The sequence below is a fragment of the Seriola dumerili genome, unplaced genomic scaffold (assembly GCF_002260705.1).
Source record: "Seriola dumerili isolate Sdu_G_001 unplaced genomic scaffold, Sdu_1.0 BDQW01000393.1, whole genome shotgun sequence".
Taxonomy (NCBI): Eukaryota; Metazoa; Chordata; class Actinopteri; order Carangiformes; family Carangidae; genus Seriola; species Seriola dumerili.
In genome coordinates, this window is record NW_019174648.1 from 557,211 (window position 1) to 701,389 (window position 144,179).

Below are 144,179 nucleotides of genomic sequence, written 5' to 3' on the forward strand. Positions count from 1 at the left end.
CTATTCACCACAGAAGAAAAATACCCACACAATTAACCTGTGCAGCATGAAAGAAGGAAGGATGACAGGAACAATTGCTTTGAATGGAAAAAAAGTTCTTAATAGACAAGATATTTCTGCCTTAGTAGTTGTGTTTCCAAAAAGAAAACAAGTGTGCGTGAGTGGCAGTGAATGGCATCAGTGCAGAGGTATGCACGTTACATAAAAATGTGGTCACACCAGAAAAATTAGGTGGATCAGTCCACATAAAGGTCAAACCCCCAGCAAATAATGGAAAAAGTCAGGACAAAAAAAAAAATCTGTGAATATTGGAATAAAACACAATTGACTGAGGGTTAAAACGCCAGAAAATACAGATAAATATCAGACAAAACCAGGACCAAAACACCAAATGTTAGACTAATAGTCATCCACTTATCCATGCAAAAACAGGACTGACAGATACCAAAGACATAATCACTTTAAGAAAACAGGCCCTTATAAAGAGCAGTGCACTGCAGAGGTTGCTGCAGCTCTGTCTCAGTGCTGACTCACTGCTGATGCGTAATGACTCACGGTGAAGTTTAGATCAGACGCTGCTCGTTAGTGAGCTTCTGCTGAACTTCATCACTGTTACACAAGCCTAATATGAGAAGTGAAAAATCAATCCTCAAGCATATATTGGTACCAAATGGTAGCAGCGCCGGTTGTAGTACATCGAATTTCATTTTGTTTGTCTTGTACAAACACAGTTTATATTTCAAACACAAAAACACGGTTAGCCTCTCACTTGGAGAAATTCGGGGGAAATTGGTGCTTTTTCTCTTTTTAGCTGCACTGACTATTTGAAATGTTGCACACACATATAAATTACAAGGATGTAGTTTCATGTTGCAGGTTCCTACTTGTCTTCTGTTAAGAGTTAAGGATTTTCGGTTTAAATAACTTAGTATTTCTTTAGTCAGCCTGGTGCTGGTTCCATCTGTTGCCTTATTTGTTGAAAGTGCCATTTTAATTATCTTACTGAGGTAGAAACTAACTTCTCTCTTCCCTTATTCACCATGGTCTCAGAGCCGGGGGCCACAACATGACACAAGAATAAAAACTAAACTAGCCAACTACTATTAGCAGCATAGTGACAGTAGTAGAGACATACTGTGGCCTGTTTGTAGAACTGCAGCAGTAACACTACGATCGAGTGTCAGAACAGCAACAGGTCAATGTAACTGATAGCAGCAGCGGAGGCAGAGGCATCAGCTGGAGTAACAGTAGTAGGGTGTGCAGCAGTAACAGCCACAGTAGCAGCTGTCATTCAGTCTATATAACACTGGATATAGACAACTGCTTTGTGCATGAGGTTCCTCTGAGTTTCCCACTTTCCTTCTGGGCAGGAAAAAAAAGCCTCCTTAATGCATGACTAAGCACTGAGTCACTGTTACAGCCTGATGTGTGTGTGTGTGTGTGTGTTTGTGGTGTGTGTGTGTGTGTGTGTGTGTGTGTGTGTGTGTGTGTGTGTGTGTGTGTGTGTGAATGTGCTAGCGAGTGGTAGTTTCTTTTCTTTTCTTTCATCCAATCTTTCCTTTGCCTCCATCTTTGCTTCTCTTCCTTTATTTTCGTTGCCTGAGTTCTCCTTTCTGCCTCCTTAGTCTCTTGCTTCAGGCCCACAACAAAACAAACAGAAAAAAAAAATATCACTGAAGTCAGCATCTGTTGACTTTGAAGCATTTGTGTGTGTGTGAGAGAGAGAGAGAGGGGGGGGGGGGGGGGGGGGAGAGAGAGAGAGACAAGTGTGTTTGAGAGGCACAAGAGTAAATTGCTTTAATCTTCCTCTTTGCAGCCTCAGCTATATAGTTCTGAACTGACTATTGTCTGGTTCAGCGACAATAAGTGACACACACACACACACACACACACACACACTCACACACAAACACACACACACACACACACCTAAATGCATTTAATTCACCAAGGTTGCCTTGTTGATGGTTATAAATCATATGGATGCATATTGTCTTCACAGTGAGGTGAGCAAGGTAAAAGTTTTATGGTATCTGAAAACTTTAAGCAAACAACACTCATATATATTCAGAATGGGGCTACACACACACACACACACACACACACACACACACACTTCATCCCTTAACTCTGTGTCATGCCCTCCCTCTCTCTCTCCCTTCACTGAACTCTTTATCTACAGGAAAGCCTCTGCAGTGTAGTAAAGGGACGACAGCAATGTTTGGCTCCACAGTGCCGCACTGACTCAACGCAGCTTTTGTCTGTTTGAACTTTTATTTTCTGTTTCTACTTGAAGCTGCATGAAACTCAGCAGCATGCACGACCTTCTCGCAGGAGGAGGCTGATTGCCCCGGTGGCCTTGCCAATCAGCCGTTTAATCGTCTTTGTTTCAGTGCAGTCGCTCATTGAGTTTCTGTCATTGATTGATCTGATCCAGGTTTCTGCCATGTGCACATGTGCTGTGTGAACTCAAGTTACATTAACAACTTAAAAACTACCAATGTAATGATAAGAATGATAATGTGAAATACATAATGATTGGTCTGATGGCAAAGGCACATCAAGTACTATGGGACATGGTAGAAGCGTAGCGTTCTCAGAAAGACGGACACAGTATCTACTACAGCTCTTGCTATTAGACTTCTGAGCCCTTTGTGTGATTTTTAAATCAGTGTTAAACAATAATTATTTTGATAGGATTGGAAAAAACTACAGCTCCCTTCATGCATGAATACTTATTGTAAGTGTTTCACCTTTACCTGAGCTTTTCAAACACACTCTCTTCATGTTTTTTTTGTTTTTTTTTAGCTGTGATCTATAACTAGACGTTTTTTAAAATGCTACACGCTCTTTCCTCATTGTTGCCTCTCATGTGTGATTGATGTGTTTGGGGTAGATTGAATAAAAGGATTAAAAAAAGGTTTTCTAAAAAGTCTATAAAATGACGTCTTCTTTAACATTTTTCCTACTTTATTGGAACGAGGAGGCACAAAAGAAAAGGTTGTTTGTCCTGTTGATAAAAGCATAATTGTAGGAATGAGTCATTCTCCTCCACTGGGCGAGATACTGATAAGGTAGTTCATAAAGTAATGATGAGAGAGGGGGAGGAGGGGGTGGCTTAGGTAGGTGGAGGAGAGTAAAGTGCAAGAACAACAACAATAAAGCTGTTAAAGCTGGTACAGAGAGCTGGAGGAACCGGTGCAAAGACAGTTCAGGAAACAGATTGAAAGAGTTTACTCGGGATACACAAAAAGGCAGTCAGTGAGGAAAACAGTCCGAAAAGGGATTCGGTGAGGACAAAGTCAAAAACATGAGCAGAGATCTAAAAAATAAACAGGAACACTAAACAACCGGAAAATTCTCCAATGCTTGACTTTAGGGACGAAGACGAACTGGCAAAGGGAACTACATACACACACAGACTAGATACACGAGGGAGGCCCGGGAAATAAAACAGGAAGTAAAGCGAGAAAAATGTAAAATCAAGAACACAGAACCTGACGCTGGACGAGACGTGACCGCTACTCCTTCTAATCTATCAATCCTGTGCCTATACATTTGGTTTCTCTCTAATAATAATTTTTCTTCTTCTATCTCTTATTATCTATCCTATTACGTTTCCACCCACCTTTCTCCCTCCTACTTTTCTGTTTCTCCCTCATTTTAAATTACAAATTCTACTACCTCATTTTACTTGCCACTTTTCCACTTGATCTACCCATCAATTTTCTTATTTCTACTCTGCCCTTTTTCCTCCACATTTCCCCATTTCTTGGCTTTACTTCATCTCTCCTCCTCTTCCATCAAATGAATACCCATCTCACTCGCCACTGTGCAGTTCAGTTCATGTGGGTCATTTGGCTAGAAATTTGATCATCTTCATAATCAAACAGACCTGCATCAGCAGGAAGTGGGTTGGTTTCAATTTGGCTGAAAAAAGACGAGCTGGACCTTGTTGAGCACCAGATATTTCTGCAATTCGTCTCATATTCCTGGAAGTTTACCCATGTTTTAAAGTCTAGATAATATTTCTCATTTTTCCTCTTTTTTTTTTATGTTTTTTTTTTTTTTATGTTTTTGAGATGTTTTGTAAACTCACGACAGGTACCTTCCAAGCGGCGCAAAATCCTGTTGTTCAAAGTTTAATCAAAGTTTGGTTTGAAGACACTTGTAAACAGCCTCTCCAGTAAACTCGTAACAACATTAAGGGTAATTAAGAGTCATTTTTCTGGCCACCCGACAAATGTTTTACATCAGGGTTGGTCACTGTCAAGTTTAGCTGCTAAATGCTCCACCATTTTCTCCAGCTAGTCGCTAACTGTGTGTCTATGTTGTTTGCTGTTTCACCATGGTCATATTAACTGGTGCGGCTTTAAATTCATCATGTTAAAACTGGTGGATAACTTAAATTAAAGCAGAAGTTCCTCTTCACGTACAATGTTCCCTGGAGGACATGCTCAAACAGTTTGAAGCTAAAACACAAACTGCCTTTGACACTTTAAATCAAACTTTTCCCTTTGAACCTGTGAATTTCACTTACATCACGAGTCTTCACCCGTAACGCTGGTAAATTCCTTCTTAACGCTCATTACGAGCTGCTCCCATCATCCCACATTAGGTTTGACTTTCTACCTCATTTCACGCTAAGCAGCTGATGTCTGCCTGAATGTATCTATATGAATATCATCTTAAGTGGGAAATTAAATTCTGGATTAGGGATTTAGCGCTTTCTTCTCCTTCATTCATCCCTCGTCTTCATCTTGTAATCTTCTCCTCCATCTATCGTCTTGTTCCTCTCCAGCGAAGGTTGTTCTTCTCACCGGATTTAGCTCGTCCTTAAAACTGTCGGTCTCGTCTCTCCCTTCTCTGCAGTGTCTGGCTTCCTGTCATTTCCTTTTTTTATTTTTTTTATTTCTTTCTAAAGGATTTAAACGACAGACTTGATAATCCCTCATTTATTCCCTAAAATATCCTCTTGAACGTTATTAACTTTGCCTCAATTCCACTCTTAACTATAGGGACGCACACCAGATAACAGAAACGTCCAGATGGTTGCACATGAATAGCTGCAGCGTGGGATATTTACAGTGGAGTTCTGATAACACACTGATCGGGACAAACGCATATGTACACATACATCCTACAACACCTTTGTTTTATTGCCTCCATTATCACGTCAAAACTGGGTCCCAAAACAGGCATCTGACAATAACAGATTGTGTTATCAGTCGTGTTAATTATATTGAGACACCAAGGCTTAATTTTCATTATTTGTTCGTGCTGATTAGTTGCCCTACTAATCTCTTCAGGGTAAAGGACTCTTGAATAATTCAACCTAGCCTGAAGGGGAATAGAGAAATCCATTGATATGTTAAATGGAAAACTGAGACAAGCTGTTAATGAGATATATCTCCTTATTAAATCTGAAAATGACAGATGAGAGGGTCTAGCAGAGTTCAAGTTGCACTACTACAATTAGCATGCTAATTCTGATGGTACGTAGCAAGCTATTATGAAAAGAGTGTAAACTAAAGAGTCTGCATACAATACAAATATTTTATAAATGTATACCTATATAGAAAAGTTTACTGATACGAGACAAGAAGACACTGAGCTTGTCACTCCCCACAACAAACGTTTAGATTGGGGATGTTATGTGTGAGTTTAGCTGGACGATTCAAGTAATCTGTAACTATCCCATCGCCGTCTTTGTTCAGGAGACATTTTCTAAATAAACTTAAAATCCAAATGTATTATTTTACTTTACCATCAAATGTAGAATTTAATTTAATTGCACTCACCCTTGCACGCACCTCCTGTCTTTGCTTCATACGTTGCAGCTATTTTACCTCTGATTTACGTCAGGCCAATAGTCCTGTTTCCAGACTTTGTTTTACTTAGTGTAGTTTCACGCTGTTTTTGGGGGGAAGACATCGGGCAATGACCATCCTGAGCCTTATTATTTTGAGTTTTCTGGGAACGTCCAGCTCCTTGTTGTTACATACTATTGGATGCTTTGCAATAAAGCGTTGTTTGTTCAGAGAAACTCTGTGGTGTCACTTCAACAGTGCAAAAGCTAACATCATTTTTCAGGTCCTATATTTATATAATTCAATAGAAATGAACTAATGGAGAAGTTATTGGTTCCTGGAAAGGAGAATGTAATTTGGTACAATTGTAACTACAGGGAAAATGTATCAGTTATAAATATTGATGGTGCAAAGAATTGAAAAATTTAAAGTTATTATGAAACTTATTATCATATATTACTTCAGTATGGACAAGCCTTTATCTTTTTTTTCCTCTTTGTGAGTTTCTATCTCTTATGTCTTTATTCTACAGACTCATCATCATTTCTACTTACTTAAAAGCCCCTCTCATGATTGTCACATTGCTGTGTTCATCAGCCACCTGCTGGCTCCTCACCAGCAGCACTGCACTCTCAGGGTGGATCATCTTTATGGAGCTGTAGTTTATGAGTCTAATTTCCAGAAAATATACTGTTGTTATTCTTTGTTTTGAAGGTTCACCTAAACTTGATGTAAAGTCGAACTGTACTAAAGTAGAACCTGTGCACACTGTATCCTCTGACAAAGCCAGTCGTTGGTTTTTTTACGTCTGTGGTTACACTCTCTCAGAAGTCAGCACGGCAGCGTCAGCAGAACACCAGGCTCTTGTCAGTTGTGCGGTTGGTTTCCCTCGCAGCTCTGTACACATCTAATCACAGCGAGTCTAATCACACTCAGTATGTGTTTGTCTGTAGCTCATTAGACAAAGACGAGCACTGCGGGCTTGTTTCCGCATCCGAGTGTGTGTGTTTCTGCTAATCCACGCAGATTGTTTTCCATACGCACTGTTCTTCCTGCATCATTTGTCTGGCTGATTGTTGCTCTCTCTGCCACATGAACGAACACAAACACACACAGCGGCAACGGCTGCTTCAGAGTGACAACAGTTTCTAATGATAGCGCTGCAGTGAGTGTGTGTTTTTCAATATATGTATTAGCTGCAACCAAACAAAAAAATCTTCAGTTGATTTTAGTTTTAGATCCACGGTTTTGCAACATTTTTGTTCCCATGCAGGAACGTATTATAAGTAAATAACGGATATCAGAGTTCGATCTTTGAGTATGTTCACTCTGAGTTACGTGCATGTGGGACGAAAACTGGGATATTTTAGTGTTTTACAGATGTTTGTTTAGAACTGGGACAACACCAAACAAACCAGGACGTCCAGTCACCGTAATGTTGGCTAGTTTAATAGCACTGGTACGTGCTTGCGCTAGCCTTTGCTAGCAAAATCGAATAAATTTGACATTGTTCAACATCCTCATTGTTACTAACTACTGCTGTTTTTTGCTTGCGTAGTATAGGAAATCACGATCACAATCAATCAGGCATCAGCCTCAGTCAGAGAGGATGGAGGGTAACATTACACAGGTGGGCTGTCAAATTAAATTAGCTTTAAGGTTTGCCCTCACCTTATCAGAATCAGATATTCTTTATTGATCACTGAGGGGAAATTGTTTTTGTTTCTCTGGCATAGAGAAATTATAAGAAAAAAAAGGGAATAAGAAGAATAAAAGTATGTAAAAATATGTATAGTATACTACAACAATATATATGGTAATAGAAAAAAGAAAAAATGTGTAAAAAAATATTTGCATCATCCTACCCTATATAAGTTGGTGTGAATAATATTTGAATAATATACAACAGTTGCGTGATCACCCGGGGTATTGCACAGAAAAGTTTGAAGATTGAAATGTCGGGTGAGTTATTGTACAGTTGTTGTTGTACAGTCAGTTGTGTATTTTTACTTCATAGGATGTTTGATGTTTATGAGGAAGTGGGGGTCCAGGAGTCAGGAGGACAAAGAAGAGCAGAGAGAAGTATAACTATAAAAAAAACAAAAAAACAGAGCAATGCAAAGAACCGGCTTTGATTTGAGAGCATGTCCGCAGCGTGTAATATCACAAATGTAAGGCTGAAGAATGTTGTTTACATAAATAATACGAGTGTGACAAAAAACTGTAACGTTCGATTAGGTAGTCATCAGGGAATAACGGCACATCTAATCGGGGGTCTCAAAATCCTCTCTCGATGTAAGGCTATGTGAATTAAATTGGCTTCAGCTTCAACCAGGCAAACGAGGAAAGATCACCCCATGTCTGACAGCTGCTTTAGGCTCAGCAGGAGGGAGGACACCAGGAGAAACTCAGGGTTTGTTAAAGAAAAGCTGCCAGCGAGCCCAGAGTTTGCGTTACTTCTTGAAACCCTGAGTCTGTTAACCCTGGGATGAGGGGAAACTCAGTTTTCACTAAACCTCGCTTTCTGGCATACACCTCAGCTGTTTGAGAAACTATGATTTATTTATAACGTGTTTGGTGTTGATACAGCTCAGTAGTTTTGGGACCTGGTTTCCAGAAGAAGTGAGAAGAGGATTAAATAAGACAGGCCAGAACTGCAGGGAAACGAAAGGTTCAGGGGAAAGAAGGGAGTGTATAGAGGTGAACCCGCAGTGAAGTCAGAAAACACCATCCTCCTGTTGTTTTATCAGATTACGTGTAATTCTTGCCTCAGCCACATGCGCAAATTTGCAATTTGCATCCCTCGTCCATGGCGTTGCATCATTGCTTTCTTCATCCAGCCCATCACTGAACGTGCAAATGAAATCTTTTCATGCATCAAGCAAATGTTTTGCAGTCACCTTCTGATGTTTCTTTCATTTTCCTAGGTGCTGCCTAAAATCCACAGACCTCAGTGTCTAAACCGAGACAATTCAGAGACAAAATTTTTGTTTGTTGGTTGAAAGATGTCAAAAAATTATCAACAAAAAGCAGGTCAGATTTCAGTCAAGCTGTTTCCCACAGAGCCCTGATGGTTCGGTGGCGTACGACCTCATCAGTCAGGAAGATTGATATCTAAAACTGTTTGATGCTTTGAGCTTTCATGTCCCAAATCCAGGCAGATCTGACAGCTGGCTGTTGATGGAAACTTCTGAGAAAGTCAGACTGAACAAACGAGGCGAAGGAAAGCGGAGACAGGAAGGGGAACATTTAGGAACAAAGCTGAGGATGGAAGGGAACGAGAAGAGCAAGGAAGAAACAGATAGGAGAGGCAGGAAATAAAACATGTCATGCACACGCCGCTGTAATACCCGCAACTCGTCTGGTCTTTATTACATCCACCAGACTTTAGAGCCCGACTGCAGGGATTTGCGTGATTCAGCGTCCAAAGGTGTTGAACGTGGTTAAGGTCATGGCTACATTCAAGCCCGTTAAGTTCTTCCACACCAGACTGGGAAAACCATTTCTTTATGATCCTGACAATGTCATAATGAAACAGGAAAAGGGACGTTTGTAAAAGCACGCTATTGTCTAAATGATCCACCTTGTGTCCTAAAGTGGTTCTGCCAAGTATGTGTACTTGGAGGAAATGTATCTACATTCACTGATTACAATCATAATCTTATTCCTGGACCAGGTTACCACAAGTGTTCTTGTGTCTGCAATCTCTTTCTTTCAGTCGCTGACAATCAGCAAAAGTCAGACTGGAGGCTGAGATCTGCTCTGTGGCTCAGCACACTCTTAAAGGATATGAAAGGTATTCTGCACATGGCCCCGCTCTTTAATAATACAAGGATATAAAGACTTGGATCTTTCTTTTTTTTTTTTCCTTTCTTCTATGAGCCTCAATACATCCACACATTAAAAACACATTTGCACAAACGTAGTGCAGCCACAAGATGAGTCCCTGCGATGTTGATCCAGAATTTTGGGCTACGTCCACACTGCTACGTTTTAGTTTTAAAAACGCATCTCGTTTAAGTTTTCGAGCCCCTTAAACTGAGAGTTTTGGAAATGCTGCGGAAGCCGTTTTAGTCTGAAAACTCCAGGGGTTGCATTTTAGTGCGCCGGGTAAAAATAGAGACCTTTGGAAACGATGACGTAGACAACCATGGTCGCTCCCCGATTGGGTCTCATCTGCCTCAGCAAATTTTGTGCAACTAATTAACTGCAGTGCTGACAATCTGCTTTTCTGTTTACACCTGCATGCTCGTGCCCAGTGTACGTGATCGCTCAGGTATGTATATGCTTTCAGGTGTGTTCGTACGGACAGATATCGTTTCTGATACCGAGCTAAAACAATCGTCTGGACGGAGATTGTTTTCGTTTTTTGAACGCCGTTTTAAAAAGAAAACGTAGTGGTGTGGACGCAGTCTTGGATTCTTGCTTTGTTCAGCAGCATGTTTGACGGCATCTCTGTAACTCATCTCTTTTTCACTCTCAGATGCATCAACACACAGGGATCTCATGTGAATTAAGTCTGCGAGTTTTTATCGCCTCAAGTGTTTATTCGTGTTCTTGCATATTGTCATGAGCTCATTACTCACTCCATGTACAAAAGTAAAGATGATGCTTTCTAATATTCTATAAGAGCCCACTCTTGCACAATTCAAGAGTCTCTATTGGTGTGATATTTTTTAACACATCAGTGTTAAAAGTCAGCGTCAGTTTCATCCCCTCAGCGGCAGTCATCACTCACACGGGGTTGAAATCCATCACAGAAGAAGCAGAGACACCCATTTCTTTCTTTGGCAGAAAATAGACTGCAGAATGCAATTCGGCCACGAGACAGGGACACAGCTGCAATCAGACAAACGGCCGAATGATCATGGTGGCAGGTTTTATTACTCGGACATACGCCCACCCTTGATCATTTTCCCATCGTCCTGGGAAATGTGTTAGATCACACACAGGATTCTGTTCTTTCAGATTCTGGGAAATTATAGTTATATAGTTATATCTATAAGAATATGGTGAAAAAATTAATAATACTAATAATTATGAGGCGCTCCCAAAGAAAAATTTTAATTAAATTAATTTAATAGATTAAAAGAATCTGGGCTTTCACCTACTCTCTCACTTGGCACCTACATTACATAACAGTGGTGAAATGTGTTTTGGGTGAGATTTGAGCTCTGAATGCCGAGTGTTGAATGCGGTTCCTTTGGGGAAATGTTGCCTCTTTGTTATTCTCTGGAGGTTTCAGACTTCAGTGACACTGACCTCCGGGCGTTTGTATTGTTCCACAAAGATATGCCTACTCACCGTGTGTGTGTGTGTGTGTGTGTGTGTGTGGTTGTTTTCTCCACTTTACTACCCAGGGGCTTTTCTCTCCTTTGTCTTTAGCTTTCATTCTGACACACACACCCACTTATGGTGTTTAGATGATTTTTTGTATTAAAACAGAAATGCTCTCTCTCTCTCTCTCTCTCTCTCTCTCTCTCTCTCACACACACACAAACTTTTTTTTTTTGCATCTCTTTTGTTTTCATTTCCATAGACTACTGACTTCCTCCAAAAGCATCTTCCTGGGACTATCTATAAGGTTTGGGACGTCACGCATTCAACCACAGTCATTCTGGTTCAGTGAATGAGCATCCAAAACACAAACACACCATTCACATGAACACCAAGAAATCCTGAGCACGGTTTAGTAAACAGAAACAGAATCTGAATTCCACTCAACTGACCTGGAACCTGTTTGGAAGAACAACCGACAGATGCTTTCACTTTTTAGGAGATAGGCTACATCAGTTGAAAAAGTCGTAGCTGCTGTGGTTACTGACAATGAATCCAAAAGACTGAAAACTATTTGTGCAATGTAAGTCTTCCAAAGTTTCTGTTGGTGTCACGGTGATACCTTCCCTTTCTCGCTGTCCTCCCCTGCTCCCTCATATGTAACGTATCAATCACTTTTTTTCCCAGACTGTCACCAAAGCCAAAAGAAACTTCTTACATCTGTCTTTCAAGCCTTTCTTTAAAGTGGATGAAAGCAGAGGATTTAATATTTCTCTTTAATTCTAAAAATGCAAGCCGAGGGTTATCCATGACGATTGAATTTACTTTTTGCTCCAGGATATTAAGCCCATGGATGGATTACTGAATGTGCCAACAGGGCACAAAGCCCATGGGCCCCCGAAGGGGTCAAGTTGACCCTGGACTCCACTTAAAAATGTCCCTGCGAGAAATGCAAAATGACTACAAAGAGTTGTGTTTTTAATTTAACAGTGAAGTGTGATGTGATGTTTCCTGTCACATAAATACTGCTGGGTGAGATGATGTGTTCAATGTCCTTTTTCTGACCTCGCTATCTTGTTCTTTTTCTGCAGGACACTGGAATCCAGGTTGTAATTTTGTACAGAAAGAGAGGGGGATATGTTCACTGGATGGCAGGCATCGATCCAAAATGAAATAAGAATAAGAGGGTGGGGGGGTTCACACCTGTATGTCCTCATGTACCGACATACACACCTGCTCTGTTCAGCCAGGGAAAGATCAGCCACCTGATGTATTGTTGGCCCTGACAGATGATAAAGGTTGCAGTGTCTGGGTGTAATAGGGGAGATGACCTCTCTGAAAAACTGCCCTTGCGCTGAATCTGAAAGTTGTAATTTAACCCAGTCGACACCGCAGTCGTCTATCTTGCTAGTGAGGAAGTCTGTCACAAAAACAACCTCAAAGAGACGCAAAACGACCTTCAGGAGATGCACAATGGCCACAGAGATGCAAAATGTCCACAACAATGACCATGAAAAGATGCAAAATGACAAAGAGATTCAAACCAAGCACAAAGAGATGCAAAATGTCAACCAAAGATGCAATGTGACCACAAACACAAAACCACCTTTAGGAGATACAAAACAAGCACAGAGAGGCAAAACGTTGCCATAACATTGCAATACACATGTCCAAAAGCCCATTGCGCCCTGCACACAAGAACATATCCAAATATGCACATTTTTTCAGTGTGATGTTAAAAATAATTGACAGCTGAATATTAAACTGCTCGGCGGCAGCTTACAACACGACACCATCAAATGTTTGCCTCTATTGTAACCAACAGGTCAAAGAGCTCATTGAACACAGCACAAAGAACATATTCAAATACGCACTTTTTTTTTTCCAGAGTTGTGATGTTAAAAGTTATTGACAACTGAATATTAAACTGCTCGGCGGCAGCTTATAATAAACCAAATAACTTACCTTGAGCTGCAGGCCAGGTGCTCCTGTAGTTATAATAATCCAAACGAGGCCTTGTGCTCAGGTGTTGTGGAAATGAAGTCTCTCATCATGCTGTTTGTGTAGCCATGTTTTCACCCGATGCACGGTGGAGAGTCGCCTGGCAGTGTGAGCTGGAGATCCGGACGGCCTGTGTGCGGGTCCTCGGGAAGGTGAAGGGTCCACCAAATCAACCTGGTTCCCTCTGCTGCCTCTTCGCGCAAGCTGGTGTAAATGCACGGCTGAAAGTTTTGTTTACCACAACGTCTGGACGGACAGTTGATGTTGGGTGGCCGGAGAGGCTCCTCAAATGACGCCACAGTCCTAGCATGACACCTGTTAGCAGCAGGCTCCTCGATGGTGGCGGTGTAAAGCTGATCCTCCAGCGGTTCTCCGTCTCCGAGAAAAAGTTTCAACCGAATGGAAAACGACGACGGTGGAGCCCCCCTCTCTTTATCCGGTGGTTTGCCAAAAAAAAATAATAATAATAATCTGCAATACGTTTTTCCTCTGTTGTGATTTTATCCCTATGTTTAGCTAGCAATGCTACAGCAGCCGGATGTAAACTTACGAACCCTACCGTTACAGTTTATATGACCCCGCCCTACGCTGCCTCTGATTGGCTGATGATCGTTGCCGTCGCTGGTTTGATTGGTTAGGTTCAGGCACGAGGAGTGGGAACGGTCAGGGTCAAGGTAAGAAGTCACAACGAGGCAGAATAGAACTGATCATGATGCAAAAGGACCTTAAAGAGACACAAAACAGCCACAAAGACATGGAAAATGACCACAGAGAGATGCAAAAGGACCTTAAAGAGACACAAAACAACCATAAAGAGATGGAAAATGACCACAGAGAGATGCAAAAGGACCTTAAAGAGACACAAAACAACCATAAAGAGATGGAAAATGACCACAAAGAGTTGGAAAATGACCACAAAGAGATGCAAAACTTGATCAAGAATTTAACAAAAACGACCACAATGAGACCCATCGGTGCCCACGGGCCCATTCTCTTATAATGCCTCTGTCTCATAATCTGCAGAACTAACGTTTGAATCATTACAGATGCAGGAACAGCAGCAGAGCGGGAAGCAGGTAAAAGGGTATTTAAAAGACAGCCTGTGGGAACCATTTTCTGAGCTACTTGAGTAAAATGAGGCATTGGCTGATATTGATGGGGAGGTCAACTGTGTGAATAACTCAGTCAGTGAGCTCAGAACCTGGAGCCAAGAGAGGAGGAAATTTTATGATAGCAGTTTCTGAATGGATGGAAGAACACAGTGGGCCTGGGAGAAATGGGTTAATGATTTAAGGACTAAATCTCTTCCTTTTCTGCATAAAAAAACACAGATTAAGGGTAAATTCTTTGCCAGAGTTTGGTGCACAAACTTTATAAAAAATGTGTGATCAGAGAGAATGAAACTCGACTGAAGATGAGGCTACAATCTAACAAAGAAAATGGAGAAATATAGTAAAGGAATTTGTGGAGCTGCACAGCTGAAATAACCTTTCAGAAGTAGTTACAATAGAGGCGAGAAATGAAAGGAAGGCTGGGTAAAGAGGAGTGACAATAACAGATGACTTGATTAATGTCCAATTTACTTCAGAGGGATGAGAAGAGTTCAGGTGAAGTCTAGAATAACCTCTCTCCGGGGAAGGACCTGATGTGCTATGTCTTGTAGTATCATGTAAGAGATGAAGGAAAATGTTATATAATAAAGTACTAGAGCAACCAGAGATATCTAAACTCGTAGCAGTCGACTCAATAAATCTAAAAGGGAAAAAGCACCGCTAATGACCTGACATTATTTTTCAGTATCAACCAACCTGATCAGGTCCTTTTAGTGACTGTTTATATTCGCAGTGTTGTTCCAGCTGGAAGGGAAATCATTTCAAAAGTGTTGTCTCCTCTGTGTACATGGCCTGGTAATTTCAGAGGAACCAATTGTCCACTTGAGATCAACGGAAACCAATGAAGAGCCAAAACCTCCCCTTACTGGGTTCACGCTTGCCAAAAACCCTTTGCTGCCATGGCAACGAGCCCTCGGCCCCTTATTTGGATTCTGAAATACATTTAATCAGTTCTGTTCTCATTTGTATGTTTTAACTGGTCAAACAGTGTAATGTGGTACGTCTCAGAGTCATTGACGGTAATAGAGATGCTATTTTAGTTTAGCTGGCCAGGGAGCTGACATGTACACTAAAAACACTTATGCTGACATGTTGTAAATTAAAATGGATACAGACAATTTACACCTAACAAAAAAAGGTAGAACGTCTGCTGTTGTGTGATGGTGGAAGAAGTGCTCACATATTTCACTTTACTGAAGGTATAATAGCACTCTGTAAAAATACACAAATAAAAGTTGTGTGTTGAAAATGTTATTTGAGTAAAAATATTTCAGTATCATCAGGAAACACAGAAAAATGACCTCTGTGGGGGATATACATTATATTATATCATATTATATTATTATTATTACTCATGCATTAATGTGAAAGCATGTTACTCTTGTAGTTGAGGTGCAGCTCATAGAGCAGCAACAACAATTATTCATTAAGTCTTAATCTCCTAATTTCTTGATTAATCAATTAGTTGTTTGGTTTAAAAAAATTCAGAAAATAGTGAGTAAGTCTACCACAATTATCCAGTTGTGTGTGGACTCCAGGAAGACTAGCGACCACTGTGTGGAAGCTAATAGGGATCCAAATAAAAAAATAATAATAAAGCCCAAGGTGAAACCTTAACAAAGCTTATTTTGTCCAACCAATAAACCAAACCTCTGAGCTCTAAAAGTCATTAAAAGCAAAAGCAGCAAATGTGAGAAGTTGGAAGCACAAAATGTTTGACATTTATACATGAAAAATGACTTAAAGGATTATCACAAAAGTTACCAATCAAGTTTCTATCAATCAAATAATCCTTTCGACTCTACCTGTATATATTGATGGGTAGTTTAATTTATCTATTTGTATTCAAAAATCTTAATTTGTACAGTAACTAGTAGCTGTAGCAAAACTCATTACACATGTACTAAAGTGCTTGTACTTACTTCACACTCCAGCTCTATCAAAGTGTGATCACTGAAGGGAACTGAAGAGTCAGTTCATGTACAAACACTTAAGGGTGTAAATAAGTCAGTTGAAGTGTAAGCAATGAAAACAGTGACGGTGGAAGTTGCAGTGTAATATAAAGTTATAAAAGGAATCAGATAAAGGGCGAGAACTCAAAGATGTTGTAATGGTCTGTTTCAAAGCGTTTGCTTTTCGCTTCTGTCCTGTCATATTCAGTGTTAATTTGTTTTTTTTTTTGTGTGTATGACAGACCATTAAATGTACTGTTAGCCTACATCCACAGATGCGACTGTGAGAAACAATCAAACTTTTCTGCTGCAGATCAATAAGTCGTTTCAGACTAGTAAACATGTTTAAGGGACTTCAGCAGCATTTTATTGACTTATTGATGAACCTTACTGTATTAAATATGCCCAGACATTAAAATAATAATCATGCGCCTGCTTTCAGATAACAACAATACAGTGTTTTGTCTGTGGAGTGTAGTAAAGGAAACATAAACTGTCAGCTGTAAGCTGCCATCTGTCTTCAACAACAATTCAAAGCGCTTATTAAACAAGACACTTTCAGAATGAATAAACCAAGTGTAAAATACAAATGAGAATGCACAAGAAATATTAAAGTATTAAAAGTTTACACTCTCCATAAAAACATGTCAGAAAAGCAGGTTTTAAACTATGTGTACCTCAGTTTTGCTTTGGCTTATTCATTAGAAGCTCAACATCGGGTTCACACAGGTCAGACAGTGAAACATACTGTTATTATTCCAGTCGTAACACCATCTTTGTTTAAACCCACTAAGTAGTATTTATGTGACCTTTTAAGATATTGTTAAATTTTTAAACACAGTCTCATAGCAGCCTCTGTGATGATGTATTCATTGGCTTTGGAGCCCTGGACACCGCATTCATATTCATGCAGCTTGTTTTGATTCTCAAACAATTTGGCTCATGCACATACACACATGCACGCACCTAGCACACACACACACACACAGACACACACACACACACACACACACACACAATCACAACCAGTGGGAGCAACAACTGCCAAATCCAAGAAGCTCCATTGTTGTGGCTCATCTATTTTCTCGGCTCCCGTTCTGTCTTTCCTCTCTCTCAATCCCTCTTTTCTCGGATGAGGTGAGGTTGTCCTTCTCTTTCTGGAAACGTGGCGAGGCCAAAAGACAATTAGCATACGCGCGCATTCACACCGATATGCGTGCACACAAAGAGAGACAATTGGTAAGTGTCACGCTTTTGTTTTGCAAAACCTGCAGTTCAGTCCAAGAAACAGGCTGAATGCAAAATAGAAAGAGAGGTGGAGACAGAATGAGAGAGATAGAAATGAGACGGAGAAAGGGGGACGGGGTTTGCTGGCGCTGAGCTGGACTGAGGTGTTCAGAAATCATTATTTGAAAAGTGTGTTAACTGATGTTGGAGCTGGTATCGCACCACGTTGCACATATTAACCCAACAACCCTAAAAGCATCCCTTTAGTGCAACTTCGCCCCATTTCATTTTTAACTGTTTCATTTTCATGGCAGCAGTTGAAGCGCAATCTGGTACAAAGCCCCAACCTAGCACCACCATCAGCCAAGCCCACACCACTGTGACCAATCTGTAGCCAAACCCCAACCGAGCAGCGCCATGAGCCAAGCCAACTCTATGGTCATCCACTTGTGGCCAAAATCCCTCAAAGTATTCCTGTAATTAGCTGAGCTTTATAACAAATGTGCCTGAAAGGTCTTTACATGTGAAGAAACGTCTTAGATCAAAATAACTAATCACTAAAAAAGAAAGAACCATGCATTTGGCATCCACATGAGAGGGGTGTTTTTCTGTGTCTTTAAAAAGGGCCTGCTTCAGCCACTGCTAGTTACAAGCCAACAGACAACATAAACAAATAAAAGGCGCTAACTGCGCTAACCGCTCTGATACATCTGCTAATCACTTATTATGATGCATAACAGACTTTTCATCTGAGTCTGGGTCTGACTGAGGCTCAACCATGTGGCTGAGTTTCACCAATGTTGTTGTTTGTCCAACTTTTTATGTAAGAAAACCATGTGTTCAGCCAGAAGAGGTCTATAATGTACTGGCTTATGGGCCAATAAAGCTGTAATGAATGGGGCATCATTGTGGGACACAGCATCCAGCTCTTCCCATCTTGTAATTGACATTTTATGTCAATTGAATTAAGTCTTTCTATCTCTGTAAATCAGTATTCTCGTCCATATTTGTCCCTACTTTTGTGGGAGTTGATCGTTTCATCAAGCAGCTGAAATGGCATCAACTATTTGAACCTCTGAACAAATTGAAGATTTGGCTTATGATTCAGGGACCTTGCTGTGATGCTGGGAGCTGCTTTTGCAATTCATTCAGTACCAGACAAACCCATGACTCTGCATGCAGTTTCATATGGTAATGGTTGCTTATCTAAGCTACTTGAACCCATAGATATCCATGAACTGAGCTGTCTTCAGCTTCAAACTGCATTGCAGAGATTTAAGGAATGTATTCATGATGTTAAGTGACTGTGGAGAAGAATGAAAAATAGAAAATCCCTCAAAAACCAAACTCTCCCTTTATTCTCTTCTGCTCATACAGAACTGTCTTGAACAGCAGCTGCAACTCACAAATGAGAACTGAAGAGTGCAAAACTGCTGTGTCTCAGCCAGCCTCTCCTGATTGTGCAAAGCTAACAAGAGTGAAAGCCCGTTTCCCAGCCCTCCACTGATCAATAGCTCATACGCTGTTTGGCAGTGCCAGTTTAGATGCGTATCTGCCCGAGCGAATGGGCACTATCTCCACCAGCACACTTTAATCAGGCTGAGTTATTGGGATCTGTCGCTCGGAGTGAACTGAGGGGAATGAATGCACACACAAACACACACACACACACACACACACACACATATACTCAATGTGGCCAATCAATCACTTTAATTGATCGAGTGAATAACAGGAAGATTTGGCGCTCAGAAGTCTCTAGGTGCAGATGCAGCAGTGTTGCGTCTGTGTGTTGGTGCGCGATAGTGGCCACCAAATTGAACTGGCAGCGGTCCACACACTGTACGCGTGTGTGTGTATTTAATGCTCTAACAACATAAAGTTTATGACTGATGGAAGCCTGTTTTCTCAGTCAGGGTCACTGCTTTTCCTCTGGCCACCTGTAATCATCCTGCAAACTTCTAAAAATGACGATACATGTTAGAGACGTGGTCGGTGATCCAGATGGTCACTGGGCTGATTAAAGTCTTTCATCGGCCTCTGACATCAAGGTGTCCTTGGAATGAGATACTTCAGGGGGAAAAAAAACACCTATAAACCCTTCAGATCTGACAGAAAACACCCACCTGGCCACACAACTGGCATCTCTAGCAGAACTACAGTTGGATTTTTTGCAAAAGTTGTTTATTCAAATCATCACAATTTAAGAGCAATAGGAACTTCCAAGAGCCTGTGTTTTGAACGTGCAGTTCAACAGTTGTGAAGAGGGAAATTCATCATTCAGAGGCAGATCTGTGTCTGAGAACCAGCAGCAGCCTCAAGGGAACGTCAAGCAGGGAATCACTACTGGCGTACAAGAAGAGAGGACAGGGTGCGGGGAAACCCAGGCGGCTAAACGCAGAAAACTATAGTTTGGGTGTCAACATGTGGATGCCTGAAAATAAATTAAAGGGGCTATTTGTACTTTTTTTTTTCTATTTGTAAGTTTTTTTTAAGCAAAACTTATAAATAGCTGCAATAAAGGCCAACTTGGTGTTTAGCATGTCTCTGGATAAAGTTTTCAAAATTATGGCCTGCCATTGGTCAAAAGAGAAACTTTGAGTCCGAACCCACTCAGTCCCAGTTCCATCTGAGGACACAAAATCAATTTCCACTCCCCTACTCAGCTCTTGCAGGCCGTCATTCAGCCACAGCAGCTCCCTGAAGAATGAAGATCTGAATCAGAGCTGTCATCTAGTCAACTTATTGATCTGGACAAATCTCTGTAAACCAGGAGCAGGCCAACTGCAGCTGCACCCGTGATCATCATCTGAGGATTTCGGGGGAATAGCCTCAGACGAATACTAATACTTTCTGTGATGAAGTTTGGCTACAGACTGGGCACTGAAACTTAGTAGCAATGCTAAGATTCTTTCAAATAAAATGAAAATACATACTATATACTATGCAGGTAAACCTGACATGTAATTGTTGAATACATATATTTTCCTTTTAGCAAATCTGGTTATCTTCATACCTTATCTTCCCACTTTTATTCATGCATCTCTGACATCAACTGTCAAACCAAAATGAAAAAGGAAACTAGAGAGGAATGTCGCTTTAACTCCTTTGAAGAACCACAGGTGGCCTGTAAATTCACTTATGGCCTAGTCGGACCAAAAGGATCGCCTTTAGCGATCACATTCAACCTTGTGATACGTGAAATTGACTGTTTTATTGCAACTGAAGCTGATAGGAGCCTGAACAGAGGTATTAAATATTTAGCTGCTAACCAAAAGCTCACAGAACATGGAGAGTTCATTTGTAGCGTTAGTAATGTATTTCAACAAGGCAACTCAATATTGTACTTGACATGAGATTAAAAAAAAAAAAAAAAAAAAAAGGGATATTATGATGAATTGGCAAAAAACAAGAAACTTAAAAAAATTCACTATGGGAATAATGCATTTGCACTATGTGCACTGTCCAATTCAGGCCTGAAAAACACAGGTGACCTACACTCAGTAATGTACCTGAACACATCCTAAACATTGACAGAAGCATGAAGCTACTGCTGCTTTCTCTTTTCTAAATTTTGACTTGGTGCACTTAGATTATATTACATAAGAAATCTAGTAAGTCGTCCTTGTGTTAAGGGTTTTATGTACAATTAGGATGACAGTAGGTCATAGAATCAAACTGGAGTGATTGGTGGTCCTACAGGGATTCAGTAAGCCTGGACTTAAGAGTCCTTCAGTAATTCTCCAGTCTAATGAGACCATCAAGACAAAAACTGACTGATCAAAACGCCAAACTTTACAAATGTGGCTTCTGGAGGCACCAGGCAGCCCCTGCAGAAAAGTATCTGAACATGTGAAACCTCAGCGTGATACAGTGAGGAACACGGCGCACTACCGACCTCTAGTGGCCGTACAGCATAATCACATGTTCTATACAAACCAGGTTTCAATGAAGTTAAATTTTTCTCATAACCAGCTAAGCACAGTCATCTGACAATTACACATTTAACCATAAAATGATGAACAACCATTTTATCAAATGACATTAAAAAACAAACAAACACGTCTTTATTTTAAGAGTATGAATGGCAGCCATTTAAAAAAATAGCACAGCATCATCCGGTTATATTTTATACAAATAATTAGCATAGTGATATAAACATGATAAACTGTACAACTTATGAAAATACACACATGCATACCAGCTAACTTCAACAATATATGAAAACCTGTGTGGGCCAGTGCGTAATTCATCAGTAAAAGTAAGCGTTTACCAACTTCTGCATCTACCATTAGCTTAAAACATACACTCTTAAAATTCTGCACTACAGGCTATATACGCAGAGGGGGGCTTACACATTACTAATGAATTCTGATTTTTCTTCTTCCTATAAAAAGTTATAAAATGAATGCCAAAAAACTGTGTACTCAAATGTAACAAAAAAAATGTCATTATTAACAACCTGGTACAAACATAATACACTGGCAAACTTCTTAAGAACAAATGCCCACATTAAAACTCTTCCATCCAAAAACAGGATTTAAACATTTATTCAAAATAATATATAAAAGACAGACTAGACTACGTGTATAAATATTAAACATATTAACAAACTATATACAGTTTTTGTCAGAGGGAATTTTTTTTTAAATATTTTCACTGAATTTAGACTGGCAAGATTTAATTTTTTTTGGGGGGGGGGTTCATTGAAGTAAGGCTTTCTCCAAAATATCCATGTTGACCAATGGCAGTGATGCAACTTCAAAAAACACCCTGAAAAAAGGTATTTAAAGAATCTATTAATAATCAGAACAATTGATTACTTCATTATAAATGAGCTGCTCTTTTAATACTAGACTTACTTGTGGGAATATTTGTTCCTGATGGCTCTCAGTTTATCGTCAGGAGGAGCTACGAGCATCAAGTAGAGCCTCCTGATGACCGGCTCCAAATCTGACGTCTGGTATCCGGAGTGGAACTGCAGGATGGGAGTCTGACGGAGCAAAGAAACAAGAGGGACGTTTAAACTGGTGCTTATTCAGAAATTTAGCCATGTTTAAAAAAAAAATAAAAAATACAATAAAAAATACAATAAAATACAAAACAAATTGTATTCTCTGTTCACAAATCAGTCTCTGCGGTGTTGCATACACATATCTATTTTAAATTGCAAAAACATAGTAGAGCCTATTCTGGAGCCAGGCTAGAACAAAATAAAATTACCCACCATCCCAAAACTGCTGCTGCAATGATTACTGAAATTTACATGGAAAGACAATTTACATTTAAATTGAAAGGAGGAGGGTTCATCATGACAGAGCTGCTGTCTGGCTCTCTATCCTGATGAGTCAATGTCACACAGTCCGCCGCAACATAAACTGGAACAAAGTCCACATCAGGTAGTGGGCAGCATTGGTGCCAGAACTTAGCTAAACTAGTTTTTGGTTGCAGAGCAAAGAAGTGGCTTTTTCATGACGATGGAGTCACAGGAACAGGCCATGGAGTAAAAGTTCCTTTAGTGCCTGAGGGTTCGTGTTTCTACCCCGATGAAAGTGCAAACATTATACAAACAGTTTAAGGAACCATCTGGTTTGAAATCAGCCATTATTTTACACACACACACAAAAAAAACCATGAGTGTTGTGCAGCTGTGCTGAATCATTGTTGGAGGGAAATGCCAAGAGAGAGACACCTGGCTAATATCAAGACCGCTCCTCTGTTTTGAACTCAACTACAATAAGGCGAGTCAATACTGATGTTTCTTACTCTCTGTAACAGCCTCGCACAGAAATACTAATTTTGATATGAAAAACCAATAGTACAAAGTCAAAACCCTTTACAGTAACTGAAGTGATGCTACCTCTGGTTAAATGGAGCTAAAGAGGCTACAATCAGTATTGGTAAGAGTAAAACTGAACTGATAAACTGACAAAAAAAATGTTAAGTTGTCGTGTTCAGGTAACCTACCCATCCTCCCAGGTCTTTGGTGACCAGCGCCATCAGCAGGCAGGCTGAGGCCAGCAGAGAGCCTCTCTCTGGAACCAGGTCCATCTCCATGAGACTCATCTCGCAGTAGTACCGAGCCAGGGTCAGTGTGTCCATGCCGGCGTTCACACACTGCGGCAGACGGCAAAGAAAACAGAGATTGTGAAGAACACCATACAAATAAAGAGGCTCTAACGCAGCTATAGAAGAGGTACAGTTTGGATTTTGAAAGGAGGATCGGAGCTGAAGAGACACAGATTTGTAAAGTGTCACAGAGACAACTGTCCACTTTACACTCGGGCAATGAAAATCAACACACACACACCTTGGCATAGCGTCTGAGGAAGCGATAGGGGATGGGAATGTTGACGTCAAAGGACAGCGTCTGCAGGATGCTGGCTTCCATGGAGATAAGCTCCTCCCTCTTGTACGCATCGTCGCAAATGTACAAGAAGTCGTCGACACATGGCGGGCTGCGCTCCTTCGGGATGATAAAAATCAAACGTGTATCAGTGTCAACTGAGCAATTTTAAGGATGTACAAGGTTAGAAATGTAACCATCACTTATTTACTATAAAGTCCTGAGTCTAATTCTCACATGGTCAATGTCTGATCTAACGCTCACCTTCATTTGTCTACCTGTGCCCTTCAAAATAAAACCCTCTGGCCATGCACACATTAATGCACAAAGCCAGAGTCAGAAACGCCTTAATCTAAGAAGAAACTCCCCCTCATCATGGTCAACTGAACAACAGCACGCTCGAAATCCCACTTTTATTATTAAAGATTAAATTTAGCTGTAACTTTACTTTTCATTACGTGTGTCCTCACCTCAAACTTGGAGGCTATGAGCATCGCGGTGGAGCCGACGAGCTGCAGCATCTCCCTGTGGACGGGGGTCTGGGACAGGTAGTGGTCTGTCATCTTCACGGCCAGGTAGAGCGTCTCGTGGTACAGCTCGAAGTTTTCCTAAACAAAACACACAAACAGGTCGTCAGTCAGACGTGCTGGCACAAACACAAAGAGACACAAAGTTCAGGTCTGAAAAAAAAAATCGACATAAACAACTTTAATTTGCTGTTATTTAGTTTCTGGCATCCAACTGAGCAGCAACATGAGTGTCGTCTTGATTTTTGTAATTACCTGCATCAAAGCTTAACTTTATTTAATCCTCCTGGAGCTCTAACTACACCGCCTCCCTCACTCAGCACCACTGAAATATCTTATCAAGACAAAGTCACAACCACACAGGCTGCTGGGAAAACTCACCTGCACTTCCACCAGCCAGTCGATCAGGATCGCCCTCATCTCTGGGTTGAGGCTGGGCTGCTTGGGCATGTAGTTACAGAGGACGAACTTCTCCTGCAGACAATAACAACAGAATGCGTTCAGAACTGAAATGAGCCTTTTCTAGAAAACCACTGTGGAGGAGCTACTTCGCTTTAAAGCGCTTCAGGAGTTTGGTTTGGCTCACCTCTCTCCGTTTCAGGTAGTCAAAGATGTCCTTTGCATACTCCGGACACATGTAACTGTCCTCAGAGTTCTCAGAGTCGATGTCAAATTCCTCTGGGATCTAAAAACAAAACAAAACAAAACAAAACAAAAAAAGAGGAAAAGCAAGGGGTTACAGATTTCTTTTAAAACAATTTGTCCAAGAAGGAGGTTATTATTCTTTTTTGGAAATGTATTCCTCTCCTTTACCTGCTGTCTCTGGAGGTGTGCTGGCACTTCACGGGCAGCAGGGGGCGCAACAGCCACCAGCTCTTCTACTGGAGCGGCTGCATCCTTCTGTGCCTCCTCCTCACAGGGTTTCTCCTCCACTGCATCAGCCCTTTCTGTCTCAGGAGTGGTTCCCTCTGAGCTCACCGAGGACGACCTGCAGGGGAAGAAAAGACATCCATTACTGGGATGTGCTCTGGAGGAAGCTGGGAATAAAGACAAATCAAGAAAAAAAAACAATATACAAGAAGCTGGAGAAAAAGCGGAGTGGTTACTTTTTCAAGTTGGCTTGATTCTTGGCAGACACGGAGCTGGAGCTCGTTTTCTTCGCCGTGGTCTTCGCTGATTCTTTCTTCCTTCCTGGAAGACTGATCTGAACCTTATGAGCCTGAGAACAGAGTCAAGTCCGGTCAAAATTATACAAACACAATACAGACCAACAGCAAATGTAATGAGGCTCTAATCATGGTTGTATATTTATCATGCAATAATCACACAGTTTAAAGTGCAGATTTAATCCTGTTTTTAACAAGCAGTCATTCTGAATGTCATTACTTATTGTAACTGTACTTAATTATTACAATTACTGATAGTGATGGACTCTCTTTAGGGCATTATTGGAAATATAAATATAATAAAAGGTTGGTGTACTATTCCACATGACTGCAGCTCTGCCAAAAAGCTAATAGGGGAAAGAAAGATGTGGAAATTCCAGTAGAAAATAATGGAAAATGTTTGTTTGTGGTCCATTAATTTCTAATTTCTAATAGTTTAATTGAGCTTCCCAATCTTATAAAGCTTTTTAAGCTCATTAGATAAGGGACTGTGAATTTCTCCCAGCGGCCAGAAAAAACAACCCTCATGTCTCTTTAGTCTGATAAAATTTCAAATTTCCACATCACTGAGAAAACACAATGAAATCTTAGAATTTGCCTCTCGAGCGTGATCTAATCAGACTTGTAAATATTTGAAAATCAAAGCCAGGATGTGTTTGGGGAAAGAAACCGACTCAAATTACACAGCAGTGAATCACATCTCTGGCTCTTTGTTGGTTTCACTGCAGGAGTTATTGCAGATTGTGACGAGAGCAACCAAACATGATGTTAGTTTCACACCCAGGTGACATCGCACTCGACACACGTTCACACCACAGTACAGAACTACTGACGAGCCCAGTTACACCTTCACACCAAAACACAGGGATGCAGTGCTTCCATCGCTCAGCCGTAAATGTGCATAGATACACACACACACACATTACAGTTCATGTGTTATTTGTTCAATGTCTGAATCTGTTAATTTCGCAGGTTCAACAAAAGCCAATTCATTTTGAATCTCGTAGCACGTAGCAGCCGGATAGATACAGTGAAATGTTTGGCTTTGACTCGCTTAAACTTAAGAGTGTATGGTGGCCAGTAGTGACACACTTTCAGGAATTACAGTTAACAAACACCATGTCCACTGATGCCGTGGGTGGTGTTCACCAACGCATTCATGCACAAAAGTAATTCCCATATGTAAACAACACTTTACTTCACTTGCCTTAGGGTGAAGTTAGTCCAAGGCTTTCAACTGATATCTTAAATCATCATCCAGATCAGCAAAAGATGTTTTTCCGAGAGAATATGAATATGGGATTACTTAGGTACTCCATGTGTATTACATTCAGACCCTGGTTCACTGCCACAAAAAGTGCTGGATCGGTACCGTATCCCACTTACTGTCCGCAAGCTGCTTTCAGTGTTGGGCCGATAATCTGACAGACCCAGACCGACAGCCTATCATCAAGAGGGACGAGCAGTTAAGACAAAATAACACATGCTGAAGTCAATCAGACTCATTCTGCTTAAAGACAGCAGCTAGTTAGCCGCAATCTTAGTAGCTTCATGAAGACACTGCAGCGTGCTGATGTATCTGAAAGCTGCTCCCCTTTCTATGGGTCTATACAGGTCCACAATAAATCATAATTTCTATTCTATTATAATTTGTATTTCAAAATTTGCTACAAATCAATATTTTTCCTTTTTTTATACCGTGTGTTCATTACCAAGGCAAATTTGCAGTACTGTAGTATGTAAATAGAGACAATCGGATGAAGCTAGATTATCAACTTGTCACAAATGACCATAGGCTCCGTCACACGTGCACTATAATTTTCATAAAAAAACAAAAAGAAATACCAAGACTAAAATCTTGTGCAAGCATTTCCCAATATAGGGTGGATGTGCATTCCTACTGCAGAGGCAAACTGAAACTGACTTTATTAAACTTGCCTCAGTGATCATTTGAGACCAAACATTCCCACTTGGTCAGGAAGTCCAAATATGAAACAATAAAAACTACATACCTACACCTCAAGACAACTACTGCTTAGAGGAACAACTCCTAAATCTTGTTGGTTTCGTTTTGAGTGAATGAAGGAGACTTAGTTCAAGGACTGTCTCCATCCTTGAACCCAACTGCTTCATCTAGTGTGTTTACTTTGCTTTGACCCTGAATTTGAACACTGTTCACTCTCAAAAAAAAAATCACAACAGGGCTTACATTGGTGATGTCGATGAAGGCAGTCCTCTTCTTGGGAGCTCCATGAGGAGGGGAGGAGGACCTTTTCACCTGTGAGCCTTCCTCCTGCAAGACACACAAACAGGAAACACAAACCACACATTACACCCAAACCATGTGCTAAAGCTGTGCACGCATTGCAAAAAAATAAAAATAAAGTTACTTTTACCGTATTGCAAATCTCATGAACTTTAACGTCACCGTGCATTTAACAACTGCTGCAGTGTCTGCTTTGTTTCCAGCCTATTCCCTGCTACGAACTACACAGAGAAAACACATGAATGCGCGTTTCTTTTACCTGGTTTTCCTTTTTCGTTGCATGTAGCTTGGGTATCCTGCTCCCAGCCGTGACTGTGGCTTTCTTTCCCCTCGGTAAAGGCATCCTTTCTTTCCCAAAAACAAAGTCTGCAGCGGCTGCACCGTGATCTGTTCATATCAAAGAAAAACATATAAACGGCGTGGTTTTTAAAAAATATATAAAACAATGCGGCGTTTGTGCTGTTGTGTTCGACGTTTAACGGTTTCAGCTTGTAGATAATAAGAAATAAAATCAGTTAAAGCGAGTAAACACAGTTTCATGCGTCGTTACGTTTGCTGGGTGGAATATCAGCACGTGAACCTGTTGTACGTTGAAAATATCAAGATAAAACTCACTCAAATTAATATTTTATCTTACGTTAGTCTATAATTCTCCTTCGCTGGGTCCAGACGTTTGGTTTAGGGACAACAAACTCCGCATGTAGCTTTTTGACTGTTGTAAATAGTCCAGGTTTGCTGCGTTGTTTCACAGACAGAAGGTCAGACAAAAGTGGTTCAGCTGCGAATCCAAATCTGCAGAGCTTCGCTCTCATTGGCCGGAATTTGATCCGGGCCGACCAATCAGAGAGTCGCTAAGGATGCCGTTGCTAGGGAGCGTTAGTTTCACACAAACGGCTCCGCCTGGTTTGTCGAGGAGGAAAACAATCATTACCAGAGCAAAGGCGTTAAAAATAACTTATATGTAATGTACATGTAAACGATATAATGTTATTATTCAATTTTTTTAATGTCATGTAATTGTCTGTGTGTGTTATTTAGTAAAGCAAAATCCATTCAACGTTTTAAAGTGAGTTTAGAAAATCATCTCCGCCCACCTCGCTCCCTTGAAAATAAATCCAACGATCCCTAGAGGAGGAGTGTGTGAAATTTTGAAACGTCCTCGACACTAATAGCAATTTAAACGTCTGATGTTTTCCTCGCTAGGGAAGTGTCCAAGTCTTAACTGATGACTCAGGATCGAGATACGGAAAATATACATGTGACATAGATTATGTAGACTAGTGCACGTGATCAAACACAAGCACTCTGTCAAGTACCTCATGCATTCATTCAATTTTCTCTCTTCCATCCATGCATTCTGTGTTTTACTATTTATGTTATTTAATTTTATCATGCATGCACATACATAGAATACCATACCATATATTTTTTACTGTGTATAACTGAACATCTTGGTTATGTATCACTAAAACAACTTAAAAGTGTTCAAATTTTGATGTGTTGGAAGGCACACATATAATTTTTCTATTTAATAACATCTAAAATAAGCCATAAAAGAAGTGCAGCAGATGTAAATAATAAGCCAAAGTCCTATAATGTTTAGAAAAATATGAATATGAAGCCTTGAATAGTCTCGAAATACAAAAATAGTTTACATTTTTATCAGTTATTGTAAATACTTTTATTTATATATTTATTTAGCCTATTTTTTGTTATTATTATTTGGGACTGGCGATATTTGTGGGTTTGTCGTCATGTTCTACAACCGCATTCATGACTCTCACAAGAAAAAGTTTCCTCATTCATTTAGTCACAAACAAATGTGAGTCCTGTAAAAAATGTCCTCTGATTAATTAGCACTGGTTGTATAATAATCATTTAGGTTCCCTTAACTGGAGGTTATATTTCTGCACCTAAATGTTTATGTGGTTCTGGTTCACACTGAAATCACTGTTTAAATCTATTCGGATTCATGTTGAGCAATCAGCTCTCTGTCATACTGATAAGTATTTCCTGAAGTTCGGGAAGAGCACAACAAGCCAACTGGGGCTCACAACACTGCGTACAGTTTGGATTGTAGAAAGTCATAAAATTGTGGATCACATTCAAGCACCCAGAGGGCAGGTTCAGAGTGGACATCAGGGGAAGCTGGCAGCTAACATCCATCCAGCCTCCAGGAGTATTGGAGGGTCATCTTTGATTCTTGCCTAAATGACGGGAATTGAAGCTATAAAGTGTATCTGAGTCTTGTTAAGAGAATAAAATAAATCTGGGATGAACTCATTGTAATCGTCTATTGACCTGGGGATGATGCCATATAGATCTACGTCATCTCTGAATACACCTGCCAATCACACCATAAAATCTCTGCACACAATATCATTTAACTAAAAATGAAAAGGTTTAACAAAAACAAAACAAACAAGTCCCTGAGCAATTTCAACCCCTGCAGTTCACGCAGTGCAGTCCGGCGTCTAATGAGGTCTGCAGGGAGATATCATCTCACAACTCTGCTTTTATTTCATCGCCCCTCCCTGTTGTCCTCATCCAACACCAAGACAAAAAGCTTTCAGATGAGAGCATTTTCTTCCAGATTGCTTGTGTCTACATTAGAGCTGGGGGAGGGGATATTGTTTTATAATTCTCAGGATTTACTTGAAGCTGAGAAGAAATATTCATGGGTTGGGTTTGGCCGTGAAATTCAGGGTCGTGGAAGTCATGTTTCACAAAAACAATTATGTGAAACCGATCCTTTTGTTGGACTGTCTTACTATCTACATTTACGCAAGTGATGCAGGCTACTTACATACAAATTTAAGATATTTATACCCTCGTTAAGTACTTTTTGTTCATTCAATTTATACTTCTACACCACTACTTAGTGGGAAATATAGTACTTTTTAATGCACAATTATTTTAACTTTAGAGACTATACTTTACAAATCAAGCAGAGAAATATTTGTCACTATTGTTTTTACTTTTACAAAAACAAAAATGCTGCTTAATGCATGAGCCATCTAATAATCACATGGACCATTTTTATGCATTATACTTTTAATACTTTATTATACTTACTTTTACTTAAATGAATACTTCTTCCACTGCTGAAATTGTGTGGCTGTTGCTGTACACAAAAGTGAAATGAATCATAAAAGTTCCTTCTCCTCCTTTTTCTTCTTCTTATCATCATCTCATCATCAGTTTGGCCTCAGACAGAATCATTTTAAATAAACTCAATTTGGGTTTGAACATACACATTTGTCTTGTTGTCAAGGAGTTAGACTGATGCAGATAACACTGCACACACAGCTACTTTCTCTATCTGTACACACACACACACACACACACACACACACACACACACACACACACACACACACACACACACACAGAAAGAGAGAGGAACTTGTGAACTCATTTGTCAAACCATTTCCGTATAAACTCATTTGCAGTGGAAACACCAAGGAGCAAACCGCCACCCTGTCGCTAACTGGTAAGTTGGTCTACCTGCAGGTAGTAAGGCCGCCTGATGTTTTCTGTATCTTGTTTTCATATTTTTCGTATCACATTTATGTAACTTTTGGCTTTAATCCTGTCCAACTGGCCCTCAAGATTCCTCCCCAGTCTTGCCAGTTATCGCAGTAAATCAGAAGATGCCCTTTTCTTCTCTTGCCTTAACTACTTTTGTAGTTTTAAATCTCTTATCTGGCCAGGCTGACAAAGATTTCTTGCAATACAGAGGACAAGAAATAATCGATTGTGAAAATATTTTGGTAATTCATCAGACAAAGTGGACTCGAAGGCCTTAATATTTCTTTACAGAATTTTCCTCTTTGGATTTGTCACATTTCATTAAAAAGAGTGAGTATGGGTGTGGAAGAAATCCACTTTTTGTATAAGGTCAACTGAGGCACTGCATTTCCAACAATATTTTGCAATGCACTGAATTGCCTTTGTGCCGGTTCCTTTGCGCACCAATGTAGAAACTTTGCTCAGATGTTAAAACAGACTGTAGGTGAAGGATTGGTGTTACCAAATGAACATTTGTTTAGACAGGGTTGTATAACACAAGAACATCCAGGAATAAAGTAGCATCATCATCTCATGCACATTCCTCTGCCCATCAGGATGTCCAAGCCAGTCTGCCCAGAGAAAACATTCTTTGTTTTAGCTGTAATTTGTTCCACATCTGCGCTTCAGTCTCTATCTTGTCTTCCCCTCTGGGCTGTCTCCATTTTGAGCCCAAGCTGTAGTCCACTCAATGAGTAGTGACAGGTTAAAGGTGTGACACATCATACAAAGTTTGTAACATGCACACCAAGGGAGACAGCAGTCATTTGGTGAAGTGAATTCCCCCGCTGTCGCTCAGAGCATCTTTCCCTTTGGCTTCGCTTGAAGCTCAGAGAGGAAAGAGAAACTCTGTGTTTATGTGTGTGTTTGGGAAAGACACAACAATAACCTGATTTTGAGTAACATTTTTATTAGATTTAAATCGCATATCACATTATTCTTGGGGAGGCAAAAAATCAAACTATCATTTCGATTACAACATGGCTGAAAATAATCCTGAAATCCATGGCTGGATTCGACTAAGTCTTTTCACAGTAATAGTAGATACAGTAGTAGTAGTAGTAGTAGCTACAGTAGGGGCAAAACCCAAGAATATCAGGAAATTGTTAAAGAGTTAGTTTCAATTTCAAATTACTTTCTTAAAGTCTGCCTCATCTACTTCTCTTTCTCAGTAAGACAGCTTCCTAACATAGCTATAATTTACATAGCTGATGCATGCAAGCATAAAAATGGAAAATATAGTAGTTTAAACAATATTTGATGCATTTTTTTCTTGCCAGGCTAGCTAGACAAAGATTCACAGCTTGTGTAAACTGTAGATAAAATTGGTCAGGAGAAATGTCGTTAGCAAGTGCTAACTTTTATTACATAAACCAAGAGTTAGATTATGAGATTGATACCATTCTCATCAGCTAGCTAATAGCTGAATTTAGCATGAAGCCTGGAAGCAGGGGTAAACAGCTAGCCTAGCTCTGTCTACAGGTAAAAAATATATAAATTTGATTACTTTAATAAATTTTTTTATGTTAGGCTAGACAAAGATTCACAATTTGTGCAAACTGTAGGCCAAAACGGTCAACAATTAGCAGGAATGTTGTTAGCAAGCGCTAACTTCTATTACGCTGACCAAGAGTCGGATTAAAAGATCTGTCTACAGCTAAAGAAACAAACAAAAACAAAAACACCCACCTTCCACTAATGAAGAAATTATTAAAATTATTAAATTATTGTTATCTTTTAACCTGTACAAAAACCCTACAAAAACAACATACTCTGGTTTTACTATGGGTTATCTCATGGACTGTCCATGTTATCAATCTTCTTATGTAACTCAGCATGAATACGAAGAAGTCTATTTCCAGAAATGTTGAACTTTCTTTTAACATTAGATACAAAGGACACATTTGAAAAACACAGTTTTCAAGAATCCTGCAGCAAAAATAATCAGACGGTCTAAACTTCATTCATATAACTTACTAAAACAGTACCAAAACTTATCAATACAGCTTTGTGAATCCATGCCCTGGAGAATAATGGTAGCCGCATGAGTTTCCATGTTATGTCATATTGATGAATGTTTGTACTAACACACCTGCAGGGTTAGTATTTCCTTTTTGCTGAATCAATCCTTGTGAAACAAACATTAATTCATCTGTCCAATGTTTTATTTTTTCATTATATTGAAATGGATACAGATGTATTATTTCATTTATTCATCAGCAAGCAACAGTATGAAATCTTCAGTTAACATTTGGTTTATCCAACTTGACGTTTTGATTATTAAGCAAAACTCTACCTACATCAACTACAGATGTGTACAAACTAAGTATGTCAGGTTGCTGCTACAGGGGCCAGCGCTGTATTTTTGTGCTAATCTGATACCGAGCTGAACTTCCTGCTTGTCACATCCTGGCTGCCTGACAGCTCATATGGTGACAGGCTGTGGTCAGAGGCCTCAGTCTTACTTTCCATCAGAGACTGCACTGGGGACTTTCTGTTCTTTCTTTGCCTCTGTTTTCTTCCTCTATTTATACATGAGCCCTGATTACCCTTTTCTCTCTTTTACTGTTTCTTGAACATACAACATTCTTTCAATTTGTAGCTTATCTATTTCTACTCTAATCTGAAACAGGCAAGGAATGTAGAAATAGCGCAGAGCAGAGACCTAGAGCTGAACTGCTGCACCATTTAAGGGAAATATTTATGTCTTGCTTGGCTTTACAATAACTCAACATGTTGGCAAGAAATATTCTAATAAAAATACAAAAAAATAAACTAATTATAGGACGCAAGGCAGTGGTTCAAACCATCTTTGGACCTTGTACTGGCCTTCACCACATTCTTTGTTGCAAAAAAAGAGGCTCAAGGAAAAAATAGGGCCTATATTTCTTTTCCTTTTACCTAGATCATTGCTTTTATTCTCACAGGATCAGATGCAGGCAATGAGTGCAGATTCAAGGATGCCAGAGCCCAGTCTGGAAAACCTTGGCGTTCCTGAAGGCCGCAGGAGAAACCACCAAAACTTTGGGGCTCTTGAGAAGTTTGCTCAAAATATGGCAGAGAACATAATCCAGTCTTTTATAAACCAAATGGAAATGGTGAAACCAGAGGTGTCCGGTTCTAATCGAGACCAGGAGACGTTAGCTGAAGAGTTAGCGTCAGCAGTGATTGAGATCGCTCTGAGGGAAGTCTGCGGTGGTTGCGATGTGGAGGGTTTCCAGAGTTCAAGATCAGCTGGGGTAAAGATGGATGATGAACAGGCTGAGAACGTGGCTTTCTTGGATGAATCTGGAAGAGAAAGAGACTTTTTGACCATGGACACAGAGATGGATCCAGTTAGAGAACTGCACACCTCTAAAGACATCCAGCCCTACCACCCGCCTCTGTCCCACTCAGGACTCCCCGTCGTGGGATCTCTCGACTACCCCGACGCCCCTCCGACCACCCCCCTCCTCCCCGAGCTCGAGAGGAGCAGACACAGTTTCGCCCGGAAGCTGAAAGGAGGCTTGGCGAAGGTTTTCCTGCCCTCGCCTCCTCCGCCAACGCCAAAGGACAAAGAGGACGATGTTGGCTCTGTGAACAGCCACCGGGTGGAGTTAATGGAACACTTGATGCACTCACTGACCACAGATGATCTGGCAAGAGATTCCTTTGAAGTCGGAGCTCAGCATGGAGCCAAGATGGAGGCTTTTGCAGAGGCTCTTTCATGTAACATCATAGACTGGGTCTTGAGCAGCAAAAACAGAGAGCAGATAGCAAGCGATAGCGATCTTCATCTACTAGCCCACCAACTGGCTGAAACCATCATCACCTCCTCCCTCGATGAAGCCAAAATGACTGTCTAGAGTTTAAATGTGATAAACAGGATCATATTTGTGATGATTGGCGTGTACACTCACACACAAGAGAACAACAATATTGATATTCACCCACGTTACCTTCAGGCTCACGACCACTGCCTGACCTTTTCATTGCAGTGTGGTTTACTGTAATAATAATAATAATCTGAAGTTAATTTATTTCTCAATAAAAGATCATCCAGATTAAGAGGTTAATCCTATTTTTGTTGGAAAAGTAATGCACACCAAGGGTTGGGATGAAGTGCTGATCACTGGATACAGAGTTAAGAAAGTGTCACACACTCTGGCTCCGTACGTGTTTTTCTTTTATCGAGACAGATGAGGTTTTGGCCCTCCTCAAGATCTTGAAGGAGGAAAACACAAACGGAGCCAGATTGTGCGACACTTTCTTATCTTCTGCTCTTTAATCCTAAAATATCATCCATTTACGGTTTTAATTCCCAGATGGATAAAAAAGTGCTCATGGATGTGAATGCAAATTTTGACTGGGCTCCAACAGTAAGTACCATACATGTCCTTTAGATGGCAGCACAAGAGCAATGTTCCTGAGTCTTTTCAGCAGGAGGTCAGCAAGGTTAACCTAAATTAAATTACCTGACAACAGCTGGAGTTAATTCAGCTTTATCATCTATGAAAAAAAGTTTGTTTTTCTATAAATATGCATATCATATTGTGGAAGTTTTAATTGTCTCTGTGCATTGTTAATAACTTGTTTTTTTATTTGCTTCATTGGTAAGGTTTTAATCCCAGTGCAGCTACGTTCAATACCTAGAATAAAGACTTTATTTTTGGACAGTAATTCATTATGGACTGAAAACGAAGTATCACCGTCAAGATGTAACTTTTTTCTAAATCCAACTATAACAAAGGACGAAATTACATTGTAGATGTCTCATGAATTTGTACCCTACCACAAGTAAATGGTGCGATACTCAGCTTCACAATCGAGTGCAGTGTCGGGAAAGTTAGAGGCCGAGTGATCCATTCATCCCCTGAGCTCAACTCAATATTGGCATTTGGGATGAGTTTGTGTTCTGGCTCGAAGGAAATTCATTTCCATACTCACTTACTTGCTGAGGTCAGATCTGGAGGAAGAGGGAGCCATGGTGCTTAACCAAACAGTGACGTGAGCCTGCAAAGAAATAAAAATAAAAAAAATCATGTTTTTTTTTTCTTTTTCATCGCCAACTTGTCAGAGAATGCCGTAATCGCTGAAAGAAAAACTTTGCTGAAGCTTTAAAGAGACGCTTCGAAAGACAGAGTTTTATTGTTCTCCTTAGCCGTCACTTTATTGGTCACTTATTCTGAAAAGCCTGTTCAAGTACCCGCACGTCTTAGGTTGAAGAAAGTGCGTTAGCGATCAGGGTGGCTTACTTTCTTATGTTTGCATCTGTGCAGGGAAACACAAACACACCGATCTGCAAATCATACAAAGGACTTTTCTCTCTCTCTCTCTCTCTGACACAGATGGAGTGAGTGGGAGAGAGAAGACAAAGTCAGTGAGTGCACAAATAGGAGTGTGTGTGTAATCACTGACGACCTAATCTGAGTGGGACAAATGGGTCAACGAGGAGTTTGAGCACAAACTCGTATCTTTCCGTTTATAATCAGAATCAGGAGTCAACATTTAGATTACATATTTAACTTTGAGTCGTCCTGATGGCCGAGTGGTTCGGGCCGCAGGTCCCCAGTTCACACTCGTTGTGTGACCTTTTACTATTTGTCTCTCCCCCCACTCTCTCTCTCTCTCTCCCCCATATTTCCTGTCTCCACTTTACCTATCAAATAAAGACATATAAACCAGCCAAACAATAATTTCAACTTGGCTGTAGGACAATGTTGATCTGTAGGCCCACCACTTGGGGCAAGACTGAACTATCTCAAAACCCCTGGTATGGATTGCAGTGGAGTTTTATATAAACATTCATGGTACGCAGAAGATGAATCCTACTGGCTTTGCTGCTCCCCTGACTTTTCCTCTAGCACCACCATGAAGTTCACATTTCTGGTTTGAAGGAAAATGTCTCAACAACTCTTGGACTGATTACAGTAAAATTTGGTACAGACAGTCAAGTCTCTCTCAGGATGAACTGTAATAAGTTTGGTGATCCTCTGACTTTTCTTCATCAGACCTGGGTTAAAACAACACGGGGGGGTGGGGGGTGGGTGTATTTCTTTTATTGGTGGGTACGTGCAGCTTCAGGTAATGTTGGTACAATGAAATACGATCAAGGAGGTCCAGTCTGAATAACAGGTTCGTAAATTTGAAGACTCTCAGACATGAAAACACCACAAAGCAGTTTATAATACTCAGACATGGATGCCATACACAGGGAATGTGCCCAGTATATATTTGATTAGTGAATGCACCACCTTGCTGAATGATGTTGCTCAATCCCTGGCTTCTGTCTGACCTGATTGTCAGTTTTGGAAACACACCTCAATCCACTGTCGGAGAGGTGTCGGGTCGCTGGTTTCCGACGCTATCCGACCATCTATACATCACATTTAAACGTCTTTTACAGCTACGGCTACCTACAGAAGGAAATGTACACATTTCACTCTAAATTTTTAGAACTACTCTTCTGGGTGTTAAAGAATTTTGGAGCTAAACATCGCAAAAGTTTGCCGTTAATTAGAGCTACATACACACACAAACAGTGCGCAATGCACACATGTTGCCTTGGCTGCAGTGTGTGTGATAGTCCCTCGGTTCTGATACATAATATGTCATGGAATGCTTAGTCTGAACTTTTAACTCCCACCGCTGATCACCATTATGTTTTCTCACCACAGGAGCCTAACTGAGTGATACACACACACACACACACACACTGAGACACGTGCACATAGATAAGCTGCAGGGCTGGGTGGACAGCTGTAGTGTCAGAGGGGACATACACACACACACACACATAGACACACACACACACACACACACACACACACACACACACACACAAACACACACATCTGGAGAAATGCTTGTTGTGTTGTCAGGTGGTGGTTGACTGCCAGAAAGAGAGATGGACTGAGGGAGATGGAAAAGGGAGCACTGAGGGTGTATAGCAGAAGTTGATATATATATATATAAATACAGTATAGTATAATAGGAAATATATGGCAGAGGTACTTAATCTCTGTCTGCCCCAGTGGAGGGTAAATCCACAGAAATTCTATTTATTCACCATTTAAAAGTGAAACAGTTCTCATCCTACAGATATGTGTCCTGGAAATACATGCATCAGGCTTTCACCCCTCTTCTGTATATAAATACAAATTTGGAGCACATCTGCTTGAAGGGTTTTCCAGTTTTCATTTCATTACCTGATATTTGAAGCTCCTTGTTCATTGGTTGATAAAGGTTTAGCACTGAAACACAGAAAGTTCAGGCCGCCTAACAGAATTCACAGCAATTTTAACATATATAACTTTACTTGAGTCTCTGAAACACATACTGTCCATATACAAGAGAGTATAGTTATTAATCTGATATTTGAAGCAATATTGATTTTTGTTTTTGACACTTAGTGGCAGCAGAACAAGCTGTAAACACATGTGTTAGCAAACTGTGGTCTCTGGAGACTGTCGGTGAGTAAAGGAGTGAAGTTTGATGCTGAACACACAACGTTCCTTCTAGACTGGTAAGTAAACAGCTGTTAATGCTAACGTTAGCTACGTAGCAATAGCAAAACGTACAAATGGATCATTTAAAAGGCTAAAAACTTAAACTAAAGTTCCATTTTGAAAGCAGGAAATTCATTTTCACAATATTTCATTCATTTTTTTTTATCTATCTATTTATTTTGCAGCACTGGAGTTTCCTCTCTTCACTCTTGATGACACTGCTGCTTGTGGCTGTGTTTCACCAACTGACTGTATTTCAGGATCTCACAGCTCAGACATGCATTTTTTATTTGATTTTTTTACATGGACACAAATTCTCATCATTCCTAGGTTGAAACATTGGACATAAACTTTAGCATTTGTTTCCATTTTCTTTTCCAGATGAGTTTGATTTATCAAGCAGTTCAGACAATGTCAGGTCAGATTAAAATGATTTTTAAAACACTAGACTTCTGAAAGTTTAGACATGTTTGTAGAGTTTTATGTTGACCTGATCTCAGGCAGCAGTAGCTTTAAGATTAAAGGAGTTGGCCTGATACTACAGGACTGCTGGTTCCACTGCTTCAACTGTCTGGGAAAGAGGTGTCCTGCCAAACCAGCAAATGCTCCATGCAGCCTCCAGTTTTGAATGTGAAGGGAGCCGCCACCAGAAAAGAAAGCACGTGTGCTCAACTGAATTTTTCTTACATAATAAAACAGCAGAAGAGACTGAAAAACAAAACTGTGGAAATACAATTTGTCTCAGGTATGATACATAGAGAACAGTATTTCAAGCCTGCTGAGTTCACCAGTCAGACTATTTTATGAGACGACCATTGGCTACTGGATGTGAGTTCATAAATCTGAGTGAGACGGGATCAGCACACCCGCAGAGTGGAGAAAGCCGGCTGAGCCGAACCTCTGTGTTACACTGTTTAAGCGGTGGGTCACAAGAGGCTCTGTTTTATTTTCTTACCTTGGTTACTGATCATAAAGAACAATGATTAACTGTCGTTACACCTCCACAGAATGTGTTGGCCTGGATGACTGTCGCAAAAGTCTTACTCAACAAAAAGTTATTTACTTCACTACAAAGTCTGGACTTAGAACAATAGTGGCTTTCAGTAGCCACAGTTTGTACCTCTCATACAATAACATTACATTCAAAATTACAGAGCTGAGAGTCAGGTTTTCTGAAAAATAAACATCTTATGATTGTTGAAGAACCCAGAAGATCATTTACAAACACTTAATGCTGTTTTACAGAATCCTCTAAGACTCTTCTAACCATCTGGAGGGAAAAATATTCTGTCTGCTGCAGCGCTTTATTCTGAAATGACATATTTTCTTGTCTAATTTGTACAACGTGAACTAAAATTTAAAACTGTATAATCATGTATATTGGTATATATTGATGTTTCTTTCCAATATTTGATCATTTCTTACAAAATAACTTGTCAATACTTTGCTTGTGTTTTACAACAAGGCTAACAGCCCAGCTAAGATCTGTCATGTGCACTATAGCAGTGCACTGAGCTAAACACACACATCAGCTTGGTAACACGCTAATAATGACAATTAGCTTGTTCACCATCTTATTTTAGCATGTTAGCGTGACAAAATGTGTCAGCTGAAGGTAAAGGGAACGTCATAAACCAAAGTAGTGGACGACTTCAAATTTTGACCCATTGATGACGCTGTAGGTGAAAGGTCAGGGGATCATCAACAGGAACATGAACTGGTGTATTGAAGTTCATGGCAATTCATCTGATTGTTGTTGAGCAATTTCACTAAAACGTCGACCTCATGGGAGCACGAGAGCAAAAGTGAATGGGGAAATTTTTTTTTATTTGTCTTTTATCACAGTCCATCAAATCCAACAAATTCATCTTGTTGAGCTGCTTCATATATTTTTTCCAGCGCAGCTAAAAAGAGAAAGGGCTTATTTCTGGCAGTCGCAATGTGAGAACAGATGGATTATTTTTTCATCCAAATGTTTAAGAGTCTTCGAGGATTCTGGGAAAACCTTCAGATCAGTGGCGAGCATTGTTAAACAACCCTGCAAAGATCACCAGGTGTTTCTGTTTTGGCAAATCAGATGCTTCTCTCTGTTACTGTGGATGTAATGGTAAAACATGAGCGCTACAAACTGGTGCCGACTGGTTCTTGACAAAATACATGAGGTCTTCTCTGCATCATAATCCACCTCTCTGCGGTTCGTCCATTTGCCCAGTATGATTCAAACAGACCTATTTTCATCAGGTGAGGTTTGAGAAGTTCGTACGGACATTTCTTTGGACCTTTTCTGCTGTGAAAACTTGTCGTCCATCGAAACCACTGTGAATCCAAACTGAGCCCAGGCTTTGTTTCACTTTAAAACAACAGGCTTTGGCATCTCTATTCTGGAGGCCTTCCCAGAGGATGTTGCCTGTGGTGAACTTCTGGTAAGAAAGATATTGGAGTTGGACTGAAAAAAAACAAAAGAGATTGGATGAAAACTTTTTCAAAGCAAATTTAATAGCCACACTATTACCAAACAGAAATATTTCATCTCTTCCACATCTCTCTGAGATACTTGCACATGCAGGCTTTTGACTACAGGCATCAGAGCAGGTGTGGAGTGATGTAGAGATTTGGCCGTTTCATAGGTCAAATTCAAGACGATGCAGTGCTGAAATATCATGGAGACTTAAACGCTGCGGCCTCAAGGAGTCAACTTCAAACCCACTTTCTGTCAGAACCGTTTTTGTTGACATGGAAAGTAATGCTGTGGATTTAACCATTCTTGTGATATCTCATTCGGACTTGGGCGACTTGGACTGAGAGTATACAGGCATGTCAAGTCCCAGTCAGTGGAATGGATGGCTTTCACATCTGGTGCAAAAACTCCAGGGACTGTGCCAGAATCTGCTTGGATCCCACTCGCATTCAACAACAACTTTGACAAATCAAAAGGCCGTGAGTGCAGACAAAAAAGCCCTCAGATCGGGATCCTGGTTTCCTGATTTGGTTCCAACCCCAGTCTGGGCCTCATCCTGAGAATGACTTGCTTCTTCAAACCAGGAGGAGAAAAGTACGGTGGTCCTCTGATGGTGCAGAGCTGTTGGACTGGCGGCGACCCAAGCTCATCTGCCGCCCATCCTCGATAAACAGCTCTGACGCTGGGCATACACACACTGCATCACACGCTGCTTTCCAGCTGTTTGCGGTGATGGAGAGGAAACAAAGGAAGGGTCGTTGTTTAGAGCTGAGCTGTAAACACAGTTTCTGCCTGTCTCCTTCCCATAAAGCCTTTGTTCTTATTCACAGAAAAATGTGAGCTGCATCACGAGAATCTGTGTCCAAAAACAAACTCGGAAGATGAAGCTGACAATCTCTGCTTTTCTTCTTTGTCAAGCAGCAATCAAACCTAGACGCTGCGTTCGTCACCTGGGGATTGAACGTCTCCTCGGTCTGTGGCCTGAGTGCAGCTCTGTGATGTGTTTGGAAACTGAAGTTTAAATATTTAATCATGACTGCACTTGTTTCACAGTGATAAACTGGAGGGCGCTGAGCAAATATTTGCTCTCAAACAGTGTAAAGCTCTACGACAGACCACAGTCATACACACACACACACACACACACACACACACACACACACACACACACACTGACAACAGCAGCTCAGAACACAAAGATTTAGAGGGAGGGCAAAGAAAAAGAAATTGCTTGCATCAATGTTTTTTACTATCAAAAATAAACCATCAATTTTTACAAAAAGCTTCAAACTACAGCTGCAACAAATGATTATTTTCATTATTGATTAATCTGCTTTTGATTAACATATTGATCGTTTGGTATAAATGTTCAACCAACAGTCCCAAACTAGTAAATGTTCACATTACAGAAGCTGTAACCTGTGATTAAAAACTTTTTTTGAAAAGAAAAACCCCTAAATCAATTATTAACTGATTCATATTTCATCTCTGCTTCAGCTGCTCTTAAAATCTGAGCAGAGTCAGAGAGACAGCGCCCTCTGTCAGCTCAACCTGAGCCTCAATGTGGCCTCGGCACACTGAACACATCCTCACATCTGTGGCTGAGAACTGATAAAAACCTTTAACACAGACTATTTAAAGGCATAAAATCTTGAGTGGACACAGTGTGACTGTAGAAGGAGGTCTGAACTCTCACTGTCTGCTCCACAGTGACATGAGTTGCATTTTCTTAAATGAGGTAAAATACAATACATTGTAAATATGTGAAGGCCCCAGATCTGAAAAGAAAAATAAACATTTTGAGATATGAGCTGCAGAAAAGTTGCATTTTTTAGTTGCCCACTAAGGGAAAATTGGCAAATAATGAAAGATAAACAACTGTTTGAATGCTTTTGTAGCCTAGACAGCAAAGAGAGAGAGAGAGAGAGATAGAGAGAGAGAGAGCATTCCTCCACCGCTCCAGGGTGATGAGGAGGGTAGCCCAGCCCCTCTGCTGCTCCCTCTCTCTCTCTCTCTCTGTTGCAGCTCATCGGTCCAGCGCTGCCTCCTGCAACAGCTCCCACTTTACGCAGCAGCTGAGTAGCTGAACAGACATGGACACGTCCAAGCTTTAACTTTGAGCTCGTCTCTCTCTCTCTCTCTCTCTCCCTCCTTCTCTCCTCCTCTCTCCAGCTTGCTCTCCTCTCTCTCTCTCTCTCTCTCTCCCCTCTCCTCTCCTCCTCTCCCGCCGAGCTCCGGGGGAAAAGCTCCGCTGGCAGCCGCGGACGCATGGAGATCTAACTTTGCTCCAGTTTTCGGTCAGTCGGTCAAGTTGCGTGGAGGCTGTTGTGTGGCTGCCGTTGTTTTGCTGTTGGTTTGTTCACGAGTCTCCTCATGCGTCGGGAATGCCATGGCCACTCCGAACGCACAGCAGCAGCACCAGGATTATTTCAGATCGGTGAGCAGCGAGTCCACCACCTACATGATGGTCCCGGCCGGCGGGCCGAGCGGGACGAGGCGCAAGGAAGCGCCGTCCAAGATGTGGGTGGCGATGGTGGTGATAGTGGTGGTGGTGCTGCAAATTGCCTCCACCACGGGGCTCTTTGTCTACCTGAACATGTCCATATCAGAGGTAAGAGCCGCTTTCCACTCGCTTTACGAGTTTCTGTGCTGCACTGTGGGTTTCATGCGGCTCTTTGTGGGAAGTTTGTCGCCTTTTCACAGCATAAAAACCTGGAGAAATTCTCTATTGGGCATTGAACTGACAAGTAAAATCAGCGTGAGGTTAAACTTACAGCTGAATGACACACATACACTCTCACTATGACTGAGAAACACGAAGAAATAGCCACATTTGTGCACAATAGGAGGTTATACGCTGGAGTAGTTGATATAAAAAGTAAGACTGAGAGCAAATTTCCATAGAAATGATCATTTTGCACTGCATTTTGCGGAGTCCCATTTTTGTTTTAAGGAGTAAGTCAGCTCTGGAGAAGCTCGCCCCCGCTTTCTAACTCGTTCAAAGAATGTGATCCGGAATCTCCAAGCGAGTGGAGGCAGAGGGGCAATAAGCACGTCTGTCTGTCCGGCAGCGTTTATTGAACTAAACGGGTTAAACTGCGTGCGTGAGGGAAACATGTTGGAGCCATTTGGTGACAGGCAAAGAGCAGTCAGAAGCTGTCGAGCAGGATCGCCTTGAAGTAGGTTACAGATGTGGTGTGCAGAGATGAAATATGCAGTGATGGAGGTGGGATATCCCCAAGCCATTATCTCTTTAGATAAACATGATACTGCTCTCACGCGCCTGTAGCTGTCAGCTGTGAACGTACAGTGATGCTAAAAGGTGTTTTAATGAACACATTTTGAAGTCAGAGCATTTGAGGTTTTTGCCTCTGCCACTGCTGCAGCTCCTCAAAGTCAAAACTGACAGGGTTTCTTTGTCCTGAAGTTAAATCTGCTACTTGGAGAAACACAAGTGCTGTCCCTGTGAGAGATGTTGTTGAAAGTACAGTGATTACAAATGAACTCATAAGCGCTCAGTGCAGGGAGGCAGAGATGCGTTTATCAGTCTTTTTAAAACTGATAAAGGTGCAATAATAAAGATAAAGAGCCATGACTCCATCTGTGGCTTCCTCCTTTCTCTGTTTCCGAGGAAGAGCTCACACAGAGTTTGGCATGAGTTGAGGTGAGTTCTACAGTGAGCTGATGCTCTACATTGGGGAAGGGGTTACATATTGGTCATTTGGTAAATCTGCAGGGATGAAGTTTGAAGCTGATGTATGCTCCCACTGATGTGTGAACCCCAGCAAGAGGCCCATTTAAACTGTAACTATACCCCGTCAGAGAGAGCACGCCTGCCGGCTTCAGCAGGCGTGCTGCTGAGCCTCTGCCACACGAGAGCCAACGTCTGTCAGGAGATGTGAAACCTGTCACGGCTTCTGGTGGACGTTTGTATAATTTACACAGGTGTGCGTTGTTGAAGACCTCCACCGGGAACACGTGTCGCCTGCAGCTTGCAGCAGGACGGAGGAGAACTTCATCCTGAAATCCAAAAGCTTGAGTTTTCAGAATCTCTCTACCACGTTTTCATTGAGCGGGAAGAGGCTGAAAATGGAGGCTTATTTTTCTTAACAAGTCCTCTTGGGAATGAGGAAGAACGAGAAATGACATCTGACGTTTTCTTGTCCACTGTGATGGATAAGCATTTGCAAACCGAAAAGATCAAATCTGTAGCTTTTTAGCAAGTTCGCATCGACGACATTAAATGAGCAACAAGTGCAAACATGAGTCCAGAAGACTTTTTTGCTGCTTGGTGTATTTTTAAATCCCCATCATGTCTGACAATTCAGCCTTTGTAACCTCCTTTGGGAAAACTCCCATTGCAGATGTAATGGTCATCATGTAGCTGATCAAAGCTTCTTTTTTTTTTTTTTGAAGGAAGACAGATGCTGAGGTTTTGGTTTAAAGTCCTTGACAACGTTTCATGGAGCAGGGGAAATCCAGGCCAGAAATAGTGTATAATCTTATGATACGCTGCTATAAATATCTCAGGATAGCTGAGATACAGGTTCTTGTCTTGATTAAAATTACTTTGGTCTGGTTAAACTCACAGAGAACAGGCACATTCATGGCACAAGTGACTATGTGAAGACAGAGGGTCAAAGTTTATATTAGATGATAAAGGTCCCATATTTTAAATTTTTCCTTTTTTATTTAAAGTGTTGATCTATTTGTGGTTATAAGAACCAAAACCATCTCACTGTAATTTTACATCCCCTCGTTTAGGCTTCTCTCTGGAGCTCTAGTAACAACAAGTCAGTGAGCCAATCAGACGAGAGGAGGCTCTCTCTTCTGATTGGCTGACTGGTTTTTGAGTGATCCAATAAAAATATAGGAGATTTCAGGTAAAACACTCAGAGAAACCAAATCCTGCAAGATTTGGAAGGATGGGTCAAGGTGGGAGGGGCCTGGGGCATGGCTGAGAGCTGTGACTGTTTTGTTGTGACATCACAAAGTTCCAGGAAGTCCCGACGGCTGGTTTTAAGGCTCAGTTTCTGAATACAGGCTGTGTGCATTTCTCTCTGTGGACTGAGCGCTCTGATACTTTCACAGTATTAATATAGAACCTAAACCTGCTTTATGATCAAACAACACATGGAAATCTACCTTTATACAATATGGGACCTTTAACATATCAGCCCTCTGGCGCAGTTGTTGGAAAACGCCCGTTTGAGTGACATTTCAAGGCAAATTTAACAGCAACGTTAGAAATTTAGTGAAGGATAAATGGTTTCTGGTTACAGTGTATGTTAGGCCCAGTTTTCTGTTTCATATTTGACCCCTTGTTGCCTCTCATGACAGGAAAAAAATATAAAGGCAACTATATTAGACTTTGGTCATGTCTGTTTCCAATTGACTTATTGGCACCGATGTTGTATAGGCAAAAGGCGTCTGTAGAAATGTGTTAAAACTGACTTTATTACTTTATTGATGAGATCATAAAATGAATCATGACTTATTCATGAATTAAACAGCTATTTTACAACTTGAATAATGCGTTGATTTGAGTTTTTCTCCTCTTATACATCAGAGGTGGCAGGAAGTCACATAAGGAATAGTTTAGTGTTGATACTGGACGCAGACGAAATGGAAAACATGGAGCTTTGTGTCTGCATGTGGGGGATCCCCTGGTTCTCATGCGAAGGCCAGCTATTTTTAATCTGGAAACAGGCCCTTCTTTGAATTGCATTGGAGTTAACACCCCCATGCCAGCCTGGGTAAGACAAAGGAATACTGGGAACAATGAACATCATATAATGAGGAACGCTCCAGTGTTGCCTCAGCGCTGCTGCATTCACACACAAACAAACACACACATGTAAATACAGAAGATCCTGGTCCCGTGGGTGCATGACCTCTGTGGGGTTTTTTTTTTACTCCATTGCTGCTGCTGGATGAGACACACTGTGCAAAGCTACTAGACACAAATATACAGTACTTAGGGTATATCAAGTTTGAGCTACACAAACATTCAGTCACCTGTGAATAAGCTACCGACTTCAGACTTTTGGTTAGACAAAACTGTTGCTCTTTAGGTAGGAAGCTGTGATGGGTAATCTTCCTCTTTTTGCTAACATTTTATCCAAAAAAAAAGATTAATAAAAAAAAGAAATACTCATTGATTACAAATAGAAATTAGATGCAGCCCTATGTAACACTCTTTGAGCGCTTGGGGCATCGCTGAGGGTGGTGACTGTTTTGTTGTGACATCACAAAGTTACAGGAAGTCCTGACGGCTCGTTTTAAGACACAGTGGACTGAGCGCTTTGATACTTTCACAGTATTAATACCGAACCTAGATCTGCTTTATAATCAAACTACACATGGAAATCTACCTTTATACTATATAGGACCTTTAAATTTATAACGTATGAGCATGTTGTTTGATAGAAGTCAAAGGTGGATTTTATAAGCTTAACACTATATCAGATGCAGATTGTTCATACATTAAGTATCTGGACATCCTTTAGCTGTTTTCTTTTTTATCGCTGTGGATGAAAAACTGGACTCATGATTCAACTACACGGGCCATGTTTCAGCTGCAGTTATGAGGAAAGTCTTTATGTTGCGTCATGTATCTGGATTAAAACCTGATTCATGTCCTCATAGTTTATGACTTCCCTGATCTGCGTCAGATGAGGCTCCAGATCTGTAACAATTCCACTATTTCATTTTGTATAAAACTGAGTCTTTGATGTTTGTTGCACTCGTTGACTCCACCGACAAACAAACAACACACTCATTTCTGTGTGTGCGTATGTGTGTGTGTGTGTATGGGTTTGTAGGCGTAAGTTGGCAGTTACCCTGATAGTGTGTCCTTTCCTTACACTTCACTGGTCCACTTGATTATTGTTTGGGGTCACTGACAGGCTCTGACTCACCCTTACATGCAACAATACTCCTGCTCTGTTTGCATTTGTGTGTGAGTGTGTGTCTGTGTGTGTGTGTGGTCTGATTCAAACAGAATGTGGCTGTTTGTTAGGTGTGTGTGTCTGTGTGTGTGTGTGTGGTCCACTTTGCCAGAGAAATCACCAATTTTTGTCTTTCCCGTCTGTTTTTGTGATTTAACTGTGTCTTTGTGTGATTTTTTTTTTTTTTTTAATCTGTGTGATGACCAGATGACCTCCGAACACAGAAAGAGGAAAATCCCTCCAAACATTCAACATTTTCCAGCCCACAAGGGACCTGCTGTAGTTTCAGTATCAGATCTCGATCTGTAGAATCAGTCTCGGTGTTGGATTAGGTGTTACTGCTGCAGTAAAGCTAGAAAACTTTAAAAGTAGATATGGTATTCAGATAAAATATCCTCCTCCTACCAGCCATAACAGAGGATCTCAGTGTCAGAGAACCATATAATTACATTTTGAGAGCTTACAGTCAACAGGGCTGAACTCACAACTCACATGGATCAGAGTTGGAACTGCTCTCCTCAGATTTATGTTATATCATTTTCAGCTTGTTTGGCCTTGGCAACAACTGTTGCCGTGGAGAATAGACGACAAATCGCTATAGATACAGGCACGTCTGCAACGATTAGTCAATTAACTGATGAGTCGATCAACAGAAAATGAATCAGCTGCTTCCATTATTGTTGGGGAACTGTAACGGGCTTTTTTTCATGAAACAATTCATCAACTAATCGAGAAATCAATCAGCAGATTCGCTGATAAAGAAACTAATGGTCTACGAGTGTACGAGGCGACTTTGATGCTACACAGCCCTGTTATAGGGCTTATTTGAGCTTGAATCATCAAACAGACATTTGTTTGCTGACTCTCCAGACTCCCATTGGTGGTTTCTTTAAAAAAACAAATACCAGGTGGCATCAACATGTCCCAGTGGTCTAAGACATATTGTAATCACACCGTCCCCAAGATCAGTTCCACCTGACACCCGTCTTTCTCTCCGCAAATATTCTTCCTGCATGTTTCTACTGTTAACTGTCAAAACAAGAGAAGAATGCCTTAATCTGACCACGGCAAGTAGGAAAACAATCTGTGGACATGTCAACAATGTTCCCAAACAAATATTACCACACGGCCACATTTCAGTGGAATTTTAGAGCTGGTGTTACATAATCTCAGCTGCGTCGGTTACTGCCAGCTCACACTTACAGATTTAGGGTCGACTCGTTTGCTGGAAATCAAACATGTGAACTCTGAACGACTGAGTCGCCCACTTGGCATGGTATCACAGGAACGTGTGGCACTTTAAGTGAGTGGAACCCAGCTAGACAAGTTACCAGAAGTCTCTCTGGTTTGTGGGCATGTCCGAAGATAACGAGTAGAAAATAGTGTTATCAGCATTTTAATATCAGTCGATCTCACCCCCTTCTCACACTCACACACACACACACACACACACACATAACCATTTCTCCAGTCCGGCCTCCTTGTGTGGCCTCAGCTGCTGTTGCCAAGACGTTTCTGACATAACCTCCTATAGCGGCGGTATAGAACAGTATGGGATGGCTGTTCCATTAGAACATAAATCTGCTCTGTGTTTATCCCAGACTTTCACACCGGATCAGGTTTTATTAGAAAGGGGCAAGGTTAAGGTTACCATTACAGAATCAATGAATGCCCTAACAAGAACGCCAATGTTCGTGTTTCTGATGTGTGTTTTGTGTGGGGGGGCATGCGACACGTGTGCATCACAGGGGGTTTGGTGTCATTGTGTGTGTGTGTGTGTGTGTGTGTGTGTGTGTGCATGTTTTTGTTACCTCCTCTCTGGTGCATACACCAACCTTGTGAGGACCAGTAGTCCTAATGGGGACTTGATCCTAATGAGGCAAAACGTCATTTCTGAGGTCCCGGTCCGCAATCAGTGGAAGTCAACGCCATGTCCTTACAAGGATAACTGCGCAACAGTGTGTGTGTATATGTGTGTGTGTGTGTGTGTGTGTGTGTGTGTGTGTGTGTGTGTGTGTGTGTGTGAATACCATAGCATACAGGTGCATGCTTGTTTATCATTAGCAACCAGTTTTGTGTAAAATCAAATCCATCACTTCAAATATTTGGATTTAATTCGAGGCTACTAATATAAACATCCCACACCAGACTCCATTGCCAAAATACACTATTCTCCCTCACTCTATCTATCACTCCTTCTCTCTCTCTGTCTTTTCACCTCCCGCCCCCCTGCAGTCTCTGTGTGTTATGGTTCAAGTCCACGTTAGAGAATCGAGTTACAGTCAGTTTGAGGGCTCGAGGGAGGGGGGACGAATTTTTCAGGAGTGACACAAGCAGTTTTTTTTTCTTTCTTTTTTTTCTTTTAGGAGGCAGGAATTTAGAAGTTAAATGGTTCTCCGCCAATGGATGTGTGTGTGTGTGTGTGTGTGTGTGTGTGTGTGTGTGTGTGTGTGTGTGTGTGCATCTAAACAGGCCTTGGGCATGTCTCCAAAGTTACATAAGGTGTTTATATGGGTGTAACATGCAAAAATGGTTGGCTTAAATGAGCATCGTGCAAACCACGTAGGAAGAGCGTTGCGTTTTGTTGTGTGTCTTCACGAGTAAATGACGATGACAAGGCCGAAATGAAGTCAGTTAAATATCTTGTAGTTTCTGTTGGCTGGCGCACACAGAGAGACCAAATCCTGCCTTTTTCTGACACTAATGGGTTTGTTTCTTTGTGCTTACCAAAAACACCGCAGTCAAATATGACACATAGAAAAGAAAGAAGTTTCCTGACCCACTTTCCTGACGTTCCCCATTGGATTTTTCTTTTACCAGCCAGGTAATATAGTCACTGAAACACTGTCAGGGACACACACATGTTTTGAGATTTACGGAGACACATTCATGTTGTGTCTTCGCACAGACCTGCACGCACGCTCCAGTGTTTTCATGACCAGGTCATTTGGACGAAGATGAAAAGGAAGACAGGGATCAGAGGAAAGAGGAGAAAGTGGGACTGAGAGTTGAAAGAGACAAAAGTGAAGGGAGAGGACAGGCGGAGATGAGGAGGAGGAGGATGAGCCTTGTGCATGAAAGAGATGAGGTCTGGAAAATACTCCGTATGTGGGTTTTAATCTGTTGCACAGCAGGATGTAGACAGAGATAAACAACAGTCCAAATTAAAGCAGCAGAGACAGAGACATCCCGACTTCAGCTACTGTGGGTCAAACTCCAAAAACAATAAACTGTGGTAAAAATGGTGGACTGTCCCTTTAAATGATGAATTGGCGATGAGGCAGGATTGTTCTGTGGGTACTGTCGTGCAGCTGAGCACCGTTCAAACCCACAGAACTTCATTGAAAATTCTAGTCAAGTTCCCGAAATTTGCAAAAACACCAAATATGTCAGTTTCAATTTTGAGCAACTGTGTGAAATCTGGAACATTTTCTGGGGAAGAAATGTTACAGCTACTATCATCCTGGGTTTGAACAATACTGACTGTGTAGTTTATACCGTGATACAGTGTGGATGTTGTTTTCTAAAACAATTTTTTTATATACTTAAAGACAGATTTAAGGAGATTTTAAGATGTTGGAGTTTAGCAAAGCATACCCTTTATTTTGCAATTAAAAAAGAGTCCTGTGTAATCCTGCCCAATTTCAGAAGGTGAAAAATACAACATGCTGCTTTTACTTTGCATGCATTAAACAAACAAGATATAACATCTTAACTTGTGAGCTTTAGTTGTGTTTATGGGTCTATACAGAGCCCGGCTAGCTGTTTCCCTCTGTTTCCAGTCTTTATGCTAAGCTAAGCTAACTAGTTACTTCACATTTATCAACAAGAAGACAAATAAGCTTATTTTGCAAAATGCTGAAGTAAGAAGACCAACAGTAATGTTGTAAAATGACAAAATAACCAGGTTATAAATATCTTCATGTGCAATTTTAAGTGATTTTTAAATGCACCTGCAGGTAAAATACCAAAAAGAATCAACACAAATGTTCAGGAGAAAAGAAAAATCCCACAATTCTTCGGGAAATTGTGCAAGTGTGTTGGACAAAGGTTTGCGAGATTTCACAATGGAGTCTTTCTTGTTTATCTCTGAGGATAAAGGAGATACACCACAAAGCAATTGTTAAATACACTACTCCACTTCACTGCAACTGCCCACGTGACTTAAATTTAAAGGCCTCCTGAGAGCTCGATCTCAAAGACAGTAGTTGTTATAAACCATGTCGAGTGTCTTCACCGCAACACGTGAAAAAAAAAAACAAAAAAAAAAAACGTCTCTGAAGTCACATAAATTGTTGGAAACGAGGAAGAAGTGAAGCTGAAAGAGAAGAAAGATGGAGAGGAGAAAGATTAATCATATCACAGAACAGGAGAAGAGTCTGCTGATCTGATAGAGTACAGATCCACCACACACCCCACACACACACACACACACACACACACACACACACACACACACGACCTTGGTTTAACAGCTTGACACGTGAAAACAGGATATTTACGTTCCCATGTTGGAATGCTCATTAGGATGTGGCTACAGCTGTGTATGTGTGTGTGTGTGTGTGTGTGTGTGTGTGTGTGCGCGCATGTGTGTGTGCCAACAGCTGGTGCCGCGCTGTGTGTTATCACTTTGTTTGCTCAGTCAACATGGCTATAAAGTGCTGATAAATGATCGGAGGGCATTGAAGCTCCTAATGAAGCCCCCGTCACATCTGGTAGCTGATTCCAGCGCAGCTAACCTTCCCGTAAACCTGGTAGCAGCGTCGCGTTCTCACCGCTCCCCCGTCTCCACAGCATGTCGGGCTGCAGAGTCAGCAGGATTCCCGTCGACTTAAAGGCTTAAATCCACATTTTCACATTGACTTTGATTACCATTATTGCTGGCTGATCCCATACAGCGGTGATTCAACATCCACTTCATGAAAGTGTTTGTGCCTCTGAAGGTGTTGGACCTTGTTGAATCATCTTCTTTTTTTTTTATTGAGGCAAGGAGATAAATGGTGCAACTAAGAATTATTTTCATTTTAGATTAATGCAACAATTATTTTCTCTAAAGATCCATTGATTATTTGGAAAAGAGGAAAATTCCCATCACAGTTTCCCAGAACTCAAGGTGATTTGAGAGAATACAAAACATTTTAAACCATTTTTTGCTTTTGAATCTAATAAGAAATCAAAATTATTGAGGATTCATTTGTTTTTGATCAACTAAATAATCAATCGATTAATGATTTCAGCTCTAGAAAGGCACACAAGCAACAAAAAGTAGCATGAAGTCGTTCAATATCTGCATTTAACAGCTACCAGCTACTTTAGTACAAACATGCATGTGTTGTTTCAGCGTTACCATTCTCATATCAGTTCAACAACTTCATCAGAATAATGAAGAAATCAATTCAAAGCTAAGATAATACCGAAGCCACGACCGAGCAGCAGGCCGGTCTTTTATTTACCTGAGAAAGAGTTTGTTGGCGTCAGATCAGAGTCCAGCTTTTTTTTAGTGTGTGCTTGTTAAATGATACAGACTTTGCAGAGTAATGGAGTCCATGCTTGAGCTTTTACTCCCATATAGGATCCGATAATGAAAGAATGATGCCGGTTCCTGTGCGAAATTGCCCAGCTGACGTAAATAAAAGGCTTTACAAACTATTTTGTAATTTATAGCGTTACTAGGAAACAGATGGATAAAGACGTAATGCATGGAAGGTCACCTCAGCGTTGACCTCCCTACAACAAAATGTCCTTCTTCTCATCCATCCATCTTCCTTTATTTCCACTGTAAGGGCACCATGTGGCTCCCATCACATGGTAACCAAAGCCGTACTTCCCCATCCTCTCTACACATGTTTCATACCAAAGACAGGGGCAGAAGAGAAGCTGCTTCGCTCTGTTGGAACTTGTCCAGTCGAACCACAGCGAAACCTTGAGTTTGGTGGGAGGTGACAAAAGTGGGAAAAGGGGAGAAATGAAGGAGAGAAAAGGAAATAAAGGAGAAAGAAAATGGGTTTTCAAGGTTTTTTTTTCTTCAATGATGTTTATTTTATGTATTATTTTATATTTAAGAGGGACAATGTAAAATACATTTATTGTACCAGATGTAGCTAAACAATCAGTACAAGTGATGGACAGGCTGCAAAAATAAATCGCTTATAGCAGATGCGGTTTTCGAATGTGACCTTTGTCTTACCATCTTTTTCTTTTCCACTAAAAAAATCCCATAAAAACTGCATTTCAAACCATCATGGCATTAACAGAACTACCAAAATCTACTGACATCCCTTCAGGTTTAGCAGCTCTGAGGCAACGCACACACTCATGGGCTTCACCCATCTTTCTTTCTTTCTTTCTTTCTTTTATTCCATTTATAGTTTGGCCAGTTATTAAAACTGTCATGGAAAGTGATTTCTTGAATGGCTGCAATCCAGTAGTTAATAAAAGGGGCAATAACAGGCCGTTATATTGGAAGCCAGTGTGTCTGTCCAACGTTTGTGTATACTGTATGTGTGTGCACTATATCCTGTATTTGTGCACAAAACCTTTGTGACTGTGTGTAACTGTAGACATAATATGTGTATGGCCATTGTCAGGCAGAGGAATGTAATAGACACAAAGAAAATGAAAGTGAAGTTACCTCATTTACCGCTGTGTGCAAATAGAAGCTTTTGTGTGTGTGTGTGTGTGTGTGTGTGTGTGTGTGTGTGTGTCACCTGGTTAGCCAATGGTTGATTGGATGGAAAGTTCTCCACTGGTCTGACATGATCTAACCCTGGGAATGGGCCGACATCTCTGTCCTGGCACAAGAAGAGGAGGGCTTGTTAGTGTCAGCTGAAGTCTGTCTAGTCCAATGTTTTCCTCCCTCACACACACACACACACACACACTCTTGTTCTCCCTCTGATATCAGCGTTTTGACTCCGAACAGGGTAACGAGACCCTCCCGTCCCTCTGTCAGCTCTCATTTCTGTACCAATTAAACAACCAGTGAACTCTTTTCTCCTCTCTCCTCTAATCTCTCCCCAATTATCTTTTCTATCTTTCCGCTCACTTCCACAACAGTTGCCTCCTCCATAAACCTTAGTGTTGGCCGTCCCTTTGTCTCTTTCATGTCTCATTGACTGCGAGGAACACTTGGTGGTTTTGGCATTTCGTGAAGGGGCGTCGCAACCCGTCATCGTTCCTTTCGTAAGATCAAAAAACCACAAAAGCATTATCGCCGATGTTCCAATATCTCAGCGCTGCACTGAGCTCAAAACTGAAGCAAATGTTTGGCTCTGTGTTCCATAACACAGCACTAGCTCATTAAAATCTTGTACATGTGTGATCACAGGTCATCCATGAACTGATGAATCAAACTCTGAGCGCGGATTTTGGCTTTGTCTGCAACTGCTGAACGGAAAACCTTAATAAGAAAAACTCTGGGAACAGAGGTGAAATCATGAACCTGTCAAACAGCCGGTTAAAGCTTCCCTTCAAGGCCGTGACTTTTAAATAATGTTGTCGTTTTTTTTGGTAGACTTTTTGTCTGTTAAGAGCTGGAGCCGAGCAAAGGTTACGAAAGCAGACGTTGGCTTGGAGGCGAGAGTAACGGCACCGTGACGCCGACATTTTAGCTCTCGAGGAAATTAGACTTTGGACGAAGGACTCACCAAACTGATTATGTTGAGATCAGCATCACGGTGAGTCATCTTAAAAGAAGTAAATCCTTGGCTCTTGTATGTCTTAAAATCTTTATGGAATTCGATATCGTAACTGAAGGCTCAGTTGTCTTTTGCAAGGATCTAAATCAAATCAAGTGATTCCAGGACTTTCCAGAGCCAGTAAAGAAATGCTAACATACTGTAGTTGTTTGGGCAGAAAGACAGAAGCCTTGTTTTGGATGTCTTGGTCTCTTGTAGAGGAGATAAAAATCTTGCAAGAATATTATGAAAACATGTGTCCAATCTGGGGTTGTGTTTCCCTGCCAGTATAAAAATAGGGATCCCAGGCCGTGGTGCTTCCAAAATATTATGGGACAGCTGAGAAAGATCTAGATTTTGACTTGGAGAGATTTTAAAAGGTTGAAAAGACCAAAATCACTTTATTTAATCAGGAAGTCACATTGAGGTTGAAGTTGGGTACAGAAATAACTAAAAGAAATATTAACAGCAGAGACACAGAATCCCAGTAGAAATTGAATAAAAGGTTTTTTGTATTTTGTACATTTCATTATTTTGTCCCTTAAATTTCAGCATTTCAGTATTTACAGGACGGAAAAATCCTTAAATTTTTAAAAAGACATGTTGTTCTGATGGGCTGGAGCTAAATGCTAATGCTAATGACAAAGCTAACGGGCTGATGTTTAGCAGGTATAATGTTTACCGCCAACTTTAGTTTACGGAGTTAGCGTGCTAACATTTGACAAAGTATTGGACAATATTGACCTGATGATGGCGCTAGATAAAAATGTCAGAAGACGACTAAGGTGATAATTAATCTTCTGGGGACTTGAATCCATCCAATAGTTGTTGAGACACTTAATAAAAAAACTAAAATGTGAACCTTGTGGTGGCGCTACAGGAAAAGTGAAGCTATTACTAAAGTCATTAGGTCCGTCCTCTGGGGACCATTAATACAGAATGCACAAAATATCCAATAGCTGTTGAGATATATTTCTGTCTGGACCAAAGTGTTGAACCAAACACAAACCAACATTGCTGCCCCAAAGAGCCTTACCGCTAGCTTGGCTAAAAATCTGCAAAACGTTGGTGTGAAACAACGAAAATCTGAGATCTTATTTCCAATAACTTCACCATCCTGCTTCAGATTCTCAGAAGCAACGTAACAGCGGCAAAGAATCCCATCAGTTCAGATCGCAAACAGGTTCGGAGTTGGCAAACGTGCGAGTCGGCGGTGTTGACAGCACTGAACACTCGTCAGCACGCTGCACAAATAAAAACGAATGTCAACAAACAGAAAAGGCTCTAAAGTGTGGTCAGGTCGGCGTGGCTTTGAATTCCAAGTCCGGTACGAAACAAGGCTGGATCCATCCAAGTCACAGCTGGAATGAGAACCACATTGTGAATAATGTAACAATGAAAATTTTAAATTCTGAGCAAAACATGTGGGATCCATTCTCTGGAGGATTTTTCTGTCATCAGGAAATGCTAATGAATTCTGAACCAACTGCACACACTCGAGCGCCCACTTACTGACTTTGTCAAGCTCGTGTACGTACGTGCGTTTGTTTTGATTCTTCATCCGAGTAAAATTATATTTCAACATTCCTGCGCCGTCACATTCTTGAATCCTGCTCGCCACGCCGCCATCACGACTTTTAACGTCTCAGTAAATAATCCCAACCTTTCATCTGCTTCCATTTCACGGATTTGCAGCCTCTGGATCAGTCACAGCGGTAACAGCAGCCGGTGATAACCTTTGACCTCATCTCATTGGGTTCACATGTGAGCGTCTCCAGTGCCGTCTGTAACATTGGCACCTCTGTCTTTTCTCCCTACAACAGTAAAACTATAACCAACCAAATTCCTCATTAGTGATCGTGTGAAATATCTGATGGCGAACCATTCCATGTTTTCATTCCCCTGGACATTACGGCACGCCGCCTCGCATTCGTTTTTTAGAGCGGAAGTAAAGAACAACCTCTTGATGCCTCGTATTAAAGGATACGCAGGATGTGTGGTCCTTCACTGTTAGTATTCAATAAGCTATGAATACAGAGTGATGACGAAGGGATGACATGTTTGTAGTCCGAACCACCACATGTAGAAATGTGTTTTACACACTGAAAATGACATTGCATGTATAAGGAATGAGGGAATATGGATATGAAAGCTTAAAGTGTCGTTTTTAGCTGTGTTACAGTATGATTTGCACGACGTAGCAGCGATGGAGACAATTATAATAATGTTTTGTATCTTCGGCATAAATTGCAGGAGGAGAGTCACCGTCCAGGGAGTGCAGTGTGTTTGTTGTGGTCGCTGGTGACACCACAAACTACTCATCCGCCAGAACAGTAGCTTCTGAAAGTCAGGCAGTCAGTCAAGCACGAACACACACACACACACACACAGGAGGGATGTCAGTGCATCTCCACCTTTGTTTTATCAGATCGTGAATTAGATGATTAGAAGTTATTTTTGTGCCTTTATTTGACAGGAAATGGATGGATGGAGAGAAACGGAATGAGATGCAGCGAAGAGAATCAGGAGTCGAACCAGGGGCTCGCTGCTCACGTGGTATCCGCCCTAACCACTCAGCTATCGGGTCGTCCAATGAGATGCATTTTCTCCACCAGTTTTTGTCTTCTGTTGGTCGAGGACCACGTTGAACTTTATATTAAAAAAGAAACTTGTTAGCGTTTGGTCTTATTCAGCCTTTTTTTTTCAAATCTCTTACTCCGTCCCTAAATTAATTCTAACCTCCGTCCTAAAAATACTTTTCCAAAGTGCTCACGTTCCTTGTTTTTCTTTCTTGTGGGGAGGTGTGGACCCCACCAGAGAAAACACACGTCAGCTACAGTTTCACCGACACTTGCTAAGGCCCCACTCGCTTGAGTCACTCTCGCTCACTACTTCCACACACAAAAACATTTACAGACGCAGTTGCCCACCCATGCTGGTCCTGCCCACCCACAGCAGCAGCAGCAGCAGCAGCAGCACAAAGACCCAGACTGCATAGCTTAACACTCATTTCATCACTGCGTGTCCTTCGGTCCAGCGTTGGCCTTTATTGAACCTGAGTTTTGTTTGCAGCTACATCATTTTCTTCACTGTAATCTTATCCACGATGAAATCATCCAGACTCGGAAAACGTAATCTTGAATTTAGCCTTAATTGCATGAAACAGGCTTTTGCTAAAGTAACTGTTTATGAGAACTACAGCTAAATAATCCAAGGTGACGTCAGGTTTACACAATGATCTCCAGCTGTTTGCCTCATTTAGATTTGTTGCCACGTAGCCGCCATTAAGCTCGCTTTAAATCACCAGTTGCATCGTGGGTCCACATTTCCAGACAGCTGATGCCAATGATAGTGCGCCAACGGGTCCGACCAATGTTTCTTTGCTTTTGAATCCCATCATCCACTGTGTTGCCAGTACATTGTTGGGAAGACTCACAAGACAAAGACTCACGTGTTTGGAGAGTGAGGAAATATCATGTGACCACAACAGTGTGATACCATCCTGGATGCTGCTGTTCACACGGCGTCTCAGAGATGTATTTACCTTTCACCTGGCACAGTTTGCCAGTTCAGTTCACTGCTGTTATTTGAGAGCAACTTCCTGGTGATAACCTTGGAAATGATTGACTCGCCTGAATGCACCGTCTTATTTTGGAAAGATCCGCTCTCTGAACGCAGCTTCCTCCTCTTTCTCGTCTTCCGTTACCGTCGGTATGTGTGCACAGGTGACAGAGACAAACTGGAATGTCCTGACTTCTTCCTGCTCTTTTCTTTACCTCTTTCATCCTCCCTCTTCTTTTTTATTTTTCTTTCTCTCTCCCCTGTTCTTGGCCAGATGACGAGAACCAGAAACTTAACGAGAGAAAAACTTTATTGGGGCTTAACTCAGATAAAGTCACACTCCTATAAAGTTACAATAAAGTCTGTGTCTTTATCGCGACTAATCTTAACAGCTTTTTTTTTCTTTTTTTTTTATCTCAACAGTAACATTCTCAATTGTTTTAAGGGACGAGGAAGTTAAAAAGAAAGAAAGAAACAACCAGAATATCTGCAGGCAGGTCCACCCAGCTTTTGTATGTCTTTAAACCTTATTTAAACTGGACGCAATCCAAAACAGCAAAATTGACAAAGAGAGGTCAAAGTTGCACACGCAAGGACTGGGAGTGGTAAGTGGTGTCTCGCTGTGGGGTTGTGTACACCATTACGAACACTGGCACTCGCAGACAAGTGCACGAGTAAAACAATTACCTACGGAGGTATCTATAGCACACACACACTCCTTAGATCACTCGCAGCATTCTTGATTGAAGCATAGTTCACACACACTGAACTGGACACAAAGGAATTGACTGCCTGCCAGTAATGTCATTAATGTCTCTAAGCAGAAGCAGGCTATGGTCTGGATTGATTTTCTTTAAATATGTGGACCATATGGAGGGTTTTCTTGTCTTTTTCTAGAGGGAAGAATCTCTACTTTAAGCTCATTAACAAATACTTTGTATCTGGTTTGTTGGCTGCGATTTAAAGTTCCAAAAGAGAAATTTAAATACCCAGAAATCATAGCATGTCAAACTGTGGAGTTGTTTTTCCAGTTTGTGAGTTTTCTTTGTATTTGACTCCAGTGTCTCACACCAGAAATTAATTTGATCCAATGGATCAATTATGACTTCTCACTGAGTGGAAATAAAGGGAGACAGACTGAGTAGTTAAAGGTCCCATGTTGTAAAGGTAGATGTCCATGTGTAGTTTGATTATAGATCAGGTCTAGGTTCTATATTAATACTGTGAAAGTATCGAAGCGCTCAGTCCACAGGGAAATACACACAGCCTGTATTCAGGAACTGAGCCTTAAAACGAGCCAGCAGGACTTCCTGTAACTTTGTGATGTCATAACGAAGCAGTCAGCAGGATTTGGTTTCTCTGAGTGTTTTACCTGAAATCTGCTGTATTTTTATTGGATCACTCAGAAAACAGTCAGCCAATCAGAAGAGAGCCTCCTCTCTTCTGATTGGCTCACCGACCTGTTGTTACTTGAGCTCCAGAGAGAAGCCTGAGAGAGGAGATGTAAAACTACACTGAGATGGTTTTTGGTTTTTAAAACAACAAATATATCTTCTTATGAATATCAAAACTTCAAATAAAACACCAGAAAAGAGTAAAACATGGGACCTTTAATGGTATCTTTACTGTGTTTCATGCTATAGATTACAGTTTCGATTTTGTGATATAAAACCAAGTGGTTGCATTTACGGCTGAAACACATCTGGCACTTCCCTCCACACCAACTCAGCCGACAAGGCCTGTACCTCCTGATCCAGCTGCAAACAGCTCAACAACCCAGTGATAAATCACCGATTGTTTGAATGTAGTGAGTGTTTAATATGGTGCATTGTCCGTCTGCTCTGCTCAGCTCTGCACATGATACATGACACTGTCATACTCACATGATCCGCACGTACTTTCGAGTTGCCCTTAAGTGTCCACGTCAATGTCACCGAGACGAATTCTTGTTCTGTGGTTGTGTTCGGGTGATTAAAATCAAGATTTCATCAATTTAAAATTACCCTGAAAGCTGCAATTACAGCAGCTTTTTTTTTTTTTTTTTTTTCCCGAAGGTTGCGTCAAAGCTATCAGCTAAATACACGCTCATTAAAGTCAGAGTTCAAAGAGAGAGTGTTTGAGCAATACCAATTCTGTGATTGAAATTTAATGGCTGTTATGGTAACTTATTGATCCCTGATTTGATTCTGATTTGCAGTGACTTCAGAGCTTAGTCACAGGAATTTAAGCAGGACAGATGAAAGAAATCAGATACAAAGACCCGTAATAGTAATAATAACCCATTGAGGCTCTTTCTGTTTTGCACTTTGAGCGAGAAGGTTGAGAAAATACCTAAAATGTGGTGGGAAATAACAATAGCTCCCTGTCATGGCGCATGAGTGAGTCAGTTCATTTCAATTCATCAGACTTATCTCTACAGTATAAAGAAACCTGCTGCTGTTTTTATCTGTGGAAATTTACAAAGACCAAACACACATTCCTAGATGAACGGTGTTTCAAGGAAAGGAAAAGTGAGCCACTGAGAAATGAAAGAAGAGGTAGAGTCACCTTTAGGCCAGAGCCAGCACTTCCTCATGCTTCGTGATGAACAGAGATTTGAGGATATTTTGTGTTTTTATTCTTCACAGTGTCAGCTTGTAAAATGTCTCCGTCTTTGCCTTTGACTCTGCAGTTTGATTCCTTCAGTGATGCTGGCATGTGAGGCGAGGCCTGGTGGTTGCAGGAACCCATGTTAAAAGCAGCGGTTTCTGTTCCCCAGTCCACTAATGATTGTGCCTTTGGCTCCGCTTTTCTAAATCCTTTGCTGAGAGTTGTTCTGTATGTGCGCTGGGGTCTGGCAGACCTCCTGCGGGGGGAGTGTCCGTCTTTTCACTGCAGACAAAAACTTGGCCCGTGAGCTAGAAACTCACAGTTTATTCACTGTTCATAATGAAAATGGCCTTTATTTTTTCCTCGTAAATACCTTTGTGCACGGCTGGCAATCAGAAACTCCTGATCTCTGAGAAGGCTGCTGGTCATTAAACATATAGCGGGGATGAATCGGATCGCTCTAAACAAATGAGTCAATGTCGGCACCACCCTGGCCTTCTGCCAGATGCACTGAAGCCCTGAAGGGCTGATAAAGTCCAAAAGAAACACACACACACACAGGGGCTGCACATAAACCTGCACCCATACACATGCATTCACATTAAATACCTTCACAAATCATGAATATAAACCCATGCATGCACACGCACTTAAAAGTACATAAACACACGCGTGCATGTATAAAAACTTGCACACACACATGCACACACACACTGCACACTATACTGTACGACTCCTAGTTTAAGCGATGCAGCTTTTAACGATCGCTTTGGGCCAGTTTTTACAGCAGAGAGTCAGAGTGCAAATATCTGAGTGCAGATGAAGAGCCAAACGGATTTTGCCAAAGACTCGTCTTAACAGTCAAATAGCTGTTACTTAAGGTAATAAATCACCAGCACACCCTACCTCATAATAAATACAATGCACTGGGTGTTTATGACTGTTATAAGACCTCCTCTAAATTAGTTCTGCATATATTTTTCAACAGGTCTCATTATTTCCAACGGCATGACTGCTAATCTCAGCTCTGCAACACAAAAAAAACAAAAAACAACATTATGAGGCTGTTTGTAAATTAATGACACCATTTATAGACGTCGGTTTGTTACCACTGCTTTTGTTTTCCATGTGTCCGGGCTCCAGCGTTTGTCTGTGGGGAATCAACGATAAGCTCGATAATCAGTCTGAATGTTTGTGTTTCTTTTTAGTTCATACATTCAGCGTGACATCGTGTTCATGTTTACCCACTTCTTGTTTGTTTGTTTCCTTTTGCTTTAACTACTCGGCCAAGAATAATATATAAACTCCTTTGACATCCAGAACAGGAGCTGTTTTGTTTTTTTACAGATGGTAGCTAGCTATATATGTTGGAAGATGATGTTCTTAACCCCAACCTAACTGAGTGGGTGCTGATCAAGTCATTAATTAATCTCCTCATAATCTATTTAATTCATTTGCAGCTTTGAGGTAATTTTGATGCATAAAGATTTTGCTGACACTGCACCACTTCCTGCATACATATGCTTCACAATCAAGTGTATTTTAATTTGAAGGCAGAGGAAAGTCTTTTATTGTGACATTGCCAAAAACTGATGATGCAACTTAGCAATAGCAAACTTTTAGCAGCTGGAGGTAAAAAAAAAAACCCTGTTGAGGAGCTACGTATGTTGTCAGTTTGGTTCTGGAGAGGAGAGATTGTGTAGCATGAAATCGCTATCAGGGGAGAAGAAGTTCAATCAGCGCTTCAACAATTCCACCCATGCAGGTGCTCTACAGTAACAATACACGCCATCATTTCCTCAGTGAAGAACTGCAGCTGTTTGGATAACTGTTTGATTGTCTCAGTTATAAGTTAAAACACTACACACCTTTGCAAAAGCCATTTTTTCTGTTACTCTTTCACTCTGACGACACGTCACACACAAGCTTGATGATAATTTGCAATGATGCATGTCTCTGCCGTTTCCACCTGAAACCTGCTAGAATGCTTCACTCCTTCAGACGCCTAATGCATGGGCGGCAGTTTACTAAGCAAGGGTATAACTCAACATGATGAAGCTGGTTCCACCGTGCTGTACACTCAGTGTTTTTGTATTTGACCTCTGCACTTGTGTAGCTCCCTGCCTCTGTGTTTGGGTAATGTGATTTATGCTGCAGTGCCAGAGCAAGCGAGGTCTCAGCTGTTATTTCACCCTACTATCTGTCTTATCTGTTTCGCTGCAAAGCAGAGAAAGTGTACTGATATACAGCCAACTCTCTGCCTGTCTTTTGCCTCTGTGTTCACTGTTCATCCCCCAACACACACACACACACACACACACACACACCCACCCACAAACTCTTGGTCCAGATCTCTGGCCTGCTGGATTTGAGTTACGTGGTCGCCTTCTCCTCTTCCTAATCCCTTCAAATGAGAGTTTTGGTCTGCCAAGGAACTCCCAGACCCACACACACACACACACACACACACACACACACACAATTCTAGCCAGGTTTCCAAGTGGCCCTCTGAGATATTCTTTTCAGGGTTTGGTGTCCATCGAGGGCCAGCCAAACACACACACACACACACACACACACAGTCACTCTCATACACACTGAGGGCAGGCCACACACACAGATACACACACGCAATACATATGTCCATGCACTCACTCTAACACACACACACACACACACACAGGGAGGGAACAGTGAAGCATTGTTCGCTGCTTCCTGAGAGAATCGGAATCAGGATCACAGGAGCTATGTCAGCCTGGACCCTTCCTCTCCCTGTCTCTCTCTCTCTCTCTCTGGAGCCCAGTCATCCAATTCAAGTGGACAGCCATGAGAGACCACATGTCCTCTGGCTGAGGAGGGATAAAAAGCGCATTGATCACTCAAAAATGTGTGTGTGTGTGTGTGTGTGTGTGTGTGTGTGTGTGTGTGTGTGTGTGTGTGTGTGTGTGTGTTTCCTCTTGCTGCAGCGATGATGATTTCCAAAAGCAGAAGACCAACAGGGACTATCCCAGTTTAGCTCTTGTATCTGGAGAACAGTAGTTAGCTATAAATTACTCAAGTTCAGGTTGAAAACCCTGAAATAACTTTATGACAGTCTGAGAAAGATTTTCTAATCATTTTTTTTTTGCTCTTTTGGCTTTAGCTGCTCTGTCAGTTGCGTCACTAAAGAATATAATCTGGAAAGAAAAACAGGTTTCTAGGATGTAAACATGCAGCAGAATCTCTCGGTAAATCTATCATTTATTATATTTTAAAGGAACAATTCTGCTAAGTATGGCTGGGTTTTGAGGTTTTTTTCAATATTGAATGAACTGAGTATTAAATGATGTCAACACAGGAAGCAGTGCAAGAACATTAAGTCTAAAATTAGCAAGGTAATTATTTAAATCATGAAAAGCCACTAAAAAGGCTTTTGAAGCTCAATGCCACAAATTTGTAGCAAATTTCAGCCTGAACTAAAATGTGTTTGAGGTCAAAGGACTTGAATTCAGCCGGTTTGAAGTTAGATTTGATTCACATTTACATAACCAACGCACAGCTAATTGTCTTTAGTTCTGGTCTTGTGGGATTTACTTTTTCACACACCTAAACACAGCATGTCCTCTGGTATCACTGATGTCATCCACAGATACAGGCCCTTTTTTTCCCTTGAAAGTCCTCTTCATGTTGTTTGTTTAATTAAAAAAAAAAAAGAAGAAAAGTCACTTTAGCTGACGTTAGCTACCAGGTGTAGCTATTTCATTGGTTTTTTGCTAGCTAGCAGAATGGTTTTGCTAGCTAGCAGACTAGCCTGTTAGCTAACAAAACAACCAAAGTTTGTGATTAGCTTACTAACAATAATGAAAAATCCCAACTGTCTTTGTAAGAAAAACATCAGCATATGTTGCTCGTTCAAACAGTATTTACTTAAAAAGTGACGTGTTGTGGTCATTCGGATACTGATGATTGATTATTAGCAAGCCTGAATGTAGCATGTTGTTTTAGCCGCCACAACTTCACACCGGAAATCACACCAGGCAGACCAGTCCCAGCCTGGTCAGATGCGTACACGAACTGATGAAGCTTCTTGGATGAGAGGTGAAACGTCTTCCCAGACAAATAATCAAGTCCAGTTGCGTTTTGATTTAAAACTCCTTTAGGATACCATGACCTGGACAAATGAGAATATGCACAGGCTGACCGGAAATCACAGTTTGCATGATGTCATAACAATAATCTTTAACTGACATTAACCACACACCTTCAGCTACATAAACTTAACTACAACAGAGACGTGTTGTGTTGCGGATGGCTTCTGTTCTGTCACCGGATAAACAGAAATAATTCTGAGCCAAATACGTTGAAATTCAGCTCATCCTATGTGTGTAGTGCTTTGCTGAGAAGATGTGGAGGTGTCGTGACCAAACATCTGTCACTGATAACGCCCGGTGAAAATCATATTTACAGACGCACTCACCCACTCCCCTTTTTCCTTTGACACCTGAGCCAAGATCATGCATAGTTATTCAACTTAGTTTAACAATACAGCAGAGAGTTACATCAGATCTCGTGTGTCACGAATGTTTTTAGCATGTGTTAGCCTGCGTTTGGCCGCTCTACCGGGCCGGGCGGCCTCATTGTTTAAGAGCCATGGGAAGGACGAGTCATCGATGTCAACGCACTGACAAAATATGTCGCTCGGGGGACGTGTGCACAGGGACCAGCATTTAAGAGTCACTTGCCAAAAAAGGAAATAGTCCCTGTGAGAGGAGTTTTGTATATTTTTTTATTCAAGAAGAGCGGCTCAACTGTAAAGCAGATTGAGGGCTACAGTTCTACTAAGACAATGATCCTCTTCAGACCTTCGTTTGGGAATTAAAAGTAATTAATCAAATCTCTGTCAGATTTCATTTCTATTGCAACACAAAGTCGACATGAGGTTTTACACCTTGAAGACCCAAAACTGACTTCATGTCATGTCTTACTGATTTGTTAATGTTGAATAATCAGTGTAACTTGTTCCTGAAATGATAGCTAATGGTTTTGCAATTTTGGGATTTGGCAAAAAGCACTGTGGATTTGGCAGAGAGTAACTACTATCAGAGGAGCAGTCAGGAGAAGGCGTCTTCTTCTAATTGTTCATCTTTAAAACCTGTGGGGCAGTTCCAGTTGCATGGTAAGGATGTAGAGGCTGAGTCCCCCCCCCCATATCTCTGGAGGCATGCATGTCTATACTGGCCTAGAAAATCCCCTCACATTTTCCTCTCTGCAGTCCAACAGTTTTTGCTCAACCAGAAACACAATGAGCGCAGGAAAAAAGCTGATAAAATCACTCAAACGAAGATCTGATTTCAGTTCCTTGACCTCAAAAGGAGAAAAGAATATTGTTATGATGCAAATCAATGACAGGGCGATGTAACAGAATAGTCATGTGAGAGGAATGAGAGGCAAATTACACTGATACAACAAGCCAACAGAGCTGCACAGTTTAGCTCGCAGCAAATGGCAGAATGAGGAAAGTGCATAAGAAATGGAGGAAAAGACCATTTTAGGAGGCCAAACTTGGAAGGAGGAAGAAGCAGCTTGGTTCCGTCAACGGTTGTGCTAACAGAGCCGGCCAGACTGTTCAGTGTAGAGGAGTGCAATTACATTTGAATGCAGAAATAACTGCTGAGAGAAGAGCGAAAACTAATTCTGACATAAAAAACAAGTTTATCTGACCTCTAATTCTCTCAGTAGCAAGTTCAGAGTGATAAAACCCAAACAGGCCTGGAGCGTGTTGGTCTGTTGATCGGTTGGACCATCGCTTCGGTCTAGACTGGAATATCACAACATCTATTGGATTGCCATGAAATGCTGTGCGGACATTCATGGTCCATAGAGGATGAACCTGAATGACTATGGTGATCCCCTTACTTTTGATCTAGTGCCAACATCAGGTCAAAATTTGACCTCGTCCAATCCCAGACAGCAGAAAGAAACTTCTGGCCTGGGCCCTCGGTCTGAGTTTGGCCCATGTACTTCCACATCTGGGCAGATTCCGGCTGTTATCTTCTGGTGGTGGCTAACAGCCCAGAGGATTTTCTGTGTGTGTGCCAAAAATTGGACCAGATGTGGAAGTAGCATATGATAATCATGCTGTGCATGGGCCAGACTGGGGCCGTGGAACCGGGAATATGCTGGACCAGAAGAAACACAAGCATGTGATTTATTTTTAGCCTCCACTTTACTTTGTGTCCAGTGCTAATTAGCAAATGCTAGCATGCTAACATGTTTAACTATGATTCAAACACACATTCTGGGATTAAAAACACCCACAATGGCATTTTTTTAAAATTATATAACTACTAAAATCCTGTTGAGTGATATAATGTAGATTTGACTTATTTGGACGACCAGTTCCAAAACTGGCAGGAAAACCTTCCGAGCAGAGGAAATACAAAATCAAATTTTAGGGGTGAAATAGAAAACAGCAGCAAGTGTTTAATCCAAAGAAACCTGGACTGAGCTGAAACAGGAAGTGGATATATAGTTTTATGACTGTATGTTGCATGATATCTGGATCTATCTCTGAAATTGAATTATCTCCTGCTCGGGGAGAAGTTTCCCCATGCACTTTAAACCTTGAGAAAGGAGAGTACATTAACGTGGTGATAATGCCTGTGTGCATAGCTTGATTTAGCCTCTGGCCTCGTCTCCGTGCACTAATGGAGCAGAGGAGTTTTTTTTCTTTTTCTTGTTTTCAGCTTTATCTGCTCGCTAGCATGGACAGGACTGTTTCCCATAATGGATCAAACACTCCCTATTAGCCCTGTCAAACCTTAATGGACACACACACACACACACACACACACACACACACACACACACACACATGTATGCATGCATGCATGCCCCGTAAACCCAACCTTTCATTCTCATATACAAAAGACACTCCTCAATAACAATCAATCCTTCAACCAGAACCACCGAAAGCAGGGAGTGTGTTTTGGCAGAGGCGCCAGGAAGAAACGAGGCCGACTTTCGCTGCGCCGCGCGAGCTCAGATCCAGTCATGCATGTGTGAACCTCCCCAACACTTCTGACAGTGGTAGCTGTCATCACACGCTCCCTCACAACAGTCCAACTGTCTCTGCCCAGACTTCACTGTCAGCAGTTTTTTGCTGTGGATGTGTCCTGATTGTATGCAGATGATCTATGGCAACCTGCTGTGCTTCCTCTTCTCTCATCGCAGTGCCGAAAGACAATGAACAATACGTGAATATGCGTGGCCAAAGCAACAGGTTTTTAAGCCAAGTCCCTGGCACTCAGTGCATTTATTCAAGTATGCTACTTAGGGACAAGCTAGTTGCTGCCCACAGGAAAAAGTACTTGCCAAAATAATGGCTAAAAAGCATTGAATACAGTTTTAGATTCATGCCTGAGCATTTTGTGTGTAGTTTACTGACACGGTTTTTAGGTTTTTGGAGGATATAAAGTTCTTTATGCACTCTGCAAAAAAAATTTGACCTCATTTTATATTAAAGGCCTCCCAAAGGTGACCTACAGAACTTGTAACCGGAATGTGCACCGACTGGAATAATGACATGTGTGTCGAATTAGACTCATTATGTTTCGTCCGCGAATGTCAAGCCATTTAAGACGTGAGTCATGCTTTTCAGGACTGGGCAACATGTTGAGACTGTTGAGATGTGGCCCCGTTTCTTTTCCCGTAAGTGCCCTGTCCTTCCCGCTTGGTTTGAACTAATTTACACACACACACACATCCAGTTACACACACACACACACTGCTATCTTGACTAGGAACAGGGAGATCTGCTCATGCATCAACATGAACTGCATCACAGAGGAAAGAGAAAAAGAGGCTGAGAAAGAAAGGGGAATGAAAGTGGGATGGCAAAGAAAGCAGTAAAAAGAGAGAAAGAATAGAAACCACAGAGCGAGAGAGAGAGAGAAAACAAAAGGAATGGGCTTCATTAGAAAACGGGGGTGAAGCAGAAAGAAATGAACACAAATAAAGAACAGGAGTGAAGGAGTGCAGCGCTGTAATCTCTCTCTGCTCATCAGTGCTTGTTATAGAGTCATTAGCGGGTCTTTCAGACCGTGACGCTGACAACCTCCCTGAAGGATACACAGACACACACACACACACACACACACACACACACACACACACACACACACAGCTCCACAGCCTGAAAGCCTTCAGTTCCCAAACACGTCTTATTCGACCCGTGCTGACCAAAATTACAGAAAAAGCATTTCTTATTTAGATGGAAGTTGCTGCCAAACAGGAGGCGTGGCAAAAGGGAAAAGAAACAGTTTCCCCTTTTGGCCCCACAGGAACTGTTCATTTAATTGTCTCTTATTAGATGTCTCGATATGAAATGCGCCGCATACGTACACGTGTGCCAGCTCGGTTCACTCCAGGAGAAAGCTTTCAGTGCAACCACGCATGCATCCAGTTACATAAGAGGTTGTGTTTCAGATGAGAGACCCAGCCCTGTGTGTGGGGCCAACATGTTTCAGCTACATTTGGTCTCAGCTTGTTTCAGTTTTTATTTTTTTATTTTTTGACACGTCATGTAACATCCACAGCGTGTTTTCTTTCTTTCCATTTTCTCTTTCTTTCAGACAAATATATACGTTGCCCCGTAGAAAGGACAAACAGACGCGTTTCGTACAAAACTTCTCTCGCAAGATAATGTTAAAGAAACAAAACAGATAACGAGGAACACGTGCAGGAGGACACAGAATGAGTTGATGAACTGAAAGCGCAGCAGCGTATTAGGGAGGTGCAGAGAGAGTGATTGCACACTAGAGGACGACTTCTTTGGCTAAACATCAGGAACACAGGACGTGGTTCGATGCCCCATGACGGCAATAAAAAAATGAAATGAAATGAAAGTAATGACATTATATGAACGTACAGGATGGAAAAATTATAATTATATTAATCATAGGAGTTGAGGAATTAGCATCCCCTTGTTTTGTGCTTAGTCTGGGTTTGTTGTGTGGTTGTTGTTGTTGTTGTTGTCGTTGTTTATGTTCACTGACATTGTGAGATTGTTGTGCCCAATGTCGGTTTTCTCACGGTGTTTCAGTCAGTTGACCAAATTTTTGTCATTCTCCGATTGGATCATCTACCCAGAATCTGTCTCTATGAATCTGTTTATCGTATACACCATAGGAACTGTTATGACACTTGTTTATATAGGTACATTAAGCCTCCCTGGCTATATGTCAGCATCTCAGTCCCTGCTCCATGTGTGTTTGTCCTGTAGGTGCGTAGCCAGGGCGTCACAGAGGAGCTGAAGTGCCTGAGTTTACTCAATGCTCTGGATAAGGACCAGGACATCCCGGACCAGCTGGCCCAGCTCTTTGGAGAGCCCTGCATCAAACTGGCCGAAGGCATCAAAGCATACATCTCTAAGGTAAGAAAACAAACCGCTGACGTTGAGGATAAGCACAGTAAACACATTACAAATCCTCATATATTAGTTTTAAAGAAAGAAATCCAAAACAGTAATTACCGATTTATGATTGAATCTCTTAAAATATGATTATTTTGTAAATGGCTTTTAACAGTTAATAACTTCGACATGATTTGAATATTGGTTTTGGTTTAAGTCCAGTCTCCAAGAAAGTGGTTGTAATAGTTTTCCTGTGATGGACATTATTTTTGGGCGGAAACTCTCACGCACACTCGCATGAATGAAATATTAAAGGAGCATTTGAGTATTTCTTTACACCGTTGTCTGGATTAAATCCATGTAGTTGATGGAAAGATGGAGTTTATTGGAGATGTTTTGTGGATCAGAACCAAAAAATGCAAAATGGAGAATTGATCAGTTCATAGTTTAGAAAATAGGGGGGTAAGAAAATATTTTAAATGTACGTTTTACAGAGCCAAAGGTCAATTAAAGGCACGGCTCCTACATTCTCAATTATCCACTTTATATCTCCACTATGTGAACCGATAAAATCCAGACTGTAATTATTACCCACACCCACCCACACACACACACACACACACACCCACCAAATTATAGTAACCTTTCATGAAAGCCTGTTTGGCCGCTCTGCTGACCCTGGGTTAGGGAACAGATGGAGGCTGGTTTCAGTGGAGGAATCTGCTCAGTCACAGTGAGCTGAGAAACATCTGTGGGGAGTGAAACCTCTGGGTGGGACTAATTAGCCGTGATTTGTCATCGTAATGGAGAAGCCGTCAGCTGTGAGGGAGTCACGCTTATTATACCCTATATTTTATACGGGTGGGTGTTTTACTCTGAACTGTTTCGACGGCTTATAGAAAGTTGTTGGCAGCTGGTACCATTTCTTTTATCATTAAAAACATCACATTGCTGTTAATAATAATTATACTATATATTCAGTAATAGTAATGTTTTTCACTACAATCATCTACTGGTAATTTCCAGCCATGAACTCAAGTGTTTCCTTAAAACAACAGTAAAATACATAATAAGACAGTAAGTATTAATCATATGAATGTGTCTTGGAAACGTACTGTAACCCGTGACGGCTTGAGTGGAGGACAAGTGTTATTAGTATCGGAAATGAGAGAGCTACAAGTGAGGCAGCTCATTTGTCTCACTTTGTACCTGACACACTGAACGTTGACCGACGACTCAACTTGTTCTCTACGGACAGACTTTTATATTTGGCTTCGTTTCCTTTATTTTTAGCATCTGTGGAGACGTAGGCGGCGGCGGCGGCGGCGGCAGTGGCGGCGGTGTTGTGTTTAGTGTTTACGGCAATGCGGTCAAGCTCGACCTTTGACCCTGCTGCCTGCGAGAGCGTGTGCAAATATAAACATGACTTTCTGATGCAGGAAAGGCAACATAAAACTAATTAACTGTGTGTACCTGTGCATCTTTATTCCTCACACGTTGTCAGAATACAGAGCGTAAACACCGGTGTGCTACAAGTTCACTTTTACAAGCACCAGCATGAGTCTGTACTTGAAAGTTTTGCACCCCTGGGCGTTATTAGGCACGTTAGCACACACACACATTTACAAAAACACCTCTGGCTTTGTGTGTGTGTGTGTGTGTGTGTGTGTGTGTGTGTGTTTGCATGCTGCTGTATGCATGGCAAACCTACTTGACTTTTATCAGCTTCATCGTTGAATCTGACGCCCTGATGATCCTGTGCCAGACTTCAGTCAAAAAACGTTCAAGTAAATAAACACGAGCGCCCACTTACAGCTGGCGCTGCGTCACCTCAGGGATGATACAAACGAGTCTTGAGCAATCCCCAACCCTGTCAAACCAGCAACTTCGGTCTACATGTGTGGGAGAGATGCGTTTTTTATCATCTGCTGCTATTTTTAAGAGACATGCCCACTGACATAAAGACCAGGTGAAGCTGATTCCGGCTTTCTGTTTAGCTGTGTTTACTCTCATTCACCTACTCCTTTTCTACAGCAAACAAAGTTCCCATCATCAGCCTCAACTAGTAAGAAAATACATAAACCCTTGAGTCCTGTAAAAAGGCGAAATGTACGGATTAAACAAGCAAGACAAAGTGTTAAAGAATTTGCTCGTTTTGCAGTCTTTCTGCTAAGCTAAGCTAAACTAAGCTAAGCTAAGCTAACACTCAGCTGGCTCGGGCTGTCCATCTGTTAGCAAGAGAGCAAAGAGTCACTGTTGAACTATGACTTAAATATGTCTGCTCACTTTGTAGAGATACTGAGACAAACTGAGACTACCAACAACTCAAATTCAACATACTGTATCTCCACTGTACAACTCCAGTTTCAGTTGTCTACAAGTGAAATGTGACGGTATAATCTATAATCTATAATCTAACTCATCTTTTATGTGCTGAATTAAAGATGACTCATCAGACTGAGCTGTAGAACTGTAGACATCTGTTTCAGCCGAGTTCAGGCTCATGAACACCTGGTATCACTCGGCCCCCCGACTGGAGGGACCTGATCAGGCAGTACAACAGTACCTGTGCTATCAGTAGCGTCTGTGGTTTCCTGTGTCCTGTGACACATAAGATAAGAACACTAGACAAACACAAGTCAGTCACATTACCGTTACCCACGCACCCTTGCAGCAAGTAAGCAGATTGTGACTGACACACAGTAGGGTCAGTACATATGTTGAATCAGCATGAAATTACCAACGACTCCGGGAAGCTGTGGTTAAATAAATCCCCCGTCTCACACACACACACACACAGACATACACCCACTCGCAGTCATTCATAAACCCACAGAAACGCTCCGGTGATATAAGTCATCTGCTCGGCGACATATTCCAAAAAGGACTTCTCCCTCTTACAGCATCTCCTGCCCACTCAGCTCCTCCCGCCCCCACACAAACAACCTTTTGTTAAGCCTCTCGTCCTTTTTCTTCAAGGCTACCTCTCTCTCTCTCTCTCTCTCTCTCTCTCTCTCTCTCTCTCTCTCTCTCTCTCTCTCTCTGCTCGACTTGTATGATACAATCGGAGAGTGCTGCTCCATGCCCCCGTGGTCTTCAGTGGACGGGAACAGGAATGTCTAGTTTTTCTCCTCTCCAGCGCAAATGGGTTTATACAGCCAGAACGTGCATGAAACTGTTGACGGCGCACGTCCAAACAAAATTTACATCCAGCTTCGCTCATTTTTCAAACATTGGCACATGCGGACGCTCTCGTCACCACGGCCAATCCAACGTCCGTTAATTTCCCTGTCAGCACTTTGGGTTTTGGGGAAAAAGACGAAGAAGAAGAAGAAGAAGAAGAAGAAGAAGAAGAAGAAGAAGAAGAAGAAAAAGGCATTGTAACCTCTATCTGCTCCGGTAAACAGTTCAACATGGCGGTTTGCACTGTGTGCTGTTTGTTACTGTGTTGTGTTCTTTGTCAAATTGCGTCAATGGATTAAGGTTTAAAAAAAAAAAAAAAAAAGAAAAGAAAAGAAGAGAAAAAAGCCAAAATGGTGGTTGAACTTGAGCTGGCAGAACAAACAGGCGCCATCCATCTCTTTCCTAAAATGCTTCAGTGACAGTACTGGAGGTCCAGATTTTTCAACAAGCCTGCAATGTACTGTAAAGAAATGCTGTGCAGATGAATGCTGAGGTTGGTTGGCAGTGTGAATCACACTGGTTTTATGTAGCAATGAACCACCTTTCAGGGCACAGACGTCATGTCCTTTATGTTCCTCATCAGAGAAATATGACGCTTAAATATGAACTTAAACCTAATCTACACACAACATTCACACCCTGAAGTGCTTATTAATTAAAAAGACAAGTGACAGAAAAGGACAGCAGTAGCCAAAAGGTCTGTGAGGGAGCTCATGTTCGCTGTGGCACAGGGGTGGGGGTGGGGTAAAAGACAGCAGACAAGAGGCGAGCGAGGCCTACACAGCACTGCATGTCTTCACTGAAGCCGGCAACTGATGTTCTCTGTGATAAACTGCCTGCCGGCGGGAGGGAGCTCTCAGAGGCAGTTTTCCTCCGCTAATTGATTCACCTGCAGATGCTGTAAGTCACACGATTCACCGGACTGGCCGTTGAAATAACTGCAGAGCGCCAAACTCTCTGCGAGGTCGTTTTCCCTCTGCTGAGCCTCATTGGTCGGCAGAGACAGAGACTTCTGGAAACGCCGCTGACCCCGTTTTAGTTTGAAAAACTCTGGGGGGTTTCCATTTGGAAACGATGATGTAGACACCCACGGTCGCTCTCCAATTGGAGCATATCAGTTGACCAATCACGAGCCAGACAAAGACGTGAATTAACTGTGAACGGGCCAACCATTGACCAATCACTGATCCCCATTGTGTTTATGCTAAATGGAGCATCTTTTCCAGAGGAGAGAGAGAAGCTGCGACGCTCAAGCTGATCTGGATCTCGGCACCACACCCGTTTTCGAAGCGCTTTGTTGACTGTATCTTGCACAGGTGTAATGCTATCTCTCTCTCTCTCTCTCTCACACACACACACACACACACACACACAAACACACACTTAAGGTGAAAACAATCCCAGCCGTGCTGTCACAGCTGGTAACGAACGGCATTCCTGCGGTCAGATATAAGTCAGGTCTGACCACAACTTGTTACGGCCTGCTCGTTGGCTCGTTGGCTCGTTGGCTCGTTGGCTCGTTGGCTCGTTGGCTCGAAGGCGTCACAGCTGTTGCAGCCAACAGGTGTCTGGAGGAAAACGCTGATCGTGGCTCCTTATTGCAAATCACTGCTCTTCTGCAATAAGTCTAAATACGATGGACAGAATCATGACACAGCGATCCGTGTCCGTTCAAGTGGAGATGAAAATGAAGGCAGATGGTACGAAGACTGCCGTGTAACTGATTTTAGATTTAGACGTCAGGTGTGTAAAAGTTTTAGCTATCCACATGAATGTAGAAAGCCTAACCGTTCTGCAATAAGACAGAGTTCACTCACACTAACTCACACTGACTCACACTGACTCACACTGACTCACACTGACTCACACACACACACACACACACACAAACTTTCTGGAGCATAACTGACAGTCCAACAAGTCCAAAACAGATGCTTGGATTTGCTTCACTGATAAATTTAAACTATGTGGTTTGGATGTGCGCTGAGCATCGCCCGGTTGCATGAAACAGAGAATGACAAGCGATGAGTCTGAGGAGGGCAGAGCATTAAAACGAGGTGGACGGAGAAGAATGGAAAAGTAATAAGAAGAGGGCCATTACAACAGTCTTGGCCGCAGTTTGTTTCCTGGAAAGTATTATGATATGTGTTGGCATGGCGACTCCTTTTTGCGGGTCACGCATGCATACGAGCTGTGTTTAATGGAACCGGTGACTGAGCAACGATGTGTGTGAGAGGATGACGGGAGGAAGGCCATGATGATGATGGCGGTGCTGGCATGACGTGGTGAAGATGGCGCTGAGGGCGTGGACCGGCGTGATCGATGAGAGCGTGCGAACTGGAGAAACAGGAGGGGTGAAGAGTGGAAAGAGTGTAGGAAGGAGATGCTTGGCAAACCCGGCCGGACGGGAACAAATACAACAGGAAGGAGATGAGAGACGCGGAGGGGAAGAAGCGGGAAGCGGAGAATAAAAAGGTGACGCAGGAAAAAGATGAGAAACGAGCAAAAAATGCGGCGAGCAAGCGACCGAGAGAGAAAAAAATATCACAATGAGATTTTGATTATAGAGCACAGCGGAGGAAAAAAAAAATAGTATTGGCTGAATTAAACCTCAAAGAAATGCTTGTTTAAAAACCACATAATGATCCGAAAGTTCAAATACAAAGGACCACACTGGTGGTTCTGCACGTTTTAGCTCATTACTACACACCAGACACACTTTACATTACTGCTGAGTATTTATAAGCATTTCAACTGATTTTTATTTCCCCTTTAGGAATCAATTCCTCTCAGACTGTTTCATTATTGTATGAAAATCATCTTCAGACTGTCCTGGTGTAAAGTGAATCCGTCATGGTCTGCTTCTTTTTACACAGCGGAGACATTTCCGCTGCACGCTGTGGAAAATCAAACTCACACATGGAAACTGTGAACGAGTTGATGTGACTTTTATAAACAAACAAACAAAAAAAAAAAGATCATGTCAGCGTAACTCTGATATATATAAAATGTACACGCTCACATGAGGTGGTTTTTTTGACAAAGCAATATTTCGCAAAAAGTGGAAACAGACCTTTCACAATTGTGTTTAGCCGACTTTTCTAAAAAAAAAAAGAAAAGAAAAATCACTATTTTCTACCAAAATCGCTATTGCTCCATTTAAAAAGTACAAGAAATATTCAACTATATGTCCAAGGAATTATCCCGAATGTCACTGGTGGGTTTAATTTGAAATTTAATTCATTAACTGCGGTCATATGTACTTTACACTACGGTTGAGTAGCATTTAAATTAATTTACACCCAGTATAAAGGAGCCACTGGTTCCAGTTCAGTTCATTATGGTATGAAAATCAACTTGCAGATGCTTGAAACTTTGTTAAATCGATCATATTGAGCGATTAGTCGGCTTATTTTTACATGATCATAGCAGGGAAAGAAAGTTTATTGCATCTTTTAGCACCTGACATGTTGGGAGTCGAACCCTGTTCTGGTATGAACTGAAGTCAATGACTTACTGTAAGGTGGGAAATCAATTTAGAGGCAGATTGTAATATATAATCGTTAGAATCGATAGACTTTACAAAGCAGCCGGTGTGGGGCTTTAAAGAGAGAAAAGAAAAGCAGAAAACGACAGGAGGGGAAAGACAATAAAAAGTTTCCTCCTGTTATAGTTTTAAAATCCCTCCACCTGGAGGATTCAGCTCCACGGGGCTCGATACTCTGCTACCATGTGTCTGACATATACAACGCATTCATAAAGTATTCAGACCCCTTCCCTTTATACAGTATACATTTTGTTATGTTGCAGCCTTATATACTAAAATTGTCTGAATTCGTTTTCCCGCTCATCAATCTGCTGCGTGAACACATGCAGCGAGCGATGTCCATTCCATCTCGCAGATGTACAGTTATTGTATTATCTTGCATGCACACGCTGTCGTGTGGATGATTTAGAGAGAGACGGGGAAAGGGCAAGAGGCTGGAGACCAGCAGGGGAGAGGAAAGGGAGGATGAGAGGGGAGATACAGCGCAGGAGGATTCGGTATGGCATGTGTGTGACTAAGCTGAGATATTTCGAGTCTTAAGCTCTCATCCCCCCCCAGTGGAGGCCGGAGTAACTTTCCTCCTCCGCTGCGCCCCGCTGTGCTCGGTTAAAGAGGCAGCGCTGTGACATCTGCACCTGCTGAGAAAAGTTGCCAATGCGTCAGCTCTCAGCTTTCAGTCGCAGTGATGGATCACCCTCGCAGACGGGGTCAGGGTTAACACATCCAGGGCAGGAATTCACACATGCGCTCGCTCAAACGTTCTCTCCTGCGTCTCAGCTGTTGCGTGTCTTTACCGCCACTCTAACTTAAAGACCAGCGTGGTCAGCAACGGCTGCGTGCATGAGCAGAGACGGCGGTTTGCTCTATTTTAGCACTTGCACTGCAGACTAGATGCTACAGTGGCTGGGTAGCAGTTATTTTCTTTGGAGGGGAATGACTTTCCTTCCTCTGGTTTAGGTCGAAGGGTCAACACCGGCTCCCCATGCACTCGTTCACCTTCAGCCAATTACAGGAAAGGGATTTACCTTTCTTTTTAGGGAGGACAGGGTTGACGAGGATTAGAAATAGCAAGTGAAACCCAAACCACACCCGCTCATAGATCTACAGATTTGCTAAGTAAGATTTTTTTCTCCTCCCTGCGACCCTCAAAAGGAGAAGCTGTAGAGTTTTTTTTAAAGGCTGAGAATTTGCTTGTGGTGTTAATTGTGGCGCAGCGTGTGACAGATGTGCATGCAGAGACTGATGCACTTTAGAGGGACACAGTGTAATCCAGTTTATTTCCTGTAGCTACAATTTACAGATGTCCCCTAAACGCCTCACATGCAGGCTATCATCAGGGGCCCCACTGAAGGGGGTGGTGAGGGGGCCCCTTTTCCCCCTGGGGGATTCTCCCGACAGTGCACCTCTGCATGCGAGATCAGCTGACCCTGAAATCTCCACTGACTCCCTTTTTTTTTTCCCCCAGATCTTTCAACCATTTAACGCCGTCTTCATCAGTGGATGACGTGAACTCGCTTAACTGCGACTGTCAACTGCTATTTGCCAGGGTCAAAAATGAACATGAGACCCATCTCCATGGCAACTGGGTAGCTAATGAAGAGCATGTGATAGGGTTGAAAGTTTGAATCCCTGGAGTTGGAGTTTCAACAATTTTCATGGTCAAGAATAAAATAATGAAAGTTCACAAACTGAGAACAGGTTTATTATCTTCTTGTATGATTTTTAAATTATATAACAACAATAATGAAAAGCAGAAGAAGCGGTTTTACCGTCGACTGTTGACCCCGTCACGCCGCAGTGAGTTATTTCTTATCAGAGGTCAGTTCCTGTAGAGGAACAATGCTCCTCTGGCCTCTCTTTGTCCAACTCTGATGTATTGTAGGTGTTGTATCAGTAAATCTGCTCCACGTCAAGCGCTGATGTCATAGCAAATATTTGGCCTTTGACTTGTGATGCAGAACAGCTGTTTTGATCGCTGTCTTGGTCAGGGCGTGGACAGACACGCAGCAGGCTCTGTGTTCTGTAACGAAAACGGGCATTTGGATGTGTGAGGTTCTGTTCAGTGACATTTTTGTGGACTCGTATAATTTGTCTTAGCCTCCAAATCTGCTCTTGTTTTACTTTGACATCACACAGTAAGAGTCTGTGCCTTTCATCTCTCCCTCTGCTTGTCTCTTGTTTTGCCATATCAAAGAGCTTGTGTTTTACAAGTGCACAGTTTAAAATCAGTCCTTTTACTGTCCAAGAATAATCTACACATGAAGGAAATGGATTGTACCGAAGTGACCCTGGAACTGCAGGGGAACGGGACTTCAACTCACAAAGCTCTGATTGAAATCAAAGAGTCAGAGACACATGACTCTGCAATTTATCAGGCATGAACTTTTAATTATCTTTATGGATTTTTAAAAACTCATGAGCTCGGCAGGCGAGACTTTGGTTCTAAGATGATCCTTAAATAACTTTGCCAACATGAAATGAATGCGCCCATGCAACGGTCCGTGTCGGTCAGCGTCGTCTTTAAAACTGAATGAACAGTTGTCTGATATAAACTTTCTTTGCATTGCACAAGCAACAACTCACCAGAGAAACTCAAATTTTATCACATTCGTTGCTCACATGAAGTCACATCCAGGCCACTGTACATGAGCTACTTCTTCTATCTGATAAGTGGAACAACCAGTGTTTGTTGCACTTAAAACTTTATTAATTCATAAGATTATTAAAAATATAAACTGCTATTACATGCATTTGTTTTTTGAAGGTGTATTTTTAAATTTTTAACTAAATCCGTCCGCCTATTGTTCATGCAAACATTGTTATTTATGATTAAAACCTTGAATTTTAGCAGATATCTGATGCAATAATAAACATAATAAAAAAAAGAAATGCTTACTGTGCAGAAAACTGAATAATGATAATGAAAACGACTTCTGCTGTAGCCTTTTAGTGATACATTCACCTTGTACATTATCTGCGGTTGATAAATAAAAGTATCTATTGACATCTCTGATTCTGGACTTTGTATTACTTAGTAATTTGTGGAATCGCCCATCATTAAAGTACGAGTTTAATTACATTTTATATCTTTATATCATCCCCCAAAACCACGTCGAACGAGGTCATCTCACTCCCCAATGATGAAGAGATGGCGGTCAGCATTACGTAACCATAACAACGCGGTAATTCAGAGTGACGACCACTTGTTTCTTTGGCTTGAGACAAAACCAAAGTTGACCCCTGATCTCAGCGACGCCTTATCTTATTCTGCTCTACAGTTGGCTATTGAAAATCAAATGTCAGTCAGTGACATGCCGTGTATACACGCGCACAGGGAGGAGGTGGAGGGGCTGCAGTGTTGTTAGTGATTTCCAACTGATACACAAACACAAAAGACCCCTTGTGTCTGGCGTCGACCACCCTGCCTCTTTCCATTCATCCCTCAGGCTCCGGGTTCCAGCAACCCCCGACAATCCTCCCCTACCTCCCTCCGTCTCCACACCACAGCTCCTTCACTGAAGACACTGAAGGTCGCTGAGTTTAGATCCTTTAACACTTAATGCAAGAGAGCAAGAAGCTTCAGCTGTGTCACGATACATGTGTTAAATGGCTAAATTCCAGACTCATCATCTTTGGGGGATTTCCCCAAAGCAGGATTCTTCAATACAATGTGTTCACTTGTAAAATGTAAAATATATATATATATATATATATATATATACACAGCACATTCCCAGGGTATTTCAAAACTCATATAAAGAAGCTCACAGTCTTCAACTTCAACTTTTAACTCTCTCCTGCTCAAAGCCCGGGGAGACACTCTCCTTCCTGCTGCTAGAGCACTGTTAAAAAAAAGGGCGCACCAATCGATTTAGTATCCTCATTTCCAGCTCAGCGTCGTAATTAATTTAATAAAGTATTAATATATTGCTGCTTTGGTACAAGTACCGGAGAGATGGAGATGTACCAACGGAAGCAAGGCACTGCTTATTAGCTCGTAATGAGATTTATTACTTCCTCTCAAGGTCTCGTACCGGCTTTGGCTCTTTGATCTTCATCTCGCTGACCGGCCCTGCCAAACACTTGAAAGCCTTTCGTTGTTACAGACTTCTTTGAGGATTCATGTGCTCAGTCTTTCATGTAGAAGATAACATTCAGCGTTGAAAGAGCTGATAAGGTTTTAGCTCCTGAATATTTGATGTTCCTCTTTCCTCATTATTAAACTTCTGTTTCCTTGTTCCATGAATAAGTTGAGTGTCTGAGTCAATGATCAGATTGATAAACAACCTTAAAAAACTATTTTTTTTAAAAAAGCTGGATTCAGCCATAGAAAATCTGTAAAGTGAAGGAAAATAAAGAGGGAGAAGGGTTAAAAAAAAAAAGTGGATAAACCATAACCAGAGGGAGGGAGGAGAAGTGAGAATGGAAAAACAGAAATAAAAGGGGGAGACAAGATTTTTATTGTTCTTGATGTAACATGACGATACATGTGTGAGCAATGACAAACACCAGATTGCAACACACTCGGCTCACACCTGCTTAAGGAAAATAACGCTGAGCTAGACTTCTCAGTATTACAATGTATTTCTTATGCAACTGGAGATCAGCAGGAAAAGTTTAATTCTGACTTTAAAAACATTCCTGTTTGTAATCTTGATGAAAACCTTTTATCCACACTTTTGAAATTCTGTGGTGACAGTTTTTTTCTCTCTGCGTTTCGGGGCATTTTCACCGTCAATAGTGAAGAGACAGGCAGAAAACGAGGGAGTAGAGAGAGAAAGAGGAGGCTTACTGTGACTTGTCCTGTTAGCAAACAAGCTAACGAGCTAACCGACAATTAGAGCTTTAATTCTTTATTAAATTAAATTAAACGGTACAAACCTGAGAACTAAATGCCAGCGGCGAGTAAAAAGAAAAGCACAGAGGAAAATAGAGAGAAGCTCTGGGAGCTATCGCTAGCATGTTTCTAGGTTGCTTGCGTGTTAGCGGTTAGCTTGCTAGTTAGCCCTGCAAGTAGCCACTATGTCACCAAGCTCCATGATGATGGAGATACATTTGTTGTGTCTGACTTTCTGGCATCTGCTCCTTAACACCATTAAACATGAATTTCGTATTAGAATTAAACCTTTTCAATAACGTTAGCTGCTAAATTTAGCCCCCAATAATCTAATGTGAGTTTAACTTATTTTTAATGACTTGAAAATGTTAAAAATGTATCAAGATGCAGTAGAAAAGCTCCTCTGGGTTTCATTCATTCCAACATTAATTTCCTTATTTTGATTTATTGTATTTCATTGATAGTTAGTTTGCTTAGTGAGTTGCTGTAATATATATCTTCTAGTTTAAAACAGACAGCACTGCTACAAGAAACCCTTATAAGGATATAAAGCCTCTTGGAAACACCGTGAAAGCCCCCAGCCTTTACATATTTGTACATTTTTTGGTGCATTTACAGACCAAACATTGTTATATCCCAACATAACAACTGCTAGATTTGGCTCTTTGGCTTCTAGCCTCAGCTAAAAACTCAACAGTAGGTCCATTTGGATAAACAGGCCCAACATTGTCTCTGTTAAAACATACTGCCGGCTTTGTTGCAACCTTGGAAATGTGACATTTTCGCGTCTGATGAAGTCATGGTTTCATTACCACAGTCAAGGATGTTTTTGTTGATTAGGTTTTATTGAGTTTCCTTCTGGGAAAAAAATGTTTTAAAAAGTCCCTTCGGTACATCCCCAGCTACAAGAGGAGCTTCTGTGAATCCTTAAATTGTTATGTTCATGTCTAATATCATCTCTTGACCACACTGTCTCCTTGGCCGAGGCTTTTATCTCTTTTTATTTATAGCCATCCTCTAGATGTGCACCGACTTCCTGGACCACAGTCTGTTTCAGCTGTCAGCATGAAAAATAAGATGGAAAAGCTGGCATAAACACGACTGCGAGATAAAAGAAAAAACATGTAACTCCTATGAAGTCATCACAATGTAAGCACAAAATCCAAACCGTGCTGTACGTTTGATAAATGGCCTCGTTTTGACAGTCTAAACAATAAGTGTTTGAGGCTTACCACCTTGCGAGCTTGGAAACGTTCCCCCGGATTTGTTTTTATGTAAAATATATGTCTTAAGGGCCTCACTTATTTTACAGTGTTTTCAAAGAAGGCTGTGGTCTTAAGAGATGACTTACTATAAACCACAGAGAGACGAGTCAGGGCCAAACTGAATCTTCGTATTTGTTTTGACCTGCCAGACGGAGCAGATGGGCGGGTTATTGGACACGGTTTTGAAAGATGTTCTGCTGGTGAAACAATGTTTTTCTTATGATGGAACAATTCTGTCTTGTACATTTGCCAGCGTCAAGCAAAAAACAAACCCAACAACTGTCACACAATATAGTCTAATTAATGATAAAATATAACGTGTTTAAAAAGAGCTTTTCTACATAAAATAAATACAGCAAATACAACTGAAGCTAAATAAAAGCAAAGCGCTGAAAATAACTGTACAAATACCTGCAGCATCACTGTCTAAAATAAAAATAAAAATAAAAATTAGAGCCCTTTAAAAAAATGTACGAAGAAAATAAATTATCATGATTTCTAAATGCTTGTACCATGAAAACACTCGGACTCGCTCTAAAAGCATTAAAAGACAAAGTATCGCTGTCTCTTGTTCGACAGCTGATCAAAGAGTTTCACCCCAAATAACTCCAGAAAAGTTTTAACTGTGCTGCTTTTTAACTTTGAATAAAATCCCACTTTCAGTCAGTGAAGATCGACACATCCAAAAAAAAAAAAAAAATCCCTCTCTGAATTCAGCCTGACTAACTCAAAGAGTCTGGACACTGGGGATTTCTCTTTAGAGCCAAGTACGGCAGATTCACAGCTGTTTCGCTTCGCTGTGAATCAGTTTTAGCTCTTTTTTGTTGCACCTAATCTTCTAATAACGCCACTCAAGATCTGGTTCAGTGGAGAACTGACTGTAGCTCCATCACTGGTTTACTCAGCGCATCATATTGTCAGTGGAGCCGAGACGCTGCAGCATTTGACGCGTGAACCCAACACCTGATGCACCATGATCAAACGTCTGCTTCTCTGGGAGAGCTGAGTTTGAAATTAAATTGCAATGATGAAACAAGTAAAAAATTCCTCAATGAAGTGACTTGCAGTCAGTAAGGTTTGACTGTTCTGTTGAATATAATCCATCTCTGTATCATGGCAGGTGAATCTTCCATAAATGTTAATCTCAGACTGTAATAAAACCGACTTGATGTTCTCATGTACGCACCGTAAACGATGTAATACGTTGTCACATGAAAACACACGGGCAAAAGCTTGTTTCCATCCAGTTTGTGAACTAAACTGAAATATGAACCATTTGTGTGAAAGTTTGTCATAATTGTTGTGTGAATCTTGAGTTATGGCTAAAAAATGTTTTCTGAGGTCACCATGACTTTTGACCTTTGACCATCAAGCTATAATCAGTTTGTCCTGGAGTCCGGGTAAACATTTTTAACGAATTTGAAGCATTTTGTGAGGTCACCACCCCCTTGACCTTTGACCTTTAACCCCCAAAATATAATCAGTTCATCCTTGAGTCCTAGTGAATGTTTGTGCTAATTATGAAGACGTTCTGTCAAGGCTTGACTGAGACATGGCGTCCACGAGAATGGGACGGATGTACGGACGGACAACCCGAAAACAATGGATACTGTTAAAAATATAAATGAAACTATTGTATGAACTTTATACATACAGTATGTATACAGTATACATAAACATACATACACAGTAACCTATAATCTGTGGTAACATACACAATTAACAACGGGCTCTTACAGCACAGACGCACATTTACCACATTATATACTGTGCACAAAGCCCGTTCTCCATGGAACCGGTTGAGCTCATGCGTTCTCACATGCACACGCCTGCAGTACACAGCAGTTATTCCTGCACCACGGGCCTGTGAGCGGTTTTGTTTTGTTTCGTATTACACATCAGTCCTGTAACCAGCGTGTGTCTTGTGCTGTGTCAGCAGCAACAGACAAGGTCAGAGTCCTTGCAGAAACAATAAAAAGCGATTGTGATTGGAGATACGAGGAGGCCAGTGACTGTGTTTACGTGCACAGAGGACTGCTGAGGCAAGCGTCCACGACGGTCTTGTTTTTATGCTTTATCACATAATAATCATTAATGTTTTAATAATACTGCACCCACGAAACTGGGTTTAACAGACACACAGAAATCAGCACTGATGACTTCAGCTGTTTGCATCACATTGGGACATTAATTCGTTAATTCTTTAATCTGGAAAAAGAGATCAGATCACATGTATCGACCCTCAATGATATTTCAATGTACAGTACATGTAGATGTTAATGCATTTTAATAATAATAATAATAATAGTTAATATTCTTTCTGGTACAGACTGAAAATATTTAAATAATATCAATATTTTTAGTTTAGTCATAATTAAAGGGCTACTAACATTGCATTCGACCTATGACATGTCTATTTCTTCCTTATTAATATCTTTGATTATCAGATTTTCAGGGATACGATTGAGAACAAAGAAGTTAGATGAAAAAAAAGGCAAGAAAGTGCAAACAAAACCAGAAACATCTTGTGTTTGGAGCTGGTTTTTTGCACTATACAAAACAACATAAAAGGTTTTCCATGTGTCAGTACGTCATTATTGTGACTCAGTAGTTATTGATATCAGTATTCACCCGTGTCAAGCGAAACTTCGAAACACAGAGAGTCCAAGAAAAGGCTGCAAAACAGCCCCGCCCCTGGCCTAGTTCCATGCTGTTTGTGTCCTTAGGAGTTAAAACTGTATTGTGAAAGAGATTAAGTGTTACAGAGAGAGAGAGAGAGAGAGACACAGGGAGGGAGGAGACAGAGAGAGAGAATGAATGCAGTAGAAACAGATTCCTTGATGACAGTTTTACAGTCACTGATGTGTTTGTGCAGAAAGAAACGCAAACAAACACACGGAGGACGGTAAATACACAAAAAGTGTTGGTTTGTTGCGCATCAACGGTTTCATCCTGTTTGTGAAAGTGTGCGGGGGAGACGTCGAAGAAAAACCGAGCTGATGTGTGACTGAACCTCAACTCAATAAAAGGCTGATAGCAGCCTCTTTGTTTCTCAGGAGTGTGAAGTAAACTGCTTCCTTGTCTGTACACAACATTCGTCTGGCAGGAAACTCCCACAGCAAACAGGTCAGTTATCAGAGGCTGGCATCGAGTCAGCCACTGGTGCGTTACCTGTCATAAAACCCCCCCCCCCGCGCGTCTCAGCGATAAACCGCTAATGGCGACTTCTGTTTGGTCACAGGGCGAATAAATCACAGTCAGATGCCTGTGATGAACGCACACAGAGATATATATAAGATCCATATGCCTCGTGGTCATTTTTTACATTTTAGGCATTTAGCCAAACAAAGTTCACTTTTCAGAGCTGCTTTAAATAAATGGAAGGAGCAAGAGAAGAAGTTTGAATTTCTGATGTGACGACTGAAGAATACGTAGCTTTGTCACATACTGATGCAGCAAATATTGTTTTGCATTATACTGCAGAGTGTGATACAGAAATGTTGAGGTGCTTTGAGAAATGTTGATGTTAATAGGATTTTTAGAATATAAATTTAAAAGAACAAAAACAAGAAAAAAAACATGTAATTTTCAAAATATAAATTATAAAGAACAATAAAAACCTAAATAAATAACTAAATATTATTATGAAGGAAGTGTAGAGGAGGAAAGTCACTTCTGGAGACATGATCAGATATGAGAGGGGCTGAAACCAATGAGAGATAAAGCCGTATGACAAAGCAGCCAACGATAGTTTGTGTCTTGATTATTTGGCATTTCTCCGCCGCAGTGAAGAATTACATGATTACAGTCTGGGCTCCAGAACCAGGACCGGGACTGGGTTCTGTAATAGATGCGGTGAAGAGTAAGATTTTCCCTCTGCACCCGGATCTGCTCAGCCGGTCCGAGGACTCAAAAACAAACAAAAACAAAACCATCACATCATGAGCCTTAAAAAACCTTTTCAGTGGAGACGCTGGGAGATCACCGTCCTGACGTGGCTCCAAACCACACAAACTTTCAAATGCTGTAGCTCATAAGTGGAGCTCACGAGGATCAGAAACACATTCGGCCAAAATACAAGACTGATTCAGTTTCAATTTTTACGGCCCATCTCGGCATCACCGTGGCATTTGTGGTGTTTAGATGGCGTGATTACATTTTAGAGCAACAACTGACTGCACTGATTTGGCACGTTAAGCACAAACTTTGTCTCCGTCATTACTTGTAAAGCGTGCATGCGCTGGTTATCGTCCCTGCATCACGTCCAGTGCATGAAATCATCATTTCGTGTGAGTGTCTTGTGCGTGGGGACATTATTTAGAAAGCTGACTCCAACAGAAACAATGAAAGCTGCTACACCCGATAACGACTGCTGAGAAACTGACCGCTGCAGTACCACACACGTGAAAAACAATCCGTCAAACTCTGATTAATCCATTAAATGTCTCAATTAATGGGAATATTCGACAACAGCACAACAAGATACAAGTGGTATTTTTGGGTAGTTGGTCTGACAGAGCAACTATCTGTGAAACTGCAACTGGCATTTTTCAGTAGTTAGTTACTGTGCAGACATAACAATCCATTCATTCATTAAAACATAATGAAAATGATTAATTACAGCCCTGCTCTGAACATGCTTTAAAGCCTCACTCTAGATTAATGCTGAATATTTCGTCGTACGGCCGGGAGGAGACGACGCTTCCTGACTTCAACACAACAAACTTTATCAGCGCAGACGTGTGTGGACGTCTGAGGTCACATTTTCCACGGGGCTTACCCTGTCAGGCATCAATTACTGCTCTGGCGTTTCAGAAAGGAAAAGAGACTGTGGAAAAAGAAAAATAACTCACTGCAGGAGGAGACAGGTTGTTGACGCAGAGCTGTTTGGTTTGAATTAAACCACATATGCAGAGAAAACAGCCAACTGTGAAATTTTAATTTGTGATGCTATCACTCTGGAGCTGGTGCCTGTTTCCTACAGTGATGGATATCGCTCCGCTCTCTTTGACCAGCAAAGCTAGAACAAAAAAAAACAACTTTATTTACATACCTTTTTTCACCAAATCTACAGTGAGTTACTTATTAACCGTCGCTCCAGTTTTAAAAGGCTAAATTACTCATTAGCCACACAAACACACTGCTGTTTTGTCTCCATCTATAGTGAACATGGAGCCGACCGACCGCAATCATGTCGACATGCACACCACACTGGACAACACACACACACACGCACGCACGCACGCACGCACACGGCGAGGAATGAGCAGACTCTTAGACCAGATTAGAGCTGATAAGAGATTGTAGCTGTAACTCAAAGAACCACACACACACACACACACACACACAGACAGACACACACACACACACACACACACACACACCGCCAGTCCAGGCCTGTCGGGGCCGAGCAGCATATTAAAGTATTGGGTTGCAGCTACTGCTAATCTGCAGAAGAAACGCTCCTTCATGTGCATACTTGTCCTCTCTTTCAGTCTTCCTCCTGTACTTTGTTTCCATACTTGTCCACTCTGACTCTGACTCTTCTCTTCTCGTGTTTTTCCAAACTTTTTCTTTTTTCATCCTCATTCCTCTGCTTCTCTCGTTTCCCATAATTGTCCATCATCTTTCACTCACTGGATTTTTCCCTTCTTTTTTTTTTTCTTCCCCCCCCGACTTCTGATTTTTGGCTCTGCAGACTCGTTTACTCCGTGTGTTCACTCTTACTCTTTACACATGGCTTCATAAAGAAAGCTTCACCTACACTACAGCAGGTCTGAGAGTCGCACGCCGCAGGCTGGTGCAACGTGCACTGGAAACATGCTTTAACGTCTGTTGCGTGGATGAGCCATCGTCACCACAACACGGATCTAATTTACTGATTAATCCTTGCACCAGCTTTAAGAGGCAAAATTAGCCATTAGCCACATAAACACACAGGTATTTCCTCTTCATCTTTGACGCACATGTACGCCACAGACCGCTGTGGTTTTACTGCACTACACTTCCCCGAAATCACATTTACAGGCGCACACACTCACACACACACAAAATAATGATGATAATAAACTTTATTTACAGAGCATTTTTCATAGAAGAGATAATAAAAGTGTTTTACAATAAAAAAAATCAAATAGTGCAATAAAATAAGGGCGAATAGAAGGACAGTGAAAATAAATAATAGTAAATAGGGCTGAACATGGTAATCTGCTTAACATCAGCATGGAAATGGAGATTATTAAACAAGCAGGAATTAACAGAGGGTCTTGTTAGAGGAAATACACTGCTGTGTTGCATTGTGGGAAGTGTAAGATCTAGCGTTTTGGAGCTTGGCCCCATACTAGGCACTAAAAAGTTAAGTGTTACAAGCCTCTTTCATCTTCATGAAAGTGTAATAGTAAATTGCTGGAGTTCACCTTTAAAGGTGACACACCTACTGTGACATCAGTATTTAGGGGTGTGGTCAAAAGAAGAGGAGTTTTTAAAGATTTACTCTCTATCTCTCCCTCTCCAGTGACCTTTCATTTTTTCCCTCCGTTTCTTTTACTTCTCTTTTTTTTTTTAGATTTTGGCCAGACGAAGTACGAAGTGAAGAAATGGGACTATTTTTGTCTCTGTCTGTCGCCCTACACGGGGTGAAAGAGGAGAGTTCAGCCTCTAACTGTTGTTGTTATCGCAGCTGGTCAGGGTTTTTAGACTTGTGCTGTTACAGACTACAAGCAAAAACACACAACACAACACAACACAATGAAAGACTTAAGCTACGTGCACACACTTGAGGTCACGCTGGTAGTGAACCTTATATTTGAGGCTTGTCACATCAGGGGCCACGGGCTGATTTACTGGAAACAAAAGCGGCGGCCTTAACGAGGACGGGAGCGTAGCCTTTCATGGTAAACCTGCACGTCACAACCTTAAAACCCTCGTTAAGGACGAAGCCCACAAACACATAAACTTGACTTACTTCCTGGTTGCAGAAAGGCAGGCCGAGAAGCCCGAGGAGGACGTGATTAACCTCCTGGCGAGATCAGATCTACAGTATTTATTGCTTTAAAAGAGCTCATTGCAGAGTGGCACAGTGCAGGCTGCTGCTTTATGCTTAGGCCACTGAGGTTAAGATTAATGTTACACCAGGGTGTCATTTATGCAACAAGAAGGTTGTTTTTCTTCCCGACAAATATATAAGACTTTCCTGCAGGAACACGCCTGGTGTCGTCGAGTTACACCTTGAGTAAACAGCGTGTGCACGTCAGACGTATGACACATCAATTCTATGATGTTAAAAGAGTTAAACGTGTCAGAGAGGACCACATTTCAGGGGTAAATGGAGCCGCAGTAGCCCCTATGATGTGTTATCAGGGGTCATCTTGCTGCCCCGAGGCATGCATGCCATGCGCATTTGGTCTTGACCTTTTCAGCCTCTCTCTTTTAAAGAGGAGGACTCCCTTAATCGAGAGGTCACGGAGGTCGGGACATCGGGGGGTTAAAGTGAGCAGCTGGATTCACGAAATCAGCTCATCCACCGCCGTATCTCGAGCGCCGCTGTCAAGGGTTTACTAAATCGTACCGTGTATCCCGGCAGCGCTGCTTCTTATATAACTTTTTGAGAGAGAGCGATATCTGAATTTTGCAGCTTCCAAACTGCCCAGGGAGCCCATGTTGGCCATCTGGACTGAAGAACGAAGGGTTCACTAAATCTCCTGCTGCTTTTGTTGTAGCCAAAATACTGCAGACTACTCACTGTAGCCAAGAAAGAAATAAAGACAGAGATTTTTTTTTAAAAAACGCACACGACATTCAGCACGTCTGCTGCATGGAAAAGTGATTCTGGAAGAGGAATCAAACGTGAACATTGATCAAAGTAGAAACTGATGCGTTGAGTAATTGCGGCTGTTTTTAGTTAGTCTTAGTTTTTCTGGCAGTTTTAGTTTGATTGGTGACCAAAGATACAAATAATTGGATGAGTAAAGAATATTTTCTTTCCCATGATCGCACACTATCAATCACTGGGGAATGAATTTATATTCAAAGTCACTTTATTCTGGAAAGATATATTGCAAAAATAAATGTGATGTCAAAAAACATTTAGAGAAAATGGGAAAGGTTTATTGAAGTGAAAAAAAAAAAAATAAATGTATCAAGCAGATTCTGAATTATTTTGCCTTTGTTTTGTTTTGGTTTCTTATTCATTTATTTATTAATTTTACCCTTTAATATCTTATTTACGTTGGCAAGCCTGATTGATATTGTAATGTCATGTGTTTGTGATCATTATTTGGCTTGTTTAGTGTGACCTCGTGTGTTTATTGTTTTATCTTCTGGTTATTTATGTCATGTTTTTGTCATGAGTAAAAATAATCACTATAATCAACATAGAATTGGTGCAGCACCTTAGTGTTAGTGGGCCCTCGTCTGGAGTAGTGTAATCATTATATTAAATGCTGATGTCAAAGTATCCGGGCTGGGTTGTGGGAATGATCGACTCCTCAGGGGAATGAAGAGGCGTTTTAGGGAAAACTCATCCTGACTCATTACGGAGTCGTTGAGATGTCCAAACATCGAACATGAGAAGACATCATTCTGAAAACATCCAGTAACACCGTCATAAACTTATTACAGCTCCCAGGCCGCCTCGTAAAAACTCCACCACGTAAAAAAAAAAAAAAAAAGTTCTAAGATAGAGGAAACATGAAAGGTTCAAGCCTTGACGAGTCATTTATCCACCGTTCCTTCATTCCAGCTCGTTTGCTAGAAGCTTTTTAAACTGAAATAACCGACACGCGACGGTAACTCTTTCCAGGTCTCCGACTCCCGGCGGACGCCACCTGTAGTGGTGGTTTACACGCGTCCACTTGAACTTCCATATGTCTTTTACCTTTTACTTCTTTTGGCAATTTAATATCCAGTAGGAACCAGTGTCAGAACACCTTCAGGAAGTGATCGTTTCATATTATTAGATTATCTGAGAGTTTATTACAAGATCGTTTAGAGGCGCTGCTGTACTTTGATTCAGACTGTCAAGAAATTTTTGTGCAGACATACGTGTTCCCCTCAGGATGAATTTTAATAACTAGTGGTGATTCGCTGATTGAAAATATATTATAAAAAGTAAAAGGTGGTGAACATGGTAAAACACCAGCAGGTTAGCATTGTCATTTTGAGCATGTTACGCAATGCTAACGTTAGCATTAACCTCAAAGCGTCTCTGCTCAAGCCGCATGGCTGTAGACTCGTCTTCTTTGTTACAATATCGGTTAAAAAAAAATCATATGAGAGCTACTTAAAAAACAGAATATTATTATTTGCTAACGTCACAATAGCTACAGTAGCCTTTAGCCTGCGTCAGGAGCCACTGGTTTAAACTGTAATCCGAAGTGCCACTAATCCACATGAGGTCTGCATTTTATGGAGCTAAATGGTACAAATAACCCATTTCATAAATGCAACTAGATTGTTATGAATTAATGGTTAAAGATTTATAAAGTTGACATAATTCAGTCCATGCTGTTGCCATTAGCAAACTGTTATAACAAGCTAAAGCCTGGGATTACCTGGGATTAACTCCATGATGCCACAGTTGTAATTGACCTTTCATTTTAAGGGCAATAATAACTTCAAGATGTAATCATAATCATCCCAGCAAGGCAACAGAGCACCTACAAATCTATCACACTGAAACCACCTGAGAGCCAAAAGCACCCTGTCCACATAGTTGCTGCTGTTGTGATCTGATCGCATCTGCTGAGAATAACTTTAGAGGCTGCAGGTGTGTGTGTTTCAGGCTCTTCAGCTTTCTTTGTTCCCCATGTGTGAGATGTCTCATTTTCCTCCCTCCAGAAGCCATTTGTTCATGTTCGCTGTGAAAAACAGCTTCTGCAGTGTGAAAAAATTCATCATAGTTAACACGAGGATTTAATTTACTAGTTAAGAGTTTCAGTTTTAATCCATATTTCATTGTGCTGAGTTTGAGTGGTTTCATATTTTCATAGTTTCACGGAGGTCTAAATCAGGAAATGATTCCTCAACATGTCCACCTCCATCGTTACACTCATGGCTTTTTAATTTAGCGTCTTTGCAGCTAATTTTAAGCCGTTTCGACCCTCTGCTCCGAATGTACTAATATCTATCTACGTTCAATATGTTCCAAATACGAACCAGATGTAAACAGTAAGTAAGAAAACACTGTAAATGGACTATAACTCCAGGAGACAGCGGCGTTCACCTTCTGCACATGGAGCTGCTCAGGGTGCCATAGAAAGCTTCCACCGCTGCATGGAACATCAATTACGCATGCAGCCTCCGCAGCCGATTTCACTCTCTGGCCATCCACTCGTTTCCCATGGTAGCGTTTAGGCGTTAAAGACAGCAGACATGTTGAACTCTTACATTGAAAACATGCTGTTCACATGAGTCCTGCAAGCTCACAGTGGATCCATGCGTCTGAAAAATCCCCCCGCTCTTGTTCAACTGCAGCCACATGCAGGGCAGAAAGTCTGGTGGCAATTTTCTCTCGCTCTCTCTCTCTTTTTTTTTTTTAAGTGTGTGTGGGGGTAATTTTCTGCTTTCAGGACTTGAGGAACGTGAAGCCGAGAATGGCACGCTACGCCAACCGAGACGAGCGCGGCCACATCCAAATCCACACTCTGTACTTTTACTGTTTTGCAGTATATAGAATATACACAAGCAGAGGGCCCCTGGGTGTGCACACACACACACACACACACACACACACACCAAACCCCAGAGCGATCACATCCAATTTGCAGGTTGAACTGAGGGTTTGGTGTGGGAGAACCGGGCCCACTGCCAACAACAACACCACGGTTATAGCTGGATGACCATTAAAAACTGTGGTGACATTAATCATATTCAGGATTTTTGGTGGCATTTCTGCAAATTAATCAGGGAGATTTATACCAGTGGGAGTTCAGTCAGTGCCTTGCTTTAGGGCACATCACTAGTAACAGGTGGGCAGACACAGAGGTGTAGAGAAAGAAAGATGGAGGAAAAAATAAGAAAATGTAAATACATAATTTAAAGAGGGACTAAGTGAAAAGACGTATGATCTGTGAGATTCAGGATTTACAAAGAGTGATGAGGAGACGCAGATTAAGGTGGTGTGGAGATGAAATGAAAGGATGAGTAAGAGAAAGACTGAGAAGCGAAGATATACGAGGTAATAAATGTGGGGGTTGAGCTGATTTACAAAGTGGGAAAGACAAAAACAAGAAGCAGCAGTACAGAGAGCGATAGCATGCGACTGTGAGAGAGTCGGGGAGTTACCGGGTGTGTGAGAGGGAGAAAAATGCATATGTGCGTGCGTGTGTGTGTGTGTGTGTATATACGTTTCTATGGCCTGGCTGTATATATATATATAAATATATATATATGTGCATCTGGGCAGCAGAGGTTGTTGAGTTGGGGAGCGAGGGATGACACAGAGGAGCAGGAGAAGTAAAGCAGAGACAGGAGAGGAGAGAGGAGGAGATGTGTGCTTCATGGTTTATTACCATCGTGACGGGTGGAGGCGGGAGAGGAGAAACCAAACCCAAACGGACTCCGTGTTCTGATGTCGTTTAGAGAGTGACGCAGAGTTTTCACTCTGAAACGAGGCTGTCCCATGATGCAATACATGACAGGAAGGGGAGGAGCTACTAACAGCTGCAAGACAGTGAACTAAATGACTCTGGCTCTTAAGTGAGTGAAGTTTGTACTTCTGGTACGAGTGCAGCTTTTGGTATTAGAACAAGAAAGAATAAATAAAGGTTAAAGAAAAAGTTGATAACTATTGATTCATAACAGATTGATTAATACTCATGACCAGTTTTTCCTATTTAACCACCAGAAAAAAAATTAAAAAATTAAGGTTAGGGCTCAAAATGAAAGTTAAATAAACTGTAGTTTGGCTGGAACAAACAAATCTTTTGTGAACATTTATCAGCTGTGTATCTGAAAAAGTGTTATTAAGAGGTAGACACTGCTACAGGTGTATACACACTTCTACACACTTCTACACAATCTACACAACGATGTTTGTTTCTTTCTTGTCATCACGTTTCTTGACCTTTATGTTCTCACGTTTTCTTTCAGGTGACAGAGAACATCATCTCCAAACAGACCTTCATAGGTGAGCGTCTCTCTCTCTCACACACACACACACTCACACACACTCTAACACCCCATCCATCTAAACTATCACTTCTAACCTTCTTGCGTTTCCTCTCTCCCTCAGAGGCGAGAACTATGCCTCGCCCTTTCAACAACTCGGGGTCAAAGTTCATGACCTCCGTGGCCCAGAGGCCATCGGCCCACTTGACTCTCAGAGACACCAGCTCTCAAGGTGAGGTGTTGTGCAAAACTGTGAGTGTGTGAGTGTGTGTGTGTGTGTGTGTGTGTGTGTGTGTTGTCAGTACAGATTAGAGACCAGAGGAAGCTTCGTGAGCGCTGGACTGCACCATATTGTTTGCATGTGCTGAGAAAGAAACCATTAATCAAAATATCAAAGACACTGAACTGTATTTATTCCCTCCCTTCGATGTAAATGACGCAAACATCTGTTCCCAAGGAACAACATTACGGCACCGAGAGCATTAACAAATCACAGCTGAGCGTGGGGCGGGGCTTATAGGTACACGGTCTGATTTCTCAGGAAAGAAATGAATTATTAGGCGGAGCAGCTGTTGGTCATGATCACAAAAATCCATTCAAAATATTCTTCATATTGCTTAAATGATCTTTTTGGCCTTTTAATATAAACTCACCTCAATCTTGCCTCACTGTGAAAGCTGCTTAAATATACCTTAAATTAAATGGATAAATCTCTTAATCATTAATGTAAGGGCAGGCTGAGGAGCATAAACAACCCAAGGATTTGAAATGTATTAAGGGTAAAATTTACTTTTGTATTTATTACAGTTACTTATCCTTCGCAAATTCCACCTTAATCTCAAATATAAAATGTTTAGGATTCCTCTTCCTCGAGGGAACTGCTCTTCTTAGAAATACCACAGACGTTTATTAGGACGGTGTCGTAGATCATGGAAACAGTGGAGTGTATGTGTGTTGTTCAACATGCAATTTAAAGTTGTAATGTGTTTTTCTCTGGTGCGTGTGTGTGTGTGTGTGTGTGCGTGTGTGTGTGTGCGTTAACCAGTTTGTTACCATATCATTTCATCTGAAACTGGCGTGCAAGCTACAGGGTGTTGACAATCTGGCAAAGCTGCCTGATGTTATTTCCCCTGAGCTGACAAAGGGCAAGGAACGTGTTTTGTGTGTGTGTGTGTGTGTGTGTGTGTGTGTGTGTGTGTGTGTCTGTGAGAAGGAAGAAGGAAGAGAGGATTTCTCAGCCTGGCTTTCTCATAAGGAAGCGCAAGAGCGAGAGGAATTTTGAGGGTTGACCTTTGATGTTATTCCTAATAAACCATTATGATACTAATGTGAAGGAAACAACGGCCTGTCACACAACTACAGTACTGCGAGTGTGCGCGCACACACACACTGAAATCATCAAATTCCTCATATGACAGAGCTACAATAGCTGTAATTAAAGCAATTATTGTACTACAGCTTTTGAAAAGTCCCCGCAATGGAAACTTATTATTGTGCAACATTTCCCTTCTGTAGTTGTACCGACATTTCATGTGCAAAAAATATGCAAACATGCACGAGAACGATGGGAGACAGGAAATGATGCACGCACGCACAGGAAAAGATGTGCGTTGAATATTGAGGGACAGAGCCAAAGACAAAACCTTTTAACTGCTGTAACTCAATGCACGAGTTATGTTAAACCACCGGTAACCATAGCAACAGGCCACCGGTGAAACCGTGAACGGCGCAACTGCAGAAGACATAATGCAAATAAACAAACGTGCTGCAAATTCAGTCCTACAACACGACGGGAAGTGTTTCCAGGGGACACTAAAAAAAAGTGATGAGCCTGGCCGGGACTTGTTGTTCAACGCCCAGCTGTGATTTTTAAAAGGTAAAAGCATTACCTGCATACCTTGTACAGGACTCTCCATGTAAACCCTGCAACGCTGCAGCACCAGCACATTCACGGTGCTTATCTCAGGCATGTGGTGGACAGATTCGACATCTTAGTTAAATCAAGATTTGCACGTCGCTCTGTCCTTTATCTCTACATTCCCTCTGATCCCTGAGCAGAAAACACACAGTGCATCCATTCCACACATACGTGTTTCTAACGCAGCATGGTAGGTGGTTTCCGAGGTTTTGACCGCCGCGTTTTTCCCCTCACTTCACACGGTTATAGACAAGTCGCTCAGTGTTTCAGCCGTTCTCGAAGCTTTAGGGAATGATGCATCTCATTCTTCACGTGTATCAGTTTTAAAGCCAGCCGAGGAGGAGCGCTGCTCTTTGTCATTTCATCACTGGTTCTGTTTTCTGCACTTTACTGTGTCAGTTGCTGTTGAGCTGTTGGCTCGTTGCTGCAGTGCACCTTTACAGCCTTGGCTTGCGTTTCCTTTTTTATAGGAATCACATGATGAGCCAAGATTTTATTTCTTTGCCTGTCAACTCTTTGTAAACCCCCCCCCCCCTATTTCCACTATTTTCTCTCGCCAACAGGGTTCGCTCCCTACCCGATCCCCACACCGGGTCTCCACCAGTCCTGTCGCCACGTGGTCCGCTCATGGGCCAATCAGAGCTTTGGAGCTCACCTGCACAACATGACCCTTACCAATGGGAAGCTGCGAGTGCCTCAGGATGGGCGTTACTACCTGTACTCACAGGTGATCATACTCTACCTCATAATGTCACAGAAATCCACACAGTGAAATGTTTGTTTGTTTTTTTTGTTTTGGTTTTTTCTCTGTTAGTCCAACTACACTGGTGAGGTAACGTGAAAAATAAAACTAGAAGGGCATTCAGACAGCGCAGACCTACAAACAAACAACATACACCAGACTCCAGTGAACAAAAATTCTGATTCATAATATATGATCCAGATCTCCCTGGCCTATGTCCCATGCGAGGGGTCCTGACGGCGAGGTTAACAGCTACTGATCTAGACTTTAGAAACACGCAAGCGACTTCAAAACAACAGAAACACTTTACAACAGCGACACGCAGCTTCTGTAAATATGTAATAATTCATCCCTCCCTTGCTCCCTCCCCTTCTTCCAGGTGTATTTTCGTTATCCGTCCCCAGCGGCCAGTGATGGAGACCAGCGCAGCGTCAGCCACCAGCTGGTGCAGTGCGTCTACAAGAAAACCTCCTACCCAAGCCCCATACAGGTACAGCGTCGCATTTTTACCTCAAACAATACGATCATCAAACCATCAAGTTTCTTCCTTACCTTCATCTTCTCTTCCGTCTTGTTCTCCAGCTCCTGAAGGGGGTGGGAACTAAGTGCTGGGCTCCAGACGCCGAGTACGCCCTGCACTCCGTCTACCAGGGAGGACTCTTCGAGCTGAGGGCCGGCGACGAGCTCTTCGTCTCCGTCTCTTCCCCAACCATGGTCAACGCCGACGATTCCTCCAGCTACTTCGGCGCCTTCCGCCTGGACCTCTGAGAGGAAGGGACAGGAGGAAAGAAAAACAGAGAAACAAGATGGGACGATGGATGGGCTTGAGACAATGAGCGAGGGTCTTTTTGAATATCCGTTGATTGGGGGGGGGAGAAAAAAAAAAAAAGGACAAGAAGTGTGCGATGTTGGGCTGGATCTCGGATCCACAATGTTTGCTTGGACGGATACGTTGAAGGACGGAAGGATTGGGGTTTGAAGGCCTCGCTTGAGTGACGAACGCTATAAAAAGGACGGGGGTGACGGGGAAATGAAAGAGTGGATTTGTCTTCCTTACTCTCCATTAAGAGAAACCTTACCGCTGAGAGCAAGATATACAGAGATACATGTGCAATCACGCGAAAATAAATGTGAGGATATTGATTTACTGTTGATTTTTGAGGAGGGAAATTTCCTTTTGGATGTCAAAAAGAGAAGTAAAGCCACGAAAAACATTTAAAATCTTCCTGTTCGATCAGAAGCCCCCCCCCCCCCCAAAAAAAGAAAGAAATTAGGCCACATAAATCCCAACGTATCTCGCATTCAACGACCTTTTTGTGGGAAGCAATCGGACCCTTATATTTGGATTGCAGACCAGAGAATGTACACACAATAAACACTCAAATCCTCCGCATCGAAGATGTGAGGAAGGGACTGTGGAACCGTAGCAGAAGAAAAATCAAATGATCAAACCAAAGCAAAAAAAATTGTGGAATATAACTTCTTTTTCTTCTTTTTTTTTTACGCGTGCCATGAGAGTACTGTACATATGTATGACTGAGAATGAGATTTAGACAATGAACTGTGGTGATTAAAGTAATTAAAAGTAATTCATATGTACCATGACTGGACTTTAAACCACTTGGAGATTGCTGAGGATTTTCTACATGCAACCCTAGAACTGTGGATCTTTTTATTTTTATTTTTTAATTTTTTATGCCAAGGATAGGAGGATAACGGCAGCCTCTTTGTACTGGATACTGTACAGTAATAAGACTGTGAGAGGAGACACAAAGTGCCTTTTGAACAACGGAGTCTGCGAGGAAAGGAGAAATGAAAACAAGGAGGGGGAGGAAGAGGGAGATCACTCTTGTAGATTCCTACAAGAGTAAACCCAGCGGTGGAAGATAAAAAGCAAAGAGAGAGTGAAAGAAGCTGAGGGTGGTATGCAGCTTGACCAGTCTGTATTGTTATGCTCTTCTTCTCTCTCTCTCTCTCTCTCTTTCACTTTCCCATTTCTCCTTTTTTTTTTTTTTCATGCAAAGAATTTTATCCATCTCGTCTTTCTCGTCTAACCTGTGAAGCTGCATTCAGTTTTATTTTATGGATCAGTTCAGCAACAAACCAGAAAACAACAGACTTATGTGAACAAGCAGATACATGGGAAAACAGGCTAGTCTCACAGAGCATGGTGGAAAAGTGAACGTTAGCTTGTAGGTAGGACGTGTTTCACATTGAAATATAGTCATTGAAACTTTATTGAAACACCTAGCCAAATTTAACCCAGGTTAGCTTATTTCACTAAGACATGGATTTAGCACAAAAACTTAAACTAACATCAAAGAGAAGTTTGATACCACCATCAAATCTAGTCATGAATATATTGAGCTAAAGACAGTTAGCTTAGCTAGCTAAGGCTAAAAACAAGGGGAAACAGCTAGCTTGAAAAAGAGTTTTGTTATTTTGGACAGTAAGGCGCGCCGTGTTAAGCTAACCGTCTCCTGGTCTTAGCTTCATATTTAAAAGACACTTATGAAGGTGGTATCAAGCATATTTCCCAAAATGGCAAACTTTGTACCTTTACAAGCCCAAACCAAGAGCTAAGTGCATCCAATATGGCTGCCAGTCACCTGGAAACACTGATAACATAGACAAAAACACATGCATACTATAGCTATGTGCCAAGCACACCCATATGTTGTGAATCTGGAACATCGTCCCTCAGTAAAACAGTGTGTCAAGCGAACACAGAAAAGGTGAATTTATTTTAGGAAAACACAGACCAGATTTAGTAATAACACACATATGAAGAAAGATTTGAAAGCAGAGGATGTTTGCAGATATAAACCATGCACCAACTAGCACAGACTCAACCCCTACACACCGTTTCTCTCACATGTATATGCACATAAAGCAGCCATACACATCACATCATACTAAGTCCAGGCTGGCCTGCGCTCCACAGACACATACATCACCCAGTGTCACAGCCAGTGTACTCATTTATCGGCACTGTCTAGCCTCCCTTTGCCATCTGGTAGTTGTCAGTGATCAGCTGGAGGCTTGCAGGGAGTGTGTTTGTGTGACAGAGTGCGTATGTGCACTTGTAGTACATGTGTGTTCAAAATGGGCTCGGCTCACATGGACAATTCAGAAAACGAGGTCAAACTAACCGACACGAGAACGGGATTCATACACTTAAACACAGACACTTTTAATAAGGTGATATCCCGGCTAAGTCTCTCAATCTGGCACTGTGGTTCACATATACCTGTGTATATACTCTGCGCAAGGTTACGTTATACTATAGGTTTGTTAGGGAAGTTATGAAAACACAATAACACATGCAGTTTATTTTTCTGCACAAAGAACAAAATTGAAGGCAAATTTCATTTTGTATTTGATTGCTGTTTTAGCTGCTTTTTTTTTTTTTTTTTGCCGGGTGGCGTGCACCTGGTCACGTTTCTGTTGGGCGCTACGTCACATCACACATACTCTCACAAGCTCTCTGTGAACTCGAGCCTAAACCTGTTTATTATCCAGGGTTAACTTCCACTGTCACACAGCTTTTTTTCTTTCTTTCTTTCTTGCACTCCAACCACAACAAATAGTTTGTTGAACCAGGTCCAGCGATGGTGATAATGTAACGTACACACCCACGTTATAGCAGCATATAAACCCCTGGAGCAGCTGGGAAAGAAAACTCTTGCGTTGAATGTGTGTATGAGCAGTGTTTGTACTGGACAGTTTTGTAGCTGTGAACATGTGTAGCACATTGTTGGAAAGAAAATAAACAAATATCTGAACTTTTTCCTCTGTATGTGGAGAAATGGTGATGTAGAGAGCAAAGAGAACATCCGTCAGCCACTGATCCCAGTGCAGCCAACCCGGTTAACATGGCCTTGATAATTCAAAAGGTCAAAATACTTCTACAGTAGACATAAAAATGTGCTAAAATTGGTTGAAAAATTTTATTTTTTTTGCACATCTTTAATTATATATCAGCATTGTTTCAACAGCATTTCAATGACTAGATTTCAAGATGTGGTGAAGAGTCATTTAAATACTGATGATGTGGGTTAAAATATGATAAATGGGAAAGGTCAGAAGGAAATAGTCTCTTTTTTAGATAGTTTTATGTTGCTTTTTTATTTAGAGGTATAACATCTCATAGACATCTGAAACCTGTGATGAAGGGCTGCAAGTAGACGAAAAGGTTTTTTTAGCCTCATTACAATATAATTACTTCTAGACATCATTTGACTTCCATATCCCAGAGTCAGCGCTCACTGGGATGTACTCACTGTGTGAAAGGCAGAAAAAGCACTCCACAGTTTCTGTTCTGTGGCTGATCCCTGACCTTTGACCTCCCTCTGAAGAAATCGGGCACCGCAGAGTAGAGAAGCACCTCCTGGGATCTATTTACCCCACTGTCATTGCTAAATCATTGGCAGTCGTTCTGCTGAGATCCAGTCCAAACATAATTTTGTTAAGTTTCTTTGCAGGAAGCAAAAACGCAAGACTCCCGCTGGTTGGTTAATTAAATGTTTTCTGAGTTTCAATGGTTTTCATTTGCGGCACCATGCAGAGAGAGCGTGCTCATCTCTCAGCACTTTCACAACCCTTATTTTTCAGTTAGGTAATAAATAAGCCATGTGTGCACATGCTGCTTTAGATGCCTCTGTTTATGCTTAAAAAGCATGAAAACCATAAGCCTGCCTGCACAGTGTGGGGCCCTGTCATCCCAAATCAACTCCACTACTGATGACGGCTAAATCAAATGGCGCGTTTTCAGAAACAAACACCAAACTTTACCATCGGATTGCAAACAGTGTATATTCCAGTTCTAGCCAGACTTTTTAAGCTCCATTTAAAATCAAAAGGAGTTGATCTGAGCTCAACCAGTTCAGGTCCAAGACAAAAACACAGCCCAGTTTCAGTTATTAGATTTAATATAAAAAAACTTTCCAAAAACTATTACCACTACCATAAAAAAAATATTGCTCTAATAGCCAAATGCTTTCACATCAGTGAGCAGTAGGTTTAAGTTCTGACTTTCAGATTTAAGGATGATAATGTGTGAACAGACTGAAGGCAAAAAGTCCCCGAAACAAGCTGCATTCAATGATGTGGACGTAAACTCCCTCAAATTAACGCTGATGAGACTCAGTTTTAGTTCAAATACAATGAGCTGAAGTGCAGAAATATTACAACAGAAGTTTCTGTTCTGTCTCAAATCCACATGAAAACCAATGCAAAAAACAGAAAATTAAATTAAATTCAAACATCTCACTAAAACTTCCCAACCATTTGAGTCGGGTCCAAACCCAGGAGTTTTTTTTTTGTTGCTAACCACTGAACTCAAAGAAAATGGCCCCAGAGGAAAAAATTAGATTTTCATTGATGTAAGATCTGCTCTGAAGCGTCTGTCTCGAAGGAAAACGACTTCTTAGGCAATTAAAACCAGATCAGCCGACTGGACAAACAGCATATAGGTCTGTAGTTTTACATATGTCAGTTAGAAGGAGTTATGTGTGTGCGCTGACATTTGAAACCGACACGTTGTTAGCTCTCGGCTCTGAAACCAACACAAGGTCAGTTTAATCAATTACATTCTCAAACAAGAAAACACTGCGGCACAGCCCAATGCTGTTGAACTTGGCAGTTCAGTTTGTATTATTGAATGAAGCCCCATGTTTCATGTGTGTGTAGAATATTCTGTTCTCTCTGTAATTATATCTTGTGTGTTTTTGTTGCATTTAGTTTTGCACACAAAAAAGAAAAAAATCCCAAAAGCAGTTTTGGCCCAAAGTGCCTTTTGAACTGCAGATCAGTTTCTACAGTTTGTAGGGGTCGTATTGGAAACTGCCAGACCACAAGTCGGACACACCGCATCCATTATTTGTTCTCCTTTAGACCTGGAGAGAGACACTGAGCAGTCCCGCCGTGAAGGACTCCGAGATATAGACCTCATATAAATCAGCACCGAGACCGGTCTCCAGCTGGGTTCTGTTTCCAGCTCCCATCCAATTTCCATGCCATGTTTTTGAAAATAATGCGGCTTGCTGGACATAATTATAGATTTCATTACAAACCTCGTTTCGGTTTGTCAGACCGGTTGTCCAAAAGCAACAGTTTCCAAGGCTTTAAATGTGGTGAAACCCCCCCCCGCTGGTGGAGAAACACCACCAACCATCCGCTGTTAAGATGCCGGTAAAATAAATGTAGCTGGAACCACAAGATTTGTCTACGATGGTCTGTCCGCCATACTTTGTCCAAGGACCCTGTGGAGTCCTTGGACAAACCGCACTGTGGATTCTTGAGCCATAAGAAAACATCTTGAACGCAACCTTTCTCGAAAAGCACATAAACAATATACTAACAAAAGAGGAACCGACTCTTAAAAGCATCATCACAGCTCCACATGGTACCTTTCATTTAATAACACTGGTGTGGTTGCAGATTGTGGTTTTAGCTATGCAGCATGTGCTACACATATTTAAAGGGGTCAAAGGCAAATTTCTCAATTAAGATATTCGCACATCCGAGATGTCTGAGATGCGGGTGCGTTAGAAAGTGTCAATATCGTTCTTGAAAAGAAGAATATCCCACATTCATCCCAACATTTCAGTCTCTCCAGACCTTCGTAGAGAGACCAAAACGTTCGGATGATCAATAAACTGCGATGCCGAGCCAGAGCAGTGTGCAGGATGTTCTTCTTTTCAAGACTCAGGAGTCAAAGGCAGAAATATTCTCCTTGTCTGAGTTAAATTCACTCATTTATTCACACTTCCTGCTTGGTTGTTGCCCATTAGCTGATTTTCGTCATGGTTCAGTGGCTCTTCCAGGTGCGACTGAAACAATGAGGCTACTTCTGCTTCCACACCAGCTCCAAGAAACATCTGTGGTTTATAAAATAATTGCCTTAAAAATCTACAATTCATGGTTGTTAAATGAAATTTATGGTTGTTTTGAAATCGTCCCCTGTGACATCATGTTGCTGGCGTTGAGATAGAACAACATAGCGACTCATCGGGACCAGATTACTGACATTGTTCCATTGACTATAATGGGTTCCTGTTTCTAATTTTTTTTATCTGAGCAAGACACAATGAAAAACAATGTTTGTAGCGGGATAATCGCATTTGGTAAACTTTTCAAATGCAGCAGCTGAAAGAGGGTAAATGAAATCCAGACCTTCCGGCCTCCAGAACTTTCTAGTGCAGAATGGGCTTGAGAAAAACATAATTAGGATTTGTACTGCTCCACTTTTGAGGACTCGAACTTTAACCTTAAATCAAAGTCACAAGCATGAATAAATATAACCCTTGAAAAAAGGTGAGGACAGGCAAATTGTCCTCACTTTAGGGGACTGTAATTGCTAAAACCATAGAAATAAAATAGCTCATGTACAGTACACAGTGACTACGACACACAGACAGAGCTGCTGTTTTTTCCTTTTACACCGACGCCTCCGAGTAACAGTTTATCATCACTGGAGACTGAGAAACTCCACACTTTCCCATCTGTTCCAGGGATTTTGAAAGAGCAACTGTCTCAACTTTCTACCACTAAATTTACACTTAATTTATTTTCTCGTCACTAAACTTGCAGCACAGCCTTTATATTGTTTCCTGCATTACATTTTTCCAGATCTTTGTACTTTTTTTACTTCATTTTGTTTTCTGTCTCAAACATGCACCACTCTTTTAAAACACTGTCTATGAATGTAGATATTGTTCAATACATATCTTTTCTCTTGTTGATTGCCTAGTGCCTTTTTAAAGATGATGCTCCTTTGTTTTATTTTGTGCTCAAATAAAGTGCCTGTTGTCAGACGGATGTCGGTGTCGAGTCATTTATTTAAATTCCAACGTATGATTTATCACCGGGGTTAGAGGTTTCAATAAACAAATGCAGAAAAACAGGAGGTTAAATGCACCAGGATTCACACTTCTCCCATATTGTATAAAGTGAGATTTGCATGTGTAGTGTGATTATAGATCAGGTCTAGTTTCTATATTAATACTGTGAAAGTATCAAAGCCTCAGTCCACAGAGAAACGCAGACAGCCTGTATTCAGACACTGAGCCTTAAGATGAGCCATGAAGACTTCCTGTAACACTGTGATGTCACAACAAAGCGGTCACTGCCCTCAGCTATGCCCCCAGTATCCTTCCCAGGGTTTAGTCATTTTAGAGAGAAGAGGCTCAGAGCCTCCTCTCCTCTGATTGGCTCACTGACCTGTTGTTACTGTGGCTCCAGAGAGAAGCCTGAGAGAGGAGATGTGAAACTACACTGAGATGGTTTTTGATTCATAAAACCACAAATATATCTTCAAACCTTCAAATAAAACACAGGAAAGTGTAAAATATGGGACCTTTAACATCAGACTTTCAGACATCAGACAGTTTCTTTAGCTTGACAGATGTAATCTAAGTGCTTCTTTTACGTCTCTGCAATGCAGAGGTTGTAAAATGATAAAATTCAAAGAACATTTTCATTGTTGACATGGAGGGAGAGATGTGTTTTTGTAAATGACACGTAACCAGTGAAATTTTAGCCCCCCCTCCATAAAAACATCACAATCGACTGACTAATAGTTGCTCTAAAACAACTTTAAAAGTCTAATCTACTCATTTGGGGCCGCAGCTGCGATCAACCGCAGACGCCGGCTCAACTTGTGCTTGGTTTTCACTTCACCTACAACTACTCCCTCAAGCTTTTATAATAACAAAGGTGCTTTTAATCAATTTTCCTGGTCAAAAGGTTAGAGGCTCACCTTTGCTCTGCGTTTTATGCCACATTCATGCAGGAATTTTATTATCTTGGGACATACAGTTACTCACAATAATTGCTCTGAGACTGTCAGTGATTTTGACCCCATGTGGATCTACGGTGTCTGTAATTTGTCCAGTAAAAATTCCAGCACAAATTGCATACCTTTTTTTTTTTTTTTTTTTCCCTTTTCTTTTTTAAGAAACAGAGGTCTCCTGGTAATACTGATCCTGTGCAAACTGAACTCACAGTAACTGCTTTTGGCAGCGTATTTCAGCCCTCATCTAGTTTCATACGGATGCAGGAGTGCACGCTTCACAACTGCTGCACCTCAACATGGAGACCGATGAATAAACTGAGGAAACCTGAAGTAAAAGGAAAAAAAAAGGTGGATTTGGTGCAAGCTTGCATGAGACGATATTGTTAGTTTCACATCTGTCTCTCGGCCAGATGTGAAATTACTTGACAAACTTTGGATCAGTTAGATTTGTGTCAATTTGAACAAGAAAATACAAATGAATCAGGGAAAAAAAGTGAGGATAAGACTAAATAAACCTAAGTTTTACAATGAGAAGAGACAAGGAAAAATTACACCTTAAACGGAAAAACAGCAGGGGCTTTTTTCCTCTTTGTGAAATATGGTTTCCATTGTACGCACACGTAATGTACATTACAGTGACAGAGATATAAATTAACCGGTGGCCGTTCGCCCTTTGGAACACCTGTTGCTAATACATCATCAATGTATGTGATCCGCCCGGGCAGCGGCATTCAGCAGTTCATTGTCTTCAAATTAAAAAGTCAAATGAGGCCATTATAATGACTGATGCGCGGTTTAGAGGCTGATCATGAAATTGTGCATCTACCTGCTTTACATTTCCTGCCATCTCCCCTGCTCCATAAATAAAGAGCCCAGCGTGGATCCTCGCAGACCCTCGGGGTTAAGCAAGGACAGTTCTGTTGACACAGTAACATCTGAGATTCACATTCAGTTTACATAAGCTCTGGCTTAACTTAATGTCTTGCTGATGTTTTGAGTGGGTATTAGCATAAACCAGAACCATGCACTTCAAGCAGCTCTTAGACCACTCCCAGACTGAAGGGACCGGAGTGAAAGCCACATGAAAAAGAGAAAACAATTACAATAACTCCCAACATACAATGACTGAGAAGAGCCTTGTTTCCATGTTCATCTCAGCGGAGTCCAAACATGAAAAATAAAGACGATAGCTTCATAATGCTGCAGCAGAAGTCATGCAGATTCCCTCATGACTTGGTGGACAAAGGGACAGTGTGTGCAGGAATGTTCACTTTCACTACCCCTGTGCACAGACGGGTGAAGAATGTGTGTAATTTAAGCGTACTGTGTGAATGCATGTGCGTCCTCTCTGACGGACAGCGTTTAGATCCACGCATGATACCGTCAGACTCCCAGACGAATTCAGCATAATGTGGAACAGGGAAAGCATGTGTGTGGCACAAGGAGGAGACAGTGTTTATATGAATGCGGTCAAATATTATTACATTTTATTGTATTCGTAAATGAGATTTTACGATTTGACAAAGCAATCATCTGCATAAATAATCAATAAAAAGGGGGATAAGCTTCTCTTTTGAGTTTTACAACCTCGCCAGAACCTGTAACGGGTTTGGACAGTGGGTCATGTGTTGGGTGGGTGGGGTTGGGGTCAAGTAGATGCACATGTTGACTGAAGGGCGTTAGCCTGACGAGCTAGCGGTCGGTACCGGATGAAATGAAGCAAAGACTCGCAGAAGGGGAGTTTCTTAAAATCCCCATTGTTTCCGGGGGAAGGCCACTGCATGACCTTGTCGTGACATTGACCAATAATGCAGATCTAATCTATTATTTACATCCTTGTAGTTGACTACAGTGTGTGTGTGCCACCACTAAACCTTTGGTTTATCAGATATATTTTGTGCTAGTGCGCCACTGTGCAATCTATATTCTGTGTTGGTCTATTGTTGTTGTTTCTTTGTTCGTGAAAAAGTCTTTCTAAAGTAAGTACAACAAAGAAATAACACGGGACTTCTCTCACAGATATTATTATATAATCACCAGGTGAAGAGAGAGAAAAGATTAAGTACCCGGCCGCACAGGAGGAGGATTTTTCACAATCTAGATTTAACACTTCATCGTATTAACAGGGGATCCATTTTTAACTCTCCATCCCAGAGGTCCGCGCCGTCAGGACGGCTTTTTAATGTTTCATCAGAGCAGAAGATAACATGAAATCTCCGTGCGAATGGACTTAAACAATGCAAATAAAAGCTGCAGATGCTGGTTGACCGAGCCCCTTTAATAAGATCTGAGTTTACAGTAAAAGGTTCAGAAAATATGATCATCTTCAGATCTGGAGAAAACCCTGCAGAGAGCCAACAAAGACTCATGATTCAGCTTTTACTATTTATAGGTGCTACATTTCAACATCATCCCCACTTTCATTTTAAAAATGTTAAGTTTAAAAAAAAAGGATCTTCATCTCCAGAGAGTCGGTATGAAACTTGATTTAGAGTCCAGAGCAGGACGTGGACTCCAGCACCCAGACTAACGCTGTGATTTATGGAGGCCACTGGTCATATTTAACACTTTATCTACTTTTCTCTGACCTGATGTGTTTTCATAGGCGTGTTAACAAAAGAACTATTGGTTTTTTTAACCTGCCCCCTCAATACAGCGCCACCCTTCCTGACGCACTCACATACAAAGCACTCAGTCACCTACATACAACAGTTACAGTATCTCCATATCAGCATTCTCCTCATACTGCACCCGCTTTCCCTCCCTCTCCCTTTTCTCACACACACACACACACACACACACACACGCACGCACACACACACACACACACACACACACACACCAACAGAACACATCCATCATAGCGCTGCCACACACCCTTCATATCAACAGTGCTGCTGTTTCTCCCCTCGTCTCCTGCATTATTACCCAGCATACTCTCTGTTTTCCTAAGAGCCAGCCAGGAAATGAGTTTTATAAAGCTGGAAAGCAAACTCTCTCACACACACACACACACACACACACACACCCACAAACACACACTCATGCATGCACGCAGACACACACAGAAAGCCCAAAACATCCTGAAGAGACTAAGTGGGGCCAGACAAGCGCTCAACCTGACACACACGCGCTTTTTTAGAAGAACAATACCCGTGTTTCAACCCTGCTGCCCCGACTACCGGCCATTGGAAACGGGAATTTCAGAGTCGGTGGGAGTGGTGCTTGTCAGAATACCTTGCAGGGCACCTAAACAATACAGTTATTCCTACAATAAAGCAACAAACATTATTAGGCCTTTGATAAGGTCTTTAAAGCAGCTCTCCTTGGTACACAAAGGGTTTGTCGCAGGAAGCTGAAGGAAACAGCCCGCGGAGAATGAGAAAATGGAAAGCCGTGTGCCTCGGAGACGTTGCCTTTTCACACACGGCTGTCGAGGTTTGTCCTAGAAATGAAATGTCGCATGCCAATTTGATGTGGTGGCGCCCAACTTCAACAAATAACGGATGAGAACGCATGAATGCACCAAGGGTCCATCCATCGATCGGGAGCAGAACAATTCAAAACAAATATTCCCTTAGAAAAATCTCCATTTCCGTTGACAGGATGCGTCGCAGTCCAAGGACAACACAGTGAACTGTCAATCTGTGGAGGAGCTGATTCATGTGGTCGTGGTGAGAAAAGCTGAGAGAGGAACTATTCAAAGATTATCAGCACAAAGGAAGTGATATGAGAAGAAGAGACTTCTTATATTTCTGTGTCGGCCTGTTCACCCAGCGAGTGACAGGATAGAAATGCCAAAAATTAGTTTGAGGCATTTTTAGAAAACAAACGTCACCAGTTGTGAAACGAGCCAAAAGTTTGGTGAGCAATCCTGCGTCCTTCAGGAGTTATCCGAGACGAAGCCGGTTTCCAAACACAGCTTCAGCTGGATGCTAATGTCGACATGATGACCATCTCAGCTTAATAAGGTGATAATAAATCAATGTTAAGTTTACAGTTTGTTGTGTTGCCCTTAAGTTGCAATTAAAGAGACAAAAAAATAATTAATACAGGTTTAAACTCTGAAAAATGCAGTATTGGTTATGCTATACAGAGAAGTGAGATGAACTATTACGCTTAAATTGGTACAATGGAAAAGTGGAAACACACGCCACAGGAAGAGAAACGTCTTCTGTGTTTTGTAATGTTATTTTAAGGTGAACAGAAGCTTCAAATTCCCGCTCTACAGACCGACGCTCGGCCTCTGGAGAGACTTTAAATCACTTCATCTGTCTGATAAAAAGGGAGAAAGTGTGAGGGATTTTTCTGAAAATCAAACATCAGATGAGTTGGACGAAAGCGACGGAGACCTGGGGAACGTTTTGTTCAGGTGGAGACTTGGAATTGAGACATGGCCGTTAACCAGTCACACAGGCTCAATAAATCAATGACAAGGAGAATAAACCTCTACTAAATATCGACTGGACTCCGGGGTTACTAAAACCACATCACATCTGCGGGATGCTTTGGAAAAACAACCGTCTTAAGATAAAACCGCTTAAAAACCGTCCAGGCTGGGAATGGGATCAATATGCCGGGTGCGTGTAAATTTTCTGCAGCGTGGCGTTAGGTATGAAAATAAACTTGACTGGGAGTTTACTGTGATAGCAACCTGGGCCACGTTATGGAAAGTTTGAGAAAAAACCATCCGAGTCAAAAATATGAAAGATATTCAAGTGTGGACTTTCAGCCGCATTGGAACAAATCAAGTATAATTAAAATTCTTGTCATTACTTCGACGGGCGGTTGTTACAGTATGAATGTGGGGTGTGTTAAAAAACAAATGTGATGGATGTGGAAAACGTGCTGAGGGCAGCGAAGCACCACAGTAGTCAAGCGGATTGGTCACAGCGGCACAGTTCATTAAATGAGTGACAGGCGTGACCGATTCTGCTACGAATTAAGTCCACTGGTTGTTTTTGTAACTGGAAGCCTGAGTAAATTCAAGACAGTTAAACAGTGTTTGGACTAAAGATGCAACCAGGCGATACAGTAGAGAGCAGTGAGCTGGGAGGAGGAGGAGGAGGGAGGCAGCGAATATCAGAGATGAACCCACAGTATATTCAACTTACATGCACGTATCATAAAGAGAGGTGTGCTGATTTAGTCAGTATATGTTAACAGCGCCATGGTTCAGTACAGTGGAGACATCAAATTACCTTTATCACTGTAAAAATGGTAGCTATTCTTAAGTTCTGCTATTGCTACGTAGCCAGCGTTAGCATTAGCAGCTGTTTACTTACTAGTGTAGAAGAAAAGTCCGAGTTCAGCATCAAATTTCATTCCAGGTGGAAAGCAACCCTCTTGTTTTGTTTCTATTTCTACAACTTCTTTTCTTCTACTGAAGTTAGCATGCTAACCAGTTAGCCCCCGGCCCGTCTTGTCACTTTCCGATACCGAGTCACTGTAGCGTCCAGTCTCCACCTGAAGACGCAGCACTGCTCAGAGGACGTGTCATAACCTCTTACCCTGTAAACAACGATGGATGAAGCTCTTGGCAAGACTGGTCAGTAAACAGCTGCTAATGCTAACGCTAACGCTGGCTACGTAGCAAAAGCAAAAACTCACAAATAGCTCCTTTAAAAACTATTAGATGCAAATTTATGTAGGAAAATTATATTAAGAAATTATATAAAAATAAACACAAACTTTAAAAAAGGTCCTGCACACACATGATAAACCCACACACATTATTTTAATTATTGCAGCTGGTTAAACCTCTGGTCAGGACTGTGTGGAAATGTCCCAACTGACATTTCCTTGACTCTCCTGTTAGATTGGGACAAATTGTTTATCAAGTAGGTACATCGAGTCCAATCACCTCACACAATCCCCAGTTTAGCTCTGTCCAACTTCAACCCAAAGACAGATCTAATCAGCCAGAATAACAAAAACACCCTGGAGTTATGCAGGGTCTTAAAATGGAAATATGAATTAATACAGACGCACTTTGAAAACATGTTGTTTCAGCTCATGCAGCGATAAAATCGCAGAGCAACCGGGTAACATGAACACGAATGAATACTGGAATATGGAATATTTGTGGTACAATAAACACAATACAAGTTAATACAGGTGTTTAGTATAAAGATATATCAACATCTGTCCACCAGTCCAAACTCTGCACAGGTGTTTCTGCTTTTCTGCTCGCAGTGTGTAAAATGTATGTGTTACATTTGGCCGAGATGTTATCACCTCACCTTCATATCACATCGCCCCGGTCAAACGTTCAGCTAAACCTTTTGATTTTTATTATGTAACAGAGTTCAGCTGTGCCGTGTGTGAAACTTTCCATTTCATATCTTCCCGTTCTGTTTTTAAATGTTAAGAAGAAAAGCTGAAATTACATAAATATAATTTACTTACCTGAAATAGAGCTCAAGACTCCTCTTGGTCCACATGTGTTGGGTCGAGTCCTCGGAGAGTGTCTCAAGGGAAAGCGGTCGCACCACAGTCTAGAAATATTGAGTTACAAAGAAAAGTTTTTACTTAAATACAAAATATACTGGCATCAAAATATAGAAGTAATATATATATACATAAGTATAAAATATATAAGTACTAAAAGTACTCATTATGCAAAATGACCTTTTTTCCCCAGTGTGAAAAGTGTGTGCTCCATACTTACACTTTATAATCATTATATATATATATATAATCATTTTTGTCACACACACACACGATCACCTTGAAATCAGCATCACTGTCAACAATGTTTAAAATGCTCATGTGGCCTTGCATTGCTAAATTTAATTCATAGCATTATTCTCTGCAGAAACTCAAGTTTTATTTATTTGTAATATTTACCATTTTGGTTGTAGTGAATGTTTGGCTAACGTTAGCTACAGTTGTACGCTACATAACTTCTACCTACCATCACCCTGCAGTGAATTCACAGCTCGGTGTCTGTCGAGTGTTTCTGATGGAGCGACCGGACGTCACGAGGAGGATCAAGTAGTAAAAGCAATGACAGATCATTCATTGCAGTTTCACGGTGCTGGTGTTGCACAGGCCTGTTCACCCTGCTCCACAGGACACACTGGTGCAGTTAACGAGCCATCGTTAACGTCGTTAGTAACACCTGCGCTTTTTCTAGACCAGAGTCTGTCTTTGTGGAACCGGCCCCAGGAGTTAGGATGCGACAGTCTGTAGCTTACATCTGTTTCACTGTTTCACTGTGTGCAGGTGAGAGCTTCATTCAGATTCCCCAGTTAGAAACAATCAGTTTTAGGTCGCCTGAGATAAAAAACGAGGTTGGACTCACGCACATGTAACACAGTTTAATTTGACCACTTTCATGCCATGAAAATAGCATTAGTGTTACCAGTTCCTGACGAAGTCTCCGTCCGCTGAATCACACTGATGACCCGCTCTTTGCGGGAGCGTGACCAACTATCAGCGGTGGAGGAAAAACACTGAAACCTGACAAATAAACGAATAGAAAACCCGCATTAAACAACTGTAACACGGGGGGGGGGCAAGATGAAAGCTTCTGTGAAAGAATGGATGTGGTTGAGTGTGTTGAATGTCTGGCATGTATTCCACCATGTTACAGAAAGTTTGCCGGTTTGGGTGCAGAACTACGATTATATTGGAGCTCGGGGACGTAAATTGGCTCCGTCACTTTTGCTGACCTCAAGCAAGTTTCCAGCATCCACGGGGGGGGGGGGGCGGCGCCGGTGGGGGGGACTACAACCCACTTCTTCAGCAGTGGAACAACAAGCTGGATGGAAACCAATCTGATTGCAACTACAGATCCTTTTTCTTTTTTTTGTTGTGGGTGTGTTGTTGGGGGGGTCAGCGATAGGCGTCATCACAGAGGGGTGGTCTGATCTCAGCATCTGGCACTCCGGACCCCCAGTGCGATATATTTCTGGGGTCAAACCAAAACCACCACAGAGCATATAGATTCATGTGGGACTGATATACTCTAGATTACTCCCAGAGTGAGCGTCGGCCCTATGGAGGTTTTCTTTCCATTTCCTACCTCTCTGGATTCAATCACACTCATTTCACCTCTTTAAACTGTGAGTTTGATCAGGCGTTCGCAATCTTCTTGCAAAGGGTCCAACCAGTGTTTTATAGCTTTTTAAGGTTCCTTAAGACGTTTCAGATACGCCTTTCTTGACCTTTCATTAAAATGCTGAGTTCAGAAAGGGTTCAAACTATTTGATTACCAGTTAGACGCGGCCGACTGGGAGAAATCAATTCCCTGAAATACCTTGTTTCAAATGTAGAAGGTCGAGTTTTTAGATTAGATCGCCTCGACTTGTCAAGAAAATCTTAAAGCTGCACAAAACAATATTTTAGTGGATCAAACAGCAACATATATTCATACATCCAATATCTGGCTTCAAATGTCGCACAGTTAGACTTGACTAAAATCATGACTTACAGCCACTTTCCAGGCTGATGCTTTCACACTATATAATAAAATCCATTATAATTATACACATTATGATTATGAAGAGTTGTTTCCTACCAAACCTGTTTCTTTTAAATTACATACATATACTTCTAAACCATTTTCCCAACATAAGCCCAACACTAGGAGGCAACGATTGCACGTAAACTAACAAAATGTCCTCGTTATGTTAACAGAAAACGTAATCTGGTTGCATTTATGTTCCTTCATAAAAGGTATTTGCTGTAGAAAATGAGTTGTATACAAACATCATTTCTAGGAAACAAGGTAGTTTCAGATCTTCAGCTGCAATACGACGCCACAGATCAACTAACATAAGCCAGGAGTCGGTTGTTTGTTCAGGTTAACTGAAGCTCTGAGGAATAAAAATACAGATGTTTACGGTGCTAAATTAATGACATTATCTTATCAGACTACTTGTTTGTTTTTTGTTGATTGCCCAAATTATCTTGACACAATTAGAAATGCTCCTGAGAGCACCCGGGAGCTTCAGAAGCTGCGTTTTCGGTCTAATTCACGTGTTTGGTGGTTAAAAGGTCAGCGAGATTATTCCGTGTTACATGAGCGGCTGCGACCGGAGCTGTGGGAACCTCCACCTTCTAACCTCAGGTGAGGCCAAGAGGGCAGAGACGCAACACTGTGGAGCAGATTGGATTGCATTGCTTGAAACACACACACACACACACACACACACACACACACACATGGGCAGTATTTGCTCCAAAATATTTGCTGGCTTCGCCCTCAGGAAAAATGCACACACACGTCATCTCTTTGCATGTTGTTCTTGTGCTTTTCTCTACACAAACACACAGACACACACACACACACACACACACTGCAGAAATGAGATTTGACACTTCGGGGTGTAGGATGACACCTCGAGTCGGCCGATTACCACATCCAAATGTTTTTGCTGCTTTGTAATGTGCACCGAGACAATGGCAGGCCTGGGAACAGGATGACTGATATGGGAGAGAAGCAAATGAGGTAAAGTATGGAAGAAGAAGAAGAAGAAGAAGAAGAAGAAGAAGAAGAAGAAGAAGAAGAAGAAGAAGAAGAGGGACAATAAAAAGAAAGAAACAAGAAAACTAAAGTTAGTAAAAGAAGGAAACAAAGACAAGTGCACATTATGAAAATATTATACTGTGTGTGTGTGTGTGTGTGTGTGTGTGTGTGTGTGTGTGTGTGTGTGTTTGAAGTGTGAGAATGCAGAAGCCACGAGCAGGTCGGTAACACGAGCCCCATGTGAAGACTCAGCCACAGGAACTGAGCTCAGAAATACACTGAGTCATTACTAAGCAGCAACAATGCACTCACATTCCCTAACACACACACTTAATCAAGTCCAGCCACACACACACACACACACATATATACACACACATATACACACAGAAAAAGTTAATTCAGTGATACAGAGATGTCAACCACCCACATGCAAAAACTGAAGCCATATGCAAAAACCCCCACACACTTATTAAGACGCTGGTTTGTCTCCGGCCTCGCTCGTCCAGATTCCTTCTCACAGAGATTATGTGGCCAGAAAACAAGCTGTGACTCGCCGACGGAGACGGTGAGTCAAGAAGGGCCGTGTGGCGCCTGTTCCACGATAAAGCGCCCAGAAGTCATCTTGACCAGTCGCCCCAAATATAGACAGTGTCTGCCAGGAAATTAAGGCTGCGACTAATGATCTTATTCATTAAGAGTTAACCTTTTTTTTTCTTCTATAAAATGTCAGAAACTGGTAAAAGATTTGCATTTTGAGTCCAAGCTGACACATTTAAATGTCTTATTTTGTCCAATTCACCCAAAGATATTTAATTCATAATGATACAAAACAGACAAAAGCAGCAAATGTTCACATTCAAGAACCTGACATCTGAGGATTTGTGCCTTTTTTTTCTTTGCAAGACAAACGACAGAAAGAATGAATCGATTATGAAAATAGTTGCTTAATTGTCTCCTGCTGATCGACTCAAACCACAACCATGACTCAATATACAGATTGTATTTACCAAACCTCATCTACTCAGATTTACATCTTTAAATAAAATCAATATTGGATCAGACTCGGATACTTCAGGAGCAGCAGGATCCACACATCTCGACTTTTTGCACACTTCAGCTCCAGGCTCATTTATTGGTTTGTTCCAGAGCTTTCGACCGTATCACAACTGTCCTCAGCGGAAAATATCATCTTCATCAGCTGATAAAGACCGTGTGTGATTAGGTCAAAAGCTCCAGAAAATGCCAGTAAGTGGACTTTGAGTCGATATTCTTTTTGTCAACTACAAGATTGAGCCGTTGAGATTTTTCCGTTTTTCTTCTTCTGACCCTTCGGATTGACGTTGTGATCTTTTGTGTTGCTCCAGGTCACAACAAGTGTATTAACCGTATTAATCAATAACATCTAGAACATTCTCCAACAGTAAAAAAAAAAATATACATTACATATTCCTGCTCCCCATGCCGCACGATCATCAACCCACCCATTATCTACACCCGCTCTCTGCATTTCATGTACCGTCATATCCTTCAGGTCTGTACTGAGGGAGCCATTTGCTGTAAAAGTCTTGGGTTTGGTTGAAAAGACAGACTGATGGATCTGTGTTTAGAATCTACTAAATCAAATCATATTCACATGGTATTTCAATTAGCGTTTTTTTATTGAGAAATTACCTGTACGTGGCCGTTGTTTACTCTGGTGCGGAGTACACTGAATCTAATCCTCGGTGACTATTGGGGCCAATTATCTGCAACGAATGAAAACAACTTTGAAGGCATCACTTCCCTGGCACCAACTTAACATAATAAATCACACTGAAAGCTGAAACTAATTCATAAAGTGGGTTTGTCTCGCAACGGCTGTCAACTGGAAACAGATGCATCGATAAAGACATGACAAAATGCTGGCGGCGCACAGTGTGCAAAAAAACAAGAGTCAGGCGGGACACAGCCGAGAGAGAGGACGTTGATAACGTTGAATCTGATTATATGCAGTCGAATCAAATTAATCGGGCTCGATTTTTTGGAGGTTAAATCCTCTTTGAAGTGCTGGAGCGTCCTGGTGACGATCTGCCAGCTGGCCCGTAATGATAAATCTTCAATCAGGATCAATCACTGCGCTGAAGACGGACAAACCGAAAAGAAAAGAGGCTTCTCTGACTTTTCCTCCTTCAAAACCTCGAGCCGCTGCCACAGTCAAAATAAAACCAGCTTTTACATCCATCAAAGTGGAAAGATACTGTCTGTCTTTGTTCTACACCAACTCCTGAGGGAAATATATGACTCTTACAGCCACTAAATCCTCCGCCATGTTCACCAGCAAGTCACGACCTTTGTCTGTGGGCTGAACGCAGTTGGTGAACACTGAGCTTTTAAGAGCTTTTCTGGCTGAAAACATCTGCTGGAAACGACACCTGACAACTAGAATCACCAGCTCGTGGTTGTATCCCTCCGCCACTCAGACTAGTTTCAGAATCGCATAAAATATTAAACATTTGTGTGAAATGTTTTTCATAATTGCCGTGTGACGTCTTGAGTATCGGCTAAAAAGTGTTTTCTGAAGTCACGGTGACCGTTGACCTTTGACCTTTGACCACCAAAGTCCAATCAGTTCATCCTCGAGTCCAAGCGAACGTCTGTGCCAAATCTGAAGGGATTCCCTTGAGGAGTTCTGGAGATATTCTATTCACAAGGTCAAAAATATGTTTAGTGACGTCACCGTGACCTTGACCTTTGACCCCCCCCCCCCCTTCACAATGCGCAGAGGCATAAAACCAGTAAATAATGGGCTGTAAAACCAAAACATTTCACTTAAAGATGCTAAAACGCTCAACAGAGCCGAGTTTAGCCCGGTCAAGGTCAGTATTTGCGCCGGGTGTTTGCCCCCTCGCTGACCACGCCCTCTTCTCCAGGGTCAGCAAACATCGCCAAAAATTAATTAAGCTAGTTCCTCAAATTTCAGCATCACCCACATATTTCTTTTTTTTTTTTAAAAAGCAGCTCTCAGGTGTGACAGAGTCAAAAAAAAAAAAAAAAAAAAAGAAAGAAAAGAAAATAAGTTCAGCAGATAAATAAAGTTTCCAGAGACGAGGTGAAAGTTTATGAGAGTCCTGAGTGGGGAGAAAAAATAAAAAATAAAAATGTAAGCGCTCCCCTGGTAGCAGATGAGGCCCAGACAAGCTGACCTGCTGAACCTTTAATGTGTTCAAATAGAGAAGAATAATATTATTCTCATCTGCAGGGGACTGGATTGTGATATAACATCTGAGATATGATGAGCTACCTCTCTCTCTCTCTCTCTCTCGCTCATTGAAACAAGGCGGCAGCGTGATCAGGAGCAAAACACTGAATTCCTCCATCAGTCTGAAGCTGATTAATTTAGTATCACATTATTATTCATTTTGTCTCTTTCCCTCCTTGATCTTACATGTTTTTAACACATGTGTAAACAGGAGTTTTTTCCAGATGCCGTTTTAAAACCACTAATTTCTAAATGTGCTCAAATTAGGGCTGCGACTCGTCAATTTCATTATCGATTAATGTTCTTTATGGATTAATTGTTTGACACTTTGTCCATCAAGTGTCAGAAAATAATGTTAAAATGCTTGTTATAAACTCCAGAACAAGACGTATTCAGATCCTTTGTATTGTCCAACCAACAGCTGAAAACAGCTATAATCAGTATATGACTATGACTACCAATGAATCAGCTGATTAAGTGACTATTAAACAAGTTGCAAAATTCATTTTCTGTAGATTAACTAATTGATTAATCACCTAATTGTTTCAGCTGTAGCCCAGATTCCTCATTGGATCTGTTTAGGCTTAGTTTTTTTTTTTCTTAAGGAAAAGGAATAAATAACTTTTAGAATACTTGCTGAAGATAAAATATTCAATAAGAGATTAAGTGCTTTATAAAACCAGATGTTTCCTCTACTTGGAACCAAAACGCTTCAGCACTAAAGATCAGTTCACATGATGAGGATCCAAGACGAACAAAAACAAAGACAAAGCACCCATTTAAGTCAGTGAAATAATTTAGTGGGACAAACAATTTTACATTTACATAAATTAATTCATGTGTCATGATTCGCTCTTTTTATTTATTTTCATTTCTTGTTTTGTTTTTTTTGTTTTTTTTAGCCCTTCCACAGCTCAGCCCAGAAATACTTCCATAAGGCCTGACATGGTTTCTTCTTTTTGCAGCATTGTCTATGTGTATGTGTGAAGAGTGTGATTGTCACGTTGCCAGTCCGAGAGTCTGTATGGCAAGACAACACTGCACAGTTCCCAGGCTGCAGTCTCACGCCGTATCACACAAATCTGAAGCGTCTATGACAAAAAAAAAGAAAAGACATTTGTGTGGAGGGTTCCCAGGCTGTCACCACGTCTTTATGGAGTGTAAGTATGTGTGTATTAGAGCCTCTTCTCACACTCCTGGATCCTTCTTCACCCCCTGGGGCAACAGGAAAGCTCACAGGAGGAGGAGGAGGAGGAGGAGGAGGAGGAGGAGGGTGGTGGGGGTGGAGGTGTCCGAGTATCCATCAGCCCAGCTCGGAGTGCTCTGCCTGGGCTCGCAGTGACGGCCGGAGGGCAGGCACGGAGCTCCCCAAACCTCCTCTTTATCTTCCCCGACGTCTTTATCTCCTCCTCCTCCACCTCGTCTCCTGTCAGCGTGTATAACAGAGGATTATCTCTCTCTCTCTCTCTCTCTCTCTCTCTCAGGTGTAGCAGAGAAACGAGACGGCAAATGGAGGAGGGAGAATTTTTCCTCCTTTGAGTTGGAGTTTTCTCTCTCTCTCTTTTGAAAAGAGAAAAAGCCGAGAGCAGCGAATGTGAAATATTCCGTTGACTTGTTCCTCATGTGTATCGAGCATGAAATTGGGGCCAGTGGTGTCAGTGAGGATGAGTCATTGTTTCTGAGTGGTGCACTCGCGTATGGAAAGCCAAAAAAAAACGTCTCCAACTCAAAAAAAAAAAAAAAAGAAAAAGAAAAATTCAATGTTCTCTCGTCACCTGTGCAAATGGAGCTCGACTTACTTGGCTTTCTCTAAACAGCTTTTTAAAGTTGAAGAGGTAAAAAGTGCGTTTTCGTTTTCGACCGTTCGAGCTGGTGTCTTCTTTTTCCTCCGGTCTACAGAGGAGAGGATGGAGGGATGAGGAGGAGGAAGAGGAGGAGGGGTGAAGAAGTTCAGTTGAAAAGGATGGAGTCGGGGTCTCTGTTGGCTATCTGCGCCATGTGTTTCAGTATGTCCTTCTTAGTGATGATTCCCAGCAGCCTCCTGGTGACACACAGAGAGAGAGAGAGAGAGAGAGGGAGAAAAGAGAGGAAACGTGAGGAGGGGGGAGGCAGATTACTTCATATCATACTTTGTTTGCTTCGTCATGGAAAAGTCAAAGAAGTGACAGAAAGCAGAAACACATACATCGGGCCAAGGTCTGGCCTCGTCTCCGACACTTTGGCTGCGTTAAGTTACATTACAGTCCCACAGGGAACCTGGCTCGCAGCAGGGGAGGAGAGTAACATAAAAACACAAGAGTTAAGAGAGCGAGGGAGGCAAAGCACAAGCGGCCGTGATCACACCGGAGACAATCCCAGCTGACACCTCACCGCTAACCACGTCCACGGCGGCGGCCAGGAGGGTCAGGAACGAAAGCAAATACCTACGTCAGCTTAAATAAAAGTCAAAATCTATTTCCTCTGGAGTTCATGCGTCCAGAGGAACGGGAGGTAGAAGCTTCTTTATGACGTGCAAGTCGTTAATTTCGCAACACTCCCACAGCATTTGATTCCAATTCAACAACAGCGACAGCTTCAACGCGGTCGGGCGATTCCAAGGAATTCCGAGAAGAAATGCGGGGACATGAAAGGAAGTATTCGTATTTCGACACAGGAAGATATGAGCTGAAGGAGCAGCTGAGCGCCGCTGCCTTAAACCCTTAGCACCCGCATTTTACCATAAACAATTACCTGGTTATCACTTGTGGCTACAGCGGCTGTAATTCAGCAACAGCAACATAGTTTTAGGTTAAAAGCTGTAAAAGAAGAATTTAAAGGCTGCAGTGTTTGAGTCAATGCAACATGTTCTGTCCTGCTGCACCATCACTGTCTGCCGCAGAAAATAGTCCCTGTAGAATTTACTATTTGCTTCTGCTAGTTTAAAGTTTACTCAAATAAAAAAAGAAACTATCGGCTCACGACTATATCCCTCCGCCACTCGGGACTAGTTTCAGATTACATCCTGTTTAGCCAGAGTCATATACAATTTTGACATAATTGCTGTGTGTTTCCTGAGGTCACCGTGACCTTGACCTTTGACCTTCAGCTACCAAAATCTAATCAGTTCATCCTTGAGTCCAAGTGAAAGTTTGTGCCAAATCTGAAGAGGTTCCTTCAAGGCGTTTCTGAGATATCGTGTCCACGAGCAAGAGACAGACGGACGGACGGATGGAGGGCTCTGGCTGTCGCCGGCACAGAGGCAGAAAAATGAAAGTATATATTTATGATTTTAAAGATTTACAGCCTGACAGGAGCCAATTCGCTCGGGGCTGAGAACCGCAGACAGAAGGAGGAAGTCAGAAATTGCTGAAAGACAGAGTAGGTCATTGTTCTTTTATCATGGGATTTGTTGAGCAATAACATAAACGTAGAATATCACCAGCCTCCTCCTTCAACAAAGAATAAACTCTGAAATATTTCCGCAAGGTGGACAGAAAGAGACACCCGGAGTTTCTCCTGCAGGCATTTGTTGGTGAAACAGAGAAGAATTCGGGCGAATGCACATTAACTGACACTTGTTCGCACATGCAAGCCTGAAAAATGAGAGTTTGACAAGTGTGAGCGGGATCAAAAGAGTCAGAGAGTGAAAACAGGAAACAAAAGAAAAACAAGCTTTCGAGGCAGGGAGGATGTGTCCGTGATGTCTGTCGTGGTTTTCTGACTAAAGCTCCTGTAACATCAAAATGAATTGTAACTTAATTTAAAAAAGAAAACAGACAAAGAGGGTTTTCAAGCTCCGAGAACAAACAGCGACACGTCATCTAGACGGCGAGTCGACCTTCAACTAAAAGATACTAACTACACAGTCTGGGAAAATACCTTTGTTGCCAGTCAGAGCGATGAAATTAACAGTACCCATCTTATACAGACGACCGCAGAGGTCACGCGCTGCACTTCACGTAGCCTCAAGGTCTCTCCTTTCTGAGTGTGTGTGTGTGTGTGTGTGTGTGTGTGTGTGTGTGTGTGTCAGTGTGTGTGTGTGTGTGTGTGTCAAACTATCTTCATTCCCAGACGGTGAGTGATTCACCGGCTTTAAAGCTTCGCGTGAAAACACAAACTCTGCAGAACAGACAATAACTTTATTCAGCCATTTTCAATCCCTTCTTCCTTCCAACCCTTCCCCTTGTTCCTATTTACCCTCTGTCCCATAAAAAAAAAAAAAGAAAAAGAAAAAAGAAAAAGAAAGTGTGATTCTTCAAAAAATATTTTCCATTTTCCTGTCACACGTGGATTCACTCGGGATCTATTGTTGGCCGACGAGCCGCCCAGCTGAAGCAAATATGTGCGAGTCCCGCAGAAGTCGCTGTGCCTGTCAACAGCCTTTCAGCAGCGGTGTAGGCTGTCACAAGTGCCCATAGGCAAGGCAGTGAGTAAACCTTAAATCGCTCATTTGCTCTGGTGGAGAGGAGCCTCCAAACGCCCCAAAAGAACTGAAGGGCACTTGTGAGGGTTTTGTTGACAGCGGCTGATTTTCTTTTTTTTCTTCTTCTTCTTTTTCAAAGATTTGGTTTGAATTACTGCTGATACAACAAGTCCACATCACCTCGAGGCTACACACACACACACACACACACACACACTTTAAAGCCGCACTGGGAAACTTTACACATCAGCTCTAACTGGTGGCAGGGGGCGACAGTTTTGAGAATCTGATTGGTTTACAGATTTTGTGTGAAAACAGCTGCGTAATGTTTTCTGTGGTTCTGGAAGGAGCCTGTTTAAGTCTGAATAAATGACCCTGATGATGTCATAGTGATGTCATCAGGGGGGGGGGGACCGTATTCCTTATATAAATGGCGTGCACTTATATATATCGCTTTTCTACTTGGATCAACCACTCAAAGGCAATTTGAGACACTTCAACACGTGGACTGGAGGCGCTGGGGATCGAACCAGCGACCCTCTGATTACACAGCTGCCCTTATGTAGTTAACACAACACACAGTGCACACGGAATCGGATAAAGAGCGTAAATAAAAAAATGTATCATCAGGTTTTCTCTGCTTTTCATTTGACCTATTGATCAAACCAAACCTCATGATCTTATTTAACTAAACAAGGTGATTTCTGAATTTTTTTCATCCATTTTTCTTTTTCACTGTTTTCTTTTTCTTCTCAGATTTCACTCTTTCGTCCAGGAAACATCAGCGTCCAACTGTCACCGCTCGAGTTAACGGCGACGTTCCTGCTGAAAAATGGATTTATAAATGTATATGTATACACGAGGGAGAGAAAGTAACAAAGAGAAACCACAAGTTGTATCATTATAGGCTTGTGTTTGACAGTGTGGGTAACTGACACTGTTTCTCTACACTCGTGAAAATATACATAATTCCACTTCCAAATCCCTAAAAGCTGAGTGTTTGAACATGTCAGAGCTCCCATCTAAACAAGCGACGCCCCGAGTGTGTGTTTGCGTAACAGACAGCGGGGAAACAAAGTGGAAAAATGAATGAAACACTGATTACGATTGCTCTCAGCGGGTTTTATCTTTTGTTCTGCTCTGTCTGAATTTAATTCTCCCGACCAACATTGTTTGATTGTCCTCGGAGAGACAAATATAAAGTCTGACAGACAGCTGGAGTGTGTGTGAAATGTTTGGCCTTGGTGGAGCTGGAGGTGGTTTTTGTGGACGGAGGACGATTTCAAACAAAAGGGGGGAAAAAGAAAGTTTTGGTAAATGTTTTTTTCAGAGTTTATCTCTGTTTTCGAATGACTGAGTGAACGCAGGAGCTTTAGTCTTGGTTTCTCCCCAACTGCGCAGCTCACGCCGCGCTGCGTTAACATTTGCGGAGCTGAAACGTCTCAAAATACGTCTTTATTTTACAGAAATGTGCAAATGTGAAGATTTCCTTGCTTGTTTGTCTTGTGCAGTTGCTGAAAATGATGCAAGCTTTGCCACTGTAACGTCTCTATCAGGTCAACATGGAAGTTTTTCCATTAGGAAGACCTATCTATAAAAGCCCAAAAGCCGTTACATAAACAGACAGATGAACCCAGCAACGTTACAGACACCACGTCTGAAAGGCGCTCTGAAAAAAAATGTCCTGAGTAAAGTTCTCACACTCTCCCTCCCTCCATTAAACCGTCCGTGTCTTCCTCCTCGACTGCTCTCTGCCTCCTTTGCTTTTCCTTTAATGCATGACCACGGCTCTCCTACACATTCATCCCTCACCCCTTCCTATCCCTCCGCGAGCGCCGTTTCCTGAAGACGTCTCGCTTTCATGTCCACGAGAGTGGGAGTGTGGTCCTCCCGTCTCTCCTCCCATCCATCAGTCCCACCTGTCTTCCCTTTTGTCGACCACATCGGGGTTTCTCCTTTATGGTGAAAAATGAAGTGTGTGTGTGTTTGCTCTCACCCGTTATGTGTAACTAGACATTGGCGTAGCCCCAGTTTCCTGAAAATATCCACAGTGATATCCATGGGTGTGTGGTCGGTAACCGTGAAGGGGCTCAGGTCCATGATTCCTCTGAGGCGGAGCGGAGGCGGGGCATCGGGAGCCTGGGAAGGAGCATGCTCGGTAAAGACCACCTGGGAGGCGCTGACCACGCCCTCCTGACGCTTCCGGGCGTTGTCTGAGGGGAGAGGCGGGTTACATTCATCGATTAAAGTGAGGCAAACGGCAAACAACATTACATCGCAGCGTATAGAAAATACGTCTTTGCGTAAAAAAAGACACAGTTCTGACCGATTGATATGAGCAGGTCTCTTCTGAGGACAAATCCCACGAGCCTCTGGGACTCCTGGGAGACAACCACGGGGAAGCCACTGTAGTGTGTGCTCTCCACCAAGGCCTGAGGACAAATACACACGTTATAAACAACACAGCGTCTACAAATAAAACTGGAATATGCGTCAAACGTCCCCTCAGATCGTGCAAACTACGAGTGAGGAAGGATGGACCTTGTGCTCAGAGAGCATTACTGCAGCTGTCAGCAGTTAAGTTTACAACGTGGCCTGTGGCACGGCGCCGTTTCACAGTAAACGCAGATAACATGTTTTTGCAGGTGTATTTATCTGTATTCATATCTGCACGTTTTCTGTTTATCATAACCACATGTACTTTCCGTGTGTTTTTATGCCTTTTCTGCTGCTGCGTTCCAGCGTGTTAGGATCTTTTATGTGCATGTGTGTGTGTGTGTGTGTGTGTGTGTGTGTGTGTGTGTGTGTACATACCTCCACCTCCCCGACGGTCATGCCCTCTTGTGTGAGAACGGCGAGCGCGGGGTCCGACCTCCGGGGCCTCATCACGTCCACGGCGAGGCTGCTGTGGTCAAACTCCTCCTTTGGCTCCAGGAACGGGTAACCGTTCAGCCGGATGTGAGCCTGCAGATCACGCACGAGTAAATATCAGTCTTACAGACCTTCCAGCGGACACGTCGTTATACATCTTCAACAACCACGTCCGCCTCACCTCGTAGATCCCCTCCCTCCCGAAAGCATCTGCCACCCATTTGCTGGTCATGGTGGCGGCCATGAGGGGGACGATGTACTCCAGCCCGCCAGTCAGCTCGAACATGATGACTACCAGCGACACCGTCATACGAGTCACTCCACCTGGAGGGAGACAAACCGCATGTGACTCAAACGTGACTCATAAAACCGTCTGATCCATCTGAGCATAAAGAGCAGATTATAATGTGATAGGCGTCCAAAGGCCTGGGAGGTTACACGCTTAGTTTCTGTTCTTCTTATTGATCCCTGATCACTTTTAACTTGATGCCACGGTTCTCTTCTTCTGTGACCTTCTGTGAAAGACTTTCATCGTCAGAGTTAAATACCCATCTATTTTTAAAGGGAGGAAAACAAACTCCCTTTTGTTTGTTGCTCTGTATCTACAAAAAAAAAATGCAAAAATGGAGATGATTATGTTTCCTCAGAATTGTTCCCTGATGTTTGTTGTTTGCCTTCACATGTCTTTCAGCAAGAGAATTAAGATTATTTAGGAGATCTTGTCCGACCGCGTCTAACAGAGTCGTCTCTTATTTTAGAATCAACATTTTCAAAGCAAAAGAAAAATATACAGACAAAGCCTGAAATTACTCACCGCATATAAAAGTATTCCATCTATCTTAGTGATGGCAGGAACTTTTTGTCCCTTATACTGTATAATAAGAGCTGCCTGTTTAAGAGGCTGGTAGAGAAGCTACAACATTAAACTACATTAAAACTGCAATAACGTCATAAATCTTGACTCTAACGTGAGATTACATTTATTACAGAAAATATCCGAGGCGGGATTTTGCTTTGGTGAGCTGACATAAAGCAAAAGTGCCAAAAATAAAACCTTTAAGCGTGAATGAATGACGCAATAATAAAGAGAAAAGCAAGTATTCCCCTCGGGATGCTCTCAGCACCACAAACCAGCTATGATATATTATATAAATACTATCACAGTGTCTCGTGGACCAGAATAGCAACAGCACTTTTGTAATTTAGGAGTCAAGGACACAAATGGCCTTTGGTTAAATACTGTTGGGAGTTTTTTCTTTTTTTTTTTTTTTTTTTCTAGGAAATTACAAACAGAGGGACACATACTGTAGGAAAGTGGATAAGATATTTGGGCTCTGCTAAAATCAGCTGAGATCTGCTCCTTTCTGGAAGTGATTTTTTTTGGCCACTTCCACTAAAAGGGATTCACAAAGGCTATTGTAAAGCACAGCATGTACTGTAACTAAGACAGACATATCAGCGACATATTTCAGAAATAACAAATAAATAAATAAATAAATAAAAAATCCTCCCTAAACTTTGTCCCAGATGTAAGAGGCGGATCAATCTGGCTTGTTACCCTGAGTATTTTAAAGCCTCTCCTCATGGTAAGAATTTAAAAGTCATCTGTCTTATATAAAACACCATCTATCTGTTTTCTTAGAAGTAGAAGTGGACACTTTATTCTCCTCATCCATTAACACTTCAGGGATTTAACACCCATAACAGGGAATGGTAACAGTTAACTCTTGTTTTGGTTGGCATGCTGTGACACTTAATTTAACACAGACTTTCAGACAATGTGTACATTTCATTCTGACATGTGATGTCTAAGAATTAACTCTAAAAAAAAAAAAAAGAATATAAAGAATTATAAATTTGAATTTCTTGTACACGGCAGAAAAACTCGTTTCTGTCTGTATTTCTCTCTTAAAAATCTTATTTTCCTCAAACAAATGGAAAGAAAAATGTCAGTGCAGTGAGAATATTTCAACCAGTTCCCTATAGAGATGAATTAGTTTCTATAAGGTTCAAGAAATGAGTGAATATATCTTGGAACGAGAGAGAATAAAGCAGCTCCTCTGCGCTGAAATTAAGGAGAAGGAAATCTGATTTTGTAAAACACGTGAAACCTGTTTGTCACGTGTTTTACAGAAGATTTTTTTCGTTGTTGCTGTTTTCTATATATGTTTGTGCAGGATAAGTTAATAATATAATTCAAAATGAGTGTAAGGTCTCCCTTCACCCAGCGATCTGAGACCATTTAACTGAGTCTGGGAACAAAGTGAGCAGAGTGGTCCAGACATTCTTCTCCCCACCCACATCCATCTGCTCCCTGGGCATCCCGAGACATTCCTCAGTTAGACTGAACATGTAATCTCAATCCCTCTGGCATGTTCCCGTTTGTATGTGCGAAGGATACCGCCGCGGAGAGAGGCGTGCACAAAATATCCTGATCAAATGCCCAAAACAACCGCGCCGCGTCCTTTCATCTATTCCAAGCTGCTTCTGAGCTCCTCACGCTGCCCCTGAGGCGGGAAGCCATGACACCATGTTTGGGTTGTTTGCGTGTATGATGGTAGATTTCTGGTTACTTTCTGGAGCTTTACCTTCGGGATAAACTCCGTCTAAATACTCGGGCAAAATGATCTCATCCTCTAATCGTGACCAAGATCAAGTTTCTTTATTGTGCATCGCCCATCTTTCGTTTTTTTTGCCTTTATTTTGACAGTAGAGACAAACAGGAAATTCAGGGACAGAGTAGGAGAAAGACATGCAGCAAACGGTCTGGCAGACAGGGAGTCGAAACCGGGGACCCGCCTCTCAGGGCGTCTTTCAAACAAATCAAGCACCAACCCATGAGCTTCGCGTCAGTCGTGTCTCACCTAAACACGCGGCGGCTCCGACCATGGCGTACAGCCCCGGAGTGATGCAGTCGGCTCCCGGCGAGCACCACCCTTTAAAGATGAAGGAGTCGTGGTTGTAATAGGCCAGCTGCTCCATGCCGACGCCCAGCAGTCTGCCGGCGATGGCTCCAACGGCCATGCTGGGGATGAAGAGACCGGAGGGGACCTGGAGGGAGGAATGTTGTTGTTAAAGAAGTTAAGGAAGTTAAACACTGATGTGGTGAGATCTAATTAGATTTATTGATTCTCATGCACAAAATGAGACACAAAGTGATGAGGATGTTTTGGGTTTTTAGGGACATGAATCTTTGGGAATCTCATAACAACAAGTAGAAAGGCGGGGCATTTATTTTCAGGCTTCAGAAAGTGTGTGGATGTTATTAAATCCAAGATGAACTCCAGATCAGGATGTGAAGCCCACGGGCGTTTAATTTCTACCGATACCTCGATCCTGCAGCGAGCCACATGATGATGAGTCATGTTGCTGCGTCGCTCAGTGCACGAAGACTCGCAGAAAGAAGGTTCAGTTACACTACGACTGGACCACAAAACTGGTTCCAGTCGTTTCTGAGACAGCTGCTCGTGTAGTAATTTCACAGAGAACGCCGCGTTTGTCAGAAACTCAAAACAGCGTCAGACAGAAAATGCTTCACGGATGACAGAGAGGAGGAGAGGAGAGTGTTGACACTTTGCACCGCGGGGACACAAAACTTGTAACGTTTGCATGTGTGCGCGAGTGTGTTTCCACTAACCTTCATGCCAAAGGTAATCACAGTGATCATCATTTTGAAGACTAAGGCCAGGGCCAGCTGCCACAGCGCGGTGTAAAGGCCTTTCCCCGCGGGTCGGTCTGCGAGGCTGTTACCTACACCTGTTTCTGACGTGTTGGCCGGCTGGAGGTGTGCGGAGAGATGAAGGACGGACAGACAGAAACAGAAACAGAAATAAGAGGACGGGCAGAAACAAGAAATTGGATCCGTTACATTTCGGATTAATTTGAAAATGTGATTTTTAAGGCTTTAAACGGCCCCGAGAACTGAGATCTTCAGAAGGAGGCCTGCTGTTCACCCCAAGGTCGAGGCTTTAACCTCCTTTAAATTTCTTCTTAAAAAGCATTTCTTTGTCTTAGCCTTTGGTAATGGCTGATACATGTTTTATTTATATCGTTTTATCCATAATCATTGTTTTTTATATATTCTATTGCCTCATTTCACTTACTGTCAGATCTGTTTGCAAAACGTTGATTTGAAATGTTTTTATTTATAGTTACTTTGGATTTTTCTTTAATTTTGTTTTACTTTTTTCTTGTGAAGTACTTTGTAACTTTGTTAAGAAAAGTTCTATATTAATAAAGTTATTATTATTATCATTATTATTATAAGAAAAGGCAGAAAAGATGTTTGAAAGTATTTGCTCAACATGATGGAAAACTTTACAAACTTGCCCGCTCTCTCTCTCTCTACACAAATTTATTTACTCACTTAAACCACACACACACACACACACACACACACACAGTCTTAACACACAAACACACTCAACAAGCCGACCTGTTCGTAGCCGCAGAGCTGAGAGGAGTCGAGCAGGGAGCAGTCGTTAAACAGCTCCGAGATGAGCTCAGCTCCGCTCATCCTGGTGTAACTGTTCGGGTAGGCGAGCAGGGCGGTCAGCGCGGCGACCACCAGCACCTCGATGACGGGGTAGTGACCGAGACGAGTGGTTTTACCTGGAGAAAAGAAAGATTGAGAGAGAGTCGTCTGATTTATAGGGTGAAGTGGGGTTAGAAAGAAAGGTCTGACTTCACCATGTCTTCACCACTCACGTCTCCTGCACCAGGCAATGTTGGCCTTGATAAACAGCGCCCCCCAGAGGCCGCCGAATATCCCCAGCAGGATGAAAGGGGCCAGCTCCACCAGGTGCCACGGGGCGTGAAACTCCACGTAGAACAGCACCAGGCGGCTGTTTCCAAACGGGTTGATGGAGCGCAGGGTGAAGGCTGCGACCAGAGCGGCGAAGAACGAGCGCCACAGAGTCTTCAGAGGGAAGTAATAACTCACCTGGAGGAGAGAGAGAGAGAGAGAGGCACATCACACCTTAACATGATAAAGAAGAGAAACCTGGTTTTTCTTTGCCAATATAAATGTCTACAAATGTCTACCACATGAATAATATTAGAAAAAGGAGGCAGGAGCTCCGAGTGTCATAAAAACCTCACAAAGGACTATAAACAGTTACATGTGAAAAACTGTAGATTAAGATTAGGATCTCTTTCATTACATTACTTAGTGGTATAAACAACAATCAATTATAAATTAAGTATAAATGGACAATTCTACATAAATTGTCCGTCTATTATGTTTTATGGTTTCCCAATCTCTTTCCGTTTATCATGTTTTTTTTTCCAGAATAAATAAAAAGAAATCTGATAAATTCACTCGCTTAAAAAAATAATAATTACATGCATAGTTCTTTCATTTTTGAACTTCTCGAAAGCTGAGAGGTTTTGGCTCCAAACTTATGTGGTCAAAGTGCCCACAGAAAAAAGTCCCAGTGTCCTCATCCAACAGCTCCCCGGCCGTTTTACTGAAGACGGATTACAGAGCTGCCAAGATGCAAACATTTCTTCATGGTTTGTTATATTCGTCTCAGGTGCCAGCGCTGTGCGGTTTCCAGCAAAGAGTCACGTATTCGAAGGAAAACTAAACAAGAACTGGAGAGCAATTAAAACCCATTCAGATTAGTTCTGTTATCTGGCAGTGATTAAAATAACTGGCACTTGAGCGAATTGCTCTGACGCAGGAGACACAAGAAAAATCAGATTCCATTTGTTCGCTGCGATCAAATCAACTCTGTCTGTAACTGCTGTAGGTTTTCGGTCTGGTGTCTGAGATCTCAGCATCAGTCGACACAGATGCAGACAGCAGATTACCGGTTGAAAAGTGGTTAATCGGTTGAAAAGTGGTTAATCGGTCAGTAAATAACTGTGCTCACTTCTTCCAGGCTGAACAGGACTCCTCCTATGGGAGCACCGAAAGCCACTGACACACCAACCGCTGCTGCTGCTGATAACACCTGCAAGACAGAAAAGAAAAAGCATCTTAATTAAGTTCAACAGAGACTTTATACAAAGATGAAATTCACGACATGATTCCGTGAAAGGAGCTTATTATTTTATTTCTGTGAGTCAGTGTAGAAACATTCGACTTTAATCAGCTAAAGGATTTAAGTTATCTCACTCTTGTTTAGAAGGAACTGTTTCATTTCGCCTTTTTATCAGTGTGAGTCACTTTTTTTTTGTGTGGTTTGCAGAAAAATGCAATCTGCATTGTCTTTATTGTTAAATGAACATTCATTCTTTCAGACAGTAGATTTACTGGATAACAGCTGAGTCAGAACAGGCCGGTTTCATCGAAATAGGCAGTTCCCAATGCTTTTTGTGATAAAGGCCAAATTTGGCAGCAGTGCATTAGTGCAATTGCGTAATCATTTATTCTCTAAAGGCCAGAAAAAGATCCCAGAGCCCAGGGTAACGTCTTCAAATTGCTTTTTGTGTCCAACGAACAGAAAAAAAACACAAAGATATTCCATTAACAACAGAGACAAACAGCAGGTCTTCACAGCTGGAGATGAGAAATAAAGGCATTTTTATTATATATATATATATATATTCTTGACTTTTCTCTCTCCCTGTCGTTTGTTTTTTGACACGTGGTTGATTATCTTTCTCTTATTGGAAAAAAAACAAACTGATAAATAACTTATCACACTTTCCTTTCAGGCGGACGACCACGACTAAAAGTTGATCTACTGTTTGAACGTCTCTTAGCGTTCCAGCTCCATTTCATCAGTATCTGTCCAAAACTGCAAAACTAAATCCCAAACTGAAAATAACATCCCTCGTCATTTGGCCTACCTCTCGCCGCTTGGCCTCATTCTTGCGGTACTTGGTGAACAGATGACACAGTATATTAGCGCAGCAGCACGCTACATGGACCAGAGGGCCTTCCTTTCCTAAACTGAGCCCGGAGGAGACGGCTAAAACCAGGGTGATGGTCTTGATGATGAGGGTCCACTTCCCCAGGTAGCCGCGGATGATGAAGCCGCTGAGGATGGTTTTAATCTGAGGGGGGAGGAAAAAGAGAAAGTGTTTGTTTGCGCACGGATTAGTTTGTGTGCGCAGAGCGGATCAGGATGTGTTTGCACTCATGTGTCTGTTTATGCTTTATGCGAGCCGAGAGAAGGAGAGTGTAAACACCGATGGAAGCGGAGGAGCGAAAGTGAAGTTTGTGTTCTGGATATTTTCCTTTAATTAGCGGTTAATCCGGTGTTCGTTAGGCTGCTGACCACCGTCTGACCTTACAGTGATGAGGCTTGTTAGGAGAAGGGGACTCCAGTTCCACGAAAATGAAGGAAGAGTGAGAGGGAAGGGCGTGTGCGTGTGCAGGAAGGAGCTGTGTTTGTGTGCTTTCAGCTGTATATATGAAACGGGTGAATCAGTTTGGATGTGTTTGTGCTCGGTCAGGTTTTCCACTTGTATTTCCAGAGGGAGGAAAATAAAAAAATAAAAAAAAATTCTTCAGCTTTTCACCTCCGCAGAAAATGAGTCAAAGAAACAAGAGGAGAGGAAAAAACAAACACTGACAGAGGGATAGCAGAGAGTTGGATGTTATTCAATCAGCGGAAATAGACGCTGTAATAGGAACAGGGAAGAAGTAGCAGGACTGTTCTACAAAATGTGTTTTAATGAAAAACAAAGCTAAAGACAATCAGAGGCTAACTGAGCTGGAGCAGGATTACAAACACTCCACAGCATAAAAACAGACAGCTTATTCCTGCGACTAAAAAAAAAAAAAGAAGAAGAAGAAGAAGAAGAAGAATCGCATGTAATTTACGTACAGCTACAAATCCTGTTCATCATCATCATCATGCTTTTTACGACCCGTGATCATTTGAAGTGCAGCCTCACCTCTGGGATTCCTGAGCCACAGGCGTATGGAGCGAAGGCCCTGACCAGCGTGACAGCCAGGAAGGAGAAGAGCAGAGCCCAGAAGATGTACATCAGATAGTTCACTATGTAGGCAAACGCACCCTGCAGGGGGAAACACACATACACACACACACATGAAGTAGATATATATATATATATATGTGTGTGTGTGTGTGTGATTTCTCAACAGGCAAAAATCCAAAGTTATAAATCATAAAGAAAACATCAATTTCAACTCTGGTGTTATTGTGTCATTACAGCTGACAACCAGCAGACGGAACCAGAGCACCATTACAACGATTACTAGAGTAATGGGAACTGTGAGTGTGTGTTCAGTCTGCAGCAGTGCGAGTACATTTATTTATTTATTTATATATATGTTTATATTTTTTAAGGATAGGATTGGTTTCCTTTTAATACCCTACTTTTATTTCTGGTTTTATTCTCTTCCAAACACCCCCTCTCTTTCAGAATTTCATTATTTTATGTTTACTATACTGTGTGTTCTGTGTGTGTGTGTGTGTGTGTGTGTGTGTGTGTGTGTGTGTGTGTGTGTAGGTGGGTGGGGTTGTTTTTTTTATTGCCTCTATTCTGTAAAGCACTTGTGTGTTGCATTGTTTGTATGAAAAGTGCTATACAAATAAAGTCTGACTGATTGATTGATTGCAAATAGTGAGACACGATACAACAGTAGTGCCCAGTTCTCATACTTCATTCACACATCTGGAGCCGAGGAGTTTGTGTATTTATACAGTTTACAAGTCCAACTTTTGCTCCGTCAATCCACTGAAAGATTTGCATGAGAAGGCTTGGCTACTACATGTAAAGTTCATGGATCTAATTGTGCAGAAGAAACATTTTCACAATAGATTCATCTGCTTTTCCAGATGAGTTTTAACGCGCTCTTCTACCTCTGATGTTCCCGTTATGAGCTCGGCCCAGCTCTGCCACTGTGGACACTGGTCCCTCTCCTGGAACGTGGTCTCGTTGGACTTCCAGCAGCAGTGCTCGTGGTTGAACCAGAAGCCGATGAGACACACGCCGCCTTTCATGTCCGTCAGCCAGTGGGCTGCGATGTCGATGCCACCGGCCAGAGCACCTGGAGGACGGAGGACGGAAAACAGAAGGTTTTCTTTCCATTCAAACACTGTAAGAAGCTGATTTTTTTAGGTTAACTCTGCCTCTGTTAAATGTGCATCCTTGTGGTCTGTCCAATTTCTGAAGTGAACTTTTTGGCTTCCTTGTAAAAAAAACTAAGAAAATTACCTGCCAGGCTTCTAACCAATGTAATTAACATTAATCTTCTTTATAAATATGTCACCCTGCCTATTTTCAGTGCCATGTTTGTGCTATTTTGTGGCTCTACACCTGCCGTCTGTCACCACATGGGAATTAACTTTCAGCTGATTCAGGCAGCACAGAAACGAGAGGAAAGGTATAAACAGCACTGACATTTTGTCTTTGAGAAGCCATGCAAGTAAATCTTATTTAATCTGTATTCCGTACTTTACACAGAACAGCGTATAGTACAGTTTGACATGTTTCCATGACCAGATTCTAACTGCCTTTGGATTTGTAGAACCAGATGTCTGAATGTTACATAACAGATCATGCAGAGATAAGACGTACACCACCTGGTAGAGAGATGGGCTTTAATGTGGTTTAGATTTATCATCCTGTGCCAGTGTTGCAGTGTAAATTCGTCACCATACATAATGTGCACCGTGAATATCAGTGCAACTCAATGTGCTGCAAATTTTTAGGACAAAATGATATCTGGCTGCACAGATAGTTTTGGTGTTTTATTTGTTGTGGGTTTTAAATGTCATGCTATTGAAAGTTACCGCCCACATTCAAATGAGACGAGTGGAATTTGGTTTGTGGTGTCTCGAGCTTTAAAGGTTAAAGAAATATAGTGTTTGTGTGTGTGTGTGTGTGTGTGTGTGTGTGTGTGTGTGTGTGAGGACTACCTGACATGAGTCCCACCAGCAGCATGAGCAGCCAGCCAGAGAAGGCATCACTGACGCTGTGCAGCAGGGCCACAGTGGACTGTCTGCTCTTATTGGTGATCTGCATGGACAGAGATCAATATTATAAAAGTGATCGTAATCATCATGGTCATCGTGCTGCTGTTACTGTTCATATCCTGTATTATATTACATTATATATATCGTCAGTGATACTTTATATCTATGTTGCTGCTTCAGTGCTAAAACAAAAGTCCCATTTAAGCACACTGATCTCAGGTATTTTGACCTGTTTCCTGTAGCTGCTGTAACACTTAAATTCCCCCGCAATGGGATTAATAAAGCGTCTCATCCATCAGGGTGTGAAAGTGGATCACAAAGTCCAAACACATCCATCATCCATCATACTTCATCAGCTACTTTCAAAAAGACGGCACGCACGCTTTAGTTCTCCAGTTTCCATGTGTGAAAATGTGGGACAGAGGAGCAAGACGTCTCTCTCTACATAAACAGTGGTTAAACATGGTGGTCGTTTCCTGTTTGAGTAAACACAAACTGGAGGTCGGACTCGACATATACCTTTTCATATCTCTGTGTCATATCTTAATCTGCATGTACAGTTTCATACGACAAGAGCTTTATCGTGAACGACTGATTCTAACTAACTGAATGATTATGACTGAACTATGACTGGAGTTTGCAGTTCCCTAAAAAAACAAAAAAACAAAAAACAACACACAAGCCGCTCTTCTTCATACCTCTCTGTGTCTGTCGCGGTCCTTGCTCTTCTCTCTGACCCAGTCGATGGTGTTGAAGTCTTCATAGGTGCCCACTCCGGGCAGCGGGTCCTCCAGTGGGTCCACCAGCTTAGTGGGGCCGTTACCGTTCATGCCGGCTGCTCTGCTGCTGCTGCTGCTGCCGCTGCTGTACTCCTCGTAACCTCCTGGGAAAGAGGAAGCAGGAGTCAGAAGGAGGGAGAGAGAGAGAGGGAAGAAAGAGGGACATACGTTTTAGACGCACAACAACATCGTCACACTCAGACACCGGCCTGTTGTTTGCTGCCACACTGTTCTTCCCTCGTCCTTTCAGAGTTATTTAAATGCTCTTATAACCACTTTGTTTGTTTTTTAACTTTGATATTACTTTGTTTATTTATTTGTGCAGTCAGAACACATAGTTTTTAGATGAGCAGTACGGTACATTAAAACAATAATGAACATATATTGAATTTATTTTAGTATAAGTCAGGCCCAGTGTGGCACAGTTTCTACATATTGCAACACACATTTCAAATAAGTCTAATATCAAAGATTGGTACAAATATAGCCGAGGGCAAGTCACAAAATACAGCCTGTCACTTCATCTAGAGTCATAGACAAATAGAAGTTTGTGCAGTCATTTGTTTTCAAGACTGATCTTCAATAATCAAAGTGTTTCACAATTCAGTGCATCTAAAATTCATACACTATATTTAAATCTTTAATAGTATGAGCATTTATGAGAGTGACAGAAATGTCTTTAACAAGAGCAGACACTGTTCTCCAGCTGCAGAAATATGGATGCTTTCTTCTCTCAGACACCCCAACTCATGCACAAAGAACATGCACGCGCACACGCACACACACACACATACACACACACACACACACACTGTGTGTGTGTGTGTGTGTCTTGAGAAAGTGCTAGCAGCAGCAATCCCACTATTACTGCTGACTGTTGTTGCAGAACATTGCACAAAAGAGAAACGGAAAATGCGTATTTGTAACCTGTTGATGTGATATTGATAACACCATTCTTCACAATAGTGTATTGATGAGCATTAGAGGGCAAAGACACACAAAAAAAATTTAAAAAAAGCTATGCGATTGTCTCCAGCTGCATTCTCTCATGTGGCCCACAACAAAGGAGCTTTAGTACGTGGCAGCGTCTGAGCTGCAGTCAAGCCTGCAAATACCAGACAGCAGCGACCAATCACAACCAGCGCTCCGCAGAAACAGGAAACGACAACCAACAACAGAGTTGAGGCTTGAAATGATTCATTGTGGGATAAAAACAATCGTCTGAGCAGAAATAAAGACTTTTCATTTGAGAATTAATGGAAGTCATAATATGAATGTAAATAATGGAGATGGAAGCGGTGCTTCCTGTCTGTGTGGAGAAACAGACGTTTAATGAGCTGCTGGGGATCTACATGCAAACCGGGATGATAGACGACAACGTAGCGATCACTTTCACAATATTTCAAAAAAGGAAAAGTGTCACTCAGGTGGAGTCTTTGTTGTAGCAGTCCCACAGTAAAGCTAGCTGCCGCAGGAGACCATAAAGCATCCACACATGAGCAGAAACGACAATGGCTGCTCTGATTCAGGATTCCTTCACACATTTTCGACATGACACTGAGGGAGGAGAACGTTGCCATGCATTAAAGCGAAAGAAGCGTTCACACACCTGAGCCGACCAGTTCGACTGGTTTTAAACATGAAATTGCTCCAAGAGTGTCGTGAGTGAATGAATTAAATGCTCTCTCTCTCTCTCTCTCTCTCTGTCAGGTAGAGAACAGCGAAACAAGAAAACCTGTCACATGAAATCGCCATTTTTCAAATCCAACTAACCTATATTAAAGTTTCTTTTAAAATACAGCATCTTTAAAAGAAAATTCCCCCAAAGATTTCTTTAGAAAAGTAGACAAACACAATGTTCCATGACTATTTCCGTCGCAGCTACAGATGAGGTTGATATAAGTGATCTGTGACATCAACTGTGAATTGTATGTAAGCAGTATACTGTATGTGTGATCATAGACAAGCACAACCTGCAGTTTTTCACACTTTTGAGTTCCTTCTATAAATTAGATAAAGACAGGGAAGTCTGAGTAAAACCAAACACCAAATGAAAGTTCCAGTTCCTCATAAAGTCACTGCAAAACACTACATACAGTATATATATATATGTACATATGCATACCCAGAATGCCCAGAACCTGACGTGTACTGGAGCAGCTGGGGGTTAAAGTGCTTCGCTCACAGAGACACTGATGGTATCTCATGTGACTCAAGGTGACAAAACATGTTTATTGTTAATATCTTTGCCAGGTCATTCGGTCTTTAGGTTACAAAACTCTCCGTCTCAAGTTACGCAACACATCACCGTCAACAACTTTAGAAAAACAGCAGTCAGCTGATGATAAGGAAACCTACAATGTAACACGACCCAGGTCTTAACAAGAAGAGCTTGGATTAAAAGGAAGCAATTTGTTTGTGAGTTTGAAGAATGAATGGATGGAAAACTTTTAGCTTGTCTGGGCTGATGTTAGCCATATCTGGCATACATTGCCCAACCCTCAAAATCATCCACTATAGAATAATATACATTATAATATAAATATTGTTATTATTCAGAGTGAATAGCAGTAACAGTAAGACGACTTGAACAGAAGAAATTAGATTTAAACCTTTTATCTCAATCAATGTCTTACATCATGTCTCCTGATCTTTCCTTCTTGATGGAAACTTTTAACCGCTCAATGTAAACTCAATAATAACTTGTTCTTTTCATCTAAAGTTTATAGTTTAATTTAAGTATAACAACAATACTACACAATCACTTTTTCTGAGAGAGCAATTATACAACATGAGATTTTATTGAGACTATATGCCTTACCAAAAGCCAATGCTATCATAAAAAGGTTTGTGTACCATTATTACATCTGCCGAGGAGGTTATGTTTCCACCTGTGTCAAAAGCGACTGAACCGATTTGCACTGAACTTGGTAGAGGGACGGGTCATGGGACAAGGAAAAACCCATTCAATTTTGGGGCAGATCCGAATCATTTAGCATGAATTAGAATTTTTTTTTTCTCTATGAAGTCTGGTGTATCTCGTTTGACATTTGCCTTGGCGGAGGTCTGTGTTCTTCATGATGGATTTGCCCCATTAAAAACACAACAACTGTGACTGACCCTTTCAACTTATTCGCGACAGCCAAAACAAAACCTCGAGAAATAACCCAAACACACTTGAAGAGAATAACACCAACAGGAATTTGTCATTTCCAAGTCTTACAGGATCACATCCAGGAGTTAAAATATACACAGCCCTAATACACAGAGGGGAATTCAGACTAAAGCTGTTAGTATTCACTGCGTACACTGCCATAAAAAAGCAGCAAAGGCAACAAAAGAAAACAAGCGGTAAGGTTATGAGTTTGACCTCAGCTGTGAGGTCACGACTAAATATAAAGAGACAAAACAGTCTGTGACCTCTAACATGAATGAAATGGGAAATACAGCAACACACACACACACACACACACACACACACACACACACACAGATAAAAGTGTTTGGAATTCATCATGTATCCGTTGCTGTTGACCTGTGTGTCAAATCCAGCGACTAAAACAGCTGTATACACACACAAACACACAACACACACACACACACACACACACACACACACAACACACAGGCAAGCACCAAACAGCTCTGTTTCTCTCATGCAAGCTGCAGCACACAAACATTAACCATATGACTCAGAGCTTGATGGGTTGTAAATGATCGTAATGATTAAACTCCACTGTGTTAGAGTTCAACGGATCAGCAAAAACACAATAAAGCCACTTTCTGTTATAAAACTTATCGCAATTTAAATGCACATTAAAGCAGACGCATGACACACACACACACATACATACATACAGGTAGCTGCAGTGAAGGCGCTGAAGAAATATAATCAGAAACTCGAGCGTGACTTGTGTCAGCAAGTGTTTCTGCCAAGAGATGAAAACAGTCTTTCCTTGAATCCTTGGTGTATTTATCACTTGCTTCTCATTTATGACAGCATGCGAGCAGAGTGCAGACTTTATCAGACAGCTGAAAGAAAAAGTCCAGAGCTACAAACTCAGTCTCCAACTCACCATCTTCAACCAGCTCCTCCTCATCCAGCTGCTTAGTCCAGAACTCCCAGACCATCTTTCATTCCTGGACCCAAACCAGTACCCCCCCCCCAGTATCCACAGTCAATGATACAACTCAAACTGGGAACCTCTTCCCTCCTCTGGACTCCTCTAGGAAGTGGACTCCACCAGAGCACTCCCACGAAGCTCTGAAGATGAGTACTGATTGGCTAATGTGTCTGGGAAGTAGATGATGACTTGCTGAGCTGGTGGGAACTGGTTTTAATAGGCTGAGAGCATTTGTGAGCCCTTCCTGATTGGCCGCAGTGGGTCACTGTGTAAAACATGAGGTAACGTGTTTATAAGGTCTTTAAACCTTTTGAATCCTGTGGGACTCTGACGGCTGTCAGGAAGAGAGATTGTGTGATACACAGTGCTTCGTGACAGGGTCAGATTCTGGGTTCATTTTCTTTCCATTCAGCCCATTGAGGGAGTGAAACCTTTTTACATATCAAACACTGACAAGCTCTTGTTCTGATCAGGAAAGCTGTGAAAGAAATCAGATGTAATATTTTTTTGATATTTATATATAGTTCACAAAATGAATAGCCGAGCACAGTTTGAACAAACTAAACTGCACTCTGAGGCTGTGGATAAAAACCATGAACCTTTGTTAACCGTCTGGGTCTTTAATATTTCAGAGATCCCGAAATGATGAACCTAAATTCAGACTTCAGTAACACTTACCCTGTTGTGACCTCAGGAGAACTGTTACTTTACATCCTCTCACACAAAAAGGTCTACGTGAGATATACAAAACTGTATATCTAAAGTAGATAGCGCTGAACCACAGTCAAATTCCTTGGACAGTGGTGACTGCTTACATTGAAAAGTTGGGACTGGACTGTGGCAGTTTTTCTACTCTTTACTTTCTGTCTGGGGGAAAAAAAAAAAAGCCAAAGACAAAGTTGTAATGTTTTACAGCAAAAATGCAAAGAAAGAACGATGTGATTTGACTTGTAATTTCAGACAGGACAAAAAAGCGCGTCTACTCGACCCTTTGAGACAAGAAAATGAATGAAATGAAAGTACTGGAGGCGTTTCTGGCACAGCTTCACCTACTTGAAAGGAACACAAAGAGAGGAAACAGTCTGAAAGAGTCACAACTAGTAATATTGAGAGTAAACTTCACTGTGGCATGTTTCAGTTTGTGGTCCTGGAGACACCTGATGAAAAGCCACCAGCCCAAATGTGTTTTTCTCAACATGACAAATTAACAGGAAATAGAAGTGGTGAGCCGGTGCCAAACAGGCAGTTGTGCTACACAGAGTTTCCTTTAAAATGTCAATCAAGCAAGAAAAAAAAAAGAAAGAAAAGAAAAGTTATTCCATCCACTTTACATGCACTTAACCATGCAGGGAGTTGAGGAGGACAACCCAGAATGCACAGCATGAGAGGCACGTACCTATTTCATTCATCCGCAGGTTACCAGTCCATCAGGAAGTTCACAGACAAACACACACACTGATAAAAAAAAAAGTATTAACTACTGAGCCAACGTGCTGCCACTTTAAGAAACAAATAAAAAGAGCTCAAGACAAAACTTGACTTACTTATGTTCCATTAACACAATTAAGCCGTGCCAAGTCAACGTCAACTCTAACGAGGCTTGAACAAGCTGCATTATGCGCACG

At 41.6% G+C, this 144,179-nt stretch overlaps 4 protein-coding genes across 5 annotated transcripts in view; 2 read left to right on the plus strand and 2 right to left on the minus strand.

Moving 5' to 3' along the window:
* Positions 1-21,447: 21,447 nt before the first annotated feature.
* Positions 21,448-28,436, minus strand: ccnb3 (cyclin B3). The gene is made up of 12 exons (XM_022761286.1): positions 28,322-28,436; positions 27,944-28,071; positions 27,628-27,711; positions 25,359-25,471; positions 25,066-25,240; positions 24,839-24,937; positions 24,634-24,726; positions 24,196-24,333; positions 23,690-23,845; positions 23,347-23,496; positions 22,242-22,372; positions 21,448-22,152 (listed from the first exon to the last, which is right to left on the minus strand). The coding sequence occupies exons 2-12, from the start codon at positions 28,025-28,027 to the stop codon at positions 22,083-22,085; spliced, it is 1,293 nt and encodes a 430-aa protein (XP_022617007.1). The 5' UTR covers positions 28,028-28,071; positions 28,322-28,436; the 3' UTR covers positions 21,448-22,082.
* Positions 28,437-31,129: 2,693 nt separating this feature from the next.
* On the plus strand, positions 31,130-35,297 carry LOC111233448. The gene is made up of 2 exons (XM_022761265.1): positions 31,130-31,177; positions 34,182-35,297. Exon 2 carries the CDS (start codon positions 34,188-34,190, stop codon positions 35,097-35,099), a length of 912 nt encoding a protein of 303 aa, XP_022616986.1. The 5' UTR covers positions 31,130-31,177; positions 34,182-34,187; the 3' UTR covers positions 35,100-35,297.
* An 8,058-nt stretch (positions 35,298-43,355) lies between these two features.
* Positions 43,356-100,162, plus strand: LOC111233447 (tumor necrosis factor ligand superfamily member 10-like). Its single transcript, XM_022761263.1, has 7 exons — positions 43,356-43,810; positions 71,238-71,387; positions 96,289-96,325; positions 96,431-96,538; positions 98,788-98,951; positions 99,346-99,456; positions 99,549-100,162. Exons 1-7 carry the CDS (start codon positions 43,589-43,591, stop codon positions 99,732-99,734), a joined length of 978 nt encoding a protein of 325 aa, XP_022616984.1. The 5' UTR covers positions 43,356-43,588; the 3' UTR covers positions 99,735-100,162.
* Positions 100,163-121,263: 21,101 nt separating this feature from the next.
* clcn5 (chloride voltage-gated channel 5) overlaps positions 121,264-144,179 on the minus strand; it is a 31,846-nt gene continuing 8,930 nt past the window's right edge. The window contains exons 1-16 of one of the 2 annotated variants that reach the window (XM_022761284.1): positions 142,507-142,590; positions 138,350-138,534; positions 137,595-137,694; positions 136,536-136,723; positions 135,604-135,726; positions 134,551-134,757; positions 133,629-133,709; positions 132,460-132,694; positions 132,188-132,363; positions 131,390-131,530; positions 130,617-130,803; positions 127,934-128,076; positions 127,696-127,845; positions 127,208-127,313; positions 126,878-127,094; positions 121,264-122,520 (exon numbers count right to left, since the gene is read on the minus strand). In XM_022761284.1, coding sequence (XP_022617005.1) covers positions 122,430-122,520; positions 126,878-127,094; positions 127,208-127,313; positions 127,696-127,845; positions 127,934-128,076; positions 130,617-130,803; positions 131,390-131,530; positions 132,188-132,363; positions 132,460-132,694; positions 133,629-133,709; positions 134,551-134,757; positions 135,604-135,726; positions 136,536-136,723; positions 137,595-137,694; positions 138,350-138,534; positions 142,507-142,561 — 2,385 coding nt within the window. In that variant the 5' untranslated portion in view covers positions 142,562-142,590 and the 3' untranslated portion in view covers positions 121,264-122,429. Of the gene's footprint in view, positions 122,521-126,877; positions 127,095-127,207; positions 127,314-127,695; positions 127,846-127,933; positions 128,077-130,616; positions 130,804-131,389; positions 131,531-132,187; positions 132,364-132,459; positions 132,695-133,628; positions 133,710-134,550; positions 134,758-135,603; positions 135,727-136,535; positions 136,724-137,594; positions 137,695-138,349; positions 138,535-142,506; positions 142,591-144,179 lie in introns of those variants that run through there. The other variant, XM_022761282.1, reaches the window with a different exon arrangement.

Coding starts and splice junctions, on each gene's coding strand:
- LOC111233447 (XM_022761263.1), top strand. CDS start 43,589: ATGGCCACTCCGAACGCACAGCAGCAGCACCAGGATTATTTCAGATCG. Junction 43,811..71,237: donor TGAACATGTCCATATCAGAG/GTAAGAGCCGCT, acceptor TTTGTCCTGTAG/GTGCGTAGCCAGGGCGTCAC. Junction 71,388..96,288: donor TCAAAGCATACATCTCTAAG/GTAAGAAAACAA, acceptor GTTTTCTTTCAG/GTGACAGAGAACATCATCTC.
- ccnb3 (XM_022761286.1), bottom strand. CDS start 28,027: ATGCCTTTACCGAGGGGAAAGAAAGCCACAGTCACGGCTGGGAGCAGG. Junction 25,472..27,627: donor CCTTCATCGACATCACCAAT/GTAAGCCCTGTT, acceptor CTCTGTTCTCAG/GCTCATAAGGTTCAGATCAG. Junction 22,373..23,346: donor CCAAAGACCTGGGAGGATGG/GTAGGTTACCTG, acceptor TTGCTCCGTCAG/ACTCCCATCCTGCAGTTCCA.
- LOC111233448 (XM_022761265.1), top strand. CDS start 34,188: ATGCAGGCAATGAGTGCAGATTCAAGGATGCCAGAGCCCAGTCTGGAA.